The sequence below is a fragment of the Podarcis bocagei genome, assembly GCF_964188305.1.
Source record: "Podarcis bocagei genome assembly, chromosome: 13".
Taxonomy (NCBI): domain Eukaryota; kingdom Metazoa; phylum Chordata; class Lepidosauria; order Squamata; family Lacertidae; genus Podarcis; species Podarcis bocagei.
The window spans coordinates 4,447,455-4,564,587 of NC_138138.1; the positions used below are offsets into that span (position 1 = coordinate 4,447,455).

Genomic DNA, 117,133 nt, shown 5'->3' on the forward strand with positions numbered 1-117,133 from the left:
AGTTTGGATTTGGCCCAAAATTCATTGGATTATTAGAGAACATTTATGGCACAACATTTGCCACAATTAGGATAAATAATATAGACTCACAAAAACGTCAAAATGACTGTGGGACAGAGCAAGGGTGCCCACTGTCACCTTTATTATTCGCCATAATATTGGAACCACCGGAAAACTTGTTGTTGTTGTTGTTTTATTAATGGAAATAAGAAGAACTCCCAGCAAAAGAAGAATGGATATAAAAACTTATGGAATATGTAGAAATGGGAAAACTTACTGGAAAAATAAGATCAAGATAACAAACATTTTATAAAAGAATGGAAATGGTTTATTGAATATTTACAAATAAACTGTAAAAAGATAAGAACATTGGCAGGATTATTGTAACAACCTGCAGTTTTAGAAGAGTACATATTTAAAGTATATGAATAAATGAGTAAATTAATATAATTTGGACATGCAGAAAATATTAAACTATTTATTATATTAAAATAAAATATTAAAAATAATATCACATCAGATCCAATCAACACCGGAAAACTGTTGTTGTTGTTGTTATATTAATGAATTTCTATTTTATACATTTCAATAATTTTACAATCATTTTAACATTGACTTCCTTCCCCCTCTTTCTGCAGTTCCTTAAATTTAATTGCAGAAAGAGGGGGAAGGAAGTCAAGTTTTGAAATGTTAAAATGATTGTTAAATTATTGAAATGTATAAAATTGAAAATCATTTTTGGGCAAGTAACATTCATGTTGCTGTAGTTGCATACATGAATAAATTTCTATACAGTTTGGGTAGTTCTGTCCCTATTATCCCCAAAAGGAAGGCTTCTGGTTTTTTAAAAAACGTTATTTTAAACATCTTTTTCAATTCATTATATATCATTTCCCAGTAAGCTTTAACCTTACTACAAGACCACCACATACAATAGAACCTTCTTTCTCTTTACGTTCCAACACTTACTTGATTATGATTTATACATTTTTGCAAATTTACTCAGTGTTGTGTATCATTGATATATCATTTTCATATACAGTAATTTTCTTTTAGACCATAACATGCTGTTAATTTTATATCCATATTCCACAATCATTCTCATGCTTCCATATCTATATTATGACCAATATCTATTGCCCAATGTATCATCGAAGATTTTACTTGCTTATACTTTGTCTCCCATTCCAATAATATCTTATACATTTTAGACAGCACTTTTACAACATCAGAAAACTGTTGTCTGGAATTGGAGAACTCCAATATTTCTTAAAGTAAATTTTCTTATAGTAAATTTTCAAAAATCAGAAGTAATGTTCTTCCCCCCCCAGCTTCAAAAAACCTTCTCTAAAATGTTACAAATCCCAATAGCTTAGAAGTTTCAGCTGCTCAGGTGTTCTGATTACTCACAGTTTAAATAAGTTGTTTCAGACAAATTATGGCAAAGTATCGAAAACAATAAACACAGATATGTGGCGCTTGGGAAAAATGAAACTTTCTATTATGGACCGACTGGCCACAACCAAAATGATTATTGTTCCTAAGTTATTATTTTTATTCCAAAGCCTACCAGTGTGGATCCCACCAGCCCACATATACAAATGGCAAAGAAAAATTAATAAATTCATATTTCAATCAGATAGAATGTGCATTAAAAAATATCTGCAGTATCAGCACCCAATTCCTCTTTTAAAAGATAAATTAAATTCCCTACACAGATTCAAAACCCTATTTACTCACACAACTTTTAAAATTTGGACAGAATGGGCAAAGCTCTTTTTCCTGGGCACATCATAATGCCGATACACTTTCACCCAATCTTTACAAATAAATATAAAACCTATAACATAGAAGGGTGGAAAGAAAAACAATTATACTACCTGAAAGATTTTTACAAAAATGGAAGGCCACTTACCATTAATGAGATACAAACCCAGTTGGGAAATCCTCAAATAACGTGGCTATTAGGACATTTCTAATAAACCATAAGATTAAAACTGAAGCCACGAGACAATTAACGTCATATGGAAAAATAATAGTAGAAGAAAATATAGCAATGAAAGGATTAATATCATCCCTGTATAAATCAACTACAGAGGCATATTTTCCTCCCTAGAATAATATGCGAGGATGGTGGGAATCAAATTGGGATTTAGAAATTGAGGAAGAGGCATGGAATGGACTGTGGATCAAAGCCCCATTTAAATCTTTTTTGGCAATGACAAGAGAGGGCGCCCTCAAAATTGCACATGGCTGGTATTTAACACCTAGATGTCTAGCTTGAATAAAACCCAACAGCTCTCCTATGTTTTGGAGAGGGTGTCCCACTATTGGGACATACAGACATATGTGGTGGGAGTGTTCAAAAATAGAAAAATCATGGGGAAATGTCTTTGCAGAGATATCTTTGATTACAAGGCAGACAGTTCCTATGTCCCCAGGACTAGCACTGCTTAATTTGTACAGTCAGGACTTACCAAGAATTAGAAATAAAGCTCTTATAACCCATTTATCGACTGTGGCAAGAACAACCATAGCCAGAACATGGAAAACATTGCAACTGTTGTCCATGGATAAGTGGTATAAAGCGGTCTGGCAGACAACTTTGTTGGAAAAGCTAACATGGAAACTGCGGGTAGCAAGAGGCCAAAAGAAAATATCCGCTCACTGGGTATACCCTTAGCTAAGCTTACCCAGGGGCAGGAGTGCCAGTTTGGCCCTGTGACTGTTGGGGCCATGGGTGCCATGCAGCCGGACTTTGTGGGGTGCTCAGGCACCCAGGGCCCCAGAGAGCCAGCACCTATGCCCAGGGGTCTTCGGTGAGGTCTATTATCAAACACATTTTGAAAGTCCTAAGTACACTGTGTCAACTTTATCACCACTATCTATGTGTTTATTGACACTCTCAAAGAACTCTAATAGGTTTGTGAGGCAGGACTTGCCCTTGCAGAAACCATGCTGGCTCTGCCGCCTTGTAGTCAGGCAAAAGTGGTGGGGGTTGCTTGGGCCCTGGTACCAAGTTCCTTACTGTGGCCCTTCTGAGGTGCCTCCCTTGCCTGCTTCCCAAATGGGTATGTGTGCTGCCACTTGTGCTGAGGGCACAGGAATGTGCTGGCTGATGCTGGTAGCATGAGGCATTTGTGGCAGGAAAGACATTTTTAAAGTAAGGTGTAAGGAGAAGAGAGGGACGCGGGTGGCGCTGTGGGTTAAACCTCAGCGCCTAGGACTTGCCGATCGCATGGTCAGTGGTTCGAATCCCCGCAGCGGGGTGCACTCCCGTTGTTCGGTCCCAGCGCCTGCCAACCTAGCAGTTCGAAAGCACCCCCGGGTGCAAGTAGATAAATAGGGACCACTTACCAGGTAAACGGCGTTTCCGTGTGCTGCGCTGGCTCGCCAGATGCAGCTTGTCACGCTGGCCTCATGATCTGGAAGTGTCTGCAGACAGCGCTGGCTCCCGGCCTATAGAGTGAGATGAGCGCACAACCCTAGAGTCTGTCAAGACTGGCCCGTATGAGCAGGGGTACCTTTACCTTTAAGGAGAAGAGAGGGACGTGGGTGGTGCTGTGGGTTAAACCACAGATCCTAGGACTTGCCAATCAGAAGGTCAGTGGTTCGAATCCCCGCGATGAGGTGAGCTCCTGTCGCTCAGTCCCTGCTCCTGCCAACCTAGCAGTTCGAAAGTACGTCAAAGTTCAAGTAGATAAATAGGTACCGCTCTGGTGGGAAGGTAAATGGTGTTTCCGTGCGCTGCTCTAGTTCGCCAGAAGTTCGCCAGCTCCCTCGGCCTATAAAGCGAGATGAGCGCCACAACCCCAGAGTCGTCCTCGACTGGACCTAATGGTTAGGGGTCCCTTTACCCTTTACTAAGGAGAAGAGAATAAGTGGCAGCATGTCGTGGATGCTGAGGAGTGGTGGCACAAGCTTGGGAACCCCAAGAGAAGAAGGCTCAGGAAGTGGTGTTGGGACCACTCACTGTGGTTGGAAGGAAAAAAGGGGGCAGCGTGGGGGGAGGACGTGTCGGAAGCAGAAGTGGTAACAGGGTTTAGTGAGCTGGAAGAGGCCATGGAAGAGAGCAGTTCAGACATCGAGGCTGAAGTGGAAGCTGGAGAGGAGGAGGGCCAAGAGGCAGAGTTGAGACAAGCTTCTGAAGAAGCCAGAGAGCCTGCCCTTCTGCTGTGACCAGGCCCACCCCCAACCCCAGTCTCTCAGAACACAGAGAGGAATGAAGAGGGCAGAACAAAGAGGTACAAGAGGGCTGAGTAGCGTTAGAGCGTGATAGGAAGGCAGGAACATTCCATCCTTGTAATTGCCTCACTGGGAAACGTTGCTGTGATCACTAGGACTGCATTGCTTTGGTTTCTTGAATAAAGAGTTAACTTCACTAACATGGGTGTATTTATTGCTGACCTACTCCTGACTCTGGCTCCCAACACAGCACAACCCTCAGCCACCTTGTATTTCAGGTAGAAGGGGGGCAGGTCTGGGAAGTACCTAGCGTGGGACTTTCACAAGCCTATTAGTGTCTTTGCTTGGAATGGCAGCGGGTTGTGTGCTACGTTCTCCCCCCACCTCTGCAGCTGAATGTTTCCAAAAGCCGGTCTTTTGCCATTGCTGAAACTATGACTAAAATCTCTTTGTTGTCCCGTGGCTCTTTTCTAGCTCAGAGCAATGTATTTAGAATGTTTGCTTAAAAGCTGAACATAACTTTATTAGTGAAGCTTTTCTGTCAAAGGCTGCTGTAATTTGCAAAACACAACCATGTCCCAGTTGGCTTTAGTTTCAGGAATGGGTTGTACCAAGACTCTCTTTGTGTGCATCTTTTAAGAAGCCCAACACATGCTCAAGGAACACCATGGCGTGTTCTTACCCTAATTTCACCCTTTCTGATTGCTCATCATCCTTGTTTTCCTTCCAGTCGCCTCTCTCCCTGCTCCCTCCTCCTCCTCCTCTAACCTCATTGTTTTGCCCAGCTAGCTATTGTGTCAAGTTTCCTTGGTTGCGGTAGGCAATACTACAGAATGTGCACACCAAAGCCCAGCTGCGTCTTGCATTCCTAGGCAGCATTATAACCCCACTGCCCTTGTTGTTTAAAAGATTGCAAGCCTGGGACTCTCTCTTAGCTGTGCTCCCAAGTGTTGCCTTTGGACAGGACCAGGGTCACAAGGTCGCTGGTCCTAAACCTGCTGTCACTGTAATGGAATAAAGTGGTCATCATTCTCATTTTTACATTGGCTTCTAATTACGGATGACATCATTCACAAAGAATCCAACAGAATAATGCAATGCGGGAGGGGAACTCACACATAGGGAAACAGGAAGCAGGATTTCAGAATGGAAAAAGCAAACGGGACCCTTTGAATGGCTTCCTCAAATTAAGACTGTGAAGCGATTTTGTGCACATTTAGGGTGTGCGTGTTAAACTGCATCCCACAAACTACTTTCTCTGTAGTAATCTGCTGGGGCCACATGTCCACAATCAGCCTTGAAAGCACACTATCAATCCATCTGTGCTATGGTAATTAGCCTATTGTATTTATGCTACTTCCACTCAGATATCAAACTAAATGATGGCTTACACTAAGCAGTCTGGAAACTCAAACCAGAGTTAAAATAAAAAAAATCCTTCCAGTAGCACCTTAAAGACCAACTAAGTTAGTTCTTGGTATGAGCTTTCGTGTGCATGCACACTTCTTCAGATACACAAGAAGTGTGCATGCACACGAAAGCTCATACCAAGAACTAACTTAGTTGGTCTTTAAGGTGCTACTGGAAGGATTTTTTTTATTTTGACTATGGCAGACCAACACGGCTACCTATCTGTAACTGAAACCAGAGTTAGTCTGTGTTCTAAATATGCAACAAGCAAGCCATCATCTCAGCTCCAAATTCACTCCCATCTCCATGGTGCAGCAGCCTCTGGAGGTGAAGGGATGGCTGTAATTATGCTTTGCTAATTCAGGCATAATTCTGAACCATGGTTTGAAAACCATTCAAACCACTATTCTGCTTTTCCAGACATTGACATGCATAGCTTTATTAAGCCAGACGTCATACCAAACCATACCTAAGCTTCTTTAGATATGAAGCCTTGAGTACCTGTATCTTTCCTCTCATGGGACAAAACGTATTTCAGAGGAGGGAGTTTGATTAAACCAGGAACCCTACTGGGGATAGATGACTGCCCTCTCATCCATATCCTGTCCTGAGAGCAGCTTTCCACAGCGACTTTGAGTTGAATTATAGAATCATAGAATTGTAGAGTTGGAAGGGACCCCGATGATCATCTAGTCCAAGCCCCTGCAATGCAGTAATATGAAGCTGTCCCATATGGGGATCAAACCTGCAATCTTGGCATTATCAGCACCACACTCTAACCAACTGAGCTATCCAGTTAGTGGATTGATCAGTGCATGACTGGAGCCTGCAAACTGCTTTGCATCCAAGTGTTTCTGAGCAGAGCTCTGATGCCCTGTTACCTAAGGTTCCTTTCCTTAAGGGATATTGCTAAGATGAGAAACGATCTGGAAGAAATGCGTAGGACTCCCCATTCCCAGCTACTGTTGCGGTCTTGAGGTCAATAGCCATGAGAACTGCATGGATCCTTCAAATACGGAGGCAATATACCTCACCAGCACCAGAAGATAGGAGAGCACAACAGCCTTGTTTGTATGCTTCCAGAGGTATTTGGCTGGCTACTGTTGGAAACTATAAAATGGGCTTGAGGGACCTAAATGGTCTGACCCAGCAAGACTGCTCCTACATTCTTCTTTTATTTCCTTATCAATAGGAACCTGTTGACATTATAAAGAAATAGATCCAATAAGTTATCTTTATTATATATCTTTTTTTTTGGTAATGTGCAACCTTTTTAAATATACACTTTGGGATACCGTACATCAAAGTCCTACAATTTATCGTTTAATGGTCCTTGTGCAAACTAGTATTTAAACATTTATAAAGACATTTATTTCCCAAGTAAAAGAGTCACTTAGTAATATCACAAAGAAAGTCGAGACTTCCTAGAAATCACTGCAAAGTCATTGAAAAGCACCAGCTCTTTATAGTAAGGTTTTTAAGGCACATTATAAATATTTTTCAGCTTTTCCTACATAAAATTCTGATTTGTTCACACATACAGTATATTCGTCTCTTCACAGTTCAGAAAATTCATTTGAATAAAGACTGTGTCCGTCTCTCTCTCCCTCTCTCTCTCTCTCACACACACACTGCCACAAATTCAACAGGCTTAATAGTGCAACATAGCAAAACATAGAGAGAATACACCATTTAATATATCCTCTTTACACAAAATAGGCAACAATTCTGAATTAAAGCAAATTGTCCACTGATGGGCATATTCACTTTTATTGCCCTTATTCATGAGAGTCTCTGTGTTGATTATCAGCTTACAGCCTTCAGCAGAAATCCACTCACTCTAGCATACGTTTGCTGCCAACACCCCCCAAACCCTGGGAGAGTTAAGCATTACATTTCTCCCATTAAGCCAGTAGGTCTTTAACAGCATAGTCATATGCCGAGTTCAATGAGACTTACTTCCAGGTAAGGGGATATAGGATTACATCTGTGATTCCTTAGCTTTGGGCTTTATTGTGCCTTGGCTTTTACACATCCAAATTTTTCGCTTCTAGACCTGAAAAATGCCTTCTAGATTCAACATCATCTTGCAACTAATTTTCACAGGGAGAAATAACAGATACATTTTTCGTGGTGGGCATCTCTTAAAACAAGAGGCACTCAGAACTGAAAGGTTGCAGAAATGTACATGACATTTGCTAATACATATCTGTGATTTAGTCTACTGAGGTCAAACCAAATATCTATGTGAAAGATATATCCACACAAAGCTGGATTCTAGGGAAAGTTTTGCCGGCACTTTAGTAAAAATGAGGCTAAGGGCATACATGTTCACCAGTAGAGAAGTGGAATATCAAAGACCAGAGAAACAACTTTCATAACACCATGTGACTTCCCTTCAAAAACTACACTTTTAAATGGAGTTAGTACACATGTCCAACTACAAACCATCAAGAAATGGGCATGCATGTATGAACCGAAAAATTAGGCATTTAAAATCACAAAGGTACACTGAAGAGAAATTTGATTTAGAGGAGTCCTATATTTGATGTTGAAGGCATTCATAACCATGCAGATATAAAGAGGTTTTGCTTCGTACAATGTTTGATTAAGTTTACCAGCAAACCAGAATCAGAAACCATGGATGGAAGTGAATTTATAAACCATGGTTTAAAGAAGGTTGCCCATGCTGTTTGGATTGACAGTTCTATAGTTGCAGCAAGTTTCTTCACTTCCAGAGGCCACTAAATGCAAAAACTAGAGTACTGAGAAGAAAGACAATTACACTGGAAAAGCTGCTCCATACTATGGTTTGGAAGTGATGTTTGACTTGAATCAGCGACTCAGCAAGCCATTCTAGATTTTGGCTCCTTCTATTCACGACTTGTTCTGAAATGTGGTTGACCTGCCTATTCCATTACAAAGGGAGAATATTCTTCGTAATGAGAAAATGCAGTGTTCCTGCCAAGTGTAAAACAATACTGGAAAGTAATGGCAATTGTGAAAGTCACCAATTTTTACATTACTTTTGAGAAACCATTAAACACTGTAGGCCCATGTCAGTTTTTCAGACTCTCACTTTCCCTGGGAGTAAAACACCAACTGAACTCAATGGGGCATTTTTTTAGTATAGGACTGCACTGTAAGTCTTTTAGCTGGCCCTAAATCATAATCTATTTAGTATCAAGATAAAAATCAAGCTCTCCTTTTGAACACCCACAGCCACACTCACACACACCAGACTATCAATTTACAGTACTATGAAGCTTAAGTGACCTGAGGTCATGGCACTTAAAAAGAACTGTCAAACACAGAAGACGACAGTATTTGAGGAACTAATGGTGTAAAAAATAATAATTTTATAGATTTTCAAAATTCACTCTGTAACTTGTGTCTACTTTTCTTGATAAGATTATATGATGTGGATCAACTTAATTTTTATTATTTTTTTAAAAAAGGTGAGACCACGTAGGCTCCTTTGCACTAAAATTCTACATCAGCTTTGGAGGGGGCTGTTTAGAAAGCAAAACATTATTTAATTCCCTGCAATATTGATTGTAGAAAACAGATACGAGAATTAAAAGCCCATAGTTCAATTAGCTATTCACTACTTAAAACATGTGACAGTAAGAAAATATATCTCCTTTATCTTTCACAGTTGATAAAAAGGCACTACTCCATTTCACCCGGAATACTTTTCTGCAGATCACCTTACAGTGCAATACTGTGCATGTTTACTCAGAAATAAGCCCAGCAGAGCTCAGTGGGACTTACTCCCAAGTAGGTGTGCACGGGATTGCAGCCTTAGTGCGTGTTTTTGGAAATATGGCATAGGAAGGAGATGCAAAGCTGCTGAGAGTTCCAGGGGTTGAACCAGGAACTGCAGGGTCTGCTGCTGGGATGGAGTTTAGCAGCAGCCAGTCTGGATACTCTGTGTGGCCACTGTGGGCCACGATAGCCCATTGCAGCTGCACAGGGTAACACCAGCCCATTGGTAGGCAGACTGAAGCCTCTGGGTTGGCCAGGCCTGGTACAGACACTAGGAGCCAGGCCTGGACCTTTGCTTGGCCAACAGAGCAGGGCATGTGCAGCTTCCAATTCAGCCCACGGATCTTGGGATCCCTAAACTGGAGATCACACCTTCTGAGTCTGGGTTCCAGTATGGATGCCCTTGTGCTGCCCTAGATGGCCCTGGCCTGGTACCAGCCCTAAAGCCAGCTCCATTGTGAAAATCTTCATATCACAAATCCCTAAAATAAATACTTTTTTTTTAAAAGGAAGTACAGGTTGTGTGGGGGTTGCATTCTGGGTCATTGCGTGTCTCAGCGATCACACGTAAGCCTGTTCCACCCCCTCCCAAGGCCGAAAACAATGTGTGGGTTGGCGGTCGCACATCTATCGGATGTGCACAAAATGGTCACCACCTGTACAGTATATTACCTTGATGTTTGAACTTGAGTTCCTTCGGTGTGAAACATAGCCAGCTGAACTCAGATTTCAGTTTTTCAAATAAAGTTTTCTACAAAATCTGGCCACGTTTAAACATTCTCTTTTAAAAAATATACATACATAGAGTCTATATAATTCACATTCTTTCTCATGTGTTCCCCTCACTCAAGTCAAGACTCACAGCTGAGTTTCCTCTTGCTCCCGGGGTGGGGAATGTGAAAAGATGCCAACTTTTAAAGTTTAGGACGCTGCACAGGTTTCAGCCTGTGGGGAAAACGAGAACTCTGAACCCGTCTTGCTGCTGCTGACCTGTGTGAGTTTGTGCATTAAGCGGCCATTTCTTCTTTTGAGTGTTCCCAAAATCAGATTCCTGCTCGTGAATGTGAATTCACTGGTTCGTACCTAGTGTCAGTATTAAAATGCGCTTGATCGTCCCTTGCATTCAAGACTGCTTGCCAGCGGAGGCCAGGTAACTCCTGGCGAGAAAGAGTCAAGGCTTAACATGTCCCTGCCTTCCAGAGGGGTGTAGTCTCGTTGCCAAGGCCCTTAAGGCACACTGGACCCAAGCTGAGGCGTTTCTCCAATAACAAAATCCGATTTTGTTTGTTCGTATTCCCAAGGAGGGAGCATTTCATCTGAAGAATGTCCTGACATCATAACAGCCAGGGTTGGGTCACCTGTTGGGGCAAAGGAATTGGAAGTCAGAATACAGTTATGTCTTAAATGGAAACCGGCTACAGCTTGGGTCATCTTAGCAATTTTGGTTGCTGCTTTCGAGGTATGTGAAATAAACGTGGAGATCGCCTATCCCAGGGGTAGGCAACCTAAGGCCCGGGGGCCGGATGCGGCCCAATCACCTTCTCAATCCGGCCCACGGACGGTCCAGGAATCAGCGTGTTTTTACATGAGTAGAATGTGTGCTTTTATTTAAAAAGCATCTCTGGGTTATTTGTGCGGCATAGGGATGCATTCATTTTTATTTTTATTTTCAAAATAAAGTCTGAGGGACGGTGGATCGGCCCATGGCTGAAAAAAGGTTGACCCCTGGCCTATCTAGTAAAGTTATGAAAGGTCCATACTGCAAGGAGAGCTCTGAATGGCTTTTATTGTGGCGCCACCAAGTGGACATTTAACTGATTCTACTAATATATCTTTTAAAACGGAATCCTTTCTATACATACATTTGGGGCATAATCCAGTCCACCAGGCCACAGCAGTCATGAGATGAGAATTTCTAGGTGCTGAACAGAACCCTGTCTCCCACCTGTGTGCAGGTAACAGGCAGGTGGGATAGGTCAGGGTGCACTTCGAATATATCCACCCTTGCCTTGATAAACGTTACTCATTCTCTAGCGCCACGGGCCACTTGCGCCGAATGGAGATGCATCCCTCCCATTCACCCAAATGTCTCTTGTGCCTGTGAGCAGATTAGGAAAGCAGGACTCTCATGCACCCTGGGGAACCTTCTGCATGTGGATGTGCTCACAAATAATGGATCGTGCCTTTCTCTCTCCCTCTCTGGTTACTATTTAAAATGCTGGTACTGTATCTAGTTGGGACAAACGTTTCTTTTCCAACAAACTGTACAGCATTAGGACTTGTAGAAAACCCAGACTTTGGGGGAACATCCTCTGTGTCGTCCTACATGCTAAGAACTCCCCAGATATGACTCTGTCAGCCCCCCCCCATGCACACACACCTTATCAGCCCCCAAACTTATTATCAACCCCAACAACTCAACAAAAACAGCACTTCAGGAGGAAGACAGAACACACAGAGAGAGAATTTTGCCTCATCGGTGGGCCTGCTCTGCTGCGTGGGGTGAAGATGAAATCTCAAAAATGAGAAAATACCTGTCTGCAGAAATGCCTAAAATATTACTTACATGTGTGTTGATTCTGGGAGGAAACTTCGAGACCGCTCCTCAGGACCATCTACTTGCAAAAAGGAATCTACAGATCTATTGCTGAGTCGAATGGGAGCAATCCGCTGGAAGTTGTTTGGAGAATAAGGTATCTGCACTCTGGCCCGTTGGGATGGCACCACCATCTCTTCTCCGGAGAGCCAAGGCGAAAACCTCATGGTGGAGTTTTGTTCGATATCAGCTGAAAATACTGGATTATCAATGCCTATAAAAAGTCAGGGAGTGACAAATTCAGTTGTCAAGTAAAAAGGCAATAAGTTCACTGGCATTCACAATCTCCACCCTGAAATTGGCTAGGAACACAGAATTGTGCTGGGCTGATTGCAGAGGTGGTTCATCTTCATGTAGCTTAACAAACTGAAATCTCCCTTATTGCAAAGAGCAAAGCTTCCAGCTTCCTTCACCCCTTTCCTCTGTAGGACAATATTATATCTACTGCACCGCAATATGCCAAGGATACTTTTCATTCAGAGTCCCATTCATGGAGGTTACTAACAGACCACATAGAATGATCACAGAATCATGGAATTGTAGAGATGGAAGGGACCCTGAGGGTCATCTATCCCAACCCCCTGCAATGCAGGGATCTCAACTAGATCATACATGACAATGACCATCCAACCTGTGCTTAAAAACCTCCAAGGAAGGAGAGTTCACCACCTCTCTTAACAACACAGAACTTCGTGATAAACCCGCATCAAAAATTTTGCTACCACTCTGTAACATTTCTCTCTCCATTATAGCCTGAAGCACTATTTCATCATCCCAGGGACAGAGTTGAAAGTGATTACTGAAAAAAACAGTTCTACATTGTAATTGTACTGCACAATTTTGCAATTTCATGATGAATTTAAACCCTTTAATGTGTGTGACATTTTTTGCAGGGTTTTAAGCAATCAGACTGCATTTGAATTGGATTTCAGATTTAGGAAATTAATGAGATTTTGAATCTGTGCAAATTCTTAATTTAACACCAGTTATGGTGTCCTTAATCCTCAGTCTGTTGTTATAACTATAGTTAATTATGTTAGATAGCATCATGATAAAAATCAAGATATGCTTTTATAATATTGCAGAGGTGAAATCGCGCCATTCATACCCTTACCACTTGTATCTGTGAAGTTCTGCTTGGTGACATTAGCAAGGAATTCTATTGCTCTCCCTGTCTGTAGATTGTCATAATCATTCTCCTCTGGTTCAGAAAACTCAATTTCTGGAAGAAAACAATATTAATTTACAGTACAGTCTTATACAGTAATGCAAACTGAGGCATTCTTTTTTAAAAAAAACAAAACAAAACCCCTCACTCACTGCTGGAAGTTTGGCTAATTAAACAATCTATGGGGGAATATTGTTTTTGTTTGTTACTATGTTATATACTTTTGTGTTTTTATATTGTAAACTACCCTGTGATCCTCGGATGAAGGGCATTATAGAATATTTTTATTTATTTATTTACTTACTTACTTACTTACTTATTTATTTATTTACTTACTTATTTATTTATTTTTTTTGTTGTTGTTATTTTAAACTGCTAACCTTGGCTTGGTTTGCACGTAATGTTAATCCAATGGCTTAGCGCAAGCCTGAACTATGTGTGCTCTCAGGGAAGAGGCAATATCTGCTTGGCTCTTCTGGGCCTTCTGCTGCTGCCCTGAGTGTGTTGTCTGAATCTGGACTCCTGGTTTAGCTTTCTCCAGACAGAGCTGCAACCAAGGTCTGTGTTATGCAGGGCTGCCATGCATCTGGGAAATCCCAGACGTTGCCAGGATTTCAAAGTCAGAATTGATGTCTGGAGGGAATTTCTGAAAGGTGTCGCTTTGTCCTGGATCTTAGGCAAGTCAAAACCACATTTGGGGGGGTTTGTCTAAAAAAAGTTCAACAATTTTGGTGGTTTCCTGGTTTTTACTTTTTGAAATATGGCAACCTTATGTTATGGTTTGCAGCTCATAGCGTGTCTGAGAGAAGTAAGCCAAAGGCATACATGGGGGCAAGAGGAGGTTACAGAACAAAGCAGTATTCAGGAGGGAAAGAAAGAAAAAGGGGAGATAGGCAGTGGATGAACAGAGGGGCTGGCTGAATGTAAGAACAGAGGGACAACAGGAAGGAGTGAGGCAAGAGGAATGGAGAGACTTGAGGGAGAAGCATCCAGGGTTGTTGACACACCATCTCGTTCCTCTGCTTCATGGACATGCCCACACTCCAATCCTCTCTGCTTCCCCACCAGTCTCCTACAGAGCCTGGAAGCCTCCCCTGATTCATTCCAAGGCAATGGCCCCCTGCTCCACCTCAGAAGGACCACCTGGCCTTGGGCAGGAGTTGGTGGGCAGGAGGGCACCCACAGGAGGATGAGTGGGAGAGAAGAGGGAACTGAGTCAGGGTGGTCAGGGGGGACTAGGAGGGGCACTGAAGGAAACTAATGCTTTAAATTATCATGATAAACTGCAAATAGCTGGTCCATGGGGTCTCTGACATGACTAAACAACTAAACAACAACAACAACAACAACAGATAAGCAATACGATAAGAGTAAGGGTGGTCGGGGGGACTGGGAGGGGCACTGAAGGAAACTAATGCTTTAAATTATCATGATAAACTGCAAATAGAGAGGGAGGGGATAAGAAGGGGAAACTTACACAAGAAGTGAATATAAAAAGGAGCAGGGAGGAGGGATAAAAGAAACCGGGAATTCTGGGGGAGATGGGGAATAAGATGCAAGTTAGATGTGACGGGGGGGGGGGATAATAGGAGATGAATAAAAAATACTTTAAAGAGATATATGGGGAAATAGGGGAACATAAAAAATGAAAGTCCTTCTCTAGTTAAGAGCCTCCGGATGTGCAAATTCTATCTAAAGTATGAATCAGTCAATGTTCTATCCTTAGTTTGAGGAAATCTGAACTACAGAATTCCCTGCCACAAGAAACTTGTTGTGGCAAAATTTCCCAAAATCAAATGATGCCCATGGTTGCCAGCTGATGATGCCAAACACTGCCCCCATTTTGTGTCTGGGGCCAACTCTGCATTGCCATGGTTCGGCCTCAGTAATTTTTGGCCATCTCTAGTGGGCCCGGGGGGAAGAAGGTTTGAGAACCTCTACTTCAGGCAATTACAAGAAGATACAAACCCAAATATATTTGCAAATGGGAGTCAAGGTATTATCAATTTAACAGCACATTTACCTTTTTCCTTTATGGCTTCCGAAGAGAGATTTCCATTCGGAATGACATTGCTATTTCTCTGAAATAAACAAGCAAAATGACACACACATTTTGGTACATAGCATATACAAGCAGAATAAGTTTGGAATCTTTTAGCGGGCCCAAATATTCCAGTGGTGAAATAAAAAGTGAGTTTCCATGAGTCACATAGCAGAAAAAGCCTTGTGAAGCACCTTGCACTACACCTTTTCTGTGTTTCCATTGTATAAGGAGCTCTCACCTATTTTCAATTTGTGTAATCAAAATTACATTGATTGCTCCAGGATCCAATAAATGGAGCCCATTTCTCCAGCAACAGAGCTGAATGACCTGGCTTGCATGACACTTGGGTTTGCCCAGGTCTGGCAGTTAGCAAGGAGAGCTTGACCACAGGCCAAACCTTGCCTCAGCTCCAGTAAAAAGGGAAGAGGAAGCAACGCGGCTGTGAGCTCCTCTCAGGGAGCCCACACCTTCAAGCAGTCTCCATGTGCCATAGACTGGCCTGCTGTGCCATGCAAACTAGGTCCATGTTGTCTTCTGGTAGTGCTTGTCACCTTGCCCATGTGTGCACTTTAAAGCCATTCCTTTATCGCAGGCACCCCCAAACTCGGCCCTCCAGCTGTTTTGGGACTGCAACTCCCATCAGCCCTAGCTAACAGCACCAGTGGTCAGGGATGATGGGAATTATAGTCCCAAAACAGCCGGAGGGTCGAGTTTGGGGGTGCCTGCTTTATCAGTTGTAGAGCTGGTGCCTGCCAGTGTCTACCTAGAACTAGTCTTAGCTGCAAGTTATATAATTGTGTCAGCATTCATGAAATATTATCAAGTTTTATCAAGTGAGACCGTGGGAGAATCCATGTGCAGAGGGTTGTCACTGTTCACCGAAAAATAAGAGCCAAGGCTCATTTCCTCTGTTAACTGCTGCTCAGGCCAGCAGAGGTCACCATCCCCATTCTGAGACACAGCTTGGCCATCAATGGAAAGTGCAAGAAACTCTTAAACCATAATCACCATTGCCATCAAAAGGGGGCATTACTACAGATAAGCATAATTCCTAGTCCCAGGCATGCTTACTGAGAGGTGGTCACACTGAGCTGCCCTGAGCCTGGCTTCGGCTGGGGAGGGCGGGATATAAATAAATTTATTATTATTATTATTATTATTATTATTATTATTATTATTATTATTATTATTATTATTGAGTTCAGTGCTACTTCCCCTTGGAAAGCGTGTAGAGGATTGCAGCTGCAGCCATAAAGTTTTTATTATACCTTGAGACAATTGCACAGGTGGTGATTAATAAATTCATGTCAATGGTGATGATGAAAACAACGCACATCCTGTAGGTGCAGCGAATGTGGCTCCAGCTCCCAAACAAAGTCTTTCAAAATCTCAGTTATGCATCAGCCTAAAGCTCCACTAAGTCAGTGATCATATCTTCTGTTGGTCTTTCCACAGATCTCTTAGTAACACCAATCAGGTTGGAAATGTACTGTGAGTGAAAAAAACAACCCTAGCTCTCTATCATTGGAAATGCTGGACTTGTTGTTTTTCGCCCCTTGCTGCAGAAGCAGTTGATTCCTTATGTGGCAGAACTCCTGAGTTCCACTGTGGACTTGGGGAGGACCCACCAAGAAATTAGCCACCCTAAGGGTCCTAATAGTTCCTCACCAGGGATTACTGGCTCCAGCACGGCAAGGCTAAGATCTCCATAACTGGCAGAGATGGCAGGCTTTTGCCATCCCTGGATCTATCCCCCTCCTCCTGCAAGCTTTTTAGATAAGGAGACGGGAAACTGGATCAAACCAACAGATCAGATCCTGGCCTCCCCCACCACTGTGGGCCACTTTGGCAGATGGGCAGAGCCACCCACCTCTCCCTCGCCTGATACTGTTATGATGTTGGGGGACCACTGTAGAGGGGCTTGCTGTCCAGGCAAGTCAGCTGACCCAAAGTGAGCCCCTTTGAAGCGGCCCTTTTGCAGGCGCACTTTAGATTCCAAGTGGCGGGGCTGGGGAAGGGTCAGGATTTGGCCTGCCGGCCAGATCCAATTCCCCACCAATGTCTAAAAAGCTGGAGAAATGTTGAAGCTGATTCTGTTTGGATCACCAGCATTTCATGATCTCTGCAGGCTCTTGCACGAGGAAGGGGCACAGTTTGCATGCCACTGACTTCGGGCAAAATCAAGTCCCCATCTACTTATTAACTTCATTGCTTGCAGCAGTGGTGTGGCACCCCATAACATAAAGATTGCTGGGCAGCTTCGAAGAGGTACCAGCATATTGCATGTCTGGTGCAGAAGCAGTTTAGCACAGTGGCTCTCCCAGCTCATTTTCCAGCCACTTCTCCTTCACAGCTGGAAAACACTTTTTCTTACATGTTTTTCCTTTTGGCAAAGTTGTAGCTTTACATCCAGAAAATTCAGCATACACGAGTCCACATGTGTAATTTTGCAAAGAACTCAAAAGATCGTTTCAGAATGACAGGGACAAATAAAGTGAAATGATGTGAAAAGAGTAGTAAAGTGAGGCAAAGGCCAATGGAAAAGAGGGCAATAATCCTGAACTGCAGATTGATTTGTTTGTTTGTTTATTTTATAAAAGTATTTATACCCCACCTTTCCATTTAAAAGAAAACTCACAACACACTATTAAAACACACCAAAACAAAAACAAACAAAAACAACTAAATAAATAAAATATACAGCAGCAAAATATGTTTTTAAGGAAGGGGGGGGGAAATCAAGGCAAAATCAAACCACACCAAAGCAAGCCAAGTAGAAGGAGAGAATTGAGATTACTTCTTTTTTTTTTTAAGTCAACACACTCTCCCAGGGTCTGCCCCTATCCTGCCCCATCTGAGTCTCAGACCCAAATTATGTGTGGCATTATATATGTCACTTGATGTTGCATGTTTGTTTTTCCAAGTTAAAAATAGCAGGTGTGGTGTGTGTCTGTGTGAGACACACAGGGCTGGGACCATGCCCCGGAGGGGTTTAAAACCTCCCCTCTCTCCACGTTGCTGCAACCCCAACACAAAATCCCCCCACTGCTCTTTGGCCTGGGATGGAAGGGACTCCATCCAGGCCAAGGAAGCTTGACTCCTGCGCCAGAAAGAAGCTCTCTGTGTGTGCATCTTAGGACCATGGCACAAAGGCTTCAACGCCTCTCGCTGCAGGTTGTGGCTGAGTCCTGAAAGCCTTCCCTCATATCTGCTATTTAATGTTTGAAAACAATCACACAACTCCAAGGGGCGGCATAAAGCTCCTCCTCGTTCACTGCCTCTTGCACCAGTGAAGTGCGTCCCACCTGCTTGGTCCCCCACCCTCCTGCCTCACAGGACTTTGATGGGAGCTGCTACCTGGCTGACAGAAGCCAGGGGGGAAACAAAGGATGAGGGCAAGAAACGATGCCTGGGTAAAACCCTGGCACCACAGGGACACACGGCTAGAATAGAATGTGATTTCACTGTGAAAACCTTTTGCAAGCTGCTGTGCGAGACTCTGGGGGTGGGTTATAAATACCCTAAATTAATAAAGCGTTTGACCCACCAGAGACCTGGCACCCTTAGGAGGGCGTGGGCACCCGGCCTCCACATTCCCTCCCCCTGTGTTAGGCAATCTCAACTGCTCTGCTCTTACTCTTTTTTGGCCTCGGTCTCTCTTGTGAATTTTGTTCTTCTTAGGGTGGCTCATGCCTAGTTTGGTGCTCTTGAACGACTCCAGGCGCCTCCTCATGGTCCTGTGGAAAATCTCTTTGTTTTGCTTATCGTCTTCGTTGGTGGATAGTTCGTGGCGGCTGTACACATGCTTGTGCTGTCGGCAAGACAACAAGAATGATCAGAAGGCCAAAATGGATGTGTGTAGAACAAGCGCCCAGACACAAATCCTTGCCCCTTAATGCCTGTTTCTGACCCCTTGCTGCTCCTCCCCACTGAACCCTGGACTTGAGGCATAAAACTATAGAGAGAGTTCAAACCAAAGCTCTTTACCAAACCGAAAGTGTTTGTTAATAACAACCAGAAGGTTGGTGCTTCAAGGCTGTGGGCAGGAGTCTATGAATTCTATGAATGTCTGAATTCTATGAATGTCTGAAACAGTTGGGATTACGGAAAACAACCAAGCACCTCTCCCTGCCGCCCCCCCCCCCAAACAAGAGGACCACTCAAATTCCTAAAAGAGAGGGGAAAGCCCCCAGGATTCATGGTGTGACAGCAGCAATGGGGAATCTGAGGCCATTCACATATTGGTGCAGTACATACAAGTTGGATCATCCCTAACCATTGGCCATGCTGGCTGAAGCAGTGGGGCAATGGGGGCTGTAGCCCTGGGCGCACAATGGGGGGGGGGCAAACCAGGCGTCGACGGCAGGGGCGGGAGAGCATGGAGGGTGAAGATCACCCTCTGAGTGTTCTGCCCCCGCCTGTTGCACCCAGCCGAGGCTCCCCCTTCCCTGGGTGAAGGCTGACTTGGGGGTGGAGAGAAGCTGTGAAGAGCAAGGAAGCTCCTGCTTCTTCACAGCCAGCCCAGTGGCGAGAGGAGCATTGCCACCCACTCTCCTGGACTGGGGCGCACAAGTGCACCCCTGCACGGGTGCCACAGCAGGCTCCCTTCGTGCCCTGCCCCCTTCGGGGGTGCACCCCACACGCCCAACCCGGGCACTGTTAACCTCCATTCTGCCACTGGGTTGAAGCTGATTGGAGCTGGGAATCCAACAGCGACCAGAAGGTTGGACACTCACACACCCCGAGTCTGTATGTACTGTACAAAATGAATCCCAAAGAAGAACACAGGTGGGGGCACTTTGCAAGATCCATCCCAGAGCTGCTTTGGAGATCTCAAAGCGGAGTTGAGAGAGGAAGTGTGAGAGACTTCTGCCTCCTCTCCCAAGCTTCCAGGTCTCATCTGAAACCAGGGAAAGGTGGGCACATGCATCTCCCTCCAACGCAAAATACACATCTTCCCACTTATAATGAGACTTAGGAGAGTTGGATCATCCAAAATGGCTCTCGGGTTTGGATCCAAAGAGCCACGAGCAGAAGAAATATAGCAGCTTATGCTGTCCTGCAAACCGTTCTGAAAAAGAATACATAGAATGCTATAACTGGTGGGGTTTATAGCACTTCTCATGGCAGAAGAGCCACTTCCTGGTTGCAGAATTATAGAACAGCTCTTGCTGTGAGCTACAGCTACTCATAACGAGAGACAAAGGTCCATTTTGCTTCTATTCTATTTCTCCCAGAATATCCAACTACTGTATTGTTAGAGTCTCCTATTCTGGCACTGGGGTGTTCTTAAGATCTCACCTCTTGCCTGGGCTTGTACAGATACTGTTGTAGAGTGTGGTGGGTGAACATATCCTCTGCATCTCGGATGCTTTTTCTTCTCTGCTCCAGGGCTTGCATATCAAGACACACAGAACTGGCAGTTTCTCTCCTAAAGCAAAATGGACAGATATATATTCATTCTTCCATTCTCCCTCCTTCCCTCCCTCATCTCTCTATTGCTTTCTGTTCAACAAACAACAAAACCAGTGAATCTAGAAACATTAAAACACAGACATAATTGAATCCACACGAAACTATTATTTGATACGAATCTGTTGTCAGTTTAGAAGTGGCCTTTGCAGAGAGTTTCCATCTCTCAGAGGAAGCTAGAGAGGGACAAGCTCCTGGTGGCTCCTTGTTACACTGAGCACACACACCTGGACTTGGCACTTTCTGTTCACCAGAAAGGAATACATGTGGAACGGGAGCAATTGTCCTAAGGGTGTGTAGGCAGGCTCCTAGTTTCTTACTGCGACCACAAAGTTGGAAGACAGCAGAACAGTGTTGGTCTAACTAAGGTATGTTTGAATGGTCCCCATCCCAGAAATTCTTCATATATAGAAAACCAGCAGCACATGGGCAGGAAGGAATTTCTTGCATGAGGGTTCAAACAAGCGATCCCACACCTGTAGGCTATATTCTAATACACCACAATTTACCTGAGAGTAAGCCCCTTGAAAGCAACGGGACTAGTTCCTGAGTAGACATGCCTCAAAATGCTGCAGTGCTAAACATACTGAGCAGTAAGCTCCATTAAACACAGTGGGAGTAGACTTACATAGGATTGTGCTGCATAACTCCTTTAGATTGCAAACCCCTGGGGACCTAACGATTGACATTCAGAAAGACTGCTATAAGCTGCTCTGAGCCCATGGAATAGGGTGGGCTACAAATCAAATAAATAGAAGCAGGAAAGCCAAGTCAACCACTTCCCAATCCCATCAGTCTCATTGGGAGAGTTAAGTGCTTTATGGAATCTGTCACATTAAAAGCACTGGGACTTTAAATACTTAACTCTGGCTGGACTGTACCCAAAAGGTACCTTTTCACATTTCTTTCCCTACTGGACTTGTGATGCATTAGCTTTTGAGCTATTGGCAGAAATAAAACTGGATTCATAAAGTACGAGGCAAAACTTGCAGCCTTACTTACAGCAACTGGGAAACAGAGGGCTCTCCATTCATTTGATTAATAATGCTGAAGTCCACATTGGCCGTGTTGTCAATACTTGCTGAGCGGATAAATGCCAGAGAACCTCTTCGCTCTCCCTGTTCAACAAAGAATACAACATACACACTCACACACATGGGACTATGGGGCTTTCAAGTAGAGAGCAAGTTTTATTTTTTACTATGGCTCTTGAGCTACTGGAGCAACAAGAAGCATCATGAAAACATGGAAATAGTTTCATATGGTTTCTCTGAGCTAAAAGCAATAACAAATAATATTCATACCTCTGGAGAAATGTTTTCGCTAACTAGAACAAGTCCCGGTAGATTATGTACACTGGAGGTTTGCAGGATGTAGACTGGGATCTACTTGATCTCTGATCAGTTTACAATAGATTGGCAAGGATTCTGACTCCCCTTAGTTTAAAGGCAGCAAGTAAAAGCAACAATCAATCTGTGCCACCGCTGGCCTTATACTATCTGCTTACAGTGGTACCTCGCAAGACGAATGCCTCGCAAGACGAAAAACGCGCAAGACGAAAGAGTTTTCCGTTTTTTGAGTCGTTCTGCAAGATGAATTTCCCTATGGGCCTGCTTCGCAAGACGAAACGTCTTGCGAGTTCTTGCGAGTTTGTTTCCTTTTTCTTAAAGCCCCTAAGCCGCTAATAGCTGTGCTTCGCAAGACGAAGAGACTCGTGGAACGGATTAATTTCGTCTTGCGAGGCACCACTGTATCTGACTAATGGAATAATGGATTATCTCACAGCCCCAGGGTTCTTCATCTGTAAAATCTGAGTGTTTTAGAGGCTAGTTTTAGAATATTGTATTATAATCTCTTAGCTGTAGCAATTCAGATGTAGTTTTGTATTTAAGCAATGCATGATATTTTAGAGTATGGCTCATAGGTTGAGGTGGGTTACTGGCTCCTGGAGACACAACTTTGTGTGCATCTGCCACTGGCTGGTAAAAATAAAGTATACTCCACAAACCTGAAATAAGACCACCTCTGCTCCAAGTATCAAGGCAGATACTGAAGTGGATTCTTCAGAAGTGATGGACTTTAAGATCCAGCCATACAAAGAGTTAAAGTTTGGAGAACCAAACAATACACATCTGACCAAAAATCATCACATAGTGCTATGAACCGTAATCTTTTGTTCCTAAACCTGTTGACTCTTATGTTGCTTGTGCCAATGAAACAGATTTACTATGATCTCCAAGATCACAGATATAACCTTAGATCCCATTCATTACAACAGAAGAGAGTTCAACAGACTTATAATTATCCTTGAAATGAATGGGATGAAAAATGCTTAACTTGGGCCTGATTATGTATGCTAAGGTGCTAATATATTACCAAAAGGCAGAAACAAACCTAAAATAGACATGTTTCATCATGAAATATATTTAGAATTACCTCAGCCACGTAGCTAATGGCATCCTTCAAGTTGAGCTCACGGAAAACTTTAACAATTCGGTCTCTACTTTTCTGAGCAGACCTTCTCATCAGTACTTTGCTGAGGACTTGCCTGTCGAAATTAGTCCACCTGATGATTCAAACACAGCATATGCAGCAGCTATTAATTAAATGGGGCACATTTAGCATTAGGTAATCAAGGTTGGCACCCCACCCCATGGTGTGGAGACAATAACAATATAACTTGAAGACATCCAATTCTTTTTTTGTGATTGGGCTCAAAATGGGTAATTTAGAGGAAATGGGGCATTTTTCTTTGGGGCACACAATATACAGTCATGTCAGAGAATCCTGTAGCCAAATCACCAATGGGAAAATTTCACTTTTTTGAAAAATAAATAAATAGGTGAATCAATGTTGGGAGGTAAGGCTAGTGTTCCCCCCTGTACCCCTTTTCTGAAGCAGGGAGCTAACCTCTTACCTCAGAAGATCTAAGACTTTTTACTACCTGAAATGCAGCCCCAAATACTGCCATTCCCTTTTAGGGCCAACACTAATAAACAAGCAACACTTTCTGCACCAGTTCCTGCCCTCGTCTGTCCGCCCTCCCAGTGCCACCTGTAGCAGGTCCCTGCAGCACTGGTTCCCAACACCAGCCCACCTGATGTTCAGCTTTTCACTGCAACCTGCATGTTCTTTAATGCTGCCCCCAATGTCCCACATCCCCTTCCTTCCAATGAAGGGGGGCAGTCGTGCTGTCTGCTGTTCAGGACAGATACACTCAACCGCCCAGCAAGACCAAGGGCTGCAACAGTAAGCAGTTGGGCCTGGCTGCCACCCTGAACTGGGGAGGCATGTCCCTCCCTCTCTTGGACCCCACTATGATACCTGAAGGAAGAAGTGTTCAAGGTAAACAGCAAGGGAGACCTTCCACGTTATTTTGCCAAGGCATACAATGTTAAGAGAAGCTTGTCGAGTTAAGCCCAGAGGGGCTGGGTCAACCCAGTCAGATGGGCAGGGTACAAATCAAATCAAATCATGGTTTTAATGGCCTCACAAGTTTGCCTTTCCATGGAGAGTAAAATGCAAACTAAGAAAATAAGTATTTGGCACCCATAAGAAGGGGATTAAGATATGGAAATTTTGGAATCGTTTTAAACTGGCACGGTTAATGCAAAGAGCTGTAACTCTGATGTCAAAAGAGTGGGAAGAATTCCAGAAATTCCAAAGCTTACGAGAAAGGGTTTTCCCATGTGCTGTTTCTCAGCACTGACCTGTATCGCCAAATATTAGTTTGATTAGCAGATGACCAGATGTCAGGCTATCCTATCATGCTATTTTAGTCCACCTTTTCCATTCGTCAAACTGTTCCATTCTCGTAAGACAAAGGTGCCTGACTCCACTTACTTGTCTCTCAGGTAATTATGTCCTATTTGACCAGATATATCTTCAATAGCTGAAAGAATGTGGTCAAAGGCCTGTGAAAACAAAGACCACAAAAGGTGGTTGGGTAATTGCAGACTAACATATAACCGTTTAGATGCAGACAGAGGCTGGGTTTGGTCAACATATACACACCAAAGATAAAGTCCCACTGTGAGAGTCACTCTTGGTATCAGTAGTGCAAAAGACCAGATTCTGACCTCTGTCCCAGAGCCTGGGACCCTGACTGCTCCTTCCACATGCTGTCAGTAGGATTGCTGATCACAGGACTTGAGCGCTGTTCCCTACAGGCTGTGTCAAGCTACTCTCAGCAAAGCCAGGCCCTCCTGTATCCCACCCGGAAGGGTCCAGCAGCCCCCGCCTCCCCAACATGCAAGCTATTTGCAGCAGGAGCCGAAGTGGCCAACCTCAAAGACCTTGGGGGAAGGTGCCAGTTGGCTGCTTCAAAGCGATCAGTGCAGGGAGGGCTCAGCTTGCCAGGCGCAATTCACACCTCTGCCACTGTTTAAAATCACAAGTTTTTCCTCTGTTTCCTTATTTCAAACTTCTTCTGTTGTTTAAATGCACCATTTAAAAACTTGCCTTCGCTTTTGCTCCCTTCCCCCTTTATGCAAAGCCAGGAATGTGATGAGGTACTACAAGTTCTCCAATGGGGGCCTGTGCAATGACAGCTTTACATTTTTATGTATATAGGAAGATACATGTATGTACACGTACGTACACACAAACACACACATCCCACCACCATAACAAGCACAGGAAGCTTTGGCAGCACAGAAAACACAAACATCGTAAGTTTAGTCTATCGAAAGCCTGTGGGCCGAGGGGAAGGTAAATCCTTACCTGGTGCCAAAAAGATGCCAATGATGGCATCTGGCAGACATTCAACAGATGAGGAGCCACAATTGAAAAGGCCCTCTCACTTCTATACTAACAGTGATCTCATTTTCTGGGTATCTATCCCAGGCATAGGCAAACTCAGCCTTCTGATGTTTTGGGACTACAACTCCCATCATCCCTGACCACTGGTCCTGTTAGCTAGGGATGATGGGAGTTGTAGTCCCAAAACATCTGGAGGGCTGAGTTTGCCTATGCCTCCTGGCCTATCCTTATGTAATCAAAATGGCACAATCGGTGCACAATCAGTATGGTTTACAGAAGTCCAAAAACAGATGTGGATGAAACAAACGAATGCTGAGTGATTGCTTGCAGGAGGCGGGCAGAAGGGAGTATCCATGGCTGCCTGAAAGTCTGAACAGGAACACCCTGCACTGCAACATATTATTACAAGTCCCACTTGTGTAGCTAAAATGGGTTTCATCTGTATATGAAGATACCTTGAATCACAGAATTGTAGCATTGGAAGAGTTTACCCACTGCTTTGTGGGACATCTTCGGGAGAAGGAAAAGCTAAGGAATACACCTGACACAAATCCAGAGTGGAGTCCCTAAGGCGGTAGAAAGGTGCCTCCTTCTGGTGGCTTCTGCAGCCAAGCTGGTGCCAAACGTATTGCTCTGCTTTCCTTTGAACCACATCAGTGAGGCCGAGGGGAAGGGTCTTGTTGTCTGGGCAGCCCAAGACCTCCATACCCACTGCCCAGGCTTGTGCCCTGGGGAGATCACTTTGGTGCTACTAACACAGCAGAAGCAACATGGGAGGCAACAGTTATGAGCTCCCGGTCTCTACAGCCACAGCAGGCGCTGTGATCTCTAGCGGGCGCACTTCATTGTCTCTCAAGATAGATGTCAACAACAACAACAGAAGAGTTGGCTGTCCCGCCCCCTGCAGGCTATCCCAATGCCAGTGTGCAGATGCCACCAACTCCTACTGATCACGGCTACAGTGAGAGAGAACTGGGAGCACAGGCCTTCTCACTGTTTGCTACCCAAACAAGCAAGGGCTAGAATATACCAGGGCGGTATTATTACTGAGGTATTATTAGGAAGTGGCAGGGTCTTTTGACCTCACTGACCTCTATTTGTTCTGAGTATGAGACCTGCTTACCCTGCCATGGAGCTTCTCGTTCAGCTTGGGCTCTCGCTGCTCACTTTTTTTCACTTTCAACCACTGCACCAAAGGCTTGATTGTCAAACCCTGTGGAGGGAAAACTGACAAATTACTCTCACCTTAATTAAAAGCAACAATACAGTAGAAGACTGTGCATGTATTATAGACACTAAAAATCTCAAAGATGAAAAGAATATCACCAAATGTTTTCACCACATACCACGGATGAGCAGACTGAGATCTGAGAGTGGGTGGATCTGACACAGTGAGTTGTAACAAGTCAAGAGGGTGCGCTTGTGCAGTCGCATAATGCGCAAGCATCTCTGCTTAGGTCCTTTATTCTGAAATAAGCTGCTTGGGCTAGGGGTGGCTGGTCCTTCTAAATGGACATGTCCTATGCCACTCTGAAAATGTTTGGAATGGGAGACCTGAGTGGGTTCCTTCCCGACTGGCATGGCATATGTCACCACATCCCTCATGCAATTTCCACATCTCAGTCATGAGTAGAGGAGCATCAGATACAACCACTGAGTTAGGCTGTTCAGGTGAAATAAAACAACAACCCTGTAACCTGTAACCCTTAGGGAACTTTGGGCAATGTCTCCCACCACACTCCACCAGCTTCTAAACTACTTGTTTATCACTAGTCCATGTCCTGTCACAGTCTTGTTTGCATCTATTGGAATGCATGTCTTTAAATGAGGGCCACACTGGTCTAAAATACAAACACTTTAATGATCAATGTATATGCAAACTAAATAACAAATTTCATAAACTTATATTGTGTGTACCTTGTACGCAGAAATGGTATCCCTGCCTCTAAATTCCCCTCATTTAAAGAAAGTGATAAGGATTTACAAATAGCAAATAACATTTCTGTAGTCTCTCTCATGAAATATTAACTCAAGATCTACTAATACATGGGGGTCTGACACAGAGGTTTTAGGTTTTTAGTACAGAGCGCACAGTTTTTTATACTCCCCGCTCACTGACATAATATAAAGCCAGCATTTGAGATCTGCTTTTGATACTTCATTGAGCCCTCACAGACTTTACTTCCTAGCAGTCTCTCCCCACCTCCACCTGCTAAGCCGCTGCATGCCTAGATTTCATTTCATTCCACGACAAACAGCTTACCACTGAAGGCTGCATTCAGATGGTCAGACGCTGCTTTTTACCGGAAGGGAAGAGGACATGACAAGGATGCGTGAGCCAAAAGATCCCTCCCATACTGGGTTCAAGAAGAACGCCTAACCCGGCACTTTACCCGTAAAAGCAACAGAAAGGCTGAACAATTAAAATTACCTGGAATATGACAGTAAAAAACACAACAATGATTGTTGTGCTGACAAACAGGTTTCTTTCTGCGACATCTTTACTGTTCAGGGTTACTACCAAAGCAAAGGCAACAGCGCCACGGAGTCCACCGTACGACATGACCACTTGATCTATTATTCCCAGCTGGACCATTCGGTAGTGGTTTAGAACCCAAGTCTGCAGAATTACACCTGTTAAAGCAAATGTTTCAGAGTAGCAAAAGCCTGCATAACAATATTCTTTTAGGAATTAAGAATGGCATGACCACTGAACCATCACAACACAAAGCTGCTGCCAAAATATATTTCCTTCCTAGAAATGGCAATTTTGCCTATGGCAGGAACAATCTGGCAAATAATGAATGCAACAGACACTGCCGTGATCCAGCTTTCCTCATGTTTCGTTACATGCGCAGCCTCATCTGCACTGGACAGCCCATTATGTTCCATGGTGAGCACTGCAATGAGCATCCACAGCAGTTGCACACACGGAACTCTCTTGCTGGATTTGTTTGAAACAAAACAATTGCTTGGAAAGGTTTTACAGTGGTGCCTCGCAAGACAAAATTAATTCGTTCCGCAAGTTTTTTCTTCTTGTGAGTTTTTCATCTTGCAAAGCACGGTTTCCCATAGGAATGCATTGAAAATCAATCAATGCGTTCCGATGGAGACCGTCCGGGGACAGAGGGGAAGCGCCGCACGCCTTCCCCTCTGTCCCTGGACCTGTTTAAAGCAAGGGGCGGCGGGGAGAAGATTGCTTCTCCCCGTTGCCTGCCCCGCAATCTCCGGGGACAGAGGGGAAGGTGCGCGTGCCTTCCCCTCTGTCCCCAGACCTGTTTTAAAGCAAGGGAAGGGGCAGCGGGGAGAATCGCTTCTCCCCGTTGCCGCCCCTTGGTTCAAAAGGGGTCCAGGGAGAGATGGGAAGGTGCGCACGCCTTCCCCTCTGTCCCTGGAGATTGCGGGGCTGGCAACGGGGAGAAGCGATCTTCTCCCCGCCACCCCTTGCTTCAAAAGAGGTCCGGGGACAGCGGGGAAGACGCGCTGCGCTTTCCCGCTATCCCCGGAGCTTGCAGGGCAAGCTTCGTTTTGCAAAGCAAGCCCATAGGGAAATATGTCTTGCGAAGCGGCTAAGAAAACGAAAAACTCCTTGGTCTAGCGAATTTTTCGTCTTCCGAGGCGTTCGTCTTGCGGGGTACCACTGTAACTGCTTTCCATAGGGCTTGGTTTTTTTAATAGTGGTTTTATTTATTTCCCTGGTAAAGAAGATAAATTTTGAGAAAACAATTGTTACAACAATAAACAACTTGTCCTGACAGAATTACAGACTTCTGTCATGCCATGTATTGAAGTTTCATTGGATTACTCAGAGATCACGTCACATTTTCCCATGAGTGCTGAGTGGATTCATGCCACAGTCTGAACAATTTATGTATTCAATAAACATTTCCCATATGTTATAAAAGGAATATGGCTTGTGTTTGTCCTTTGCTGCTCTCACTTGGCATGTTAGTTTCTCAGCCAGTGCTATTGACTGTACTCTTGTTAGACCAACACCAGTTTCCAACATCTGGCTGTCTCCATATGGGCAGCTGACAATAGAAAGGCTAAGAGGTCATCTTTAGGATAATCAGGAGCAGGCAGGATCCTAAGCCCAAGCAGTGCTAGCGCAGGGGACACTTCCATGGTTTTCTTGTATACTCAGCTTATTTCTTTGAAGGGTTTGATGATGTCTCAACACCACCACATATGGAAATATGTACCCTTGACTGCACATCCCCTCCAACAACTGGGATTGACTTCCTTACACATTCGGGACAGTCTCACCAGTGTATAATGCTACCTATGCAGAAGTTTTAATGAGGCTTCCCATATTTTTGCAGAAACTAGACCGGTATTTGCACATCTAGGTCCATTTCCCACGGCATTTTTGTGAACAATATTGCCAAATTCCAGTGTTATTAGAGCTTTGTAAATTGAGGAAGCTATGCCCTTAGAGAGTGGAGAGAAATTAACAAAGATGTGCTCTATTGCTGTTAGTTTCCTGTTTGCTTGAGTGGAAATGTCTGGGTTTAACAGGAATCTTCACAGCCGGTTGAAATGGTACCATGACTATGTAAGGTTTGGTATGGCAGCTAGGAATTGTTATTTTTGTAGGGGGATACTGTCTGCATAAAAATATTTTAATCTATAAAGGCCCACCTGTTCCCAACCATTCCAATCTAAGTATTGCCCTGCCTCTTTAAAAGATGGGTGAAAGCAAAGAGGGATAAGGGGAGATAGTGGGGGAGCCAGTTTTTTAAATGTTGCTTTCCACACATTTAGTGTGGAGTGGAGAAAAGGGTTCACAATCGTATGGGTTTTATGTTTTCCATAGGTAAACTTTCAGGTGCTAACTGCAGTTCTGATTTTTGCTGAAAATTAATCAGCACACTAGTAAAAAGATGATTGGAAATTTCAGATATCAGATCTCATCTATTTAGCCAACTTTAATATATTAAAGTCGTATATTGGGTCTGCAGATGAAGATGATCTTAAATCTGCTTCTGATAAGCTATCAGGGGTTACTCACATCAGCCCAATTGAAGGCAGTGTTTCTTCACTGTCAGCCTGATCCTCTAAGTCATGGCAGTCCAACTTTTCATACCAAGTGGGCTGCAAGGGTACTTTGGCATGGAACCCAGGGGCTGCACATTGCCTTGTCATGCAGGGGCGGGGGGGAAGGAGGCAGGGGCGGGCAGGGAACATGGTCATAATCTGGTACACATGCACACCCCAGCACTTGTGCTGCCTTCTCAAAGCCGGTTAAGCAAAGCACCAGGCATTGGGAAGAAGGTGTGAAGGCTCTGGCAGAGTCCTAGAGCCCCTCCTTTCTTCCCAAAGCTGAGAAAGCACTATCTAGGCTTTGGGAAAGAGGCTCCAGGACCCTAGGACCTTGTCAGCGCCTCCTTACCTGGCTTTGGGAAGACAGGGGGTCAATTGTTGCCTACAGCTGTCCAAAAAAGCCTTGATGGACCATCTTGCTTTAAGTGCTTCCACAAGGGAAGAGATGAATGGGTGCTTCTGAAGCATCTGGAAAATGGGAAGGACCACTTCTAAGCTGAGGAGATGGCCAGCGCCAACCAATACCACCAGCAACAAGGCTGGACAGTTTCCTGGAGCCCAGAGATGTTTAAAAGGCACACCAAGCCAAGTCCTAGAGCAGACATAGTACAGATTCCACCTTCCTGGCAGCTCTCTTAGTGATCAAAATGCCAACAGGAAGAGGAGATTAAGAATGTGGGAGAGATGCAAGCAGCCTGCTCTTGCTGGGAGGATGCTCACTGTAGGAGGAGAACAATACAGTTCTATTGCTCAGTCTGGAACTGTCATATCTGTAGAGAGTTTGTTGCAGAATTTAAGCAGCAATGAAAACAAGGTCCCTGATAAAAACCTGCAAAATGTTCTAATTTATTTTTCCACCCAGCCGATGATATAACATGCAGGAGACCAAAAGCTGAAATTAATTACCACTCTTAGTAGGAAAACGTGTTTCCTTACCAATTACTCTGTAGACAGAGATGAAGACCAGCGTCAAGAGTATGAAGGCTGTGTTCCAAGTCCAGATGTTAGGATCAACAGCTGAAATTCCCAGGAACATGAAAATAATAGTCTCTGCGCCACTCGCCAACATCTTCATGGTGTATTTCACAGTGGTAGAAGACTGCTCTGAAATATTTGCCTTGACATATTTCTGACAGCAGATACCACAGAAAGTTATACTGAAAGAAATTCAACACACATCTTAATCACTTATCTTTGCAGCAACTTGTTCTGCATTGTCATATCTACCAAACTGTTCTATTCTGAAATCTAAAAGCAGATCTACGCCTAAATGTTTTGTTTCCCTCTGAAATACTGACCTACCTGAGCCAAATCCTTTGGCAGGCAATGGAAATAAAAAAGTTTAACTGCCACAACTGTCAGGCGTTATTGGATCTGTGTTTGGCTGCTCTTGGCAGTTAACCTCTGAACTGAAGATAATGTTGGTTTATAGAAAGGAGTCTTGCTGGGTGTTACATTGGAGTGGATGAGTTGAATAATGTTTATACATAGCTGACATATGAAGAATAAGAAGTTCATTAGTTTCTGAACTTTACTTTTTCTCTTTTAATCCTTTATTTTTTTCTCTCTCTTCTTTTCCTCTGGATCTGTGTTTTTATCAAAATTAATGTTTCAGTTTGGATAAAAACGATATTTGAGAAAAATATTTTATCTCTCTTTTAAAATTCTAATAAACGTCCCCCCCTCCCCAAAAAAGAGGGAACTGAACCATGGAAGATGATAGGTGACCCTTGCCTCCTGGCATGTCCTCCGGTCCAAACTTCCAGCTTGCTCCTCAACTTGGCCTCCTGGTTGGCCCTAAGAGCCTGACTCCTGCCTTGTCCCATAGCTTCTGCTTCCTGGCTCACCCAAGAGTGCTGCTCATAGTCCAGCCCTGACACAGTCCACATTGCAAGGGCCCCGACTCTCCCTACATGTATCTTAAAGAAACAGTACGATCCCCATTATGCTAGTGCCACTGTTATATGAAGGCTTAGCTGGTGGTTTAGCTATTTTTAATCATTTTGATTATTGTAATCTGCAGCACAACAAACCATAGAATTCCCCAAGGGTCTTCCAAGCCTAATAGTTTTGGGACATTCTCCCCAAGTTTCCGCAAGTTTCTTTGGTTTTGTCTTTCTAATACAGATAGAAAATGTTTTCAAACTCAGCTGGGCATTACAATCGCTTTAAAATGACCCCTTTCTCCAGCAGTAGTAGAAAGAAAAATCAGTTAATTACCGGTAACTGAAACTTACGCAAGGATGGCAGAAAGTGACAGCATCTCAGCTGTCAAGTAAGACAAGTAGGAGACAACAAACACGAATCCGGGCTCAATTATTCTGACGTGCTTTGTGAAACGAGTGATAAGCGAGAGCAGGAACGCAAAGACAACACCGACTAAAGTACCTCCAATGCTCACCACAAAGAAAGACACTGCAAGAACAAAACCAGACAAGAATCACATGGATTTTTTATAAAATGCTTTGAATTTTTAAAAACAATACACACTTTGGTTTATTGACTTTTTAGTCTTTGCTATCTGGTGGCTGGGAAAGTTGGGGAGATGGAGCTAATATCTGTTACACAGATACCCAGGTATCATAAAAATTCACCTGCATTGAGGGGCCTGAACACCCAAAAAGGTGTTCTGCTGGTGAGATACTTTCCCCATTACATACATTCCTGTGGCCCCAGCATCAAGCAATAGCCAAGACTCAGAGAGACAAGGAGTGGGAGCCATGGAAACCAGGGCTGAAGAATTGAACCTGAGCCTAACTGCTGTACCTTTGCAGATCTGAAGACTGAATGCTCACAGGTGCCTTCCCCATAGCCTGGTTTACCTGAAGTATTAAGCACCTCCTGCTCTGCAGTGCCTGACCAACAGTGCAGAGAGCATTCCAAGGAAGGCATCACAGACAGAAGGGAAATAGGTGCTTGGCCCTTTAAGAAGCCACACTCCACAGCCAGGAAAGGTGGATCTTAGGGAGGGATAAGGTGTAAGATTGGCTTCCTCAACCTCAGTCTACAACTCCCATGATCCCCAACTAGCAGGACCAGTGGTCAGGGATGCTGGGAATTGTAGTTTCAAAACATCTGGAGGGCCAAGGTTGAGGAAGCCTGGCGTAAGAAGACCTCAGTCAACCACTAATTTTTGGTTTGAGCCAGTTGTGCACGTGGAGCTGACTGAGGTGCTTGTTGCTTTGTGAGTTTCTGCTGAGGGCAGGTCACATCATGCCCTTGCTCCATGGAGCTCAGAGTGGCATCCATGAGTGGCCATCACAGCCATGTTGCCTGAGGCTCATGGGAGTTGTAATCCAGGACACCTGGAGACCTCCAGGTTGGCAAAGGCTTCCTTGCTTGAGCAAATCCTGTATTCCACCTTAAAGGGAGGCGGCCAAGAGCCCTCTGTATACTACTCTAAGCTATCCAAAGGAAGAATGGTATAGTTTTGCTTATTGGTTTGCTTTAAAAGTTTGTTTCCTGTTCCCCACCCCCACTAAAAATTTCTAGTAGCTTACAATAGCCTTTAAAACAGAACATAAATGTTAAGCAACAAGTAGTGCATTAGCTATTCTGCAGCGGATACTAAGAACAGCCGTACAAGACCCTAAAAAGTATGGTTTCCAAAACTTGGGTCTCCAGCTGTTTCTGGACTAAAATTCCCATCATCCATGCTAGGTGACTTAAAAACTTAAAGCCTTGATGTGAAATATATATAAAGCTTAACTTAAAGCTTGTGAAACTAAAGATGTTTTTCATCTGGTATCTTAATATTAATAAAAAATCTCCCCTCTCAGGAGGCAACTTCAAAGGTGTGGTGCCACACAGAGAGAAAGGAACCTCACAGCCTCCAATTATGTTGGGGTGGCGAGATTGCTTGAGCAGAGTCTTCAGTCATGTCTCAAAGAAAGGCAAACTCATATGCGTAAATGCAGCCTTTCAGATATCTTTGCCCCAGATCTTTAGGCTTGGGGGCGGGGTGTCAAAAACTACACTTTGAATTGTACCTGGAAACAAACTGGAAATCAGTAGAAGCACACACACACACAAATAATAGACAAGATGGTAGTTCCTTTTTCTTTACTTTTTTTTAAGAGGAGGAAGAGAAAAATGGAAGCTGGATTTTAAAAGGGAAGAAAGGCATGGAGAAAGAGAGACTGAGAGACAGAGAACCATAGATAGAATAACCCAGCTCAAAACCCTGCTCATGCAAAGCTGGCCTCTGTATGAACCATCCCTTCTGCATCGTTGCCTTTTACCCATTGGCAATGGCAAGCAAACTTCTCACTTATCTTTTTTTATGACAGCCCTTAAAAGGACATAAACATAATAGGGCTGTTAACATTCCAATAAACTGCACAAGGTGTACCATTCAAGAGTACCTGCTAACACAGGAACACGTGAATGTATGCCACCTTGAGCTCCTTAGAAGAAAGGTTCCAGTTACAGATAGGTAGCCGTGTTGGTCTGCCATAGTCAAAATAAAAAAATTCCTTCCAGTAGCACCTTAAAGACCAACTAAGTTAGTTCTTGGTATGAGCTTTCGTGTGCATGCACACTTCTTCAGATACCAGTAGCACCTTAAAGACCAACCAGGTTAGTTCTTGGTATGAGCTTTCGTGTGCATGCACACTTCTTCAGATACCAGTAGCACCTTAAAGACCAACCAGGTTAGTTCTTGGTATGAGCTTTCGTGTGCATGCACACTTCTTCAGATACCAGTAGCACCTTAAAGACCAACTAAGTTAGTTCTTGGTATGAGCTTTCGTGTGCATGCACACTTCTTCAGATACCTATCTGAAGAAGTGTGCATGCACACGAAAGCTCATACCAAGAACTAACTTAGTTAGTCTTTAAGGTGCTACTGGAAGGAATTTTTTTATTTAGAAGAAAGGTGTTATATAAATACAATAAAAAATTAGAATTTAATTTAAATTGTAGGGGAAATGCAGGGTACTTTTCTACAGAACTCTTATTAATTGTAATGCATTATGCACAAAAGCTAACTGTGGTTTGGTTTGATTTTAATATTAAAGGCAGGATGGAAACATGTTCAGTTGTCTAACACTGGAATTACATGCATTACCACTCGGTTCTGTATGCAGATGCCCAGCGATCCCCTGCCTGTTGCACGTCAGCACCTAGTGGGGGCTGGGGGGGTGCTAAAACCTTCCATTGCATCTGCCACTCTCCCTGCTCAGATGCTTCTCATCCATCATGGGGTATAAATCCGACATAATTTAGGGCCAAGACCCCCAGGTGGATGGGAATTGCAGAGGAATGAGAATGGCCGGGAAAGGTTAATCACCCCTCTATTCCCCCCCCCCCCAGCTTCCAACATTTCTCTCCCAATACTGCTTTGTGGCAGAGAAGCGGGACCTATACATTTGCATGCAAAAGATCACAGGTCACATGAAACTTGAATATACCCATACCAAACAAATTAAGCAAACACAGTGATATGGGTTCTGCTTTGGGGTGGGGAAAATCTTTATACTTCTTAACTATCCCATAGCTGCAACTTTGCTCTCCTTTAAGTGTGCCTTTGAGGTTCAAGAATAGCAAATGAGAGGAAAAGTGAAGAGTGTTTGAGGCAACAGGGCATCATTATTAAAACTTCACAAGATTCTTACTAATGATGTAATAAGTTTTAAAAGATGGCTTACCCACACCATAGACCCAGTCGGTAGCAACCACATTGTCAGTTCCTATTTTAACAAATGATTCAAACACATTGTATAGCACCTAAGAGGAAGATAAATTGATCATTTCATAAAGGAATCAAAGAAAGCATCTTATTGTCAACCAATAACAATTTCCTGATTTTTTGTAATGTACACAATATCTTTCTTTGTTTTCTAATTTGCTTTCTACATATGTACTATTTCTTGTTTTTTCTTTTTTGTATCTTATTTCACCATTTCTTTAACAGTACACTACCAAATGCAACATCTATAGACTTCTATTTTACATTTGTGATTAAATTGTGATGGAAGAAAGCCTATTTGCAAAGAATTTGAGTGTGTGCTTATGAAAACAGCTAACCTTTTTTTCTCTATGTAGTAGAACAGCAGTGATATTTACTTACCTAAGTAAAATTATAGACTGCTACTTCATACCAATTTATCTGTGTCCTGAGTCATTCAATGCATTCCTGATTTATCCGCAGTCCATTGGCCAATAGTTCAGAATTAAATCTGAGGAATTTACTTTTACTTTGGACTTCAAAAAAAGATCTTACCACAGTTACGGCATCATTAAGCAATGACTCTCCAAAGACAATGATGAAGAGGACTTCATTGACATGGACTTCTTCAAACACAGCCAACACGGCAACAGGATCCACTGCAGCTATTAGACTACCAAACAAGAGGAAATCCAACCAACCAGTTTGAAGGTCACCTAGAACAACAAAGCAAACCTCATAAGAATGTTAGCCACTCTTTTCTGGGGTGGGGAATTGAGTTGCATTTAATATTGCCTTTCTTATGTGCTTGGTCCTTCTTGAGTGCATTGCCGGGGGGGGGTGTACATGTGCCTGGATTTACTAGTTTCATCATGGTTAGAACTATTTCCCATTGAAATGTTAGGCTTGTTTATTTTAGACCCTATTCCCATATTAAGACTTGTGTGGGTGTAAGTTACTGGATAAACCTGCCACTGTCTTAAGGGTCTAATTCATGACACTCCTAATTCGTGAGCACGTTGACCAGATATATACCCCCAGCCCCTCCAAGTGTCTAGTATCAGGTATGCCAATTATCTTCTTTTTAGCACATAGATAATGAAGTTTCAAGGTCAAAATAACTAGAGCTGGGAAAGATACAATTAGGACCACCTCTAACACGTGCTGCATTTGCCACAGAATCATTCAAGCAGTGAAACCCAGCTTTTCAAAATTAAACAGAGAACATGTTAATTTTGCAGACTTTCCATTTCGCCAATGGTTTGCAGTCTGCAGTGATAGTGGCTGAACTGCACCACTGAAAACCAAGGAATAGTTAACCTGCTAGCAAAGAAGGTTCTCTTCCCTACCTCACCCCCCACTTGAATGTGTTTAAATGTCAAAGGGGGCATGTGGTTGAGGTTTGCTTCAGACTGACAAGAGTTTTTTCCTTGATGATAATCCTGAGGTTTTGAGAGAGAACTATTCCCTAAGGCTAGATTGGAAGAACAATGGTGGCATGTGCCCATTCACCTAGTCAACAATGGCACTAAAGGGCACGGTTTCCATTTCAGAATAAAAAGCGACTGTCCCGACTGCACACAAAAGAAAGCAAAAGCAATCCTTTATAGTTGATTTCAAAACTACGCCTATTGTAAACTGAGCCCTAACACAAATATCAAGAGGCTTGCCAATCCTAAATGCTACCAAGATGGCAGCCTATCTTTACTGGAACTTCAGAGGAAAGGGTAAACCGAACACAGGCCTAATCTGGCTTCGAAACTTACGCAACCGGATCTTGATGAGAAACCTGAGATGGGCAATCTTCTTTAAATGCAAAGATCATAGTTTTCTCAGAAGCTGCTAGTTCACCATGCATATCATCCTAACTTAACCGAATGCACAGGGTCTGTAGTGAGAATGTAGCTGGAAGGGAATAACCACAGAGACTGCTCTGATCTCTTTGGAAGAAGGGCAGGATAAAAATATAACAATAAATATATGTAATAAATTACCAGCTGTGGTGCTCTACCACCGCAAAGTAGGTTTGTACCAAGGTCATGGCTTGGAGCGGTTGATGTGACAAAAGCTCCACAGTTACTCATCCCAGGACAACCCAACAAAACATGAGCCAATAGCTAATAATGAAATAATGATTACCCACGCCTTACCCATTATTCCTGTGAGAAAGACCCCGTAGAGCGAAAGGCCTGTGGTGACAGTATTCCAGATGGTCCCAATGACAGCATACAGAAGGATGGTGCCCAGGTTGCCAAAGAAGAGTCGGTTTGGCATGAAGTATCCTGCATCTAAGACGATGGGTGGCAGCAGGTAGAAGAAAAAGACGTCTGGCGTAAGGGTGAAGGAGGCAATATGATCTGCTGCGAACACAATGCCTCCCAGGATAATGCCCAGCGCAATGAGCAAGACACTTTCTGGAACCACACTGGTGACTTTATGGGACAGGTGGAAAACTGTCAAGAAAACAACATGGATGAGAGTCAGAAGGCAAATGCAAGAAGAAATATTAAATAATGGTATGCTTCTGGGTGCATAAAAGTGTGAAATATCATGTGAGTATATCATGGGGCAACACATCTTGCACCTTCTCCTTCTCCACAGATCTCTGCTCCAATAATGGCTAAAAGGCTGTTTATAATGGAAAAAAAGAACTGTAAAATGAATTTTGCGGAGGAGGCTTTGGGTACACACTCACTCAGAATAGGGAGCTCACATGCTGATTTTACTTCCCATCTTGACCAATGGGAAGGGTTTGAAAATAGATAGACAGATTAACACAATTTTGGATTTGGTGCTTCCTCCACCTTGGATTACCCCACCCCAACCCCTTTGAATTGCTCTACTCTTAATGTTATACATCAAAGACTCCCCAGGCACTCATTTAAATTAGAACAGGGCTGGGGAGAATGCAGTGCCCTGTTTGGAGGAAATGACTGGCTTTAACCATGAACAGGAGCACTGCTTTTAGGAGGGAGGTTACAGTGCAACATTTTGTTGCAGATCTCACTTGTAACATTGCTAATGTCGATTTTCTCTCCTCCTCCAATTAATATTTATTTGTAGAAAGTAGGTAACTTGTATCAGTTAATACAGTGCAGGAGTGAACAGTGTCTTGAAATGTATTATTCCGGTATGCAATAAACTTTCTTATAACTTCCTTCTCAGTTTCTTTGGGATTCACACTGACAGCATTCCTATTCCATCTTCAAGTCTCACATCCTAAAATCAACGCACTGAGCTACTCTGTCCCAACTCTTCATAGCCATCACCCAAGCAACCCAAATGCATGGCTTCGGTGCCACAAATGTGTCCAAATCTACAGCCGAGGAATCAATATGCCACACACAGTTCAACTACATTTCTAGCCAATGCTTTCTAGGCATCTGTCTGCATGCTCCACAACACCATTAATTACTGTGGTTCCCCACTTGCTCTTATTATTTTTCCATATACTAACAATGTCTGAGCCCTGGTCATGGGGCAAGATACCCCTGTATTAGGGCCCTGACCAAATAAAACTCCTGCCTCAAAAGCTTTTAGAGTCTGAAAGAAAGAAATAGATGGATGCTATGATAGACAATAATAAGGGACGCGGGTGGCGCTGTGGGTTAACCCACAGAGCCTAGGACTTGCCGATCAGAAGGTCGGCGGTTCGAATCCCTGCGACGGGGTGAGCTCCCGTTGCTCGGTCCCTGCTCCTGCCAACCTAGCAGTTCAAAATCACGTCAAAGTGCAAGTAGATAAATAGGTACCACTCCGGTGGGAAGGTAAACGGCGTTTCCGTGCGCTGCTCTGGTTCGCCAGAAGTGGCTTAGTCATGCTGGCCACATGACCCGGAAGCTGTACGCCGGCTCCCTCAGCCAATAAAGCGAGATGAGCGCCGCAACCCAAGAGTCGGCCACGACTGGACCCAATGGTCAGGGGTCCCTTTACCTTTATGATAGACAGGGACGCGGACTTATAAAAAATATTGGGGGGGCCCGGGAAAGCAAATGAATAATAAATAAGCTCATGAATATGCAAATAAAGTGGCTCCGGCCCTAAATAGGGCAAGCCACGCCCCCCAGCCAGCCGATTGGCTGGCTGGGAGGTGTGGCCAGTCGGGATTCCCCTGTTCTCGCGGGATTTCCGGCAGTGCCTTGGCAGTGGCGGTGGTGCTGCGAAGCAGCGAGGCAGGAGCCCCCGCCCCCGGGGATTCCCTAATCTCGCGGGGGACGGCCGGGGCTCTCCGATTAGGGCGCGCGGCTGGCTGGCTGGCTGGTGAAGGAGCAGGTGGGGAGGAGGCGGGGACGGCGGCGGCGCTCTGCTGGAAGGGCGCCCGAGATTATTGGGGGGGCTGAGCCCCCCCAAAAAATTTTTTGAGGGGGCTCGAGCCCCCTCAGGCCCCATGGAGTCGGCGCCTATGATGATAGACAATAAGTGGGGTGCTTCCAAATCCTATTCATTATTCTCTTTGCACATATAGACTATTATAGCAAAGAATAAATAAGTTCTTTCCAGAAACCACACTGCAATAAACCAGGGAAAGATGTGAAAGGGTCAGCCCACCCTTGAGGCAAGGTGAGGCGACTGCCTCAGGCAGCATTTTCCACAGAGGAAGCAGATCCTGACAACAGATCTTTATTCCTCCCTGGTTTCTGATCCAGATTTTCACTCACCCCTTCCTCCCTGGTGGGGAGGGGGAGAGGCTATTTTGCAATTCACCTCAGGTGCCAAAATGTCCTGGTCTGGCCCTGGTAAAACATATTAGTAAACAATCAAGGAATCAATATACTTGCAGTGCCCTAATTATTGAGGCATATGGCTCAGTATCAACTGTAAGAGCTAAAAAACAAAACTCAAAGTACCCCCTGTCTGCCTTCCCTAATCTTAGCAAGTGCTGATATACCGTAATCTTAAAAAAAAAACAAAAAAAAAACTGGTTAGCACTTGGTTTGTTCTCTGGAAGGTTTATTAGTTGCTACACACTTAATGATCACCACAGAACCTGTATACACCATTGCAATGAGCTCATTAAAATCACAATTTAGGTCACTGTTCTTTGTGGGTCAACAAATTAGCAAACTTACATTAGCAGTTTAAAAGGTGGACGCTATTTTAGGATCACCAGGTCAATGCTCCTCATTAAGTTATGAGGTCATGTGCACACCTGACTTCAGAAGTCAAATGTCAATGGAATTTGGAAACAGACCTATTGAAAACCTTGTGGTCAGTTTTGAGCGGGGGGGGGGGGTAACCAGAGCAAATTGAAAGCCCATTCTAGACCTGGATTTTGCAATCCATGAAATGAGGTACATTTTACATTTATCTTGAGAAGAGTGCTGTAGTTTAAGTCAAGGTAACATGGGTTAAAGCCTGACATAGAAAGCCATAGAAAGCCATACATACCAATTTCTTCTAACTTTCCCATGTTCCATTTTCTATGACTAAGGTCAGTTTAGAGTTGGCAAAAAGCTTCAGTATGTGCTATTACATTGGCTTCTATAAAACCAGGACAAGCCCTGTTACTTCTACTCTTTGCATATTGACTGTGGCTTTAATAACATACCGTTTTCTTAAACATATGCAAATGCATATTCCTTGATTGTTGCAAGCCTTGCTACTTCCTTGTAACTATAGGAAATGACCAGGGTGGGTGTTGGCAGGCTGGCTACTAGCTTATGAACTTGGAAGACACTTCACTGCAAAATTGCCTATATGATTTTAAAACTTGGCTTCGGTTTGGTTCACTTTTTAAAGGGGTTGCAGGAGGCATGATGGAAAATGTAGCTCAATGAGTTAAATTGGTTACCCTAGGGGAGGTGACATCCCAAGTCATATGCACAGAATATGGGGACCTTTCACAATCCAATCAATGCAATTGAAGAAATAATTGCAAGAGAGTGGCCCTCAGGAGAGGAGCCCATTGTTCAGCTGCTGATCTCATCAAACTAGCTGAAGAGAGCAGGTACCACCATCTGTCCCAACAAAAGAGAATTCTATCAGGGTGAGGATCCATGTCAACCTGACCCCAGGGGGTACAGAGCTATGCTAAATGACACCTCCCTGATCCTTTGAACCTTTTGTTTATGGGGAAAGTTGAATATCACTCCACCTAAAATGGTGCTGTGGTCTAAACCACTGAGCCTAGGGCTTGCTGATCAAAAGGTCGGTGGTTTGAATCCCTGCGACGGGGTGAGCTCACCTTTTTCAGTCCCAGCTCCTGCCCACCTAGCAGTTTGAAAGCATATCAAAGTGCAAGTAGAAAAATTGGCACTGCTCTGGTGGGAAGGTAAATGGGGTTTCCATGTGCTGCTCTGGTTCGCCAGAAGCGGCTTAGTCATGCTGGCCACATGACCCAGAAGCTGTCTGTGGACAAACACCAGCTCCTTCGGCCTATAGGGTGAGATGAGCGCGCAACCCCAGAGTCGTTCGCGACTGGCCTTAATTGTCAGGGGTCCCTTTACCTTTAAAAGCACTTATGCTGAGTATCACTCATGTTTGTTAGCCACAACCCAGGGGGTCTGACTCACCTGTTTTTCTCTCAGTACCTCACTTCTCTGGATCCTACAGAAGTAGAGGTCCCCGTCTGCTGCAGCTGCTTCAAATGCCCACCACCACCCTTGCCAGTTGGAGGAGAGACTCAAGAAGCCATTTTCAGGGCCTGCTCTTGCTTGACTTTTCTTCCCTGTTTTCCTGCCTGACCCCAGAGCTGCGCCCCTCCTCCTGCTCCAAACCTTCAGAATTCCCACCAGAACTAGGAAAGGTGCATCCTACTTCTGGGCCTGTCTTCTGGACATACATTCACCACAAACTGGTAGCCTCCACATCCAGTTGCTCTTCCCCCGTGTGTGTGTGTGTCTGCATTTTAGAAGCCACCCTTTGGTGTCTCTCCTCTTCCCAGCCAACCATGCCTGGCTGAGGAGGCCTAGTCTACAAACGTGGGCAGAGAACAGGATAGTGCTGAACTCAGCTATGCCTCCATCTCCTCTGATGTGTTGGGTGTTTGCATGGCTGTAGTTAGAATTAATCAGCTATTCCTCTCAAACTAAAGAAATGTATGTCATAACAGTGTGAGATTATGGCAATTCATTATCTCAACCAGGTAGGAGTGACTAAAAGTCAAGTTAACAAACGAGGATATGTCTCCTTTTTATCTCAGTACTTTTTAGAAGAGAATTTTTTTCCACAGGCATGTCATCTGCTGTCAAGATTCACCTTCCCTTTGCCATTGCCATAATAATCTTGTTCTCCTATGTTGTCATACTGTGATTTTGCTATTCCAGACTGAAGCAAAGGAACCCTCTATGTTTGGTATGCATGTTTTGTTTGGTCCTTATTGACCCTTTATGCAAGTCAGTGAGTGAGTTACCGGTACTCCCTGATGCCTTTTCTGTTAAAAACTGTCACCTAAATGAGAGGAGGAAAGGGCTATCAATGCGCAACCTCCAAAGCTGGAGTCAGCAATGCTTCTGAATTTTAGTGGCTGGAAATCACTGGAGAGGAGAAATGTTCATGTGATCCCTGGTTTCCCACAGACATCTGGTTGGCCACTGTGAGAACAGAATGATGGGCCAGATGGGCCACTGGTCTGATCCAACAGGCTATTTTTATGTTCATTGGTAGTGACACATGTGGGCAACCTGTTGCCTCTATGGGTATTCAGCATGGCCTGCCCGCCCCCACCCCCCCCGGCTGCCAAATTCTCTTGCTACTAAATTTACATGATGGGCATGGCATGTGTGGATGGCATCACCCTCTGCCCGGCCCTTCAGACAGCTGCTTGGCAAGCTGGAGGAAGCACACTGTGGAAGAAGGTGAACTTCTGTGCACTCTCCCCTGCAGCTCTCCAAAGAGCTGTTGGGTGGACTTGGTGAAAGGATTAGCTTTCCACCATGCACCATGCGTGTGAATGGATGAGTGTGCATGTGCATCCAGGAAGGCAAGCTTGTGAAGAGGCGGGGTGATGCAGTGCAGATAAGGGCACATGAGGAGAGAGTCCTCCACATGTCCAGCCACATTAAGCTGCTGACCACCCTCCCGCCACTACATGTGGCAGAAAGGTTCTTCACCCCCGAGATAGAGGGTGGCCATCTCCATCTCACCCGGCTTCTGAGCTTTATGTTTGGACTTTAGACGGACCATTTTGTTGTCCCAGCAGCACAGTTCTAAACTAAACTAAACTAAGTTCTGAACTAAATCTAGAGCCAAGGTTTCGCTGGTTTTTCAAGGAAAATGTCAAGTAACACTGTGGCTGAAATCAGAAACATAAACATTAGGTAGTAAGTCATTCCAGACTCAAATGAGGTTTATTTCTCAGTAAACATATTTAGGGGCTATGTATGTGACATAGTTCAAGTGTAGCACCACAGGCTAGAAAGAACATTTAGTTTTATTACATCTTATTGTTAACCAATGGTAAAAGGTCAGCAATAACACTAAGTGGTATTAGCAGAAAAAAACTGGAAGTAAAAAGGGTTGCCTCAGGTGTTCATAAAATGACATCAGCTGAGGTTGCAGCACAAAGCAAAATGTCATTCAAGAACATTAAGTCAAGGTTGAATAAGTTATTCACTTAATTCCCTGTTAAGATTGCCCTTCAAATGAATATGTGGTTTTAAAACAGAACCAAGCTAAATAGTTTGTAATTTTTTTAAAAAAATTGTTAAAGCCATGTTATGTAGGAGACGGGAAACACACAGTGTAAAGAGGCGCAAAAGAGTCTGAAGTAATGAGTCTCACAAAAATATTTTTCTGTGTCACACATGCACACAACCTTCATTCCACCCCCCTTTTAAATACACTGGCCAGAAGAAAGAGGAGTGTGAGGTAAATCCTAAAAGAGCAGTTGTCCGCTGCTTTACTCCACAGTTTGCCATCACAGAACAAAGGCTCTGTCGCCTCATGGTTTTCTCCCAGATTGCTCACCAGTACTCAGGTGGTATCTGGACATAGTGTTTATTGATTTCAGTAAGGTTTTGGACAAAGTCCCCAATGATACAATTGTGAGGAAGCTGGTAAATGTGGACTGAACAAAGTACAGTCGTACCATGGAAGTCGAATGGACTCAGTTATGGAAGTCCGTTTTACTTCCAAAACGTTCAAAAACCAAAGCACAGCTTCTGATTGGCTGCAGGAAGCTCTTGCAGCCAATTGGAAGCCACAGAAGCCCCATCGGGTATTTGGCTTCCAAAAGAATGTTCGAAAACCGGAACAGTCACTTCCAAGTTTTGATCGTCGGGGAGCCAAAACATTTGAGAACTAGGCTGTTTGACTTCCAAGGTACAACTGTAACTGTTAGGTGGGTTTGTAGCTGGTTGACTGACCAAACCCAAAGAGTCCTCATTAATGGTTCCTAGACATTGTTCAGCCTGAACACTGAGGTCCAGCTCCGAGGGCCTTCTGGCGATTCCCTCACTGCGAGAAGCGAGATTACAGGGAACCAGGAAGAGGGCCTTCTCGGTAGTGGCGCCCGCTCTGTGGAACACCCTCCCATCAGATGTCAAGGAAATAAACAACTATGGGACTTTTAGAAGACATCTGAAGGCAGCCCTGCTTAGGGAAGTTTTTAATGTTTGATGTTTTATTGTGTTTTTAATATTCTGTTGGGAGCCGCCCAGGGTGGCTGAGGAAACCCAGCCAGATGGGTGGGGTATGTATGTAATAATAATAATAATAATAATAATAATAATAATAATAATAATAATAATAATAATAATAATATATTCATCATCATCAATATCCTGGGGGAAAGTCTGATGCTGCAAGGTTCTGTCCTGGGCCTGTTGTTGTTCAACATCTTCATAAACGAAGGAATTCGGGAGATGTTCATCAAATTTGCAGATGACACAAAACTGGAAGGGGTAGCTAATGCCGCAGAAGACAGAATCAGAATTCAAAATGACCTTAACAGATTGGAGAACTGGGCCCAAGCTAACAAAATGAATTTCAATAGGGGGAAATGTAAGATTTAGTGCTTAGGCAAATATAAGATGGGGGATACCTGGCTTACTAGTAGTATATGTGAAAAGGATCTCGGGGTCAACAGAAGTACAGTGTCCAGATCAAGGGAAGTAAGAGTACCACTCTTATTCTGCCTTGGTCAGACCACACCTGGAATATGGTGTCCAGTTCTGGGAGCCACAGTTTCAGAAGGATGTTGACAAGATGTAATGTGTGCAGAGATGGACCATCAAGATGATCCAGGGTTTATAAGGAACGGGATTTTCACAGAGGAGTTTCACAGTGGATCGTATTAGGACTCCAGAGTGTGGTACAGTGGTACCTCGCATTACAAACGCCTCAGGTTACAAATGCTTCAGGTTACAAACTCTGCTAACCTGGAAGTTACCTTGAGTTGAGAACTTTGCCCCAGGATGAGAACAGAATTCGTGTGCCAACGGCGCAGTGGCAGCAAGAGGCCCCATTAGCAAAAGCACGCCTCTAGTTAAGAACAGTTTCAGGTTAAAAATGGACCTCCGGAATGAATTAAGTTCGTAACTAGAGGTACCACTCTACTCCTTTCTGAACACAAAATACCAGCTGAACATATAAATGTGCTGCTGGATTTAATAGATCCCATTGTACTCCATTTATAAAATATTTCTTTAGAAAGTATTTCTAAAGGTCTCTAATTGGGAATATTCTTGTACATCCATTTTTCCATATTACTCTCATGAAGTAATTTATTAACTTTACTCTGATGCCTTCTTCATTGTCTTGCAGGCAGGGGCAAGGAACCTCTTGTAAAGACAATAACAGGAAGAGCTGCAAGTTAAACAGTCACCATTACTTAGAATTCACCTGACGGAAAGCACCTACAGCATTTTTCTTCTTTTGTTGTTGGGGGTGGAAAGAAGGTGGCAGCCAGGTATCTGCAAAAGTGTGTACTTAGCACTTACTAATGTACACATTTAAGAACTGAAGAAGATTAGCTTGACAAAGTACACCAAAGGAAGTGCACAGAGATTAAGGGGTCAAAGCACTTGGTTTTAGGACAGCTAATGCAACTACTTGTGAGTAAGCGATTTGGGAGAGCTATCAGCTTGTGTTTTGCTTCCACAGTGAAGAGGTGAGAGGGAAGAACCCAGCAGAACTGACCAGAGCTGGATTTCTAGCAGCTAATTCTCCAGCTATCTAGTTACTAGTGGTTATGGGAAAGAGAAAGCCAAAGAGATTATGGACTGTAGGTCTGGTGAATCATGAAAGTGTCCTTAAATATGGAACATCAGAAGCTGCCCAGACAGCAGCTCACTAACACTTTGCTCTTCTAACCCCGTAGGCAGGGATTCAGTGGCAGAGAAGGTATGTGTGTCTTTCATACCACCTACTACCTAACTGCGAACCTAAGATCTTCAGTGTGCAAACAAAGTTTGTGGCCTATCACTGATCCTTAAAAATGCCATTTACCATATATACCAGGGGTTGTCAGCCTGGTCCCTACGACCCACTAGTGGGCGTTTCAGGATTCTAGATGGGCGGTAGTGGGTTCCAAGACACAAGCTGAATCCTCCTTCCATCGAGCACTGGTGGGCGGTAGGGAAATTTTACCATCAAGAAAGATGCATTAGTGGGCGGTAGGTATAAAAAGGTTGACTACCCCTGATATACACAATGTTTTCAGTCTGAGCTATGAATAATAAAAGAAATCAAATTAAATTAAAACTCTTCTTTCTATGTAGGGTGTTCCTGTCCTACAAAGTCCCCAATGTACACAGGTAATGCCCAGCAAAAGCTAACCTCTAGCCTACTAAAATTAATAGGACTAAAGTGCTCAACTGTGGGCTGAATACAAATCTACCCATGTGAACCAAGCAATGATATAACATAGGCAAGCGTAAAATATTATGGCTTCTTTTCACAAAAATGGGCAGCTGTTTCCTAGAATCATGGTGGAGCTATGATGTATCTGGAGCTTTGCCCCTTAGATTCTCTGTCCAGGAGGTCCAGCTCCTGTCTTTCTGGAAGCTATTCTATTCCCTAGGGCCTGGGCAGAAGCCACCCAGCTGCACTGCCACATTTTTCAGAGTTTTGTCCTAGGGAGAGCCCCACCTGCAATCATAAAGATTTAAAGCAGCTGATGATGAGGATGAGGATTTCTTTTTGCCACTGTAGAGCTAAAACTGATACACAAAGTAGACACAATGAAAACTTTAGGTTGCCATGCCATCCCTTTTAATTGTTACATAACTAAAGCTGGGACCTGCAACAAAATACATGTACTACATCATGGAATACAGTGGTGCCCCGCAAGACGAATGCCTCGCAAGACGGAAAACTCGCTAGACGAAAGAGTTTTCCGTTTTGCAGGTGCTTCGCAAAACAAATTTCCTATGGGCTTGCTTCGCAAGACGACAATGTCTTGCGAGTTCCTACTGGGTTTTTTCCCTCCCCCCCCTTTTTCTAAGCCGCTAAGCCGCTTATCAGCTGATCCGATCCGCAGATAAGCCGCTAAAAGCCGCTAATAGCGCTAATCCGCTAATCCTTCAATGGGCTTGCTTCGCAAGACGAAAAAACCGCTAGACGAAGAGAATCACAGAACGGATTCTTTTCGTCTTGCGAGGCACCACTGTACCCTGTTCACTTTTACAGCCAGCCAGCTAAGCTCACCTCTGCAATACTCTGTTCCATTCCTCCTATTGACTGGTTTACTAGTTTCCCAATACTGTACTGACTCTCCGTTTTCTGTGATGACCGAGCTCTGTTCTCATTGGGCTGTTTTTTATGGGGGGGGATTCCCCTCCTTAATATTCCCCCACCTAAAGATTTGTTGTTCCTGTATGAATTTGGGGCTTCCCCCGTCCTGCTGATAAGCTTCTCTGGTACCTGAATGGTGCTGTTTTGGCTGCACAGGCAAGGGCTTTCACACCTGAGCACTGGCAACAGAGGAAATGATAGGTTTCCACTAAGAAAAGCAAAGAATGACAAATTGTATCCTTCTAAGTGTGGTTGCTGTGTCCCCTCTGCTCTCAGAACTTTCCTCCCCAAAGCCTCACTATCAAATGCATATTGCATACTTTTTTCTGTTGCCTGCTTCTCCGAGCCCAATGAGACTGGGGAGGAAAGGAGCTGCAATGGAAGTTTGCAGAGTTGGAAAGTGCAAGGCAGAAGGAGTATAGGCAAGGGAAAGGGCTTGCTCACCACCTCCCAGAATTTAATGGTGAACTGCACTGAAAATGAAAAGGTGCCTTACTGTGCAAGGCTGATAGGTGCAGAGAAAGCAAGAAGTGGAGAGAAAAAGTATTGGGGGATCAGTTCCCATACTTGAAAACACTAAACAATGGAGCATGGCATTGAAACATGGCTCCTCTGTAACCAGCTTTTGTCTTCATCTAGCCTGGGTAAACTCTTCCTGTTTCCTTCCAAAATGGAACCTGCATCTATGACATGCTGAAGGAAGCATGTTTCTCTGTAGGTTAGTGAAACTAGGATCTGTATCAAGGGTAAGGGTTAGTTACCATATTGATTAGCTTTTACTTCTATGCAACTAGTATTTCTCTCACTCACTTTCATGCCTAAAATGGCCAGATTGGCTTATTTCCCATCAGCCTTCATTCCCATCTCGCCACGCCCATTTGACTTGAATTTTTTGGCAGGAAAACCTGAGCGATTTTGTTACTCTGCTCCCCCCCCCCAATTATTTGTGCAAGCGTGAATTTAAGAGCCTGTGCTAAGTGATTGAGCTAAGCAGAACATTGTCTTTTGAAGAAAAGACCAAGGAACTGAAAATCATTTATCTTGGCTTTGATACGCTCAGAAGGAATAGTTCAGACTCAGAAAAAGAAAAGAAACAAGAAGGGAAGCTATAGCTTTTCACCTAATTACATTTTAGCTCGGTACAAAAACAAATCAAGGTGTGAAAACAGGCATTCTTCTGTCCTTGAGAAAACAACAGCTATGAATGACGTAAAATGCATGTATTGTAGACTAGGGGAAAACAAGGGCATTGACCACCTTTTTAAAAAAAATATATCATGCCACCACCCGGAAGTACTGAAAAATTAAGACTAAGACTTCAGCTGAAAAATACTTCTGGTACTAGGATCAAGTTTCTAGATGCCCAGGTGACCTGGATCTTGAGATAAATCCAGTCTGCCTGCCACCAAAACCCACCTCTACACACTGAAAAGTGCTATACCATTTGGAGGTGACAGCCATATGGATCAGGCAGCCCACAACACACCTTGCACTATATTCTTGGTGACCACAGCAGAGGCCAAAGCACCTCACAACATTCATCCAAATACCATAGCAAGGAGAGGGAAGAAGTCGCCACATCCCTGGGCCATGTTCAATGTGCATAAAGCCTGTAGTCCTTGTCCAAAGGACAAGAAAATACCTGCTTACCACAATGATTTCAGGGATGGTCTGTAACGAAATGCAGGCCCCTGAGAGGGACACTATGACTGAACTGCAGCCTCAGCCCCGTTTTGAACATGCTATAGGGCTATAGGGCAGGGGTCACCAGCCTTTTTTGCCTGCGCTGACAGTTTGCAGAGCTTACAGCAGGAATGCGCAACCTTTTCTCCTTTGAGAGCCCCGGCCCAGTGGGGAGGCGTAGCCATGGCTGGGAATAGCCAGAGGCAAATGTGGGGGAGATAAGAAGAGCCTGCAGGATCAGGCCAATAACCCATCTAGTCCAGCATCCTGTTCTCACAGTGGCCAGCCAGATGCCTGTGGGAAACCTGCAAGCAGGATTCGAATCCAGGAACAACTCTCCCCTCCTGTAGTTTCCAGAAACTGGTATTCCAAGGCATGGAGACAGAACATTGCCATCATGGCTGGTCGCCTTTGATAGTCCTCTCCTCCATGAATTGATCTACAGTGGTGCCTCGCAAGATGAAATTAATTCGTTCCGCAAGTTCTTTCTTCTTGCGAGTTTTTCGTCTTGCGATGCACGGTTTCCCATAGGAATGCATTGAAAATCAATTAATGCGTTCCTAGGGAAACCGCTTGCCAGGCTGGCGGTGCGGAGAAGGGCTTTTCTCCGCACCGCAAGCCTTCAGGACAGGTACGGGGACAGAGGGGAAGGGGCGCAGCGCTTTCCCTCTGTTCCCGGGGCTTGCGTGGGAGGAGGGTTTTTCCTCCCCACCGCCAACATTCAGAACAGCATTCTGAATGTTGGCGGTGGGAAGGAAAACCCTCCTCCCACCCCAAGTCTTCAGGAAAGCCATCCGAAGCTGGGCGGCGGGAGAAGGTGTCCCCGCCCCCCCCCGCCCGGCATCGGAGCTTCGTTCCGATGCCGGGCGGCGGGAGGAGGCGTTCCCGCCCCCCCACCCGGCATCGGAGATTCGTTCCGATGCCGGGCGGCGGGAGGAGGCGTTCCCGCCCCCCCGCCCGGCATCGGAGATTCGTTCCGATGCCGGGCGGCGGGAGGAGGCGTCCCCCCCCCCGGCATCGGAGATTCGTTCCGAAGCCGGGCGGCGGGAGGAGGTCCGAGGACAGTGGGGAAGACGCGCTGCGCTTCCCCGCTGTCCCGGAGATTTCCCTATGGGCTTTCGTCTTGCGAAGCAAGCCCATAGGGAAATTCGTTTTGCGAAGCGCCTCCAAAACGGAAAACCCTTTCGTCTAGCGGGTTTTCCGTCTTGCGAGGCGTTCGTCTTGCGGGGTACCACTGTAATCCTTTTTTAAGCCATCCACAGATCATCACTGCCTCCTGTGTATTCCACAGTTTAACTATGCTCTCTTGGAAGAAGCAGATTCTTTTATTCATGCTAATCTCCCAACACTCAGTTTAATTGGATGCTCATGAGTTCAAGTGTTATGACAGAGAGAGAGAACTTTTCTCTATCCACTTTCTCCATGTCGTGCATAATTTTACAAACTTCTATCATGTTACCTCTTTCTTGCCTTCTCTCCAAACTAAAAAAAATCCCAAACACTGCAACCTTTCCTCATAAGCGAGTTGTTCCACCCCCTGACAATTTTGGTTTTCCTTTTCTGAACCTTTCTCAACTCCACAATATCCTTTTTTGAGGTGAGGCAACCAGGAACTGTACACAGTATTCCAAATGCAATCACACCATAAATTTGTATAATATTGTTAAGATATGAGCAGTTCTGTTTTCAATTCCTTTCCCAATGATCCCATGAAAATTCCCTTTTCATGGCTGCTGCCCTGTGGGTTAAACCACAGAGCCTAGGACTTGCCGATCAGAAGGTCGGCGGTTCGAATCCCCGCGACGGGGTGAGCTCCCGTTGCTCGGTCCCTGCTCCTGCCAACCTAGCAGTTCAAAAGCATGTCAAGTGCAAGTAGATAAATAGGTACCGCTCTGGCAGGAAGGTAAACGGCATTTCCGTGCGCTGCTCTGGTTCGCCAGAAGCAGCTTAGTCATGCTGGCCACATGACCCAGAAGCTGTACGCCGGTTCCCTTGGCCAGTAAAGCGAGATGAGCGCCACAACCCCAGAGTCGGTCACGACTGGACCTAATGGTCAGGGGTCCCTTTACCTTTACTCACTGGGTCAACAACTTCATTGTGCTGTCTACTATGGCCCTAAGGTCTTGTTCCTGGTCCAGCACTGCCAGTTCAAACCCCTTGTGTGCACAGGTAAAATTTAAGATTTTAAAAATTTAAGAAGTGTACATCACTTTACACTTGTTTACATTGAATTGCATTTGCCATTCACTCAATTTGTATGTGCTGCAAGCTGCCCAAAGTGGCTGGGGAAACCCCGCCAGATGGGGGGGGGGTATAAACAATAAAATGTATTATTTTAGTAGTAGTGGTGGTAGACATTTTGAAGCTCTTTGCTATCTCTTTAATAATCTTGAACAATTTAGTATCATCAGCAAACTTGGCTACCTTACTGCTCACCCTGACTCTAGATGGTTTATGAACAAGTTAAAAAGCACAGGTCCCAATACAGTGGTACCTCAGGTTACGTACTTAATTCGTTCTGGAGGTCCGTTCTTAACCTGAAGCACCACTTTAGCTCCTCCTGCTGCCACCGCACGATTTCTGTTCTCATCCTGAAGCAAAGTTCTTAACCTGAGGTTCTATTTCTGGGTTAGCGGAGTCTGTAACCTGAAGTGTCTGTAACCCGAGATACCACTGTATTTCTCCCCATTTGGAGAATCCACTCTAACACTGAATCAGAACAAACAGCCAAACAAACAAACAAACCACCACCTGGAAATGGAGCTTTAAAGCCCAAACCTGTACCTAGAAACGTGGCACTAAAGGAAGTCTGGATGAGTGCTAGATCAATCAGATACCCTCTATCTATGTGCTTGTTGACACTCTCAAAGAATTCGAATATGTAGGTTTATGAGACAAGAATTTCCCTTACAGAAGCCATGGCTGGTTCTGCTTCAGTAAGGCTTGTTCTTCTATATGCTTGGTTATTTTATCTTTAAAAATATTTTCTACCAATTTCCCAGGGACAGATGTCAAGCTAACTGGCCTGTAATTTCCACGATCCCTGCTGCATCCCTTAAAACAAAGTGTTATATTGGGCAAGTTACTTTTTGTTATTGCTGTTAGAAGATCAGCAATTTTACATTTGAGTTCTTTGAGAACTCTCAAGAGGATACCATCCAGACCCAGCAATTTGTCAATTTTTATTTTGTCCATTAGACCTAAAACTTCACCTCTTCACTGCTCTCCGTCTTAGTTTCCCAGACATGCCTCTTGCAAAGCTTAGTTCAGGCACTGGGATTTGCCCTATATCCTCTGCTGTGAAAACAGATCTAAAGAATTCATTCAGCTTCTCCCAGATCTCCTTATCCTCCTTTGACACCCTTATCATCCAAGGGTCCAACTGCCTTCCTGGACATACTAAGAACTTATTGTTGCTGGTCTTAATGTGTTCCTCAAATTATTTTTTAGTATCCCTTACTTACTGTCTGCGGGCACTTTTTTGCTAAAGTTTGTGTTCCTTTTTGTTATCTTCATTTGGACAAGAGATCATTTTTTTCTTGCCTCTAAAAGCTTCTTTGACTCCGCTCATTAACCACGCCAGTTTGCTCTTGGCCTTCATGGTACCTTTCCTGCTCTCAGGTATATATTCAAGTTGTGTTTCCAATTTTCTGTCTTTAAACAATTCCCAAGCAATTCTGAGTGATTTGACCTTCTTGGCTTCTCAACTGCCTTTTTAACCAAGCCCCTCATTCTGGGGAAGTTTACTCTTTTGAAATCAGCTATGACTGTGGTGGATTTCCTTCACAATTGGCTATTTACAGGTATACTTTATTTAACAGCACTCTGATCACTGCTCCCACCTGGCTCAACTAAGCTTACATCTCACGCCAGGTCCTGGATGCCATTTATCTCCATTTTTCTGCTGCTGCTCCTTCCTCTTCTCTTTCTCTCTCTCTTTCTCAACTCTCTCTTCCTCTCTGCCCAGTGGGCTGCTGGGCAAGGAACAGATCACTCTTGTCACAGGGCTGAACTGTCTGCTTGCAAAGGGCTTTTGATATTTGGCCATGGGCCACAGATTGCTAACAGTGTATTTGTTTTCGATGGATTGCTCCTTTTGTTTCAAAACACCTATGTCCAAGGGCATAGGGTTATTCTAGAATAGCTGGGTTCTTTGAGGGAATGAACTTTTGGTTTTGGTTTCTGTCACCCTTAAAATATACGATCTAAAGTTCATAATAACCCATTTGGGAAACATATTAGTACCTATGATTTATCTTCTTCTTTTTTAACTTCCAGAGTTCAATGGATTGTGTGTTTCTGCATAATATGTATAATAAGAAAGATGAGCAAAATAAAACAAAGTTTGTGTTCCAGCAACCATAAGCTGGCATAATTGAAAGGATTTGTGTTTACTTTAAGCACCAAGAGGGGTCCACTGAGACTTGCGCAAATGCTGCTTATGTTGAGGCACACCTGGATTCCTTATGTAAATGCACGGTATACAAAGTGCTGTTGTGAACAGCTGCCACATTATCTATGGGCTGTAATGTAAACCATGTAGAGCTGTGCTGCTCTGGGATCTCATTTCTTACTGTAAATAATTAAGACTTGCATCTAGAAAAGCTGAGTTGTGCCCTTGCATGTGCGTGACTAGGAGGAGGTGGGGACAAAGGAGGGGAGGATACAACCTAACAGGTCTTCTGAATGCATTAAATTAGTCAGATGGAAACTAAATGTGATCACAGGCATCCATTTACAGTAAGGAAATTCAACACAAGCATTGTTTGCATAAGCCCTAAGACTGGAAGCACTCACTTGGCAAGTCCAGGCTTCTAGAAATTCCAGGCTAATATATTTACTTACTTTATTCTTATTATAGCCAAAGTGCAGATTTAAAAGATACCTGGTGCAGCAACACAAATCGCAGCCATATTCTTCATTGATAAGATAGCAAGCCACGTGAAATCCATACCTGTGCCTTCTCCAATGATGGAAAAACCCTTGTTTTAATTGGACGTCCACAAAACCCAACACAAAGGAGCATGCCTGGAGCTACACAGTGCGCACGAGTGTAATAGTTTGCTGCACAGTATGGATTTTGTTAATCAATTACCTATTTTAAATCAGAAGAAGGAGGTTGCAATCCTAGGCACAGGGAACAACTCACATTATAATAATTGGCATTTTCTTGCAAATAATCATGAATAGGATTGTACTGCAAGCATGCTACAGCTTTCACAAGTGTTGGTAGCGCTGCTCAAATATCTTCAATTTTATTTAATTTGTTGAATATATGTAGTCAAATTCAGGGGGGGGGGGACAAATGCCTAAATGTGTACCACTCATTGCCAGAACACTGGAAGTGAACAGCCAAACTAGGTAGAATATGCATGTATATTTTCTCTTCTTTACCTCTGTAAGTAAATAAAGATGTCGCGCCAAAATATATATGCATGTCCTGCCAACCAGCAGTTCGAAAGCACATCAAAGTGCAAGTAGGTAAATAGGTACCGCTCCGGTGGGAAGGTAAACAGTGTTTCCATGCGCTGCTCTGGTTTGCCATGGTCAGGGGTCCCTTTACCTTTATATATGCATGTATCTTTGCACACCAGCCCTTTTTTCTACTCAAAAGCTATTCTCTAGAGGGCTGCAAAGCAGCAATTGGTGAGCAATTTCAAGTTTTAAAAAATTAGATTCTGACTAAACACCAGGAAGAACTTTCTGACAGTAAGAGCTGTTTGACAAAGGAATGGACTCCCTCAGAAGGCGGTGGGCTCTCCTTCCCTGGAGTGCAGCTGAGCGGTACTCAGCTGTGGGCAGCCCGAGGAAGCATTTTTCACCTTGAGCCTGTCCAAAAAATCAAGCCCTGGTATGGACCAGCAAACAGATAGAAGAGGAGGAGAGGACAGAGGGTGAAGAAGAAGTTGTGTGCGAAGGGAGACCCTTTCCTCATCCTTTGGACCTCCTGGGAAACTCAACAAGCCTGCTACACCTGGAACTGGGTGTGGAAAGTGCAGCTGAATGGGTCACAGCTGTGGGCAGCCTGAGCAGCGCGGAACCCTGTGCAAGGCCATCTGATGACCTCCCTGCTTGGAGAAGGAGGAACGAGGCTCTGGCAGAGTCCTAGAACCCTCCTTCCCAAAGCCTGGTAAGCACTTGCCCAGCTTTGGGAAGGAGGAAGGACTCTTTTCTTTCTTCTTTCTTTCTTTGGCAATCACTCGGAGCCAAGTAAGATTGTCTTCCATAAACACAGTTTTAACAATGAGTCCGTGGCTGTGAAGGCCAATTCTGGATCCACACGTCCTTGCACAATGGGGACATTGGTTTCCGGGAGGGAGCTGATCACGGTGTGGATTTGCCAAGCGTGCCTTCCTCCTAGCACGTTTCTCCCTCCTCATGCTTACCTGGCTTTGAGAAGGCACCTTCCTCAGCTGCCCTAAATCTGTCCCTGGCCTGAGGAAAGACCATCCACCTTGGACCTGACAATAAAAAGTAAGCCAAGAACAACAGACTACAATTGTTGTAGTCTGCTGTTTTGCTTCCAGACACCCTTCTCATAGCAATAAGCCTGAGAGGGTGTGTCAGAAAGAAATTGAATTGATATTGGTTTATGTAGGTTACTAACTTTGTATTAAAGTAACATTTCTATATGTAACTGTGTATTTTTGTATATTTTAAGTTATCTGTTGTTGTTTCAGTTTTTTTGTACACCACTTAATAGATTTTTTTAATTTACTGAGTAGTATAGAAATCAAATATTCGAATCATTAAATTGGAGAGTTTTATGCAGAGGTTGGATGGCCATCTGCCATGGATGCTTCAGTTGAGATTTCTGCACTGCAGGGGGTTGGTCTAGATGACCCTCGGGGTCCCTTCCAATTCTACAATTCTATGGTTCTTTGAATTTTGAACAGGCCAGAAGAATCTGCTCCCACCCAACAACCCATCACTGCCGTTCTCCTACAGCTGCCTTTCTTATAAAAGGTATAGAAAAAAATTACACACAACTGCATGCAGCCTGTACTGTACTTGGATCCTGTGTGTGCTGTCCAGCTAAAGTTGCACACTTTTAAGTCCCAGATTCACAGAGCTATCCCACACATTTTTATTTGGAAGTAAATCCTACTGAGTTCCATGGGACTTGCTCCCAAGGAAGCATTTTAGGTTTGCAGGCAAATAGAACACAATGGGCAGAAATTTCCAAAGCTTGGAAATATTCTTCTACTGGCACTGTTGAGAGTCATGAGCAACAGATGCTGCTGCTCCCAACTCCTACATGGTCATTTCTGTCCAAAGGGCTGATCAAGCTGACCTCCTATCTATCAATCTATCTATAGAAGGAGGAGCTGCTGCTGCTGCTGCTGCTGCTGCTACTACTACTACATCATTATCATAGCCAAATTATTTCATCAAGCAACTTACCCTGTATGTAAGACCAAGAGCAGCTCAGCAGCTACTCAGGGCACAGAAACTGTATCACATTTCTAACCAACAGCAGTGTTGGAAAGGCTTACAAACTATAGAATCACAAAGAAGAGGCTATTTCTTTCTATTGTTATCCTATAATGCAAAAACCAGACCTGAAACTACACCATTTCAATCCCTAACCTGGACAAGCACATTCAGCTAGTCATTCCAGAAAATAAACCCAAAATAAAACATTTTCTGCTTGGTTGCTTCCCAGCATTCTGGCCTGTTTTGCTTGAAGTGCAATTCAATGCAGATTCGGAAGATCCTGTTCAACATGAGGCTGTAAGGCAATATCAATAACAGAAGACCAAGAATATTCAAATGAATGTTGCCTGGATTTTCCCCCTGCAGAGCAAACAGAAGTTTTGGTGGGAGATCAGAAAAGAGTGGTATCATGGAGAACAGCCTCCCTTCCTCACTGCCCCTGCTCTGCAAAAGATTCAGTCCCCAGTGCCTAACATACAAGGGGGTGGGAAGGACATGGTGGGACCCTGCCCTACAGCTCCTGCATGATGTCTAATTTCACACAAGACCCATCCCTTGGAGCTGCTTCCCATGTTGTGTCTGCCACAGCTACACTGAAGTTGTTCTGGTGTTTCCCACAACAAATGCATAAAGAGTGAAGGGCAGTGTTGCATTTCTGAACACTCAGAGGTAAGCTAAACATGTCCATGGTGGGTTTTTAGGGGCATGCGCTTGCCCACTGCATGCTAAGCGCTTCCTATGAGAAACACCAGCAAAGCTGTGGCGAAGCCAATTGACAGAAAGTTAAAGGGGGGTTCAGGAAAGTGGGGCACTCCCTCAGGAAGCCTAAGATCCCAGCTGCAATTTTCTGTATTTCACAGGATAACCAGCACCAGAGTGAAAACTTGGTACAGAATTTGTCAGCAACACATTATCTGCTGAAAACAAATGGATTACACCTCCAGGGCTCTTTAAAGGTGTATTCATTGCTCAATAAAATATGCAAGGGGATACAGTCAGCATGCACAATCAAAGGATCTCCCCCTCTACCTTCTCTCTTTCCCACACACAAATGCACACCAAACAAACGCCATACTCATGTGAAGAGTAATAGTTTGCCTCATATTTTTTGTCCATCCATACTAGTCTGATGTTTTAAAAAACGTATATAAACCCTGTTGTCTCTTTGGCTACCAACACAATGAACTGGTGCAGTGCTTTGGTTTGGAATATGAATTAGGAGATAGGAATACCTGGCTCAAATCTCAGTTCTGCCATTAACTTTCTTGGTGACTATAGGCTCAGCCTTTCCCCGCTCCCATCTAAGGAAGAGTAATGCTGACCCATCTTGAAGGGTTATTGCACATAAGACAAGATATGTGGAAAATACTAGGTGGTGTTACTATGCTATGCATTCATTCATTCATTCATTTTCCTTGCTGTATTTCATAGAATCATAGAATTGTAAAGTTGGAAGGAACCACGAGGGTCATCTAGTCCAACCCCCTGCAGTGCAGGAATCTTTACCCAACATGGGGCTTGAACCCGTGACCTTGAGTTTAAGAGTCTCACACTCTACTGACTGAGCTATCTGTATCCCACTTTTTTCTCCAAGGAGCTCAAAGGTGCTGGGTTAGGCTGAGTGACTGGCCCAAGGTCACCCAGTGAGCTTCATGGCCAAGTGGGGGATTTAAACCCTGGTCTCCCTGGTCACTGGTCTTGCTGGTGTTTTCAGGCAGGGACGTTTTCAGTCCAGCTGCATTGGATCCTTTCAGCTGGTGCTGGGCGGGTGCGACCAGATGGGACTGAACCTTCTATAGGTAAAAAGCTTGCTCTCTTCCTCCTCCTCCTCTCTCCTACTGCCTGAGCTCCTTTTACCAAGCCCACTACAGTTGCACGGTCCGCCTCTCCTTCTCTCAAACTGCCACACTGCACTCTTTCTTCCCCACCTTTTACAGGAGAGCAATGCCCTTCATTGCCTAATGGGGTCGGCCAAAGATGCTTCACGGAGCAGAAAGAGCACTTTTCATTCATTGCAAAACAGCTACATATATGGAACATGGCAGGAGCCTGAAGCATCTCTGGTCTGGGGGATGTGAAGCTGGCAACCCGGCCAAGGAGCAGCACCGATCTGCCCAGCCGCTCTTCCAGCAGCGCGCTGCAGGCGCTGGAGAGAAAAGCAAGACGCCCCACGGAGCAATCCCCGGGCAGGGACAGAATTGTATCTTCCAGATTCTCCAGCGATGGAGAAAAAACTATTCAGAAAGTTAAGGAGCACCAATTCAGTTGGAGAACAGTCAACCCTCATGCCTGAGGCACCCATTCGCCAAGGCGGAGTACAAAAGGAGTGGAGGGAGGGAGGGAGGGAGGGGGAGAAGGCATGGAAGAGGCTGGCCGACTCACAAATCTTGGCCACGCTGGCGACGAAGATCCACAGGACGATGATGTAGGGCGCCTGCACGTGATGCCACTTGAAGGTGACGATCTGGAAGCCCTCGCTCGCGTGCTCCGGAGGCGCCTCTTCCATCCCCGCGGCGGCGGGCAGCAGCAGCAGCAGCAAGCCCAGCAGGAGAAACCCCCAGGGCTGCAGCGGCCTCATCCTGGCCGGACCCATCAGCGGGGCAGAGACCTTCCGGGCGGCGGGCGGCGGTGGCAGCAGGAGCGGGGAGCGCACAGCGTCTGCCCCAGCGCGCACGGCCGGCAGGGATCGGCCACGCCGCCGCCGCCGCCGCCTTTATGCTGTGCCCCCCGCCCCCGAGGGGAGGAGCTTCCCCGAGGGCTCTTCCCCGGCCCCGGGGCGCCTGGCCTGGCCCCGTGGGGCCCCAGCCATCCACTTGGCCAGGCGGCTGCGCCTCGCCGGGCGCCCAGGAGGATCGCTGCTCGCCCCTTCCTTCCTCTGGGAGGGAAGCCGGGGAGCCTGGCTCCGGTTCCCCCAGCAGGGAAACCGAACCACCCTCGGAAGCGCGCTGGTCCCGCGCGCCGGAGGGAGCGCGTCTTCCTGGCGGCCGAGCCCGAGCCCGGTGCCTTCCTTCTTCCCCAGGAGCCGGCGCCTGTGCCCAGCGCCCAGAAAGCCGCGGCGGATGAGGAGCCAGCGGGAGTCGGCGGCTGGACTGGGGTCCCGATCCCTCGGAGGCGGTGCGAGCCGGGCGCCCGGGAAAAGCTGCACGCCGAGCCCATTTGCGCGACTCGCCCGCCCACCTTCCCGGCCAGGCCACTTGGCGTGGGAGTTCAAACATCTCCCCGGAGAGATAAGGGAGCGAGCGTGGAAGAGGATCGCGGCAGGAAGAGAGTGGCTTAGCGGTTTAGCAAAAGGGGCTGTGGAAGTGGCCCTGAAGCTCCCAGGGGGCCGTCTCCAGCTCCGCCCTGCAGTCAGCATTTGACTAACACTGCGAGATAAGCGCTTCTTGCAGCAAGAATCAAAATAAAGCTTGAATTGCGCACCTAGTTCAGACTTCTGGCGCGGGGACGACTGCAAGGATTTGATTCCCCACCCCGGCTCATGTCAGATGTCTGCAACGTCTTGAAGAAGGAACGGAAGGGCCCCTACCTGCAACGAGCCCACCACACGTAAAAAAACAAAATAATGCTTTCTTTGGCACGTGTCAGAAAAAGGTGAAGAATTCTCCCAGGACAGGGAAGTTTGGCTCTCTCAGACTTGCACATCTCTTTATTTAATGCACTCACGGCAACTCTTGTAGCTTGTGCGCCCAAAGGCAGCCTTTCTCCAGGCTGGTGGGTATTGTGGTCCCAAGCAGCTGGGTGGCAGCAGATTAGGGACTTCTGCCTCAAGACATGGCACATTTCCTGGCAGAAGTGAAGCATGCCTTTGCTCCTGCCATCTCAGGGCAACCAAGGAGTTATCTGAATATCATTCAGGAACTAGTATTACATCTCAGGTTTTACTCCTCTCTTTTCAGTGTTTTTAAAATCCTGCAAGTTATCTTGGTGCTATGGGAGCTGGCCAGAGAAGGTCACCTCTCCCCACAGCAGGACTAAACGTCAGGAAAGTGGGTCACTGTGGCACAGTGGGAAGCCACAGCTTGGCTTCTCCCTGGGCTTTTCCTGGTGAAGTGGGAAGCAGTGCTGCCATGTCTCTCATGCTTCCAAGGTAAAGATGTTTCAATCCAGCCTAAGTGGTGGAGAAAATAAAACGTCAGAACCTAAGAAGAGCCTCCTGGGCTTAGGCTAAGTACCCACCGAGTCCAGCATCTTGTTCTCACAGTGGCCTACCAGGTGCCCCAACGGGAAGCCACAAGCAGGACCCAAACACAAGAGGAACTTCCCCCCCTGCAGTTTCCAGCAACTGGGATTCAGAAGCGTTTAGTGACTACACTGCACATCTGATATACCAATATCTCAGAGGCTGCTGGTATGCAGTTCTCCAATGACACGCGAGAGCCAGAGTGGTGTAGTGGTTAAGAGCGGTGGACTCGTAATCTGGGGAACTGGGTTCGCGTCTCCGCTCCTCCACATGCAGCTGCTGGGTGACCTTGGGCCAGTCACACTTCTCTGAAGTCTCACAGCCTCACTCACCTCACAGAGTGTTTGTTGTGGGGGAGGAAGGGAAAGGAGAATGTTAGCCGCTTTGAGACTCCTTCAGGGAGTGATAAAGTGGGATATCAAATCCAAACTCTTCTTCTGCATCTTCTATGGCATGGGTAGGCAAACTAAGGCTCGGGGGTCAGATCCGGCCCAATCGCCTTCTAAATCCAATAACGACAGTTCAGGAATCAGCGTGTTTTTACATGAGTAGAATGTTTCCTTTTATTTAAAATGCATCTCCGGGTTATTTATGGGGCATAGGAATTCGTTCATTCCCCCCTCCCAAAAAATAAATAAATAGTCCAGCTCCCCACAAGGTCTGAGGGACAGTGGACCAGCCCCCTGCTGAAAAAGTTTGCTGACCCCTGTTCTATGGCATTGCAGGGGGAGCTGGGAACACATCTTTTAGTCCAGGCACTACTTCACTGTGCCAGGTTATAAAGTCAGTGACTTGTTAGAGTTGCTGGTCACTTTTTTCACCAGGAAGGAAGAAAGGGGGTGGGAAGCAAAGCCAACAGTACCCAATGTGATTATACTGAATTGTTGTCCTCTTGATGGTTTGTCATGCCAGAATTAACAATCCTAGCTCTCCAAAGTACTGGAGCAGAGATCCCCCAATGATGGTCTGTGAGCTTTGTTCAGGTGGTCCGTTGCATGTCTGTCAATTTGTGGTTGAAGACGGCGGGTGGGGCTGGCATATCCATCATATTAAATTGTTGTTCACTGCTTTGTGATATTTTAGTTGGTCCTAAGAAAGGTATTGCCCTACTGTGGCTTTTGGCTTTTTCCTTGTTTATGAGGCACATTGAGAATCTAATTTTACCGAGGATTATCTGTGTTGCTTCCTGCCTCATGTGTGACCATGAGGTTATTATTTTTTAATGCTATCATAAAATGTACATTATTTTAAAAGGTAAAGGTAAAGGGATCCCTGACAGTTAAGTCCAGTCGCGAACAACTCTGGGGTTGAGACGCTTATCTCGCTTTACAGGCTCCGCAGACAGTTTTTCCGGGTCATGTGGCCAACATAACTAAGCCGTTTCTGGCGAACCAGAGCAGCGCACGGAAACACCATTTACCTTCCCACTGGACCGGTACCTATTGATCTACTTCCACTTTGACGTGCTTTCAGACTGCTAGGTTGGTAGGAGCTGGGATCGAACAACGGGGGCTCACCCCATCGCGGGGATTCAAACTGCTGACCTTTTGATCGGCAAGCCCAAGGCTCAGTGGTTTAGTTAAACACAAATTGGTGTCTGCCATTCTGAGGATATGGATTTCAAAACCACCAGGGTATGGCAAAAATGCCAGGAATAAAATGCTATTGTCACCTGGTAATAAACTACCACAACATTTTATGCTTCAGTTATGAAATAGACACTGTGATTCAGGAAGAGAATAATGCCTCTCAACATTGCCACTAACTCCAGGAAAATTTATACAACCAGGACCCTCAAATGGTAGCACTTTTCCTGGAATCTACCACTTTGGTTGTAGATTTGATAGATGGGGTGCAAGCTCATTTATTTGCTTGTCTAAAATAATATCTATCCTGATCCCTAAGAGAAATCAGAGTAATGTATACTAAAAATGAAAAACAATATATAAACATGCAAGGGAAAGCAAAACCCACAGTAGCCAAATTATCTACGAGTATTCAAAAGCTTGATTTAAAAGTTATGCCAAGGAACCCTACAGATTTCCCAGAGGGGGAGCTCAGGAGGCAGAGGGACACCCCAGAAAAGGCCCTCTCCTACCTTGTCACCTCATGAACACCTGTGAAGGGTCAGAGAGAAGAGCAACCATGAAAGGGCTCAGTTCTTGGCCAGGGTTATATGGGCAATCTGGTCCCAAACTGTTTAGGTCAAACCCAAGTCTATGTTCTTGTAGGGAAAGAAAAAAGGACTCCTACACACATATACATGGTGTTATAGATTTGGGGGACACCCCTAAACCTTAGAAATTAATAAACTGTAGGATTTTGATTGCGCATTGAAGGGAAGGTTGCAGGACAGCAGGAAAATACAAGCTAAACTTGTTTCCAAGCCAGACCCTCACCTGGGATAGTGGCATTAACAGGACCAAAGGGGTGGATGGGGCCTGGGCAGGCAGAGGTTGCCTTGGTGTTTGAGGTGTGTTTGAGGTGTCAGGGGAAAAGCTACTCTAGAGCAAGGCGTGGGGAACAAGTCCCCCTGAAATGACCGTGCTGTAGGATCTGAACTCCCTCCATGCAGACTAAAGGTGTAAATATGTAAATAAAACATACTTCTAAAATCCATGACAGTCTCTGCTGTGTCTTCAGTTCTCCAAAGGAGCATAAAATCTGGGTGAGCATCTGGAACCCCCTGGCAGAGAGTGGGGGTGGCACCCAACTTTTGTAGCAATATAAATGGCATGTGAGGAAGATGGTTGAACCTTCTCTCCTGTCATACTAGTTTTGGTTTGTTTTTACATGACAGGTATTTTTATGCAGGAAGAAGTCATATGGACAAACACCTATAGCCTAAAGTCATGTGGCTGCACTTTATCATGGTTCTGCTGACTGTGTACACTGGCTCTAGCTATAATGTGTGTTACAGCAATGACAGTTTTTCTCAGAAATAGGCCCCACTGATTTCAGTGGGTCTTACCTCCATGCAAGTCTGCACAGGATTCCAGTCCTAGCCTTACAGTTGGCAATTACCCTCCTCATAGATTCCTCCCTGGCTACTCATCTTACCTTAATTTAATGAATTGATTTTAAACATTTATATACCGCTTTATATTTAACATTTTCAAAGTGGTGTGGAGAAAAATATATAAAGAAAGCAATATATAAGCAGAACAATGAATAACACATAATGCGTGATAACAGATGGTCTTCTAAATTTCATTCTGCACTTCACATTTATTTGATAAAGGAAATGATTTTGCTCATTTTATAACCATGTATCTTGGCTACGTCAGGGAAATTTTTGGAATGTTGTCTGTTGGTGTCCTCAGCATCAAGGCATGCACACCACTTGGCTCTCTTTCCTGAGATGTAGCTTACAACAATTAAAATCAATGAGAGTTTCTATTGATTAAATGGGGCATTCATACCAGTAAAGATAAGTTAATTCACCATGTGGAACAGCTTTGCCTCAGAAACAAGTCATGGAATTATGTGCATGGTGAAAACCTACGTGCACAGGCGTTTTGGGACCAATAATATTAGTTGGTGCATACAGCCGGCTACTGTGGTTACTGTATTACTATGAATTTTATATTGTTTATTTTTATTGACCACTGCCTATGGGACGCCTTCAAGGAGGAGGCCTCCAAGCACAGCAATGATCTGAACAGTGTGTGGAGCACAAAGAGAAGAAATTGGTCTGTTGACATGATTTTGCGGCAAATCTTGGGGCTCATCCACATTTCTGTTTTCCCCCTTATTTTTACACATGGGTTTGAGGGGGGGGGTGTTGTCCTGGCACTGTCCCCAGGAAAACCTGCTGTTTTCTACAGAGCAAACTTCAATCACATTTTCTGCAAATTGACGTTTGTTCCGATTCAGCAGTAACCAGCGAGTTTTCCTAGGGAAAGTGGTGAGACCAAGTTAAACCTCCCAGGCCTATGATTGGAAGTCACGTAGCAAGCAGAGGTGTGGATGAACTCAGAGTTCCCTTAGTGGTTCACACACCTTGTGTTGTTGAGGGGCACTATTCAAGTTTGCCTGCTACTTGTTTTCTATTATTAGCCTGCCTTCCCTCACCTGCTTTTGTCCTTTCACCCCACAGTCAAAATTTAGACTGCAAAGGTAGACCTAAGGCACACTGATGGTGCTCTATATTAGTGTAATAGATACTGAAAACCAGCTTGGTGTTTTTGGAATTGTAGACCTTGCTCCTGTTATGCTAATTACATTTTTTACTATTTTCATATTGTATTGTAATTGTTAATTAAACTTTTGCTTCCAGTATCTTTATTATGTCCCACTTTGGGGATAATTGTCAAAAAGCGGGAGGCAGATTTGGAAATAAACTCATAAATATATAAAGCCTGGTATGTTAACTACCCAGTAGTCATGGCTTTAAACTGCAGAGAAAATCTGCAATTCTAGGGATACCTTCTTTGGAGACAAGCCCTTCGGGTTTCTGAGTAAAGGTGCAAGGATTTGCACCCTGAACCTTGTAGTAAATTAGAAAAAAGTGCAAAACAATCCAATTAAACAATTAACCTTAAATAATCTGATCGTCTAGGCACACATCAGCTTTACAACCAATAAATGTAAAGGATTGCATAAGAAGGGGCTTCTCTTTTTACACCAAGAGAAGCTTAGAAGTCCAAAAACAATAATCAAATAATTCTATCACAGTAATTTAGCTAAAGTGACCATTTTCTTTACATCGTACATAAATTCAGTTCAGTATTCTTGTACCTTGTTAATGGTTTGCATATTATAACCTTTGTTTTTAAATGCAGGTTAGGAGACCCACACGCATTCCAGGGATCAATTTCTCCATTTAATCAAGTGAATCAAAGGTCCACCCACATAATAAAGACGTTCACTTGGAAACCTTTGAAAGTTTCCAGGGCTGGGGCCGGCCTGCCTCCAGGGCACACAGGCCAAGAATGCAGACGTGCTTGCTGCCCTATGGAGAGTTCCTGGAGAATCCGAGCAATTCAGATATGCTAAGGCACAAAGCCTCCAGGAACACAGCAGGCACAACCTGACCCATGGCAGTCTCCCTATCTTGCCACTGGAGTAGAACAACAGGTGGGCAGCTCTTTCTGTCCTATGTTGAGGGTGGGAGGCAAGTGAGGATTGCACCTGGGTGACTCTATCTCTCCTCCTCAAGGGAGACCAAAGATACTGAGCTTGCCTGCCTGGATGCTGCTGGCTGTCACCATCATCATCATCATCATCATTGCTGACAGATTGGAGCTGGTGCAACAGCCTTGCTTCCACGAGAGGGTGAGGGTGATACCCACAATCTTTGGGGGCTAGTGCTGGAATCACCTGGTTGCAATCACAGCCAGAGTACAATTTGTTACTAGCATCAGTGACTACAGTATCATAGGAACACTGATCCAGAGCATATTTTCTACAGCCTTTATATTTGCTTACATGTAAGATTGGGTATGTATTTTAGTTGTGCATATTGTATTATGCATTTTATTTTATACAGACGCAGGTTTCATCGCATGTATATTGTAATTTCAGCTTGTTAAGTCTGGCTGATGAATTGATCAAGATTGGCTGATAAAGCATTGAACAAAACAGATTGGTTATCCGGAAACTCTCTTCTGGCGATATTTGGTGACAGATTATGTATATATCAAACTTTTGAATTATTCTACCGCAACTGGTGAAGAAGATTTAGAGACTTTGGTTGCAATTTCTGATCATCTGTATTAGTCTATTAATAGTGTTTAGTGCTAGTGATGTATGGAAGTGAGAGCTGGACCATAAAGAAGGCTGATCGCCGAAGAATTGATGCTTTTGAATTATGGTGTTGGAGGAGACTCTTGAGAGTCCCATGGACTGCAAGAAGATCAAACGTATCCATTCTTAAGGAAATCAGCCCTGAGTGCTCACTGGAAGGACAGATTGTGAAGCTGAGACTCCAGTACACCTCATGAGAAGAGAAGACTCCCTGGAAAAGACCCTGATGCTGGGAAAGATGGAGGGCACAAGGAGAAGGGGACGACAGAGGATGAGATGGTTGGACAGTGTTCTCAAAGCTACAAACATGAGTCTGACCAAACTGCGGGAGGCAGTGGAAGACAGGTGTACCTGCTGTGCTCTGGTCCATGGGGTCACGAAGAGTCGGACACGACTAAACGACTAAACAACAACAGTGTTTAGTGCCATTGTTATTGGCCATTGTGTTGTGTTGTATTGTTCAGAGTGGGAGAACTAGCAGCTGTGCTTGCACTTCAACACAGGGGTGGGGCAGGATTCATCCATTCACCATTTGAAAGGTAACTTATGAATACCATACCCTCCAACATTTCTCCAGTGAAAAGAGGGACATCCTAAGGGAAAGTGGGATGCTCTGGGATCAAATGAGAAACCAGGACAGCTTCTTTAAATCAGGACATCCCTGGAAAACAGGGACATTTGAAGGGTCTGGAATACTGTTAAATCATCATTATTTGGCAAAGGATTTCCAAAGGAAAATGCCTCTTCCCATGCCTAGGTTTGCCCTCAAATTCATGCCCTGGCAAAGCACACTATAGCGGACCTCTTTCTGCTCATAAAAACCAGCTTTAGAGTTATGCACATTTTACAGAACAGAACTTCTGGGCAGTGTGTTTAGCAACATCCTTATACCACATCAGGTAATCTGTCTTATGTAGCCCAATCTTGGGATGCGGGTGGCACTGTGGGTTAAACCACAGAGCCTAGGACTTGCCAATCAGAAGGTCGGTGGTTCGAATCCTCGCAACGGGGTGAGCTCCCGTTCCTCGGTCCCTGCTCCTGCCCACCTAGCAGTTTGAAAGCACGTCAAAGTGCAAGTAGATAAATAGGTACCGCTCTGGCGGGAAGGTAAACGGTGTTTCCATGCACTGCTCTGGTTCGCCAGAAGTGGCTTAGTCATGTTGGCCACATGACCCAGAAGCTGTACGCCGGCTCCCTCGGCCAATAAAGCAAGATGAATGCCCCAACCCCAGAGTCGGCCACGACTGGACCTAATGGTCAGGGGTCCCTTTACCTTTACCTCAATCTTGTCTACCCTGACTGGCAGTGGCCCTCCTTCCCTTACACAGGCATGACCTTTCACAGCCCTTCTAAACAGATCCTTTTTTTAAGGTCAAGGGTGGAGCCAGAGACCTTCTGGAGGCAAAGCATGTCCTCCTCTCTTCCTGAGCTTGGGTTCCTTCTGCAACAAACACTTGCTGACCTCTCTGGCCTTTGCCCCCACCACTTGCTCTTTGTTCACCTTCAGTTGGGATGATCAGGCACCGGAAAATTCTGCCCTCACACACCTGGCCTGGGAACTACGAGTTCCAGGGCAAGTGGAGGCAGGATGTCCACCCACTGGGTCCCTGTGCCAGCTGCACCTCCCTATCTAGAAATCCTATCTTAGTCTGTGTTTATTTTATTCATTGTTTTTTCATGTGAAAACCTTTCAAACGTTTTACTCAACACCCTCTCTGGCAACGCACATTGTGCTTTGCTTCCAGAAAGAATAAACGACATGGGAGATCATAAAAATATAACATTAGAAAAGAAAATTCTTTTGAAGAGAACGTAGCATGAGTTTTATCTCAAATAGTAGTGGAAGTAACAATATGTGTGAGCTAATTGTATCCTTGCAAATATAAAACTACAAGTTCCCCCAAACCGGTGTGCTGTTGTTTCTCTTAAAAAAAGTCTTGGGTTTCCTGCAGCAGACTTCCCTTACATGGTACAATGGAAAAGTTCCCATGAATAGAACAGAAATTAAGAGAGATTCTCACATTTCAGTTTGGGTATGATCCAGTCAATAGTATGCAAGCTTATGGTTCATTCATTTCAGTGATAAACACACTGACTTTAATGAGAAATTTCATAACGTGGTTAACTCTGTTATTCAAATCACTAAGAATACAGTTGCATGTTTTGCTCAGAAGTGCTAGTGTGTTTAATGGACTTACTCCCTAGTAAGTAAGCATACGAGATGGTTGGACAGTGTTCTCGAAGCTACGAACATGAGTCTGACCAAACTGCGGGAGGCAGTGAAAGACAGGAGCGCCTGGCGTGCTCTGGTCCATGGGGTCACCAAGAGGCGGACACGACTAAACAACAACAACAAGTAAGCATAGGATTGCATCTCTTTAAAAAAGCTTACCTTCAGTGGAAGTTTGTAGCGGACTAACAGAATAAGGAAATTTATGGATCACTCTGAAATCCATGTGTGCATATATCTTGCTTTTCCATAGAGGAAATGAGGCTACAAATAGCCAGCCTTTCAAGACTTGTACACTAACTAGGTCAGCACAAGCGTCCCCACAACACAAGGGCAGTCACACCTGGCTCACCCTGCCATCTCCCAGGTGTGGCCTTCTGTGATGATGCTGGCTTCTTTCTGAGAACGTGCTCAGGATATAGCACTGCAGACTGACCAGGCGCTGCTTCTGAAATAGCCAGAAGCACATCAGCACTCACTGGAGACAGAACCTTTTTGGTGAACACAAAGTCCAGCGCTACCTTTCGATCTGGTGCTAAGGAAGCTGAAGAGCATGACCAACTCAGAAGTAGCGGATCCCACCACTGGCAGCAATTATGTAGCAGATCCCATCACTATATACCAATTGCAGTGGATCCAAACTACTTACACATTGTATAATAACCACCACAGGTTATCTTCTGGTTTATCTGTGAGGGAAATCTTAAATACTTGAAGACTCAGGCAGAAGTTGAACAAATAAGATAGATTCATTTCACAGAACAAGGTGGATAAAACAAAGGATGTGTCAGGAGATAATGTCCTTTCAGGAAACAGTTAACCTATTAATAATTATCCTAAATTTAATGGATGTTACAGGCTACTAATCACGCACAGCTTCTTTAAAATGTCAGTCACTTAAGTTCAGTTATTACACTTCAGATAGTTGTTACAGGTGTCTAGACTAGATGGAAAATGCTCAGAATTACTTCAGTTCCTTAAGTTAGTTGCATAGATGCTATAGCGTAATACTTTGGTTCTTAAACAAGGTGGTACTTTCTGTCAGTTACCCTATTCTCAACAACCTCAGATATGCAGATGACACAACCTTGATGGCAGAAAGTGAGGAGGAATTAAAGAACCTTTTAATGAAGGTGAAAGAGGAGAGCGCAAAATATGGTCTGGAGCTCAACATCAAAAAAACAAAGATCATGGCCACTGGTCCCATCACCTCCTGGCAAATAGAAGGGGAAGAAATGGAGGCAGTGAGAGATTTTACTTTCTTGGGCTCCATGATCACTGCAGATGGTGACAGCAGCCACGAAATTAAAAGACACCTGCTTCTTGGGAGAAAAGCAATGACAAACCTAGACAGCATCTTAAAAAGTAGAGACATCACCTTGCCAACAAAGGTCCGTATAGTAAAAGCTATGGTTTTCCCAGTAGTGATGTATGGAAGTGAAAGCTGGACCATAAAGAAGGCTGATCACCGAAGAATTGATGCTTTTGAATTATGGTGCTGGAGGAGACTCTTGAGAGTCCCATGGACTGCAAGAAGATCAAACGTATCCATTCTTAAGGAAATCAGCCCCGAGTGCTCACTGGAAGGACAGATTGTGAAGCTGAGGCTCCAATACTTTGGCCACCTCATGAGAAGAGAAGACTCCCTGGAAAAGACCCTGATGTTGGGAAAGAGGGAGGGCACAAGGAGAAGGGGACGACAGAGGACGAGATGGTTGGATAGTGTTCTTGAGGCTACCAGCATGAGTTTGAGCAGACTGCGGGAGGCAGTGGAGGACAGAAGTGCCTGGCGTGCTCTGGTCCATGGGGTCACGAAGAGTTGGACACGACTAAACGACTAAACAACAACATCAATGACACTCCTGAGGTACTTTGAATAGTATTATAGACACAGGGGATCACCACACCCCTCTTAACTGGTCTTGGATTCTTCTCTTTCTAGAAGTTGTCTCCTCTCCTGACTGAAATGAGACCAAAGTGGACGGTATCCTCACACCTTCTACTTCTCCTGGCTGGATGTTAAACTCAATTTTGAACCGGCTCTCTCAGACAAACCCTATCTCCCATCTCAAATCAAGCCCTATCTAACCACTCCCTCGGAATTGGCTCCTTTTATTCTCCCTCCCAAATTGCTGGCTCCACCCCCCTCTGACTAGCTGTCTTGGTATCCAATCAGAGAGGGGCTCCAGCCCTCTGGTGGAATTCTGAAGGACTGCATCACCAGCCTCTGCTGTCCATCACAGCTGCCTTGCTTCCTGAGCAAGCCCTCTCCAAGTGGCACAGACCAAGTTAAGCAGTGCTTCTGAGAAGGCCGTGAACTGAGGAGGTAATCAGGAGTAACACCAGGAGGTGTCAGGAGGCAATGCTGAGGCCTCAGCACTGGGCCCACTGCTAACCCCCAATTTCCCTACCCCTCTTTGATCTTCCTGCCTGTTCACTTGTCCTCACTTAGCAAGTGAACAGTGAGAGGAACAAGGAGGAGGAGCTTCCATCCACCTTGCCCTCTCCTCTCCCACGGTGTGGACTGGGCCCAAAGGGAGAGGACAAATGAAAAGACAGCAGAGACCGCAATGAGGAGGAGATATATCAACACACAAGGAAAGGGTCCATAAGGCACCTTGCACCAAGGTCTTCCCAAACCTGGGATGAGGCCCTGCCAGCAGCACTTCAGTCAGCTCAAAGATCGACGACAGAAATGGCACACACATATTTTTGTCCTCGGGTAAATACAGAGCATTTTCAGAACCAGACATTAACACAAATAAAGCAGTTAGGCTGCTGTTGAAGCACACTGACCCTGCTTTGGTCGGACATACAGTTTTCCTTGCAAGATCAAGTTCAGGAGAAACCTGCTAGTTTCCATTGCAGAATCCGTGTGTGCATATCAACTGATTGACTGACCCTGGTTACATCACAAAGTTCCCAAGGCAGTTTTTCTAGTTTGAAAACTTATAGTTTAATAGATTTGATTAACTTCCAAGGCCCTGATCTTTTTTTTAAGATGAACCGCCTGCCTGAAGCAAAGATGAAAAGGAAAGTGGATTTGGAAGTACACATTTCATGAGCCAAGGGTGGGAATTCAAACTCAACCTGAAACTGAAAAAAATAAAACTGGCTCCAAGTGAAATGTATGTATGCATGCTTGGCCTGTATATTAAGTACAGTTTTTTAAAACATACAAACTACTTTTTAGTAAAGAATGAATAAAAATAGTGCACAGTCATAAATCTCAAATACGGGACATCTAAGCAAATTTTGTTTTTAATTTCAGGAACGATATTTGACTTCAGAAGCCAAAAATAGGCTAACCTTTTCTTAGTTATATGGGCGCTTAAAAATAATAATTGGAAGTCATGTGTATATTATCTTTTATCAAAGACAAAGTTGCTTGCTTTCACTTTGCAAGGTGGTGTTAACATTTTAAGCAAACTGGTCTTGGCAAGCTAACAATGACAACAATAAACCCATTTCTTCTAAAATCATTTCCTTAAACTTCCAGCTTCCTAAATATCAAACAGAGGACAATCCCTGCTATGGCTTTCTCATCTGGGGGTCTTTGTAATAATTGGAAGTTTAGGAAGCAAAATGTTGAGATTGACTCTCCAGAGACAGGAGAAGGGAAAGGCAGGGGAATTGTTTACTAGGCAGGGAGATTCATGTAAGCGTAGGAAACTTAACTCCTCGATGCTTTATGGTGCATGGTGGATGATTCTGACTAGGCTCAGGCCACTTACTTAAGGGGAGAACCACCAGTAACTTGCTAAAGGTTCTCACTGTCAGAGGACTCAGCCCTACTGCTATCTTTAAGACTCAGAGTTGGAGTCGCCTGCAAATACCTGCATCTCTCTAGGTCAAAGATGGCAAAATCAGGCCAGGGTCCAGCCAGTTCCCTCATGGAGATGAGGTCAAGAACACTACATCTCTTGTTAGTGTGTATCAGGCTTCAGTTGGCTTTAGTCTCCCTGCTGAGACAACTTTCTCCTATACCTAAGAAGAGCTTTATCCAGAGGTGTTCCCTTGGAGGTGAAGGATGCTTTGGACCTGACTTTGCCTGCCTTTCCTAGGCTTTCCGTGCTTTGAACTAAGTTGGCCTGCGGTGACTTGACTTTGCCTACATTGACCAGGCTTAGTCTGTCACAAGTTGACTTTGCTTACGTTGACCAGACATTGCCTGTTTGGACTTGACTTCACAATACTCTACCAGCTTCCTCTGTGGATCTTAAGAATCCATGGAATAAGATAGCTTTACTTCATGTTTTGTGATCACTTGTCCCATGGACCCTATTTCATCTTGGTGAGAAATGAACTTCTCTTTGGAGCATTTACCATTGGTACAGATGCCACCATTATTTCTTTAGTTATTTCCTTCACTCCTTTCAGCTTCATTTTCACCTTGTATGAATGGGGCTTTTGTGGCGTGTTTGTATGCTGTGTGGCTGGGCATCCAGTCTTAAAACCATGTCCACAGGATCTCATTTGAACAGCAGGGTCCCCAAACACTTATTCTGCTTCTCCAACTATTTTCAGCAAGCCATTCACTATGAACCCCAGACTTCGCTCCTGGTCCATCATTGCCAGTGCATGTGAAATTAAGATTTTTTTTGCCCATTAAAAAAACCAGTCTGCAGCAAAAAGCCCCCGTCCTTCAGACAGCATGCACAAGGTGTAGAAAAGTTATTGACCTTGGAAGGGTTTGCCCAGGTAGAAGAGTGCAGTGCAGGAAGGGTTCAAAAATAGGGCATTTTGCTATCAGGTGTCATACCCAGGTGCACAGGTGTGAGGCATCGCTGCAAGCCAGTGCAAGCTCAGTGAAGTTAAAGGCAAGAAGTTAAAAACCACCACTAGGCGTTTTCTCTCATAATAAGAATTCCCACCTGACGGGACTCATGCACTGCTGCCACTATTCATTCTTAATTGATTTTAGGTGAGGAAATGGATGTAATATTGAGGGTAACTAATGGAAGGAACATGGATTTTGGAGCAAGATCTGGAACACTGGAGTGCAACATTTAATTGTTTTATTGGGTAAATTAATGGAATATTTTATTTGGGTGATATAGGTGGGAGGCACATTAATTTATTTGGGGTAAACTTTATGAAGAATTAACTGGATTCATATGTGAACTTTTAAATTCTAGTACAGTAATTATTTATAAAAGGTCATATAAATATGTGTGCAAATTTGCGTGCCGTTTCATTCTCTTTTTTCCAGTGGTGCAGACCCTCTTCTTATGACAGTGCATAAATGGCTGCTCTACATATAAGGAAGGCCCTAACAAATTATTCAACAGTTTTTCCAGGCCTCTGAGCTCTTCAACTGAAGCAGGTCATCTCCTAAACTAGATTCCTCTTGGTGATTTCTGAACTTCTGAATTTTCAGCTGAATTTAAAATAACAGGAAAACAGAACTAGCAAAATAAGAGGAAGAAAGATAGGTAACCATGCAGGTTAAAGTAACAGTAAGGCCATTTTTATTTTGTAACTTTTCGGTAGTTCAGAGTCAGGAACAGGACTTAGTTTCTCTCCACCTGACTAGAGTACTTTGGGTAGGTTTACACATGCACTTGCATTATCATAGAATCATATGACTGTAGACTTGAAAGGGACCCCGTGGGTCATGTAGTCCAACCCCTGCAATGCAGGAATCTTTTGCTCAACAATTGTCAATCATAAACCAAAGATACTTTAAAATGGAGAAATGGGGGAGAGTAGAGGGAAATATTCACTTTCCATAACTCTTTACCAACCCACCCCCACCATATGTGACATTCTGAAGTGGCAAAGTTCATGAAATAGCCCAGGTCATAGTTTCAAGGTCCACTTCAACTGCTGAAGGCAATCTAATCTAATTTTGATTAGCCAAGCAGAGTAATCTTCCAGACATCCAGTATTTGTAGCAGGATGTATTGTGTTTCACTTCCTCTTCACTGTACACAAATAAGCCACTCCATATTCCCTCATATAACCTTTCTATAGGTACTAAACAATTAGGATTATCATTCCACTTAGAAGCTGCAGCTAGTGCAGAATTCAGCTGCCAGGTTATAAACAAGATAAGAGACAGTAGAGCCACTGCCCAAAGCGCTGGTCTGTTGTTGAACTGCGTATGGCCTTGTGACTGAGAGGGGCAAACCCCTGTACTGATGATACATGGTCCTCTCACACTCAAGACTAGCAATTCTAACCCAGAGCATTGACATTATATGTGTTCCAAAATTAATACAATTTCCAAAAGAAAAAGAAAATTCAGCAGATGTTCTAAAAGTAATATGAAAAAGACTGGCATACCATGCCAAAAATTCCTGGTGGAGCACACACAGAGGGCTGCCACATACAAGTGGAGCCATATCATTCATTCCCCTGAGCCAGCCAATCAGACCTGGAGAGAAATTCCTTTCTGCAGGAATGAGCTGGAGGTGCAGGCAAGTCTCGTGCATCAATAGTTCACTCAGATAACATTGTTTTGGCATTTTATTACCCTTCTATCCTGGAGGAGGCAAACCCCTCTTAATATGTAGTTTTCTCTGGTGCCCCAGTGAAAGTGAGAAAACAGCCTTAAGGAACCCAGTCAGTCAGCATCAATAGCCCATTACTGAATTGTTAGAAATGTTTACAGAATTCACCAGGAGGAGGTGGTTTCAAGATTTCATCCCTTTCATACTTAGAACTCTTCTATATTCAGACCAAAGAACTGAGAACGTTAACTGGAGATTATTTGTAATTTTTTATATGGGATGGAACTTTTTTTCCATTTTCATTCTCCTTCCTAAATACATTTTTCACCTGTGCTTTGGCTAACATTTGTAAAGAGCAACTCACCTGTTATTTTTGGTAGCGAAATTACATCACTGATTTTAATCTTGAAAGATACAGGTTCTTCTTTGTCCTCTCAGTCCTACCAGTCTACTACACAGGCAAAGGCTTTTCCCACAGAACTCAGCAGGAAGATTCGGATTGAATGTTCTGTCATTGCTTTAGACAGTAGCCATTGGCACATCATCTGGCAATCCACTGGGCATCACTCTTTGCCCTTCTCAGTTCAGCAAGCATCTTCTTGCAGGGCACATACTTGGCACCAGCTTGGCTGCAAGAGTTGTCAGAAGGAGGCATACAAGGCACCATCCAACTGCCTTAGGGATTCCACTCCGATTTGTGTAGGGCTTACTCCTTGACCTTTTCTTCTCCCAAAGTTGTCCCACAAGGAAGCAGGTAGAGATCAATCCTCAGGGTTTACTCCTGAAGTCTTCTCCAAAACTGTGTATAGCCATAAGGCAGTGGAGGTTTCAGATCAGAGATTTCCATCTCTCAGGTGGGCTACCTTCCCAGGTGGCTGAGCCCCACCTGCCCCTCACTTCCCTCTACAGGACATGCAAAAACCTCCTTCTTGACTGTTAGACCTACTATTGTTCTCATCCACTCAATCTGCTGGAGGCTGTCTTCGCATGCAGGGGAAGTCCCTAACTCGTTGAGCGTTCGAGACCCATCCGCTACCCTCACCTGGTTTAGCCAGCCAATCATAGCTGTTTGCCAGGATGTGGCCACTGTCACACACTGACAGCTTCAGTTGTGCAGCAGTGTCTTGGTGGAAGCAGGGCCGGCCACCGTAAGGGCTGGGACACCCAGCAAAATATAGTTTGGTTCCTTTATGTGTAGTTGGACTCCACTGATTTATCAACCTCCAGAGTGAGCTCAAGTACAAAGTGAAGCTCTGCCTGCGCTGTTAGCATATCTGACTGCTGCAAGCCTACAAAATTGGTCAAATGCAGAATATAATTACAAATTGATTGTAAGACAATTTAAATCCTTTTTTGGACCTTAGGTGTTGATGGTTTACAGTTCACAGTTCACAGCTGTGAGGTGAAATCAGTTTTGACTTATTCTGTGTTAATATGATGATATTCAAAATTTCAAATATTTAATTTACAGGTTTTAGCCAAAAAGTTTGAACACTGCAATAGTTTGAGAAAGCTTGAACAGCAACTTCCAAATCCAAACAAAACTATCATTCTGAGGCAGCACCAACATGCGATAACTCTGGTAATTATGGACAACCTTGGTCGGGTTGATCAAAACCTATGTTAATCTTTGACTTGAGTTAAGCACCTTGTTATTTTAACCTCTCTTTATTACTGGTTACTAATTCCGAACAGGATGTTTGCAGGGATATTTTAACAATTATTGGTTTAAACCAGTTCACTTATAACCGTGGTTGGTAGGCTTGTTTTCATATATTTGTGTCTTTCTTGATTTAACTGAAGTCATTTTGAAGAGCAATTTACTTTCTTTACCATAATTCTCCAACATTGCAATTTTATTTTTTTACAAATTCTTTCTCTGTCTGATTTATGACTGCAAGCAAGAAGTGACATCTTGGAGGGGGAGGCAGAATTTAAATCAAGAGGGGCCCACAGGACATCCACCTAACACTGCCATGCAAGCTGGTTGAGATAAAATGGGATAACCCCATATTTTGTGTCCGGTGCTTGTCAGAAGAACACAAATATGATAAAAAATGATAAGCAGTTGAGCTGGTATGAATAAAATTACCAGGTGTACATAATGTCAGGAACTGCTGGATCTGTGCACATCTGGCTTGCGTGGTGAACCACCCCAGGCAGCTTCTCATGGTACTTCTCAGTGAAGTACCTTCAGGTCCTGGTTGGACTCCACTCACCCAGGTTGCCCATTGGATACTGATGGACTGGAGGGAGTATATTCTTGTACCAGTGGATTATTAAGTGAGCAACATCGTCCTCTTGACCACAGTTTAGTGGTACAACATCTGCTCTGTATGCAGATACTCCCAATTTCAATCCCTGGCATCTCCAAGTAGAGCCGGGGATGTCCCCTTGTCTGAAACCCTAAACAACCCTACTGCCAGTCAGTGTATATAGCGCTGAGCTGCATGGACCAATGGCCTGACGCGATGTTGGGCAATTCTTTTCATACTTTCTGCCTCTGGGGAATCCTTTCCACATGGACTTGTCTGCCAGGAGACCCGGCTTATCTCTCACGGAGTCACAGAAGACTCCAGAGTGTGTTGTAGTGAGACCCACACCCTGTTTATGCAGGCCACTGGTCAGGCCTATTGGCCCTGACTGATGACCCATGTGCCACTGAGATAATGGCTCAGAATTCACCCAACACTCCGGCACTGTCAGGAAAGATCAGCAGTGGTGGTCCAGCTGACTTCAAGGGAAGCTTGTCCATCATTACTGATACTCTCAGCCACCAGCCCCAGGTTCCTGGGGATACAGCTTGAAAAAACACGGACATAAAATAATGATTGTGTCAGGCCATTTGCCATGAGTTGATATTGACGTTTCCAAGTTAATAAATGTGTATGCATCCACTTAGAGACAGTGAACAGCAGACATTTCACAAACCCAGGAAATTGGTAGAGCAGTTTAATCCCCTTTGCACCTTTCCACAGCTTTTGAAGAACAGCCAGCTACCATTACGCAATAAAGTAATTTGAAGAAGAAAGTAGCAGAGTTCACGTTTAGCTACCAAGGGGGAGAGAGTTCATCAAAGGGCAATAGAGGCAAAATGTTGACTCCTAAGGGATTGTTTTTCCGGAAGCAGCTGATGACACACACAGAAGCAACCTAACTGTGATCTTGCGGTGATTGTTTTGTGGAAGTTTTCAGAGTGTGCTGCTCTGCCAAGAATGGTAAAAGCTGCAGGAGAAGGAAGCTGTTGCAGAGAAAATGGCGTGAGCTATAATTTGTTAAGGGTGCTGAGAATTGCAGCTTTATGAGGTGAACACTGTAGTTCCCAACAGTACTCTGTCCACCTGCAATTCACAGCAACAGGTATGCCTCTCACAGTCAAGGTAGAACCAGGGGCGTAGGAAAGGGGGGGGGGGCGAACCGCCCCAGGTGTCATCATGGAGGGGGTGACAAATTATCAAGGAATAATTACTGCCATACTAGGGCAGTTCATAAAAAAACCCTTTTTTTAAAAAAAAAATGCCCGCTCCAAAGGTCTTACCTTACTACACTAGGGATTATATAGCTATATATGAAATTTCATGCATATCAGTTAATATCATGACCCTCCTCCACAAAAAATAGCTGCTTACTTGGCCATTTTTCTATGTCGTGAAGGCTGAAATTTCAATTCAGTGGAGCAGGGTCAAGATATACACATAATATCCGTACTGCATTGTTTACTGTGACAGCACCTGCACTTTGGAACTCCCCGCCTATTGCAACAAAGCACGTGCCTTTGCTAGACTCTTTTTGGGCACCTGCTAAAAGCATTCTTCTTCAGGCAAGCATACCTAGATGCTTAGGAAGTCGAAGTAATTTTACTCTTAATATTTTAGCTTTGATTGTATGATTGTTAATTTTTCTTGATTTTACTGCTGTGGTTTTTTGTTTTGGTAAACCACTTTGCAGGTTTTTTAAAATAATTTTTATTAAATAAATAAACAATAAACATAAATTAAATAACACAAGCCAAAACACAATCCATCCTGTAGATTTAAGTATCTGTCCACGGTCACCTCCTTGTTATCACAGACCCAGAATCCACATTCCTTTGTAAGAAAATATGAAATAACGTAAAACCATTTTTGCAGGCCCCAAAAAACAATCATTGGGGGGGGGGTGACAAGAAATTTTCCTCACCGGGTACCACCTGATCTTCCTACACCTCTGGGTAGAACATAACTATTACGCCTAGTTGCCACAGATAGCCTTTTCCTCAATGAATTTGTCTAGTCCTCTTCAAAAGCCATCCAAGTTGGTGGCCATCATTGTCTGCTAGGGGAGCAAGTTCCAAAATTTAATTATGAACTCCGCTAAGAAGTACTTTTTTTAACCTGTCCTGAATTTTCCAGCATGCAGTTTTGTTGGCTGTCCATGAGTTTTCGTGTTACGAGAGAGGGAGAAAAACTTCTCTCTATCCACTTTCTCCATGCCAGGCATATTTTTACAAGCTTCTATCATATCACCTCTTACAACCCTTTTCTCTAAACCAAAAAGTCGCAAACGCTGTAACATTTCTTCTCGGGAGAGTCATTGCTGTCAGTCAGTGTAGACAACGCTGAGCCGGATCGTTTTGACGACCCTTTTCTGAAGCTTTCCCAACTCTACAATATCCTTTTTTGAGGAGAGGGAACCGGAACTGTATACAGTATTCCAAATGCAGCTGTAGCATAGATTTGTTGCTAAGATTTATTGCTAAGATACTAGGAGTTTTGTTTTCAATTCCTTTCCTAATGATCCCATGGAAATTTCCTTTTTCACAGTTGCCACACACTGGGGTTGATATCTTCATTGAGCTATCCACTATGACCCCAAGGCTTTGGTCCTGGTCAGCGACTGCCAGTTCAGAGCCCAGGGGTATGTATTGAAATAAATATTTTTTGTGCCAACAAGTATCTTTTTACATTCGATTGCTTTTGCCATTTTGATTGCTCATTTATTCAGTTTGGAGAGGTCCTTCTTTGTTTTAGGAACTGAGCAATTTAAGCTCATACCAATAATAAACTTAGTTGGTCTCTAAGGTGCTACTGGAAGGATTTTTTTTAGTCTGTAAATTTGGTGATTGGTCACCTCTAACTCTTAATCATTTAGGAACAAGTTAAGAAGCACAGGTCCCAAAACGGATCCTTGGAGAACTCCACTTTTGACATTGCTTCATTCAGAAAGCAATCCATTTATTCCTACTCTTGCTTCCTGCCACTGGACCAGTTACTGATCCACAAGAGGACCTCTCTTCTTATTCCATGACTACTAAGCTTACTTAGTAAGCGAATACTAAGTACTGCTAAATATTTTGTAAGGTACATTACTGAAAGCTTTTTTGAAAATCCAACTACACTATGTCAACTGGATCACCTCTACCTAGGTGTATGCTGGTTGACACTCTCAATGAACTCACGCTCAATGAGACAGGACTCTCTGTAGTCCATGGAGCATTTTCTCTTTCAATCTACTTGCTCTGCCTGAAGTCCTGTCCCCTAACCAACTCTCCAAAATACCCTGGCATGTGCCCACTCATCATATGCAGCGCATAAACCAGTGTGATATAGAGGTTAAAATGTTATATTGGGACCTGGGAAATCAGGGTTTAACTCCCCACCAAACCATGAATTTCACTGGATGACCATAGACTGATCACCATCTAACCCACCTCACAGACGGTGTTGTGAGGGTAAAATGTTGAATGGTAGAACCATATACATCACCTTTAAATCCTTGGACAAAAGTTGGGATATAAACAACAACAGCACCAATTGTAATCATAATTTCCAACTTTCTAAAAGGACTAGAGTGCTAAAAAGGGCTCACTTTCTAAGAAGGCTAGCATCTTATTTATACTTTCCCTGCATTTGCCTGGACAAAACATTGTCATTAGCAGGAGAGCAGCTGGGCAGCTGAGGACAGGATCAGCTGGTGCCAGAGAAAGTAATGTGGGAATTGCTGTGTCAACTATGTTGGATTCATTCTCAGATCAGACCACACATTTTCAGATAAAGAATATCCTCACAAATAAACCAACAGGCATTGAATTATACTAGGAGTATGCAGAGCAATACTACTCAGATAGGTTTTTTATGATTATTGCCAATTAATAATCAGGAATCAGAGAGAATCCAGTAGTTCCTACAGCTGGATACATCCATGGCTGAATCCTAACAGAATCCGTCAGCTGGTGGCTCAGCAGGAAAGGCAAAAGTCTTTCACCTAATATACAGTCACCCACTGTCAAACTTCAGCTGTACACTTTGTACTATTGCTGTGCAAATACACTTCACTCTGATCAATAAAAATATAAATTCAAGGCATAAAACACCAAAGAAGAACGCTGTTGGGGAAGAAACAATCAGCCTTCAATATTCTGTGGTAACCTTTAACTCAAGAACAGTATCTTCACAAGTACATTATGTTACTTGTGAAACTGGGTAGTTTAGCAAAGCTTATTCCCCTCTTTCTTGAGGAGGGCAAAATTTTACAACTTGTTTTGCAGCTTTAAATGGTCAAATTAGATGTAAAGTGGTGAGCCATATGCATCTGATTAAGCTGGCCACCTTTCCTATGCCATACCTCCCTCATAGACTGGCACTGCTGTAAAGGAGGGGCAGGGGGAGAGACGTATTCTGCTTCCTTCACCTTGGTGCTAGACGTCTTGCATTGTCTTCCCTTTTTCTGGGGGAATGGGCAGGGAGAATGTCACTCTTCAGTGGCAGGAGTATAGCAAGGTGAACCCAGAAAACATAGTGTGTGGACCCAGTGTGTGATAGTACACTATGTTCTCAAACTGGAGAAGTTCAGTTTCCAAAACCTTCTGTTCTAAATTTTGGCACCATCACCAATCCTTAATTTTGCCAGATGTCAGAGGCAGATGTGTGATAAAAAACATGCCAGAAAGCAGTAATCACATACAAACTTTACCAAGTAATAGCTTACCATGGTAAGCATGTAACCACTAGTTAGGGTCTCTGGTTGTCATCAACTGTTTCTCCAAAGCTTTACGGTAGCACAGCGTAAGGGGACATTGTACTCTGAGGCCTGCTTCTGTTGTATGACAACGCTCAAGACTGTGGACATTCCCCAGTATCTACCTAACATTGTACACATGACACACATTTCACTTGGCTCAACGTCCTGCTGTGATATATTATGCTTGGCACTTACTGGATTTTCTTGTTTCAATAGTTATTGATTTCCCCTGCTAATGATTATTTACATGGTGGCCCTATGATAATAACCAATCTGTCATTAAGTAATGCAAGGCGCCATTTTATAGGCTGTCTCTTCTCTCTTATGAGGAACGGCTAAGGGAGCTGGGCATGTTTAGCCTGGAAAAGAGGAGGTTAAGGGGTGATATGATAGCCATGTTCAAATATATAAAAGGATGTCACATAGAGGAGGGAGAAAGGTTGTTTTCTGCTGCTCCAGAGAAGCGGACACGGAGCAATGGATCCAAACTACAAGAAAGAAGATTCCACCTAAACATTAGGAAGAACTTCTTGACAGTAAGAGCTGTTCGACAGTGGAATTTGCTGCCAAGGAGTGTGGTGGAGTCTCCTTCTTTGGAGGTCTTTAAGCAGAGGCTTGACAACCATATGTCAGGAGTGCTCTGATGGTGTTTCCTGCTTGGCAGGGGGTTGGACTCGATGGTCCTTGTGGTCTCTTCCAACTCTATGATTCTATGATTCTATGATTCTAATGATGCTTCTGAGATAATGCTAATAGTAACATGAATAAAAAAGAAGCTCACTCAAGAAATTGTGCAGTAAGAATAAGGCTGAACTTCAAAATAATTGCATAAGAAATTATTTTTGAGACAATGGACTAGCATAATAGATAGCATACTAAAAGTTGCAATATCCAGCTTGATGCAAATTGCAATATTTGATCCCCAGCTGGTGTTGGAAATGGCTAGAAAGGTGTCTTGTTTGGATGGAGGCATCTAAAGGCCTACATTCTCTCTTATGAATGTGAGATCATCTTATCTATGCACCATGCCCTCTGAAATTAGGTAGTAGCTACTGGAAAATCACAATTATGGAACTTTGTCCTGAGACATGTTCCTCCAGTACTATTATTTATTTATACAGTAGGGTGCCCCTTATCTCATGTGAGGGTGGAGCCAGAGTCAAAAGTGGATGACATTTTCAGGATTCCACAGTGGTCACCTTCACACCCAGGCCCACTATTTAGAGACCTGCGTGAAGTTAGACTGTGGGCCGTGGATTCCAAACAACTGATTTACACAAACTAATAGATAACACAGCGATTATTGTTAAATCGAGGGGTCACCCACCTTCTGTTTATCTTCCAACTGTCCTGTGGATGAAAGGACACATGAGCATAGCTGTCAACGATTCCCCTTTTTTAAGGGAAATTCCCTTATTTCGAATAGGATTCCTCACAAGAAAAGTGAAAAGTTGAGTTTCATGGCATCCCTGAGATTAATACTTGCTTTATTTACAATTATACATGTGGATATGAATGGAGGCAAATTCTGACACTTCTGTAAGTGTCAAACTGCTTAGTCCTGTACAGCCAACCCTATCCAAGCTGTGCCCCAGTTCCACCCAAGTACAACCAGAAAGTCCTCTGTCAATCACAATAAACTCAAACTGTAACCTGTCTCCAAACTGTTTCTCTGTTCTCTCCTACTAGCTCTGAGTTGTGTCACCCTCTGAAAGCTGGATCTCATGCAATCAGGAAAAAATGTATCCAGTTATTTTAAAGACCATTAAGGTTCTTTTATTAAAAATTCCTGGCCTCTATTTCCTAGTGATCAAGCTCACAACAATTGCACATCTTTCCTATGACTGGGTGTCTGCAAGAGTTTTATCTTAACTAAATAAGTTTTATCCAATCACAGGGTGACTGCCAATATGCGTCAGGAGTGTGTGCAGGAGCCAGGCCCTGTGACCGGTAGGGCTTCGCAGGACTGGGGCTTTCCTAAGTTTGTTCTGAAGAGGCAAGGCACGGCTGCACAGGTGCGGCCGATTGGTAACTCACAGCACCTGGTGGCAAGAGCCGGGAAGGGATATAAGGTCAGCATTTCCCTTTGGCTCTTTGCCACAGCAACATGCTTCCTGCCTTGCTGCGTTTGGCTTCTTGACTCCTTGCTTCCTGGAACCTTGGACCCTTGGCTTCCGGGCTCCTGGTTTCCGGACTCCCATCCCTGCTCCCACCCCGCCGTCTTGCCCCCGGTCCCAACATCCTCTGCCAGGACTTTGACTGCCCATAAACCGGACTGTGACACTATGAATGCTGGTCAACATTTTTGTGTATGCAGCGGACAACTTGTACAAAACTCAAAGTGGAGACCATGTGTTCAAGTGTCACTTTTTACATGTCCCAGTGAAGGAGAGAGAAATGTACCAGAACCTCTTTCCTAACTTGTGCCTGGACAAAACTAAAACTACTAACTAAGAAAAGGTAGGAGTGAAACTGTCTAAAAGTGATCCCTTTGCCCTTAAGGATCTGTCACACACTCTACCACAAAATTCCTGACTGCCGCAACTGGTGTTCCTCAGAATATTACTGTCCCTGTTGCATCTGGCTTGCAGGTGACAGGCAATTTCAGCTTTCATGTTAAATACACAACAAAATACCCACATTTCTCACCTTTGATTGCTGAGATTGTCTTTAAAGAAATTGCCAAGTTTATGACTGAGAATAAGCAACTGCCTGCTCTATATTAATACTGGACAATTTCCAACTCTTCAGCAAATTGCTTGAAAGTATACATGTGATCTGGGCCTCAGGTGTATTCTGAGATGAAGATACAAAATGATAAAATGAGTCTTGGACTCCCAACCATTCATACAGCTAGGAGGAATGAATTCAAACCAACTGCTTACCAACCACTCAAAGACTAGCTTTTCCCCAACTCAACTTTTAATTTTGGCTTCTAGGTTAAATCAAGGGCTAGTTTTGTTGGGTAGAAAAATATTCAAGACTGTTGCCAGAGCTCCCACCTAAGTCAGATATTCTCTGGTTTTGTCACCTGCTGGTGAGCTCATTTACAGCCCAACCTAAATGGGAATATTTGGTTTTAAGCCAATTTAGTCCTGGGAAATCATTGTCACCTGAAATCAAGTCCTCTGGACCCCTAGGCCTTCAGCATTTGCCTCATTTTGCCAGGTAGGGGTGCTGGGCCTGATATCATGCATGCACACACATTTCATATTTAAACCTTCCTCCTCCTGAGTGGGCTACCCCTTTTAATGCTTTCAACAGTCCTGTCAAATTGGAGAGACTGACTAGCAAAAGGACATTAAATGAAATCTGTGGCAGAGCAGGTTCCCCAATCGAATTTCAACACCCAAAGAGCAATTTAATGAACGGGTGATGAATTGCTGGCTTTCTTTTCTAACTGAAGAGCTTTGTTTAACACTGACTTTTACTCAGAAGTGTTCCCCGACAAATAGGACCTAAAAAGAGCCAACTGAATGAGCCGTGGCTCATCTAGTCCAGCGTTCTGTTCTCACAGTGGCCAAGCAGTTGACTGTGGGGAAACCTGTAAGCAAGACCTGAACCCAAGAGCCTCTCCCCTCCCCTGGCCTCCAGCAACTTGTATTCAGAAGCACCTACTCTCCAAACATGCAGGCAGAGAATAGGCTCCATCATGGCTAGTAACCATAGATTTGACCTCTTTTCAAATTCTACAACCATTTTTACTGTCTTCCTAAGATTTGATCAAACTAGATAAAGTCAGACCTTTCTAGGGGAAGACTATGATACGGTAATAAAAATGCATTTCCCCACGCCCTCAGTATATGGCAGTGTGCACCAATAAGCACTCAGGGGTTGAGCATATAGATGAAGCCATTCCTTAACATAAGCCCTAAAGTAATCTGAAATTCTGAGAAAACTAAGAACATAAGAACAGCCCTGCTAGATCATACCAATGGCCTGTCTACTGATTAGTCAAATGTCTGCTTCCAACAGGAACCAATCGGATGCTTCCAGGAAGCTCAAAAGCAAGACATGCTGAGAACTGATGTTTATCCCTCAGTAACTGGGATTTGGAGATACACTACCTCATTTAGCCACTCATAGACTGACCTCTCCTTCTATGCCCAGGAGCCACCACCACATTTGCTGCATTGAATTTTATAATAGCCCGCAGCCCAGGAGCAAGAAACTACCCTGAAAGAATTATGTTCCTCCCCTGAGGTTCTCTAGTGTTTGCATTTGAAAAAGGCAACGAAATTTTTATGGTCTCATGTGAAATTATCAGGGCAAAACTGAGTGTCAGCAAAGGAGAGTTTACTTCTGCCCTGTAAAATACATTATCCCCTGAATGATCAGGGCCAGAGGGGAACATACTCAATCGCTGAGCATTCAATTGCAGTTGAGTGGGCAGATCAAAGGTTTGCAGACACAACTAATGGCCCACTTGTTATCTAATCTGGTCCACTAGAGCTTCTGATGGAAAGAATGCAAAACCAGAGAGGACCCACCATTTCTAATTATGGATGCTTATGAAAGTAAATTCAAGGAAATGTAATTTAATCCCCAAATGCGCTAATTCCCACATCATTTAAGAGGCTGTGGGATCCCTGATTGTACCACATTGTGCTGACAAGATTATAGCCCCCTCTCAAGTTCATTTGCACAATAAAGCCATCATGAAGAGACTTTGGACTCATCCACACTGTCACGGGCTGCCTCTGGTCTCAGCTCACAAAAGACCAACGCCAAGCTCTTCTTATATACAAGGATGTTTATTGCAGTTCATTATTGGTTCCACAACCGAGGCATGCAGCCCCGAGTGTCTAACGTCAGACATTTGAAGTCCCCTCTGACTCGGTCCCGCCCCTGCACCAACTTATGAGGCTTGTGCTAGACCACCGCTTCCTGTCTTTCCTTTTCCGCAGGGTCTTTCTGCCCCCCTGGGTTCCTTCCCTCCTGCTCTCTCCCGAAGCGGATTCCTGAGATGCCTGTTCCCCCCTCCTTCGTGCTTTGGGGCTGGGCTCCTCCTCCGGGCTTTCTCCATTTCCGCGCGCCTCCACATTTGAACTTGGCGCGCGCTCGCTACCCCTGACCTTCCTTTTGACACTGACACTACTCCCTGTACTACTCTCCCCCTCTTCCGGCAGGACGTTCTCCCCAGATCTCCTTCCCCTGTCTCTTTCCTGCTCCGCTCCGTGTGTAACACTGGGAACCCCCCTCTCTTCCCTTCGTTCCTGCTGGGAAGCCGGCCCCGATCTCCCACTCCCGCTCGGGGTTTCCCTGCTGCTTCCCTGCTCCTGGCAGGTCCCCCCTGTGACCCCCCTTGTCCTGACTAGGGGCGCCCCCTCCTGAGAATCCTCCGATTCACTTGAGAGACTCATGGAAGATCTCAAGTCATTGTCATCCTCTTCCTCACTGTCCTGGGATTCTTCCTCGTCGCTCTCCGTCTCCTCCCTCACCTGTGCCTCTGTCTCTGAACCCCTGACATCCATCCCCCCCTCGAAGCCCCCCCTTCCCCCCTCCCGCTGCTCGGGCGCAGGTTCCGGGGGCTCCGTCGTTGCGGAGGTCGCTGCCGGACACAGGTCGTCGACGTCGATCTCCTCTGCTTCCAGTTCATTGTTTGTGTACTCGAACCCATTGTCCTCTCCCAACATGTTCACGTCCTCCCCTCCCCCTGTTGCCTGGGTGGGGTCTGCTTGCCAAGGACCCACCCGCCACCTCATGCACCAGTCCTCTTCTGGTTGGTCGTCCCACCAGTAAGAAGGGTCGGTGTCCACCCCCGAACACGATCCCCTTGGAGGGCTCGACTCTGGCGTCGTCTCCTCTGCGGAGGAGAACCCTCGGAAGGTGCTGGCGGAAAGTGTGGGCGTAAAAAGCCAATCGTCGAAAAACTGTGCTGGCATGGGCCTGTGTGGGAAAAGGGCATGGAACTCGTCCTTGAGGAGGGGTTCGTCCAAAGCGTAGTCTGGCACCCAACTGTTGGTGCTGGCCGGGGCGCCCTCCCTGGCGAGAAAATATTCTACTCCCTCTTCCCCCCATCTTGAGTCCAGAATCTCTGTGACCTCGTTGACTGGTTCGTCCTTAGGTGACCTCCCCCTCTTGGGCGACTCCCTGCTTGGTTCTGGTGCCGTCCCTGACTCCTGAAATCTGTGTGGGGCCTTGTAGGGGGTGAGCATCGACCTATGAAAGACCGGGTGCATTCTGGAACCCTCGGGGAGGGCCAATCGAAACGCTACGGGATTGATCCTGGCCTCAACTTGGTACGGCCCTAGTTGCCTGTGTCCTAGCTTCTTTTTAGCTAACGACTTGGCCGGCACCGCTTGGGCCGCTAACCATACCCAGTCTCCCACCTGGATGTCTTCCCCCTCCCTCCTGTGTTTGTCCGCCTGCACCTTATAGGCTTGTTTAGCTAGCTCTAAATGTCTCCGTAGCTCGTCGTGCACCTCTTGCAATTCTGCTGCGAAATGGTCGGCTTCCTGTGGCTCCCCCTCCCCCGTCGTTACGAGCCCCGGGAAGGTTCTGGGATGCCTTCCATTGTTAGCGAAGAATGGCGTCACCCCCGTAGACGCGTGCTTCGTGTTGTTGTAGGCAAACTCAGCCATCGGCAGGTAATCCACCCAAGCCGCGGGTCGCTGATTGGCGTAACATCTCAGGTACTGCTGCATGATCGCGTTGACCCTCTCTGCTTGGCCGTTGGTCTGCGGATGTCTCGCCGACGACAGGTTGATTTTGACGTGCAGGATCCCTAGGAGCTTCCGCCAGAAACTGGACACAAACTGGCGCCCCCTGTCGGACAGAATGGACCGTGGCAACCCATGCACCTTGAACACGTGGTCGATGAACAGTTTGGCTGTCTGCTCCGCTGTCGCCACCTTCGCGCAAGGAATGAAATGCGCCATCTTGGTGAACAGGTCTACAACCACAAGCACCGCCGTCTTGCCTCGCGAACTGGGCAGATCAGTGACAAAGTCCAGCGCCACCCTCTCCCACGGTTGCAGTGGCGTTTCCAGCGGTTCCAGCAGTCCCGCTGGCTTCTGGTGCACTGGCTTGGACCTTTGGCACGTGTCACACCTGGCGACGTACTCCGCGACCTCCCCTCGCATCTGGGGCCACCAAAAGTCTCTGGCCACTAATTCCGTCGTCTTTTCCTTGCCGAAGTGGCCAGCGCTGGGTGCGTCGTGCAACTGCTGCAGAACTTTCGCGCGGAGATCGTCTCCCGGAATGTAGAGAGCACCTTTACGGGTCAGCAGGCCGTCGTGTATCTGGAACTCGTCGTCCTTCGCTGTGCCCCTCCGCACCTCTTCCATCTTGGACTGTGCGAACAGATCCGCCTGCAACGCGTGACGCACCGCCTCCAGGTCCACGGCGGCTGAAGCGCACGCCCACGCCTGCGGTGCAAAAATGTGCTTGGCTGCCACCGGTGCCGCTGCCTCGAGATACTGCGGTTTCCTGGAGAGCGCATCTGCTATGACATTGTTGTCGCCTGGGATGTACTCTATCCTGAAATCGAAATCCGCAAAGAACTCCGCCCAGCGTATGTGTCTCTGGCTCTGTAGCTTCGCCGTGCGCCAGTACTCTAGGTTCTTGTGGTCCGTGCGGACCTGCACGGTGTGCTTGGCTCCGATGAGAAAGTGCCTCCACGCCTTGAAAGCTGCGTGTATGGCCAGCAACTCCCTGTCCCAAATGGTGTAGTTCTGCTCCGACTTGCTGAGCTTTCTGGAGTAGAAAGCACAGGGCCTCCAGGTTCCCTGCGGGTCTTCCTGTAAGAGGACGGCCCCCACCGCTCTGTCAGATGCGTCAGTCTCCACCCTCATGGGCCTGCCAGGATTTACGTGTAGCAGCTGTTCTTCGGACGCGAAGAGACTCTTAAGTCTCCTGAAGGACTGCTCGGCTTGGTCCGTCCAGGTGAACTTCTTCTTCTTGGAGCTGAGAGTGTCCGTGATAGCTGCCGTCTCCTTGGCGAAACCCCTGATGAACTTGCGGTAAAAGTTGGCGAAGCCGACGAACCTCTGGACCTCTTTCCGATTTCGCGGGCTCTTCCAGTCCAACACCGCGCGGACCTTGGCACTGTCCATGGCTAGTCCCCTGTCGGACAGCCTATAGCCCAGAAAATCCACCTCCGTCACGTCGAATTGGCACTTCTCCAACTTGGCGTAGAGCCTGTGCTCCCGTAGCCTCTGCAGGACCTCCTTCACGTCGCTCTCGTGAGCCTCCGGCGATTCTGAGAAGATCAGAATGTCGTCGAGGAAACATACGCACTTCTTGTAGAGGAGTCCCGCTAGCACATGATGCATAAAAGCTTGGAAAAAGTGGGAGCCATTTTGGAGACCAAACGGCATAACTCTGTATTCGTAGGTGCCCAACGGCGTGAACATGGCCGTCTTCCACTCATCACCCTCTCGCACGCGTATGAGATTGTAAGCTCCGCGGAGATCCAACTTGGTGAAGATCTTCCCTTTCCGCACCGTTGCGAGCAGGTCGTCGATCTTGGGCATGGGAAAGGCCGCGGGCTTTGTCTTTGAGTTTATGAATCTGAAGTCTACGATCAGTCTCTTTTGGGGCGTGTTTTTCTTCTTCACAAAAAACACAGGACTGCCCCCTACAGCCTTCGATTCTCGGATGAATCCCCGCTGTAGATTGTGATCTATGAATTTCCGGAGCTCCTGCAGCTCCTCCTCGGACATGGAATAAAGCCTCACAGGCGGCAGCGTTGTCCCTGGCAAGAGGTCAATAGCGCAATCGTAGGGCCGGTGAGGTGGCAACTGGTCAGCCTCCTTCTCGCAGAAAACCTCCAAAAACCCCTTGTACTTGAGGGGTACTGCTTGCGCCATGCTGAGACGTAGCTGCTGCCCCTCCTCTTGGCCCTCCTCCTCCTGACCGGTCTGGATGCAATGCTGCGCGCAATAGGACAAGCCGAAGGTGAGCTGTCGCTGGTACCACGCCATGGTCGGGCTGTGCCTATCCAGCCAACTCATGCCTAACACTATAGGCGTGTCTGAAAGGCGGGTGACGTTGAAACTGATGACTTCTCGGTGATTGCCAATCTGCATCACCATGGGCGGCGTCTGTTGTACCACTTGCCCCCCCAGCAGCTTCCTGCCATCCACTGTGACGACGTTCAATGGCAGCGTGGCTGGTAGGAGCTCTATGCGATGCTGCTTGACGAACTGCACCCCCACGAAGTCTGCGTTGCTCCCACTGTCAATTGTGATGGGGACCTCCAGGGTGCGTCCATTAGGTAGCTGGAGGGTTGCAGTGAGCTGCACTACAGGTTTGGGTGGCAGGGGGTCTGTAGGCTGCAAAGGCGCTGGGGACTGCTCTATTGACTTGCCTGGCTGTGCCCCAACATTGCTGATTCCAGCCAGGCATTGTCGTTTCCCTGATAGAGCTCTTCATGTTGTGCTGCTGCATTTACTGTCGCCAAGGCTGCAGTGTGCTGCCGGAGCCTCTGGGGACACTCTTTGGCCATGTGCGTTGCACTGTCACAGACGTAACACTTCCTGTTCCCTCTAGGAGGCTTCTTCTTGACTGTTCCGGACGCTGGGGCTCCGGCTGCTGACTGAGCCTTTGCACTCCCCAGTTCCATAGGCTCCTCCCCTGGCTGCAGCTGAGGGGAGAGACGCGGACGTCCTGGATCTCTGGGAAACAAAGGAGGCACTCTAGACGGTGCGTGAAGCTGGCTACCCCCCTCATTGCGCCAAGGGCGTTCTTCCTGGCGCACTCCAATGGCAAGCGCACGCTGCACCACGTCTGCCAGGGTTTTAGGTCTGTCCCCCCTAGCCAATTCGTCCTTCACCGGGCCAGAGAGCCCCTCCCAAAATAAGTCTCTGACAGCCAGAGAATCTTTCTCCCATCGCAGCACATTCAGCAAGGCGAAAAAGCGAGCATGGTACTGACGCACGGAAGCCTTGCCTTGCCTTAAACCATGGAGCTGCTGGCGTGCCACATCCACATCCACACTAGACTGGAAACAAGCGTCCATGCATTTGATAAATTCATCAGAGTCCCTTCGAGCAGGGCAATCCTCGCGCCACAGATTGCGCAGCCAAGCCCTCGCTTCCCCATGCAAGTGGGACACAATGAAACCCACTTTTTCCTCTTCATCTTTAAAGTCGTCGCGAAGCAAATGCAACGCATATTCTACGTCTGCCTTAAAACTGGGGTATTGCTGCAGGTTCCCATCGAAGTGGGCTACTAAGTTGCCCCCTCTTCTGCCCAGTGCTACTCCAGCAGCTTTGGCCCCCGGGAACCCCACCTGGCATGCATGATCCCACCTGGCTTGCAGATCTTGGCACCGCTTTTCCGCCTCTTCCCCCCTCTTCTGGGAGATCGTTACCGCAGTGGTAAGCTGGGAGACTGCGTCGCGTAGCTCAGCTATCTGCTGGTCCATACTCATGGCTGCCAAACTTCGTGAGCTTTGCAAAAAAAAATTTTTGCGTAGTTTTGGAGGGGACTTACTGTCACGGGCTGCCTCTGGTCTCAGCTCACAAAAGACCAACGCCAAGCTCTTCTTATATACAAGGATGTTTATTGCAGTTCATTATTGGTTCCACAACCGAGGCATGCAGCCCCGAGTGTCTAACGTCAGACATTTGAAGTCCCCTCTGACTCGGTCCCGCCCCTGCACCAACTTATGAGGCTTGTGCTAGACCACCGCTTCCTGTCTTTCCTTTTCCGCAGGGTCTTTCTGCCCCCCTGGGTTCCTTCCCTCCTGCTCTCTCCCGAAGCGGATTCCTGAGATGCCTGTTCCCCCCTCCTTCGTGCTTTGGGGCTGGGCTCCTCCTCCGGGCTTTCTCCATTTCCGCGCGCCTCCACATTTGAACTTGGCGCGCGCTCGCTACCCCTGACCTTCCTTTTGACACTGACACTACTCCCTGTACTACTCTCCCCCTCTTCCGGCAGGACGTTCTCCCCAGATCTCCTTCCCCTGTCTCTTTCCTGCTCCGCTCCGTGTGTAACACTGGGAACCCCCCTCTCTTCCCTTCGTTCCTGCTGGGAAGCCGGCCCCGATCTCCCACTCCCGCTCGGGGTTTCCCTGCTGCTTCCCTGCTCCTGGCAGGTCCCCCCTGTGACCCCCCTTGTCCTGACTAGGGGCGCCCCCTCCTGAGAATCCTCCGATTCACTTGAGAGACTCATGGAAGATCTCAAGTCATTGTCATCCTCTTCCTCACTGTCCTGGGATTCTTCCTCGTCGCTCTCCGTCTCCTCCCTCACCTGTGCCTCTGTCTCTGAACCCCTGACACACACTTCCACTTGTGCTGGGCCTAGAAAGCACAGATCCAAGCGCCTTCCCCCTTGCCCTGCTCCTTTCCAAGGGAAAACCTGCTCTTTAGCGACAGATTAGAACAAATAGCAATCCTGGGAAAACCCAAATTGCCATCTGCACTGATTGAGTGATAAAGAGTGGTTTCCCCAGGGAGAAAAATCAGTGGGATAAGAGGAAGAGAGGATAAGCCCTTTATCGTGTCCACATCATGCAAGGAACAGATCTTACGAATCCACTGCTAAAATAAAAAAATTCCTTCCAGTAGCACCTTAAAGACCAACTAAGTTAGTTCTTGGTATGAGCTTTCGTGTGCATGCACACTTCTTCAGATACACTGAAACAGAAGTTGCCAGATCCTTCTATATAGAGAGAAGGTGGGGAGGGGTATTACTCAGAAGGGTGGTGGGAATGGGAGATTGGCAGATAGAGGTGAGAAATGGCTCATACCACGAAAGTTCATACCAAGAACTAACTTAGTTGGTCTTTAAGGTGCTACTGGAAGGAATTTTTTTATTTTGACTATGGCAGACCAACACGGCTACCTATCTGTAACTGAATCCACTGCTGTGTAGGGAGAGCCAGTGTGTGTGTGTGTGTGTTTGCACCTGATTAAATTTAATCCTTAATCAAGGTCTCTTGCAGTGCAATACCAATTATCGGCACACTTGGGTACACCTACAAGAAACATTAGTTATGTGAAATTTGGCAGGACAAAGGCATCTTCTCATGATTTTTACCATCAGGCTTTGCAGAAACATGTGAAAATGTCATTGTGCAGGATATGAAGGGGCAGTGAGATCCTGCCTGCTGAGCTCCAAGAGTGAACCTGGCTGTTTGTATCAGATAAACAGTGTGAGTAGCACCTACACAGACAATGGAGGGAAGAAAGAAGGGCATGGGCAGGTGTGAGGCAGAGGGGCAGGGAATGAAATGTGAGCCCCGTAGAGGAGATTGAGGCTGAAGACTGCTACTGCTCCGATCACATGCTTATTTTAACACTGAAACTGATTTAAAGAACATATAGGTGACCAAAAAATGCAGCCCTATATATATTTAGTTGGGTATCCCACTCTAACGGTGCATAACTGCTGTTATTATTGGGGTTTTTTTTAAAGCAAAATAGTAAAAAAAATCTGTCCTTGAAGAACCCACACACAACAACAACAAATCCATTTATTGTGAGGACCATGCCTGTACACAAACATCAACACAACAATAGTAAAAAAATATTAAAATTCACTAGATACTATGCCAACAAAACCTCCATCCCACAAAATAGAAAGAGGGAAAACAAGCAACGAGTTAAACAGACGATGAAGGGGTCTTTACATTGTCATCCATAAATCTTTCCCTGGCTTTCATGGCCTTCATCACAAAAACCGCTACCACATGGGTAATACGTGGGTTTGCATCAACTAACAAAAATTTTACTCTATCTTCAGGATTGGTTATAGAGTCGGGTATAATTTGCAGCAATGCGTCTCTAAAGCCCGAATAGATGGGGCAATAGAGGAGGTAATGTGTAAGATCCTCTTTAATTTTCATAAGGCAAGGGCATAAACGATGTTCTACTGGGGTTTTTGTGAATCTACCGGTCAGATATGCAGTTGGCAATGTTTGAAACCGTGCCATAGTGAAAGCTCTCCGAAGGGTGGGATCAGTGATCTCCGCCAAGTAGTTGGCACAGATTTTAACTGCTTTTACTCGGGGAAACCAGTAGGAAAACCCAGAGTTCTTTATCTTTGTGGAGTCCAAGAAGAACCCACACACATTATAGAGCAATCTTAATGATCCCATCTGTATACAGATCTGCCTTCTCCCTGCTGCTGCTCTACAGCAATGGAAAATCCATTGGCAATACTTTCTGGGATATTAAAAACATTTCAATGGATCAGTGCAGAAATTTTTAAAAAAATAGAAATTGCCCCCTAATCTTTCGGTAAACACCTCATCCTTACTTGGGTAGATGACGACAGCTTGTCTGCATAGAACACAAAAGAAGAGTTCAGATACAGGCATTCCCTAATGGAAACTGCCAGAGAGTCAGTGTACTGTTGACAACACTGGTGGTTTGAAAGTTGTGTGTGAATTTTGACCTTTTAAGACAGTTATCTTTAAGGGCTCATAGTTGGAATAGATCACAAATCGGAAGAATTCATTTCAGGAATTCAAACAAGGCTCAAGTCTTATAAGCAAGGGGAACACCTATTTCCATACCTAGGCTGTATGTTCATATCTGTGAAGGAAGTTCTCTCGCAATCATGTTACAAAAAAAAATGGCAGTCCTTTTTTCTAGCAGGGCTCCTGCACTCTGTAACAGTAGCAGAAGAGGAAAGCAAAGTTCTCCACATTAGGAAAACATCCAGCTGTTTAATTTCTGCTTGCCTTGAAGCTAATAAAGGCACAGGAGGATCTTGCCAGAAAATAAGTTGGCAGCCCTAGTTCCAGACAATAGTACAGACCTTCAGATGAGCAGCCTGAGTCCAATATACTATTTTAAACTAATGAAATTCTGTGCAACCAATTTAGAAAAGCGCCAGCCTTAATCCTAGCCATAGCTGTCAACATTTCCCTTTTTTAAAGGGAAATTCCCTTATTCCAAATAGGATTCCTCACAAGAAAAGGGAAAAGGTGACAGCTATGACCCTAGCCAGAAGTTGCAGCGATAAGACAGATAAAATGAATGTTGGCTTTGCATAGGCAGGAACAACCCAAAGCACAGTAAAGTGATGGAGCTTTTGTTTCAGAAACCAATAAAGAACTTGTAAAATGTTTTGTAGGAGCTGGGTACACATTGCCAATTCTTACATGCAGCATTGGCTTACGCAGAGACCATCAATTTCAGGTGCAGAATCTGCTGATATGCTTCTGTAAACTCGTGTTAAAGGCTGGAAGGTTATGAACTTCTTCCTACATTAAAGTCTGACGTTCATATGAAAATTTAACGTAAGCTGGAAATGCTTGCCTGTGTAACTGTTCAGAGATTACTGTGCAGGATTTGTCTGGCGTAATACAGTAAACCCAGAATTTATGGACATTTAACTTGTGCACATTCCGCTTTATGCACATGGCAAAAAAATTAAAAATATTAAAAAGTGGGCAGGAAAGGGGCAGGCTTCCAGGAAGTGTACAAACACACTTTTAGCACAGTCCAGAAACACCCCACATTGTTGGAATATTTAGGGAACTAAACAAGAATATGCACTGCACACACAGAAACAGCAGCACTTTGGTGTAGCGCTGGTTTAGGAGCAAGAATGTGCACTTCCACGTGCCAAACAACACACAATTGCTCCCACAAGCCCCGAAAGCAATCTGAAAATGGATGTAAAAGCAAAGTAAATGGCTGCCAATTTAGAGGGGGGTTTCCTCACCAGAAACATAACAGAATCACTTCAAGTCAGCGATGGAGCACCAGACAACATTGTGGTCAGCCAAAACTAAAAAGAAATGTTATTAACAACAACAACTTTATGCTTTCAACAAATAGTGAGGGGTCCTTCATGGGCCACAGAAAAGCTTCCGAGATGCCATAGGCTTTGTGAGAGCATGTAAGATGTACAAAATAACTGATGCAGAAAGGAGCTTCCCTAAAACCAGGCACTCCAGCTAAAATCTTTTTCAGGAAAACCATAAAAGTTACTTCCATTACTATTATCCAGCTTTTTCTTTTGTATACAGGCAGCAACCATTTCGCTCAGGGGATTCATTCCTGGCCCTTGCACACATTGGCGGACTGCATATAAGTGCGCCCTGCCCTGTCACTCCCCCCCCAGCTCCCCGCCCCATTCTGCCCCCATCCTGCCTTCTTCCAGGTCCAAAAGTACCTGTGCGTCAGTGACCACATGTCAGTTGGATGTGCCTAAAATGGTGGCCCCCTGTAGGAAGAGGGTCAAAGTACTGAACCAGAAAGCTAGCGGAGATAAAAAGGCCAATGACAAGTTAAGACACTTTAAATTAGACCTCAGAGTTAATAATAAGAACCAGTAAATACTTTTACTTATATTTAAATTTATACATGGCTTTCCCATCACACGGTCCTCAAAGCAATGAAAATAATTAAAACATCATTAAAAAATTCTGACAGGAACCAAATGGGTTCAGAAACAACAGCATTTTAACAACTGTATCCCTTTTAAAAAACAAAACCCAACAGCTCACAGATGTTAATGGAGCAGACCTCTCTTCACCTATCCTTTTTTTGAAGTGCACATGAATTAACCGTCCTAATAATGGGGTGGGGGGGTGGAGAGCTATGGATTCTTTCTAATTTTTGGATCTATGAATGAACTCAAACTTAGTATATATTTGGTGAGACGGGGCCTTCAGCACGGTGGCTCCACAGAGTGTCTTGGTCATGAGGAAGTGAGAGGGCTCACCTTTCTCTCCCTTGAAAAGTACATAGAGTCAAAGCAGGAAGTTGTGACAATTACACTCTTTCCCACTTTCCCTTTCATCTCTGTTGTTTCTCAAAGCTCAGTTAAACCCCAAAGCACCCACAAGCCGAAAAAGGATGGCAACGCCGGATTAGAAATTCTGCCGTTTTAGAGGCCCAAACTATATGTCACACTCTGTTCTCTTGCGTTTTCCTGATTTTAATCCAAAGCAGTTGAGGAGGCTAGTTCTTGACATGAGGACGAAAGTAGACTGCTTAACCCTTTCACCTCTGATCTTTTTGTTGTTGTTCAAAATCTCCCTGCCCCCTATGTCTGGGTGGGTTTAAAGCAGAAAAAAAACAGCAGAAGAGTTACGCAACCCCCCCCCTCCATACTCATCAGTCTGCTGAGCAAGGCTGCAGCCTCTGCAAATGCTTTTTTAAAAGAGCAAGGAGGAAAAACACGTGGATCAGATGTAGTTAAGGCCTCTCTCTATTTAAGTCTCTGCACATTTGACCTTTGTTCTATATGTTTAGATAGTTATTGGTAGCAATTACATAGTCCTGAATAGCAGTGATAAAGCTTTCCAACTAGTTTATGTGGTTAGAAGTTGATCCGCATATAACATTTTTCGGATGAGATCACATCTATACTTCCTCATTAAAGAGCTTCTTGCCATTTCTGCACTCAGAACTTGCCATGTCTCTTCTATTTTATTGATGCTGAAGAAGGGCAGAGAAAGTGACTCATGTCTGAGGCTGTGAGGAGTAAAGATTTGATCTGCCTTGACTACTGCCTGGAGAACGTGGTGATCAGATATTCTAAACAGTTCCACAGTTCTGGTACCTGATTTTTCAGAGTGCAAAAATACTCAGATGCTATTCCATAGATACAGATATCCATCCTGGATATAGAGAGATGGGACTATCTTTAAAGACAGTTTGAAAACTGCAGCCGGTGCAGAACTCAGTTGCTCGCCATGGAGAGATGGTCTGAGCACATCACACCAATCCTAATTCAATTGCTTTGCTACCAATTAGCTTCCAGATAGTGGCGTAGCGTGGGTTGTCAGCACCCGGGGCAAGGCAAGTAATTTGCGCCCCCTAACCCGTGGATTTGCGCCCCCTAACCCTAACCCCCAGATGTTGCGCCCGGTGCGGCCGGCCCCCCCTGCACCCCCCACGCTACGCCACTGCTTCCAGACTCAACTCAAAATGTTGGTTTTTACTTATGCAGGCTTATGGCAGCTCAGGACCCCAAGACTTCAAGAACTGCTTTCCTCCATATGAAACAGACCCAGACCTTGCAATCAATCATTTCATTTGTGTGCGCCTTTCCAAAGTCAAGCCATGTTCAAGGTGTGTATGCAAAAAGCTACATAACTACAAACATCACAAAAGTAGGCATAAACAATAAAAATATCAAAAAGTACACAACCAAATCACAACAATTTCCACATAAATCATAAGAAGACCTAAAATAAAGATACAGAAAATGAATGTCAATAACAGCAATGAACCCACCTATACAATACACCAGCCCAATCCTCGCCGGAGGCCTTGCTCCATGTGTCCTCTGCAGCAACACAAGAAAGAGCCTTTTCAGTGGTGGCTTCCCACCCAGGCAGCCCTGCAGCTCTGCAGTATTACCAAGTTGTATGGCTTGTGCAGGATTGCAAAACACAGCAGTATAGCAGGTCTGTTACACCAAAACGGCCCCCCAGCAATGTGCCCGTTTTTTTAAAAAAAATGAAGAACTGCAGTAAAGTCAACGCTAGACCACCTAGCACAAAGTTGTGCTTTTGTGTGGAATAGAGTCTTCTGTACAATGGTCTTCACACTTTTGCCTCTGGCTTTGTCCACCAGGGGGATGCCATGAGGAAGTAATAATAATAAATTTTATTTATACCCAACCCTCCCCAGCCTAGACCGGGGTCAGGGCAGCTAACACCCGATATAAAAACAAATTGATTGAAACACAACTTAAAAACAAGATTAAAATACAACATTAAAACATTAAAATACAGCCTCATTTGTATGGAAACTCAAATCCAAAACTTTTTTGGGGATGAAAACGTCAAGTCTTCACCAAGGCTAACTTTCCAGACTGGTCCTACGTGGGCCAGGAAAAAAGCCAGGGAAGTCCCCAAATAGGAGTTCCATCACAGGAGGAGAAAGGAAAAAAGAAGAGGGGGGAGGGAATCAAATTGATTCCAAGCCAAAGGCCAGGTGGAACAACAATCGGCCCTGCGGAAAGAAATCAGATCCCGCAGGGCCCTGGTCTCATGAGACAGAGTGTTCCACCAGGCCGGAGCCAGTGCTGAAAAGGCCCTGGCTCTGGTTGAGGCTAATCTGACTTCCTTAGGGCCCGGGACCTCTAGGGTGTTGCTATATATGGACCATGAGCCTGAAAAAGGCCAGGAAATGAGACCCAAGGAATGGCTCAAGCATCCCTGTGCTCAGGGACTCACTCTTCACACGCTGGAATAAGTCTCCAACTAATAAAAGAACAAAAGCCTAAGCATGTGTGGGATCCATGCCTGGGCACGTGAGCACGAGGCCAGTCCAATAATGGTCTTACTCACCAGAGCCTTGTATCTCAAGAGTTATTCCCTGATAGTTGTACTCCGCTCCAGAGTTCATGGTTTAGAGGAGCACTTGGAGAGTGTTTATACTCAAAACTTTCCATTTCAGCCTCTTAACCAAGGATGTGGGCATTCTGCACTTTAAAGAACTCTTGCCTCTTTGTAGCCCAAATACTATGACTCTTCTGCCAGTGTTAGGATTGCTCTGGAAATCTCTGCTAGATATTTACAGGTATCAGGTTACACACCTCAGATTCTTTTTTTAAAAAACACAACAGCCAGCTGCTATTACCCAGATCCTTCAACACATGGATTTCTAGCTATGCAGAGAGCAGAAATAAAGAAAAACATAGTAGCCTATATGTTAGCAAAACTGGAGATTAATTTTCAGTGGTGTCCAAATAATTAAGATTGATCCATGGCTCCTACATCATCCCGCTTTATTTTTTTTCATTTCCCTCACCCATTTTTTTTACCATCCAGCCTGCTGAAGAATTATGGAGAATTCAAATGCTTATAAACTATTTTGTACCAGTTGGTTTCCAAAAATTTGTGTATTTTTCATATGGGCTGACCTTTGTTTCTTGTTTGTTTGATTTGAAAAATACATAATATAGCCACACAATAGGGCTAAGTTTCAATTCAAACTGGTATGGAAATGTGAGGAGCTGATCTTAAGTTTCGAGAAAAAAGAAACCCAAACTGACAGATTCCACCATCCCGATCCTGAACGTGGGTTTTGGAGTTTTTCCCGACGGGGCAATAGGCTTCTTGCATTCCTCAGTTGCACTTTCATTCAAAATTCAGCACCTGCTGCCACCTAGTGGACAGATGTAACAGTGCTTGCGGGGGATCCTTTACAGTACAGTGGTACCCCGCAAGATGAATGCCTCGCAAGACGGAAAACCCGCAAGACGAAAGGGTTTTCTGTTTTGGAGGCGCTTCGCAAGACGAATTTCCCTATGGGCTTGCTTCGCAAGACGAAAGCCCATAGGGAAATCTCCGGGGACCTCTTTTAAATGCTGGCGGTGGGGAGCAAAGCCTTTCCCCCCCTCCGGCCTTCAGAAGAGGTCCAGGAAGGCCGGCGGGGGCCGAAAGGCTTTTCTCCCCACCGCCAGCATTTTAAAAGCAGTCCGGCATAGCAGGGAAGCACTTCCCGCTATCGCGGACGGCTTTTGAAGGCAGGCGGGGGGAGCAAAGACTTTCGCCCCCCCGCCGGCCTTCAGAAGAGGTCCTGGACCTCTTCTGAAGGCCGGCGGGGGGCGAAAGTCTTCCCCCCCCGCCTGCCTTCCCGGGAGAGCGGAGAAAGGCAGCGCCTTTCTCCGCTATCGCCGACGGCTTTTGAAGGCAGGCGGGGGGGGGGAAGACTTTCGCCCCCCCGCCCGCCTTCAGAAGAGGTCCTGGACCTCTTCTGAAGGCTGGCGTGGGGCAAAAGTCTTTGTCCCCCCTGCCTGCCTTCCCAGGGGCTTTTAAATCGCCCCGGACAGCAGAAAAGTCCTCCGCTGTCCCGGGGCGATTTTAAAATGCCGCCCGCCAGCATTTTAAGATCGCCCCGGACAGCGGAGAAGTCATCCGCTGTCCCGGGGTTTTTTAAAATGCTGGGGGTGGGAAGAAAAGCCCTTGTCCCCCCCCCCCCAGCCTTCAGAAGAGGTCCGGGGACAGACTGTCCCCGGACCTGGTCTGAAGGCGGTTTCCCTAGGAACGCATTAATTGGTTTTCAATGCATTCCTATGGGAAACCGTGCATCGCAAGACGAAAAACTTGCAAGACGAAGAGACTTGCGGAACGAATTAATTTCGTCTTGCGAGGCACCACTGTATTTGAGTTGTGCAGTTGTCACAGACATTATTTGCCACGTGCATCTGCTAATCGCAAACACGCTGTCATCTTCAGCTGCTAAGCTTTGTCGCTTTCTGCTTCCTGAGCACAATAAATGCCAGCAGGAACTAAGGAATTCTGGGGCTTTTAAAAATAGTTACAGTTTTGGCAGAGCATGGAAATGCGAAAGGCATGGAAACAGAGGTTCCTCATAGCCTTCCCTTCCTCCCTTCCCTGCCCCCAGTGCCTGCATAGGCTATATTTATTTTTTAACACAGGTGCTTCATACAAGAGGAGTGCTGGGCAAAAGGGCTGCCTTTAAAAAAACCATTTCAGGATATTTAACGGGAATTGAGTCATAAGTATGTAATGCAATAAATAAATAAAGCCAGAAAGCCAGATTCGGTAATAAAAGTAATTGGTGCCGGTGCTATTTATGAACAAAATTACCGTATTTTTCGCTCTATAACACGCACCTGACCATAACACGCACGTAGTTTTTAGAGGAAAACTATATATATATATATATATATATATATATATATATATATATATATATATATATATTCTAAATGAAACAGTGGATGTATGGTTTTTGTGGTTCATGCTGTGGCCACAGACATGTGATCTGACGGTGAGTTTGGGGTAGCCCAATGCAAAAATCCTGAGGATCCATGTGGATCCGTGCTTTGTAACCACGTTTTAAATGGGGAGGGAAGGAAAAGCACTCAAGGGACAAGGAGTATGCGTGGGGTGTCTGGAGAAGGATGCTGCTAATAATGCAGAAGAGGGGTATAAGGGGAGAAGGCTCCTCTCCTCTCCCGCTTTGCTCCTTTAAAACAAGCAGGCTCTGCTTCTCTCCCTCCTCCGCAGCTTAGAGAGCTGAAAAGCTTTGCTGCTATTTAGCGAGCTGAGTGGGGAGGAGAGAGGGACAGAGAGCCCGGTTTAAAGCAGCCAACGAGACAGGAGCTGCTTACACCTGTGTAAGTGGCTCCTCTCCCGCTTTGCTGTTTCAAAGCGAGCCACGGAGGAGGGAAGGAAGGGGAACCATGGATCCTCTGCTCACGACTGCAGCAGATCCCCCCGCCATCCGTAGGCATTCGCTCCATAACACACACAGACATTTCCCCTTACTTTCTAGGAGGAAAAAAGTGAGTGTTATGGTGCAAAAAATACGGTAATTAGTAATTAATCATTGGAGAGAGAGGTTTGGAAGAGAGATCTTCCACTCTTTCACATTGTCCCAAGCACATTAAAAGTTGGTTAGATATTGCAACTGCCCTCAACCACCATTAAACAAATGTTCTCCATGAAAATACTTAGGCTAGAATAAATCACAGACAATTAGCTTTGCAAATAAATGAATGTTTTACTCACAAAGCTTCCAGAAGTTACAGCAAATAAGTTTCCATCCGCTAGCAGTAAAACAACGATTAAAAAGGTTCCATACAACTTAAAAAGAAAAATAAATTGTCTTCCCTACATAAAGGATCGCACAATCTTTGGGTTAGCAAAAATGCAGTCTGTAAAATCTCCTTTTAGAGAGATTCAGTTCACTTCCAGCGAGCCATGGCCACATGGCTTCCTGCTTGTTCCAGGAAGCACACAGAGAGAAGAGAAACGGGGGGGGGGGGGATAGAAGTCGCTGCAGGGAATCTGCCAGGCCACAGACACTCTGGTAACTTCAGCCAACTTTCATGCACGCAAGTGTGATTCAGTAACTGTATATCATATTAATTTTCTCCAATTTTGCAATTAATGTTTGTATGTGCATGAATACAAACCACACAAAATCTGTCTCATGTGGACCCACACTGTGCGGCTAGAAGCTGACACTATTTGTATGCTATTAGTTCTACCCCAGAGTAGCTTGCAATGGCAATTAAAACAAAGGCAATAATAAGACATGCAATAAAACATTTTAAATCAGTAAAAAAAATTAAAGTATTTATTTTCTTCAGCAGAGAGAGAACTTAATTTGTGATGTTTAAAATACAGTATATTTTAATACTTCTAATACTTAAGATACAACCCATTAAATTGTGTTGTATTTCTAATACTTAAAATACAACCCATTAAATTGCCTCAGAAAAGAAACCTGCCTTGCCTGAAACTTTATACACCGGGTGATGAGTGCATGTTCTTGGGGATGGAGAACCACAGATGAGAAATCCTTCTTCTTTATTGCCCCCCCACTTGTTCTCTAATCACAGTGGAAGATTGTAATGTTTATGTGGATTGATGTGGGATACAGAAGTACTTAGGGTATAGGTGCCCCAAGATGCAAAGGATTTTAATTAAGGTCAGAACCAACACCTCGAGTTTAGCTTTGAAGCGAACTAGTGTAGATATTTGAAGGTGTAATTTTTAGACTCCCTTCTGTCATTTTACAGATGGGGTAAACAGAGCAAACATCTGCGTGGAAGAGCAATAAACCAGGCTGAAAAGAGGGTGATAGATCTGGAAGTTTTATAACAGGCACAGGGAAGGGATTCATTTTGGGGGAATGCCTGATTCACAGGACCAAGAGACCCCTTTGTGCTGCTGTTCATTGTGCATTTTTTGTGTTCTCCTTCTTCAGCATGCAGCCCCGACTTATAATATTTATGACTGAATCAAAGCACCAGACATGTAGCTGTGTCCACCTGCTTAATGAAAAAAGAGCTTCACTGTTGAATAATGGAAAAGATGGACGAAGGACACAGCTCTGTTGGATTCACAGCTCTTTATTGCAATAGTTAGAACTGCTCCTGGAATCAGACAGACTGCAACCTAGCTGGCTGCTTTTATACTAAGTAACTAATACTAAGTAACTTGAAACAGTAACAACTCACAACTAGCTAACAATCAGGAGCGACAGTTTTCAATCCTTCCTTTACATACTGGTGGCCCTGAGTGAGAACTGCAGCTAATCTTAATACATAACATTCACAATTGTCACTCTAAGGTTGTGTACGCACTATACCTTTAAAGCACAACCAGAGGACAATATTTCCCTCTGAGAATTCTGGGAACTGTAGTTTTAAAGGGTTGCTGGGAATTGTACCTCTGTGAAGGGTAAACTATGGTGCCCAGCAGGGGGGGCGGTCCTGTTTTGCCACCTGAGTCAAAATGGGAATGTACCTGGTCGCACCTGCAAAGCAGAACCAATGAGGAAGAAGAGTTTGGATTTGATATCCCGCTTTATCACTACCCGAAGGAGTCTCAAAGCAGCTAACATTCTCCTTTCCCTTCCTCCCCCACAACAAACACTCTGTGAGGTGAGTGGGGCTGAGAGACTTCAGAGAAGTGTGACTGGCCCAAGGTCACCCAGCAGCTGCATGTGGAGGAGCGGAGATGTGAACCCGGTACCCCAGATTACGAATCTACCGCTCTTAACCACTACACCACACTCGCTCTCTGGAGTGGCGCTATATGTCAGGGATGTGTATACCTGTGAAGAGATCCAAGATTTAGAACCTCAAAGCCAAAGTGAAAGCATTTGGGTCAAAATTAAGGGAGAGAAGAATAACAGAGACCTCATTGTGGGAGTTTACTATAGATCCCCAAGCCAAACGGAGGACATAGATGATGCCTTCCTGGAACAGATGGCCAAGCATGCAAAAGGAAGGGAGATAGTAGTAATGGGGGACTTCAATTACCCGGATATTTGTTGGATGTGAAACTCAGCCAAGAGCATAAGGTCAAACAGATTCCTCACTGGCCTTGCAGACAACTTCATTGTCCAGAAAGTGGGAGAAGCAACAAGAGGAACAGCCATTTTAGATCTGGTCCTAACCAATGTTGATGACCTGGTTAGTGGGGTAGAAGTGGAAGGATCATTAGGCGCGAGTGATCATGCTCTTCTGAAGTTTACTATACAGCGGAAAGGAGCAGCCAAGCATACTAGGACTCAATTTCTTGACTTTAAGAAAGCCGACTTCATAAAACTTAGGGAAGTGCTGGGTGAGATCCCATGGACAGTAATACTAAAAGGAAAGGGAGTTCATGATGGCTGGGAGTTTGTTAAGAGGGAGATAGTAAAAGCACAACTTCAGGCAATACCAATGAGACGGAAACATGGAAGGTGCCTAAAGAAGCCAGGGTGGCTATCTAAAGAACTTTTAACTGAGTTAAGATTAAAAAAGGATGTGTACAAAAAATGGAAAAGGGGGGAAACCACCAAAGAGGAATTCAAACAAATAGCCAGCACATGTAGACACAAAGTCAGAAAAGCTAAAGCACAAAATGAACTCAGGCTTGCTAGAGAGGTTAAAAGCAACAAAAAAGGATTTTATGGGTATGTTTGTAGCAAAAGGAAGAACAAAGAAACAGTGGGGTCACTCAGAGGAGAAGATGGTGAAATGCAAACAGGGGACACAGAAAGGGCTGAACTCCTCAATGCCTTCTTGTGATCTCAGAACCACTGGCAATCATCTTTGAGAATTCCTGGAGAACAGGCGAAGTCCCAGCAGACTGGAGGAGGCAAATGTTGTCCCTATTTTCAAAAAGGGGAAAAGAGAGGACCCAAATAATTACCGCCCAGTCAGTCTGACATCAATACCAGGGAAGATTCTGGAGCAGATCATTAAGCAAACAGTCTGTGAGCACCTAGAAAGGAATGCTGTGGTCACCAATAGTCAGCATGGATTTCTGAAAAATAAGTCATGTCAGACTAACCCGATCTCATTTTTTGACAGAATTACAAGCCTGGTAGATGAAGGGAACGCAGTGGATGTAGCCTACCTTGATTTCAGCAAGGCATTTGACAAGGTGCCCCATGATATTCTTGTAAAGAAGCTGGTAAAATGCGGTCTTGACTATGCTACCACTCAGTGGATTTGTAACTGGCTGACTGACCGAACCCAAAGGGTGCTCATCAATGGTTCCTCTTCATCCTGGAGAAGAGTGACTAGTGGGGTGCCACAGGGTTCTGTCTTGGGCCCGGTCTTATTCAACATCTTTATCAACGACTTGGATGATGGACTCAAGGGCATCCTGATCAAATTTGCAGATGACACCAAACTGGGAGGGGTGGCTAACACCCCAGAGGACAGGATCACACTTCAAAATGACCTTGACAAATTAGAGAACTGGGCCAAAACAAACAAGATGAATTTTAACAGGGAGAAATGTAAAGCATTGCACTTGGGCAAAAAAAATGAGAGGCACAAATACAAGATGGGTGACACCTGGCTTGAGAGCAGTACATGTGAAAAGGATCTAGGAGTCTTGGTTGACCACAAACTTGACATGAGCCAACAGTGTGACGCGGCAGCTAAAAAAGCCAATGCAATTCTGGGCTGCATCAATAGGAGTATAGCATCTAGATCAAGGGAAGTAATAGTGCCACTGTATTCTGCTCTGGTCAGACCTCACCTGGAGTACTGTGTCCAGTTCTAGGCACCACAGTTCAAGAAGGACACTGACAAACTGGAACGTGTCCAGAGGAGGGCAACCAAAATGGTCAAAGGCCTGGAAACGATGCCTTATGAGGAACGGCTAAGGGAGCTGGGCATGTTTAGCCTGGAGAAGAGGAGGTTAAGGGGTGATATGATAGCCATGTTCAAATATATAATAGGATGTCACATAGAGGAGGGAGAAAGGTTGTTTTCTGCTGCTCCAGAGAAGCGGACACGGAGCAATGGATCCAAACTACAAGAAAGAAGATTCCACCTAAACATTAGGAAGAACTTCCTGACAGTAAGAGCTGTTTGACAGTGGAATTTGCTGCCAAGGAGTGTGGTGGAGTCTCCTACTTTGGAGGTCTTTAAGCAGAGGCTTGACAACCATATGTCAGGAGTGCTCTGATGGTGTTTCCTGCTTGGCAGGGGGTTGGACTCGATGGCCCTTGTGGTCTCTTCCAACTCTATGATTCTATGATTCTATTCTATGATTCTATGAATCAGGGATTGGCAGGTGTATTCTGCTCAGGTGCTGTTAGTGTTCCAATAGTATTGAACACCCACTTTGTTTGACATACTGAGATCCTAAGATCCTGAAATGCATAAAATGTGACCTCGATCAGTGATACCTCCTTTAGTCCTCAGTCCCTTAGATGTCTACCTTTGAGAAAGGACTTTGAATTTTTCTTTTTCTTTTAGTTTAGATTAGTCATTGTATTGTATTGTATTGTATTTTGAAAAGCCTATATACATATACATATATATATATATATATATATATATATATATATATATATATATGCTTTCGTAGATTTTCACGGGTACAGGAATGCAGGTTTTGGTGTCATCGGGTGTCTTCCCGTGTAAGAGTTGGGGTGTCTAGGCGACGTTTCGACGAGGTCTCACTCGTCATCTTCAGGCTGGTGCTTTCGGCTTCTTGTTACTAGAACAGAGCAGGATCTCAGTGTTTGAGTTCCTATAAATACTGTTGAGGGGGTGTGGTGTATAGCCTCCAACGTTCTGGGCAGAGAGGAAGTTCCCAGGTTAGTGTGCCTTTTCTTCTTTTGTTCCTTAATTACTTGAGGGATATCTTGAGTGATTTCTTGAGTGATATTCTGAGTACCACTTAGGAGGGTCATTAGGTGTGGATTAGTTGCTAAAGCTTTCGTGTCTTGACCTCTTGAGCTTGTGAAGAGTTTTTCTGAGAAGATGGCTGTACTGCACTTAGTTGTGCTCTGGCTTGGCTTCGTGTATAGGGGCGAGCTGTGGTTTTGTGCCCTGTGCCAGCCAGATCTGTGTAGGGATTGCAGGGGGGTGCAGCATCCGGAGGTGCCACTATGGTTTGGCTACTGGGTGGTGTCTGTAATTTATCTGTGGAGAGGGTCTGGGTTTGGGTCTGGTGTGGTTGATTGGAGATGGCGTTCTGTGTGCCTCTGGTTCTGGTGTCGGTTTTTGTGGGGAGGGCTAATTTCCAGATGTCTGGCAGGCGGGACGTGTCGAACACAAGAATGCCGTCAAAAAAGAAGAAAAAACTTCCTCTCTTTACCAACACATGAAAGAAACAGGACACGAAATTAATTTTGCAGATTCCAAATTGCTCTTTAACATGGAACATCACCACAAGAGAATAATCATGGAAGCCATCGAGATAGAGAAACACCCTCACAACATGAACAAGCGTGACGACACGTCACCAAAAAGGGTTGGTTATGCAATAATGTCTCACCTAAATCAGACGGACAGCAATTCCCTTACACTGCATTAGATTACAGTGGTGCCTTGCAAGACGAAAATAATCCATTCCGTGAGTCTCTTCGTCTAGAGGTTTTTTCGTCTTGCGAAGCAACCCTATTAGCGCTATTAGCGGTTTAGCGGCTATTAAAGGCTTAGCGGCTAAAAGGCTATTAGCGGCTTAGCAGCTTAGAAAAAGGGGGGGAGCGAAAAAAAATTGCAAGACTCGCAAGACGTTTTCGTCTTGCGAAGCAAGCCCATAGGGAAATTCGTCTTGCGAAGCGCATCGAAAAACGGAAAACCCTTTCGTCTAGCGGGTTTTTCGTCTTGCGAGGCATTCGTCTTGCGGGGCACCACTGTAGTTTGTCCTCAATGACATGAACATGAAATCAAATCACATTGGCTTGGTGGAGATTTTGCTGTTACCAGGAGATGACCCAAATGGCGTTTAAGCTAGTGTGCCAAGTGAGCTGGGGCAAGTGAGCCTTGCAGTTTTTTTAGGAAGCTCTAAAATGACCCCACTTCTTTTCAATGGACCCGAGTCTGGCTTAATTTGAAATAGAACCACCCCATGTCCCTTTTGCCCTTCCATTTTGAGTTCTAGGTTGCAAATAGCAGCAAAAGGGCATGAAAGAGGTAAGCATTTTGCTTTTCGTTGTGAAAATGTTCGTTACAGAACACAAGAGAACATTCAGCAACACAGACCGCCTAACTTTTTGCAATGTTTTTTGGCACAAGCGTTTTTCAGAAGACTGCCATCTCCCCATGGTTTTCTCTTCACATTGTATCAGAGAACATGCCCCCATCATGGCATGTTTCAGTGAAATGGAATGCTCCAACGTGGGGGAGAGTTCCTCAGGAAATATGCATCTGTCTGTGAAGAATTTGATGCATTCAGAAATAACTATTGTTACAGATTAAAAGACTCAAGGATTACTTGTTTAACACATTGGCTTGGTAACCTGAGAAAAGGGAGGTGCTGGAATGGCATTCCTCCCTTTGGAGGTAGTGGGGGGGAGAGAGACACCTGATAATGACTTGAGCTTATACCCCCCCAAAAAAATAATTCTAAAAATATAGAGAGAGAGTAAAAACAACCCCTGAAAAACACATGGAATTGCCTGAATATGCACAAAACAAGCAAATTTGAAAATAAAATGTACCTTTAAACAAATGCAACTTCCAATATATATATTGAGCATAAGAATAAATCTGTCAGTTCATGCAGCTCTTATATGGAAACTCTGGACAAGTTAGTTTCTATTGGATTTCTTCAGTCCTGTGCTCTCAATGAGATTACTTAATGACCACAAAAGGATTGAACTGTTTGAAAATATGTTTTCTTAAACTGAGGCGCGCTTTCCCTAATGAGGCCTCTTGCTGCCGGTGCCCTTCCACCGTTCGGCTTCTGTTCTTAGACTGAGGTAAAGTTCTCAAACCAGGACACTACTTCTGGTTTTGCAGAGTTCATAAACCGAATCATTTGTAAACAGGGCTGTTCTTAAACTGAGGTACCACTGTAGTTAAATCTATTAAAAATCTGTATAGCAAAGTACATTTGGTCAGATTATTCCATTTTATCCCATCACACATTGTGGCGTTCAGAACATGGAACTGGGAAGCAAAACAGCAATGCTGTGCTCTGTGAAACAACGCTTTCCTCCAGCTGCAAACATCAAAACAGTATTTATTTTACATGAAAGAAAAGAAAATATTGGATATGTCAAAATGGAACCAAGACATGACTGCCTTCACTATAAAACTCCTCAGATTACATATGAAATTATTCTCAAATTGAAAGGGATACATTTAGGTGGTACACCTGGAAGGGAAAAGATCCTGCAGCAGGCAGAACCAGAGACACTTTCATCTCCTAACAGAGCCACCCGAAAACATTGTGCTAACTGTGGAATATTCAGGAGACAGGAAACATAAGTTACCTGATATTCAGGAGACAGGAAACATAAGTTACCTGATAATGACTTGAGTTTATACAAAAAAAAAGCCTTAAAATATATACTACTAGAGTAAACATAATATATACTACTAAACATATATATACTATATTAGTATATATTAATTTATAGTACTAAAGTAAACAATGTATACTACTAGAGTAAACCTAAGTACTAGAGTTTTCCATGGAAGTCCCGGGAGCTCCCTTGTGCAGCCTGAAGGGGTACAACCCTGTTATGTACACACAGGTTTACGCCCATCGTAAGACCTAGACCTTAGAGGTTTCCTCATTTAAAGCCAGAGCTGATTTAGTTCTCCAGACCACAAATCCTGAGGGGAGGGTTGTAGGCAGTGGGTTGTAGGCATACGGATTGTGGGTTGTGCATGCGTGGGTTGTGCATGAGGATTTTGCACTTGGATGACAGAGAGAGAGCTGTGGGTGGATGCATGGACAAGTCCCACTGTGGGAAGCAGGGAAGCACCACCGAAAGGGCACTACTGATGATCCTGGTGCTGAAGTTGCTATCTCTATTGCCTGCCCAACATTGTTTGCTATGCTTGGCTCCTTATCTTTGCTGCTAAATGAAGTCTAAATAAATAAATAGTGTTCATACATGCATTTGGGAAATGGAAAACACGCTATTTCAGCTTTCATCTCATGTCCCGACACGAACATGTGCTTTGTTTTGTTTTTTAAGAAAAAGACATTTATATACTGTACCTCTTTCCTAGAAAGTTTAAAGCAGCTTACAGTGAGCCAGCCCTGTGATTTCCAGAACTGCAAGATTGGGGTTTGCAGAAGAGAAGGACTGTCAAAATGATCAAACTAGTTTGTTCAGTAAATAGCTGTTTTATTTTTAATTATTTTCTTGTTTTTATCCTGTGTTTTATTTTGTGAACCACGCTGAGATCTTATGATGAAGGGTGGTATATAATCTAATAAATAAGAATAATAAATAATAGCCCTGGCCAGTCTGTTCAACATCTTCTTTTGTAATGCAGTCTAAGGCAGTATGTTGTAGACAGTGCTATTTTTCTAGAAAAATAGGGGCTGGAACTCATCGTCCTCTTATAATGGCAATGGTGCCTACCTGAGAGGTGCCAGAACTGAGTTCCAGCAAGTTCTGGCTGAAATAAAGAGCCCTGGGTAGAGACATTTTGTTTGACATAAGATGACATGATTTCCTTCCCCACCTGTTCTCACTGGAGGGGATTTGAAGTAAGTATGGGGGGGTTTAATTGGGAGGCACTGGAACTTAGTCTGAAAGAGTCTGAAGTAAGTATGGGGGGGAGTGTAAGTGGGAGGTACTGGAACTTAGTCTGAAAGAGAAACAGACCCCCCCCCCCATGAGAATCAAATGCTATGGCATTGGCAGTTCCCCATGAAATCCAATGGGGAGCAATATCTGTTGGAGTTGAGGTGGTGCTACAAACCACCATCTTATGCTGAACCCGTATATATGTGCAAATAATCCTTATATCACAGAAACACTGCAAGCCTCCAGTGGCCTCACTGAAAGGAAACCAACTCAGCGTACATACTGTTACCCAGTGAAACTTCTCATTGCTCAGAGATTGGGGTAACAATACTGTAGTAATGCCATTTGAAGCAGACAAATGACCCCAAGGAGTGCCAGAGCATCATTACTTACCAATCATAGCTGAGAAAGCCACCAGGATCCAGAAAGTAACGAGGAAAGGCACATGAACGTGGAGCCAATCAAAGGTGACTATCTGGAAGCCGCCACTGTGGTTAGTTGCCTTGATGGTTTCATTTGCAGTTCCGAGACCATCTCTTTCAGTAAGCCCTTCTGAATGGCACATCAACACTATTAGCAAAATGAGGAAAGGCAAAACGAATGCCCTTTTCTTCATGATCAAAGAACTTCTATCTAAAAATTGCCTCCTTGCGCGCAATGTGCTTTTAGTATTGCTTAGCTTAGAGGTCAAAGTGGACTTCCCACTTTTGCTTGTATTTTCTTGGATGCCCAGTTGAGAACTCCTAGCTGTCAGAAACCATGTCAATAACAGGTTCTTCCTCTCAAATTCTGCTGCCTGCTCTCCAGCCAGTGGGGGGCACTATCCCTCCAAACGTTTATTCCTGAGGAGCCAAGCAGCACTTTGGCAGGTGCAGCCCTGGGCGCAAGGATCTTACTAACTCTAGGAGAACCTCTAAACCTCTTTCCTTCCTTTGGAAGAAGGAGTGCTTTTTATGGTGTTTAATTGGAAGGAGGGGTCAGATAAACCTCTGGGCAGGTTTATGATGACTACTTTCCCCCTCAGTTCTGATTTGTAAATAAGTGCAAAAGATTAATGACATCTCTTCTTAATAATTATAGAGAGGTGGGTGTATAAGGCTCTTTTGGAGAAAGTGCATTGCCAAGGACTTCGCTCTCGCTTGAACAAAGTGCATCCTAAAGGGAGATTAACATGTAAAAAGCAAACTCTGCCTTCAGGACAGGTAGTCAGCCAAAGGACACTTGACAACTGTACCAATTAACATTAAAAAACTTTTCATAAGTAGAGAAAATTTGAATGAATACAGCCTGTTGTCAGTTGAGTGGTGAGCCAACCAACATCAGTTTGGGTCTACAACCTCAAAGGCAGGATGGTACAACTTTTAATATCAGGTGGGCCATGGGTTCTACACTGCCTTGTCATGCGGGGGGGGGGAGGCCAAAATATGATGTCCCCCCCCAGCCCTGGAGCTGCCTTCCCAAATCTAAGTGAGGTGCTGGGCTTTGAGAAGGAGGCATGAGGCTATGGCAGGCTCCCAGCTTTGGGAGAGCCAGTGTGGTGTAGTGGTTAAGAGCGGTAGTCTTGCAATCTAGGGACCCGGGTTTGCGTCTCTGCTCCTCCACATGCAGCTGCTGGGTGACCTTGGGCCAGTCACGCTTCTCTGAAGTCTCTAAGCCCCACTCACCTCACAGAGTGTTTGTTGTGGGGGAGGAAGGGAAAGGAGAATGTTAGCCGCTTTGAGACTCCTTCGGGTAGTGATAAAGCGGGATATCAAATCCAAACTCTTCTCTTCTTCTTCTGGAGGATTCTAGGACCCTGTCAGAGGCCTCATGTCTCCTTCCCAAAGCCCAGCACCTTGCTTATCTGGCTTTGGGAAGGCAGCACAAAGGCTGCTGGAGGAGGCATCAAATGTTGCTGAGGGCCACTAAAAAAGGTCTCGATCGCAGCATGCGGCTCTTATGCCATGCATTGGACCGCCCTGGTCTAAGGTACAGTAAGGTAAAGGTAAAGGGACCCCTGACCATTAGGTCCAGCCGTGACCGACTCTGGGGTTGTGGCGCTCATCTCGCTTTATTGGCCGAGGGAGCCGGCGTACAGCTTCCGGGTCATGTGGCCAGCATGACTAAGCCACTTCTGGCAAACCAGAGCAGAGCACGGAAACGCCGTTTACCTTCCCTCCGGAGCGGTACCTATTTATCTACTTGCATTTTGACGTACTTTCGAACTGCTAGGTTGGCAGGAGCCAGGACCAAGCAATGGGAGCTCACCCGTCGCAGGAATTCAAACCACCGACCTTCTGATTGGCAAGTCCTAGGCTCTGTGGTTTAACCCACAGTGCCACCCGCGTCCATAAGGTACAGTAGTTCCCAGAAATAGCAATTCAAGTTTAGAAAAGCAATGTCCATCAGCTGAGCTAAAGAAGGATTAATTAGATCTGGATTAGCAATGGAGAATCTATTTTACAAACCAAGATCAAAGGAACCTAGTCTGTTTAATTTAAAAAGTGAAGACAGGAAGACCTTTTCCTGTGGAAGAATTGCTACCCATGCAACTTATTTGGAATGGTTCGCCTCCCACCAGTAGTTAAAGCAAGACAGACTGGGACAAGGGGAGAGTCTTCTCCATGGCTCCTTGGCTCCAGAACTTCTTGCTCCCTTTCTGTTGATGTTCCATAGGCTGGTGAAAACTTTATCTTTCATAAGGCTTTCAGCCTATCACATTTAAAGTATGCCCGTTTCTGAACATTTCCCAACTCTGCAATAGAAAGGGAGAAAAAAAATTCTCTCCCCTCTTTCTCCATGCCATGCATAATTTCATAGGCTTTTATCATATCACCTGTCACTTGCCTTTTCTCTAAACAAAAAAGACCCAAACACCACAACCTCTCCTCGTAGGGGAGTCGCCCCATCCCCTTGATCCCTTTCTGAATCTTTTCCAACTCTACAATATCCTTTCTGAGGTGAGAAAACCAGAACTCTATACAGTATTCCAAATGCGGTTGCATGCACATAGTGTATCTTGATTTCAGTAACCCTTTTGACAAAGTCTCCAATGATATTCTTCTGAAGAAGCTAGTAAAACTGAACCCAAAGAATGTTCAATAATGGTTCCTTATCATCCAGGAAGAAAGGGAAAAGTGGGGTGCCACAGTGTTTTGTTCTGGGCCCAAGGTTGGTCAACATATTTATAAAGGACTTGGATGAAGGTATAATGGGAATGCTCATCAAATTTGCAGATGACACCAAACTGGGGCGGTAGCCAATGCCGCTGAAGAC

At 44.9% G+C, this 117,133-nt stretch overlaps 1 protein-coding gene across 3 annotated transcripts; it reads right to left on the reverse strand.

Annotated features, from left to right (window-relative positions):
* Window positions 1-6,811: 6,811 nt before the first annotated feature.
* Window positions 6,812-114,793, reverse strand: SLC9A3 (solute carrier family 9 member A3; the record flags this gene model as incomplete). 3 transcript variants are annotated; one of them, XM_081167276.1, is made up of 17 exons in its annotated part: window positions 114,272-114,793; window positions 38,266-38,568; window positions 36,671-36,831; window positions 36,096-36,174; window positions 32,685-32,862; window positions 31,384-31,604; window positions 27,836-28,038; window positions 26,528-26,617; window positions 24,487-24,557; window positions 23,080-23,209; window positions 21,646-21,761; window positions 20,473-20,602; window positions 18,809-18,982; window positions 15,151-15,208; window positions 13,074-13,181; window positions 11,930-12,173; window positions 6,812-10,721 (listed from the first exon to the last, which is right to left on the reverse strand). In XM_081167276.1, exons 1-17 carry the CDS (start codon window positions 114,492-114,494, stop codon window positions 10,718-10,720), a joined length of 2,493 nt encoding a protein of 830 aa, XP_081023402.1. In that variant the 5' UTR covers window positions 114,495-114,793. The 3 variants fall into 3 exon arrangements, with proteins under 3 accessions (XP_081023402.1, XP_081023403.1, XP_081023404.1); XM_081167277.1 differs by lacking the exon at window positions 114,272-114,793 and adding an exon at window positions 60,293-60,560; XM_081167278.1 differs by lacking the exons at window positions 6,812-10,721; window positions 114,272-114,793 and adding an exon at window positions 60,293-60,560 and having other exon boundaries at window positions 11,926-12,173.
* Between the last annotated feature and the right edge of the window lie 2,340 nt (window positions 114,794-117,133).